Here is a 138,687-nt window from a genome sequence, read left to right as displayed (position 1 = left end):
GGAAGAGAGAGGGAGGGAGGGGGAGGAAGAGGAAGAGAGAGAGGGGAGGAAGAGAGAGGGTGGGGGGAGGAGGAAGAGAGAGGGTGGGGGGGAGGAGGAAGGGAGGGGGGAAGAGAGGGGGAGAGGGAGGGGGGAGAGAGAGGCGAGGGAGATGGGGAGGGAAGGCGGATGGGAGGGGGAGGGGGGAAGAGAGGGAGAGGCGAGAGAGGCTGACCGGGCCCAAGACTTCGGGCGGGGCCTGCCCCCAGCACCGGAGTTAAAGGTAGGTGGTTGGGACCTGGGGAGTGGGTATGGGTCGGGTCGTGGGAGGAGTTGGGTCAGGGGGGGAGTCGAGTCGGGTCGGGTCTGGGGTGGGGGGGAAGCGGGAGTCCGGGTCGGGGGGGGAGTCGGAGCGGGAGGGTGAGGGGCGGGTTTGAGGGAGCCAGCTGAAGGGAGGAAGCAGGAGCTGGGCATGGGAGCCTGATCCACGCTGCCCCAGTGAGCCCATTCGGCCAGGGCTAGGGGCGGCGTGCTTGGGCCCCTCCCACACAGTTTTGGGCACCTGGAGCTACTGCACATGCGCGCCCACTGTAGCGCGCCTGTGCTGAGGTCCCGGCACTGTTTTCAGCGCAGGCACCTGGCTCCGCCCCCCACAGCTCGTGCTGCGCCGCGCCCAGCTCCAGAGGACGCTGCAAGGAGCTGGAGAATCTAAGTTTTTTTTAGGCGCGCTTTCGGGCGCGAAATCGGGCGTCCAGGTCGGGACTGCGGCCCGAAACTTGGGCCCTATAATTCAATACTTTCACAGGTTGCTGATTAAATTGTCTCGCATTCGCTCACCCGCTTACGAAAAGGGATGGTAATACAGTCTGTGTATTACCCAGTATTGTAAATATGGGTCTTGATGATACCAATTTTTCCAAGTATCTTAGCTTTGTTTTCCTTGGTCATTGCCTACAAAACAACGGTGATTACACTTCAAAAGTAGTCAATTGGCAGTAGAGTACTTTGGGGTTTCCTGTTGACATAAAAGGTGCTATATTTTTTGTTTCAAGCTCTTTTTTGCTTTATCCAGAATTCAGAAATATCTAAGTTTAAAACTTAATTTTGGAGATTTAATTTTCTAACGTGAATAATACCATACTGTATTATAGATTTTAATTACATAAAAAATTACAGATGTAATTTGTTCTTTTGCAGGCGGAACTGGGGGATTTTGACACTTGGCAGGAAAATACTAATGCATGGGAAGAGGAGGGAGACGCCACCTGGGAGGCAGAAGAAGTGCTGAGGTACCCAATTTTAGCTGCTTTATTGGCATCAGAAGAAGTTGGGTGTAATGGCTTACAATATTGTTTTTTGTCTTGGTACCCTAACCAAAGCACATGGACATTAAACAACAACTTGCATCTATATAGTGCCTTTAACATAGTAACATGTCTCATAGGAGCATAGTCAGACAAAAGTTGATACCGAGCCAAAGGAGATATTGAACGGATGACAGCTGCCAATGCTGGGGTGACAGGAGTGGGGATTGCACAAGAGGGCAGAGTTGCAGGAACGCAGAGTTCTTGAAGGGTTATTTTTCCTTATTTGCTCTATTTCCATAGGATTGGGGAGGATGCCTCTTAAATTTTCGCACATACTCAAAAATCTCCATTTTGACAGAATTTCAATTAATTTCCCTCTGTTAATCAAATGTGGTTTTATGTGTTGTACTCTCTCAAAAATGAACAATCTCTGTTTTTCAATTCTTTCGCAAACTGTAATTCAAACTTTCAATAAATGCTGACGTTTTTGTCATCCTATTATATAGTTTATTTTTTTATTATGTTTATTTTAATAATTTTAATTCGTTTTTTTGGTGGGTGTGCTGGTACAGATACTGACTGTCTCGGTGTAAAGACCTTGATATGAACCATTTAAGGATAGCCCTTTTTACCTTCAGAGTATAGTGTGTCTCTGCCGTTACCTATCCCTTCCCATTTCCACGCTCCATAAATTGCAATTCATTTAGAATGCAGTTCCTTGCTTCCTTACCTGCTTAAAGTCCCATATTTTTATTCCCCTAGTTCCTGCCTGTGCCCCTCCATTATTTTTAAAATCCTTGTCCTTGGTTTCCTTTATATAGTGCCTATAACATAGTAAAATGTCTCAAGAGCTTAGTCAGACAAAAATTGACACCAAGCTGTAGGGGGTGGTGTTTGGGTCAGGTTTCTCTGATTACTTGGTGTTTTCGAGGCGCCCCACACATGGATTCTAGACACTGGACTGATTTGGGGGTTGAGAAACTGAGACAGAGTCAGTTGGGTAGAATGCAAAACTGGTTTTATTGTGCTCAGAGTAAAAGGGCACATTTTAATAATCACAGTAATCGGGTACAAATATGAAGAAATGGCAACTCAAATGCTCTATATTTGGGAAGAACACATAACCCATAACAGATTAAAAGGAAACAGTTCTCCCACCTCCCAAAATACTTGCGCACTAAATCTGGAAGGAGAAAACACACAAGAACATCAACAGATAGGAACAGTAAGAAAAACCTAACCTCCTAGACCCACTATCTTGCTAGGTTAGAACTTTGGGGTTTCAGGGACCATGCTCACCAATTCCCTTTTGACAGTTCCAACTCTGGAGTTTGCCTTAGTTGTCCTGGTCCTGTTCCAAACTCTGGGGTTCGCCTTAGTTGTCCGAGTTCTGTAGTCTGTACCCCGGACCTCGTTGGGGACTTCAACCTGCGTCACTTCTTCACTTGGGCTGAGTCCGCTGATGCGATAAGGTGCGTATTAGACTTGTGGGGTGAGTATTCACTTTTCCTTGGTCAGGGTAGTCTTAAAAGTTCCGTTCGGTAATGTTTTACCCCTTGGTAGCGTAGGACCAGCTTGTAGAGTGGAAAAAATTTCGGTTTTTCTTCGGTTTTGTCAGGTTGGTTCCGGTTGACTGGTTGCGTTGGTCCGAGACTTTCCGATAGTCGTTTTGAAAGCCTGTTTGCTGTCATGGTGTTGTCCTTCTGGGTTTTAGAGATTCCTTTCGCTGATGTTTCGGGGTCCCACTTTTCGAGGCTGGTGTTAAACTTATGCAACGAGACTGCTACCTTGATAGTGTCTCTAGAAGCACCCCTAACTGCCAGAACAGGCCTTCAATTATACTAAAACAGGCTTCCTTATCTTCGCGCCAAATCAGTTCTTGGTATTTGTTTAAACTGTTCTGTCCATTGATTTTCAAATGTCTCCTTTATCAGTGTTTTGGTGGGCTAGTCAGCAGTAACTCGATTAGGATAATATGCTATCGCTGGTTTTGCATTGTTTTAGGATTGCCCAGTTTCCTGGCCATCGAGTTGGGCCCATGATTCCATAGTGGTTGATTGGGTAGTTGGCTTCTTGCATATTTTGGATGAGTTCTGTAGTTTAGATAATGGCTAGTAATTTGATTATCTCTTAGGGGATGAATTGGTGCTGCATAGTTCCCCCAGACAGTCTGGGATCCTTAATACACAAATTTGCTTCAGAGGTTAGCCCCACCTCCTGTATTCGGTAACTCTTTTTTGCAGCCAAAATGTTGTAGAATCTTAAAATTGATATGTTCCTTCCCATAGATGTTTAGGGTATCTCAGGCTTCTGTAATTTAGGTTCATTTTGAATTCTTCTCAAAAAGTCCAAACACGGGGTGAGTGGGGGGGGGGGTTCCATGAGGTTGGCCCCCTTTTGCTTTTTTCCTTTTAAAACTTAGATCTCCACTTGAAAAATCCAAAGCTCATTTTTAACAGTCCAAGAGGAGCTTTTCTTTAATTTTCAGGGAGAGGGACTCGTAGGAATTTTTGGAAACCCTTCAGCTAAAGGACGTAATGGACAGGTGACGGCTGCAAATGCTGTGGGATGCTATACTCAGCTATCACCCCCACCCCCCCCCCCCCCAAACTCCACATCTCCCTCCAGAATGTCCGTTCACTGAATGTCGTCACCGTACATGTAGAAACTGACGTTGTGTTTTCGGATGATGTCGCCAAGGGGCAACATGTTGATGAGAAGTAGGAGGAGGCCAAGGATAGATTATTGGGGGACACTAGAGGTAACAGTGTGGAAGCAGGAAGAGAAGCCATTGCAGGTGATTCTCTGGCAACAATTAGATAGATAAGAATGGAACCAGGCGAGTGCACTCCCACCCAGCTGGACGATGGTGGAGAGGCACTGGAGGAGGACGAAGTGATCAACCAAGTCAAAGGCTGCAGACAGGTCAAAAAGGAGAAGGAGGGATAGTTTACCTTTGTCACAATCACATAAGATGTCATTTGTGACTCTGATAAGAACCGTTTTGGTGCTGTGCTGGGACGGAAACCTGATTGGAGGGATTCAAACATGGAGTTCTGGGAAAGATGGGCATGGATTTGGGAGGCGCCAGCACGTTCAAGGACTTTGGAGATGGGGTGGTAGTTTGCAAGGATGGAGGGGTCAAGGATTGTTTTTTTTGAGGAGAGGGTTGATGACAGTAGATTTGAAGGAGAAGGGGGAGTACCTGAGGAGTGAGAACCATTAACAATATCAGTTAACATGAGAGCCAGAAATGGAAGTTGGGTGGTCAGCAGTTTAGTGGGAATAGGGTCGAGGGAGCAGGAAGTGGGTCTCATGGATAAGATGAGCAAGTACAGATGTAGGCCACGGGGGAACCTTACAGGATGTTCGGCCTGGTGCCCAGGCAAAGGAAGGAAAGCGGCAGTGGGTGCTGATAGGATGGTTTGAATCTTTTGAGACAAAAAAAATCCATGAGCTCCTCACACTTGTTGGAGGTGGGGGTGGAGGTAACAGGGGAGACGAGTTTAAGAAGACTGTTTGCAGTAGAGAAAAAAGCCAGGGGTTATCTTTGAATTCCAGAATGATCCTGGAATAGTAATCGGTTTTGGTAGATGAGAGCAGGACCTGATAATGCTTTGTGGTCCAGCCAGATCTAGCGATGAATGGCTAAACCAGTTGTCCGCCATATTCGTTCAAGTCTGCGTCTCTCTGACTTACAGGAGCAAAGATATGGGTTGAACAGGGGGAACGGCCAGGGTTAATGGTTTTAATAGGGACTAGTGCATCAAAAATGGTGGTGAGGCTATGATTGAGCAGAGCGGTAGCCGCAGAATGTTGTGGTGAATGGAGGGCTAAAGGCTGGACAGTTGGGATTTCGTGAGTGTAGTTGTAAGTGAGTTGGGGCGGACGCAGAAAGTTAACATGGAGGTACAGCGAGCAATTAGGAAAGCAAATGGTATGTTAGATTTTGTTACAAAGGGATTAGAGTATAAGAGTAAAGAAGTCTTACTGCAATTATACAGGACATTGGTGAGGCCACACCTGGGGTACTGTGTACAGTTCTGGTCTCCTTACCTAAGGAAAAACATGCTTGCCTTAGAAGGGAGTGCAACTGAAGTTCACTAGACTGGTTTCTGGAATGAGGGGATTGCCCTATGAGGAGAAATTGAGTAGACTAGGCCTATATATCCCACTCCTGCATCATTATCTCTGGTGTCCCCCAAGGATATTTCCTTGGCCCCCTCCTATTTCTCATCTATATGCTGCCCCTTGGTGATATCATCCGAAAACACGGAGTTAGTTTCCACATGTACGCTGACTACACCCAGCTCTACTTCTCTACCACTTCTCTCGACCCCTCCATGGTCTCTAAATTGTCAGACTGCTTATCTGACGTCCAGTACTGGATGAGCAGAAATGTTCTCCAATTAAATATTGGGAAGACCGAAGCCATTGTCTTTGGTCACCATCACAAACTGCGTTCCCAGGCCACTGACTCCATCCCTCTCCCTAGCATCTATCTGTGGCTAAACCAGACTGTTCACAACCAAGGCGTCACATTTGACCCTGAAATGAGCTTCCGACCACATATCCGCGGCATAACTAAAATCGCCTATTTCCACCTCCATAACATTGCCCACCTCTGCCCCTGCCTCAGCTCTTCTGCTGCTGAAACCCTCATCCATGCCTTTGTTACCTCCAGACTTGATGACTCCAGTGCACTCCTGGCTGGCCTCCCACATTCAACACTACGTAAACTTGTCATCCAAAACTCGGTAGCCTGTGTCCTAACTCGCACCAAGTCCAGATCACCCATCACGCCTGTACTTGCTGACCTACATTGGCTCCCAGTTAAGCAACGCCTCAATTTCAAAATTCTCATCCTTATTTACAAATCCCTCCATGGCCTCGCTTATGCCTATCTCTGTAATCTCATTCAGCCTCACAACCCCACGAGATGTCTGCGCTCCTCAATTCTGTCCTTGAGCATCCCTGATTATAACTGCTCAAGCATCATAAGAACATAAGAAATAGGAGCAGGAGTAGGCCATTCGACCCCTCGAGCCTGCTACGCCATTCTATAAGATCATGGCTGATCTGATCTTGGGCTCAGCTCCACTTCCCTGCCTGCTCCCCATAAACCTTCTCTCCCTTATCTTTCAAAAATCTGTCTACACCTTAAATATATTCAATGACCCAGCCTCCACACCTTTCTGGGGCAGAGAATTCCACAGATTTACGACCCTCTGAGAGAAGAAATTCTTCCTCATCTCAGTTCTAAATGGGTGACCCCTTATTCTGAAACTATGCCCCCTAATTCTAGATTCCCCCACGAGTGGAAACATCCTCACTGAATCTACCTTGTTGAGCCCCCTCAGTATCTTATATGTTTCAATAAGATCACTTCTCATTCTTCTAAACTGAGTATAGGTCCAATCTGCTCAACCTTTCTTCATAAGTCAACCCCTTCATCTCTGGAATCAACCTAGTGAACCTTCTCTGAACTGCCTCCAATGAAAATATAGCCCTCCTTAAATAAGGAGAACAAAACTCTACGCAGTACTCTAGGTGCGGTCTGACCAATGCACTGTACAGTTGTAGCAGGACTTCCCTGTTTTTATACTCCATCCCCTTTGCAATAAAGGTCAACATTCCATTTGCTTTCCTGATTTCTTGCTGTATCTGCATACTAACTTTTTGTATGTCATGCACAAGAACCCCCCAGGTACTTCGATACTGCAGCATTTTGTAATCTCTCCATTTAAAAAATAATTTGCTTTTTTATTTTTCCTGCTGAAGTGGATAACCTCGCACTTTCCCACATTATACTCCTTCTGCCAAATATTTGCCCACTCACTTAGCCTGTCTATATCACTGCAGATTCTTTGTGTCCTCCTCTCAACTTGCTTTCCCATCCATCTTTGTATCATCAGCAAACATGGCTACATTACATTCGATCCCTTCATCCAAGTCATTAATATAGATTGTAAATAGTTGAGGACCCAGCACCGATCCCTGTTGCACCCCAATAGTTACCGTTTGCCCCAACCCCATGAGCTTTTATTTTGTGCAGTAACCTTTTATGTGGCACCATATCAAACGTCTTCTGGAGATCCAACTACACCACATCCACTGGTTCCTTTTTATCCACCCTGCTCGTTACATCCTCAAAGAACACCAGCAAAGTTGACAAACATGATTTCCCTTTCATACAATCAAGCAGAGTCAGAATGGTTTTATTATGCTTTTCCAAATGTCCTGCCACTGCCTCCTTAATAATGGACTCTAGCGTTTTCCCAACGACAGATGTTAGGCCAACTGGTCTATCGTTTCCTGCTTTCTGTCTGCCTCTTTTTTTTTTTTAAATAGGGGTGTTACATTTGCGGTTTTCCAATCTGCTCAGATCAACATTTACTTGAACTACTTTCTTCCTTTTTATATACCTATAGTAGCTCTTACGATCTGTTTTTATATTTGTTGCTAGTTTACACTCATAATCTATCTTCTCTCTCTTTATTATTTTTTTAGTCATCCTTTGCTTGTTTTTAAACATTTCCCAATTCTCTGTCCTCCCACTAATCTTGGCCACTTTGTATGCCATTGTTTTCAGTTTGTTACCATTGTTTACTTCCTTAGTTAGCCACAGATGGTATTTCATTCTCTTAACGTCTTTGCTTCTTATTAGAATATATTTTTGTTGAAAGTTGTGAAATATCTCCTTAAATGTCTGCTACTGCTTATCAACCGTCTTATACTTAAATCTATTTTCCCAGTCCACTTTAGCCAGCTCTGCCTTCATACATTTGTAATCACCTTTATTTAAGATCAGGATACTGGTTTGAGATCCAACTTTCACATTCTCCAACTGAATTTCAAATTCAACCATGCTATGATCACTCTTTCCTAGAGGATTCTTTACTATGAGATCATTTATTAATCCTGTCTCATTACACAGTACCAGATCCAGGATAGCCTGCTCCCTGGTTGGTTCTGCAATGTACTGTTCAAGGAAACCATCCCGGATACACTCAATGAACTCTTCCTCAAGGCCAATTGGATTTGTCCAATCAATATAAAAATTAAAATAGACCATGATTATTGCTGTACCTTTCTTACAAGCCTCCTGTCTTGTATATTTTGGTGATGAGAGCCACACCGCCATCGCAACAGTCTGGGTGGGGCAATTGGTGGAAGGTATAGCCAAACGGAGAGGCTTCATTTAGGGGTAAGGTGTTGTCACCCCTCAGCCAGGTTGCCATCAAGGCCATGATGTTGATGCAGTCATGCCAATCGTGCTCATGGATGACAAGGGCCTTATTCACAAGTGAACAGACATTCTGGAGGGAGATATGAAGCACAGTGATGGCTGCCTCACTGCCAGAGTCCACAGGGTGAGCACGGAGGGGCATGTTGGACAGGGAGGAGATTGGCAAGATCAGCTCCTAGTGGACGCGCTGGGTAGGAAGGTTGGTGAGCGAGTAGGATTGGACAGTTGGAGTTGCTGCTCATGAGGAGGCAGCGATGGGTGCCTCGGGCCCTTCGGAGGATGCCAGAAGAGGCATAAAGAAAAGCTTGTAGGCTTATCTAAGAGGGAGTCCAGCCTGGGACGGCGGCAGGAGAGTACGAAGGTCGATGCGTTGGGGTAGGGAATTTGGAGGGCAGAGTACCTGAGTGGGGAGAAGTGAAAGGGGGCATGACAACCAGAGAGAGGGATAGAGAGCAAAAAAAAGGGGAAATAGAAGTGATCGGCTCGGGTCCGGAGCAGTAGCCAAAATGCGCGCGTGAATGGACACAGGGAAAACTCGAGTTACATAGACCTGATTATGTAGCAATTGTTAGGATACATATTTTCTGGTAGTATCACAGAATAGAAAGTGACAATCAGAGGGAGTCCAGAGTTAAAGTCAGAGGTCCCGTGGTGGAGTAAAGTTGACTTGGGTAGGGTGGAGTCGGCATGAAACATCGACGAACTGTTGTCCAAGTTTGGTGACAGGTGCAGCAGGTGAGTGAAATCCAGAAGCTATTTGAAGGGTATTGAGAGGATGGAGGTTATTTTTATGGGATTGAGGATCCAGGAGATGTACAGAATTGTTTGTGGGGCAGAGAGATGGTGGTGAAGTTGTAGGTCACTGTAGATCAGAAGCGGCGAAAAAATGCAAACCACGAGCTAGAAACCCATAACACTGAAAAACCAGTAGGACAAGTCAGTCAGTCACAGGCTCAACCGAGAGCAGCAGTGGTGGACGAGGGGCTGTATCTGACCAAAATTACTTCAAAATTTAAGCAACAGAGCAGCATATAGAGACACAGCAAATGAGCCTTGTGCAGAAGCATAGTCTTGATGTCCAGAGAAGTCGTGGAATTTGGAAGCCAAATTTGAGAAGAGATCCAGAAGCTCAGTGAGAGAAGCAGAGAACGGGCATAGGGGTTGGGGGTTGAGTAATGGTGGTTTAAAATAGCAGTTAACTTGTAGTTAGGGCTAAAATGCACCAACGAGTAGAGTCTGGGTAACTTGGAACAGTGGAAGCGAGGAGATTTGGGAAAGAAAGAGCAAAGGATGGCAGCAGATTGCCATGGATAGAGATGAAGCATTGAGGAACTACCAGCATAGAAGCAGCCATCTTGTCATCAAACAGCAAACCAAAGTGATTTTTTTTCATTGTTAATGCAGTAGGTGGACTGAGTGTAGTGATAGTCTAATATAAACTATTATACTGTTTTAAAGTATGTATGTGTTGATTGGAGGTTATCTTTTAAAAATTAAAACTAGTCACTTTAAAGTCAGATTTGCCACAATATACCTGAATATTTTAAATATTAATGTTAATTTATGCTTGAAGTTTTAATTGTGAGATTTCAGATGCCGAGTTAAGCATCAATATTTGGGGGAGCATCTAAAGTAATCCCATTTAGTGCAATACAATTATATGTTTCATTGTACAGGTTTATTCTTTGTTTTTTTTCATCCATTTGTTTTTTTTATAAGTTTCTTTGTCCTTGGAACCATGTATTAGTTTTGCCCTTTCTGCTAAATAAATGCTAAACAATTTTCTGTGTAGATGTAACAGAGAAACACAGAAAATAGGTGCAGGAGTAGACCATTCGGCCCTTCGAGCCTGCATCGCCATTCAATAAGATCATGGCTGATCATTCACCTCAGTACCCCTTTCCTGCTTTCTCTCCATACCCTTTGATCCCTTCAGCCGTAAGGGCCATATCTAACTCCCTCTTGAATATATCTAACGAACTGGCCTCAACAACTCTCTGCGGAAGAGAATTCCACAGGTTAACAACTCTGAGTGAAGAAGTTTCTCCTCATATCGGTCCTAAATGGCTTACCCCTTATCCTTAGACTGTGACCCCTGCTTCTGGACTCCCCCAACATCGGGAACATTCTTCTTGCATAGAACCTGTCCAGTTCCGTCAGAATTTTATATGTTTATATGAGATCTCTTCTCATTCTTCTAAACTCCAGTGAATACAGGCCCAGTCGATCCAGTCTCTCCTCATTTGTCAGTCCTGCCATCCCGGGAATCAGTCTGGTGAACCTTCGCTACACTCCCTCAATAGCAAGAACGTCCTTCCTCAGATTAGGAGACCAAAACTGAACACAATATTCCAGGTGAGGCCTCCACAAGGCCCTGTACAGCTGCAACAAGACCTCCCTGCCCCACATCCCCGAGCTATGAAGACCAACATGCCATTTGTCGCCTTCACCGCCTGCTGCACCTGCATGCTAACCTTCAATGACTGATGTACCATGACACCCAGGTCTCGTTGCAACTCCCCTTTTCCTAATCTGCTGCCATTCAGATAATATTCTGCCTTTATGTTTTTGCCACCAAAGTGGATAACCTCACATTTATCCACATTATACTGCATCTGCCATGTATTTGCCCACTCACCTAACCTGTCCAAGTCACCCTACAGCCTCTTAGCATCCTCCTCGCAGCTCACACCGCCACCCAGTTTAGTGTCATCTTCAAACTTGGAGATATTACACTCAATTCGTTCATCTAAATCATTGATGTATGTTGTAAATAGCTGGGGTCCCAGCACTGAGTCCTGCGGCACCCTACTAGTCACTGGCTGCCATTCTGAAAAGGACCCATTTATCCCGACTCTCTGCTTCCTGTCTGCCAACCAGTTCTCTATCCACATCAATACATTACCCCCAATACCATGTGCTTTAATTTTGCACACCAGTCTCTTATGCGGGACCTTGTCAAAAGCCTTTTGAAAGTCCAAATACACCACATCCACTGGTTCTCCCTTGTCCACTCTACTAGTTACATCCTCAAAAAATTCTAGAAGATTTGTCAAGCATGATTTCCCTTTCATAAATCCATGCTGACTTGGTCCGATCCTGTCACTGCTTTCCAAATGCGCTGCTATTTTAGCTTTAATAATTGATTCCAATATTTTCCCCACTAGTGATGTCAGGCTAACCGGTCTAGAATTCCCCGTTTTCTCTCTCTCTCTCCTTTTTTAAAACGTGGTGTTACATTAGCTACCCTCCAGTCCATCGGAACTGATCCAGAGTCGATAGTCTTGGAAAATGATCACTAATGCATCTACTATTTCTAGGGCCACTTCCTTAAGTACTCTGGGATGTAGACTATTAGGCCTTGGAGATTTATTGGCCTTCAATCCCATCAATTTCCCTAACATTTCCTGACTAATAAGGATTTCCTTCAGTTCCTCCTTCTCGCTAGACCCTCGGTCGCCTAGTATTTCCGGAATGTTATTTGTGTCTTCCTTCGTGAAGACAGAACCAAAGTATTGGTTCAATTGGTCTGCCATTTCTTTGTTCCCCATTATAAATTCACCTGATTCTGACTGCAAGGGACCTACGTTTGTCTTCACTAATCTTTTTCTCTTCACATATATCTATCGAAGCTTTTGCAGTCAGTTTTTATATTCCCAGCAAGCTTCCTCTCATACTCTATTTTCCCCCTCCTAATTAAACCCTTTGTCCTCCTCTGCTGAGTTCTAAATTTCTCCCAGTTCCCGGGTTCGTTGCTATTTCTGGCCAATTTGTATGCCACTTACTTGGCTTTAACACTATCCTTAATTTCCCTTTTAGCCACGGTTGAGCCACCTTCCCCGTTTTATTTTTACTCCAGAAAGGGATGTACAGCTGTTGAAGTTCATCCATGTGATTTCTTGCTCTCTTTTCTCCTTTAACACTTCCTATTTTCCCCATCCCTCAGGCAGCAGAAGCTTGCAGAGAGGGAGAAGAGGTCGGCTGAACAGCAAAGGAAGAAGGTGGAGAAGGAGGCACAAAGGTTACTGAGAAAGGAACAGAACAAAATTGCTGTAAAGCTTTCATAACCTTGAGTGAGATGTGGACCTGTCACTGTCAGCAGAAGAGCAGGATATGTTACTGTCGTGGCAACTATGACCAGTATACTTTGGTGAAGAATGTTCTTATAAGTAGTTGCTACTGATGTGCATTTGACCAATGAGCATGCATTTTAGCTCAAGTCACCATCTGATGCTTGGAAATCTTCATGGATTACTGGAAGTCGTCGGGATAGCTACAAGATTTTACAATATATATACATTTTGTTCTCCGCTGTCCAGTCAGTGCATTGTTGGGCGCAGTACTTTACTGCACCAATTCCTGAACATCCTAGTAGATTATTTACTGGCGTTCTTTTCTGATTCTCCAGGTTGAATATAGGAATATTTGTAGCTGGATGGACGTAATTTATCTGATGTGTGTAAAATATCTTTTATTTGGAATTATATTTAAGCATAAAAGTGTGTTGGTCTGTCTGGATTTACAAGTTATCCATCTGTTCTGTTATTGCCGGACACTGAAATATTACTAATGAAATCAATGAATTATCAAAACATGGGAGTTTGTGCTGTATATATTCCTTTAAACAGGTTACTGAGAGAATAAGTATAAAAAAAATGACTAAATGCATTTGTTTATATCTGGTCAAATGTCTGTTTGGGGGTGATTGGCATCCGCTAAATAGAGGACTGTTGCTGAAGCTCAATTTTGTTTTTTTACTTCATGACTTTTGGCATTTAGCATTTCAGTCGCGATTACTGTAAAAAAAAATTTAAATACAAATTCTGCAGGAAGCAATGAAGAATATAACTACTACCATATTATTAGGCCTAGTGTGTGTGTCTATATTCGTAGCCAGTCACCTATAAAGTACATAATTGCTGCAAAATTTGAAATTTGATGTAATTTACAGTTCTGCAGTATCTGCCCCATTTTTGTCTTTTGGAAGCCAGCAGAATCAGCTTGCATTTGTTTATTTTTGCATGTTTCTTTTAACTACTTTAAAATGATATGAATGATGTCTTGAATGAAATTGTGTAACTTAAATGAAAATGGTCCTTATTCTGCTGTAGGTTGATACCTATTTGTAGTCTTATGAATTCTCTAATCCACAATTAAGAGCAGAATATTTTTAATATTGCCTGAAATAAGGTTAAACCGCTGCCTAATTCTACAATTGGAAAGTAAACCAGCTTTCTTTATTTTCTTTACTACATGGTGTATTGCTATTCCCGCCCACTTGTTTTGAAAGGTGCTTATTGTACAGCTAAAATTCAATTAACTGGTGATGAGCATATAATTTTTCATAAGATGCTCCTATTTTAGGTTCATTTTCCAATTTGATAGTGCATATTTAGTGTTGATCACTTCAAGATCTGTTCTACTAAAACCTTTCCCATCCAATTTGTACTTGGATTTTGGGGCAATTTTTCAAAATAAAATGATGAGTTGCATACAAAAAGTATGTTGGTACACTAAAAATAATTTAACGTGTATCATCTTGATCAAAAGCTGACAAAATGGCTTGTAAATGATGTTTTCAAGATCTCTTTTGTGACTGGGTGCTTATTTAAATCTATCTTGTTCACCTTACAGTTAAACATCTTGTAGCAGCATTTTCTCACTGATTCAGTACTTCTTGAAATCTGTTATTACTTCATACAAATTTGGTGAAAGTATTACCAAAATCAATAAATGATCCCTTGTATCCAAATTATTGTAACTGTTCAGTGATGGCATTGGACCGTAAACTGAAATCTTATGTGGCCACATCAAATATCTTTGCAGGTAGAATTGTAAGAATACAGATTACTTGTCAAACTGGTAATCACTAGTTGTTTTCTTCAACATAAGTAACAGTTTATTTCCATATACTGCTTTACTTCTTTTCAGCAACCTTTATACTTAGTAATGTAAATTGTATAAATTTTCCTAAGGCTGTAAAATACATATGTTTAAATCTATTGCGCAATACATTGTACAGTATTAAAGGGTAATTGAAAATTCATGGTCTTTTTGTTCTCCACACGAGAGTTGGGCACTTAATGAAACTTGAAGCAAGAGTGTTAATTTTAGCTAGTGTCATCTGATCTTCCTGTGACACCTACCCATCTTCATTTTCTTTTACCATTGGTGGCAAATTAAATCTCCATAAGAAAACATTTTGCAATGATTACTATGCTATTTTGTTGCATTTTAAAGTCAATTTTTTGTAAAAAAATAAATGTTTTGGTTTTAAGTTTTATGTCCAGTTTTGATTACAGAAAAAAGGGAGCAAAGAAGCTCCTTTCTTTGCACTTTTCACATTGCAGTGGTACATAACAACCTAAGTCACTACTGAGAGCATTCAAATGGATGATGTGCTTTTCAGATGTAATTCATATTGGGATGCCACATGAAAATTCTGTGATGCATTTAGGAAAAAGCTTCCCTAAGGAGTAGTCGGTTCTAGGTTACTAGCCTTAAGACAGTTAGCTGTGGCTCTTCATGGTAGTCAAGAGTTTGTACTTTAGTGTTTGATTAGTGGCTACTTCTGAATAATATTTGTAAGAAGCCACAAAACATTGAACATAAGAACATAAGAAATAGGAGCAGGAGTAAGCCATACGGCTCCTCAATGCTTCTGAATTGACTCTAATGTCACTCATAAGGCTGGAAATTACTATTGGTGATAGCAGTAGAGGAGCACTAAGTGTTTGTATTACATTACTCTGCCATTTCAACAGGTGTTAACGTGTTTATTGTAAACGGGTTTTAAAATAGTGCACAGAAAATGCCCTAAAAATGTGTTAACTATGGCTGATATTACAGGATGAAGTTGTATCACATTCATATGATATTCCTCTGTTAGCTATTTTAATGAAAGCTTTAACCTGTTTAACATAAACTGGTTTAACACCTCCATTAAAATGGCAGATACAAACATGTATTACAGATGCATCATCATCATCGGCAGTCCCTCGGAATCGAGGAAGACTTGCTTCCACTTCCAAAGTGAGTTCTTTGGTGGCTGAACAGTCCAATACGAGAGCCAGAGATACTCGTCAAGGTGGGGCTGGTTTGTCGCGCGCTCCTTCCGCTGCATGCGCTTGGCCTCTTCACGCTCTGCATTGAGACTCGGAACAGCTCAACGCCCTCCCGGATGCACTTTCTCCACCTTGGGCAGTCTTTGGCCAGGGTCTCCCAGGTGTCAGTGGTGATGTCGCACTTTACCAGGGAGGATTTGAGGGCGTCTCCTTGGATATGGCTGCCCACCTTTGGCTATTTTTCCATGAAGAAGCTCTGCATAAAACATTTGCTTAATGAGTCTCGTGTCTGACATGGGAACTATGTGGCCTGCCCTGCGAAGCTGATCGAGTGTGGTCAGTGCTTCAATACTGGGGATGTTTGCCTGGACGAGGACACTGATGTTGGTACGTCTGTCCTCCCAGGGGATTTGCAGGATCTTGCGGAGACATCGTTGGTGATATATCTCCAGCGACTTGAGGTGCCTTCTATACATCGTTCATGCCTCAGATCCATACAGGAGTGTGGGTATTACTACAGCCCTGTAGACCATGAGCTTGGTGGTAGGTTTGAGGGCTTGGTCTTCAAACACTTCTCAGACGGCCGAAGCCTGCACTGGTGCACTGGAGGCGATGTTGAATCTCCGCATCAATATCTGCCTTTGCTGATAAGAGTCTCCCGAGATATGGGAAATGGTCCACCTTGTCGAGAACCGCGCCGTGAATCTTGATGATTGGAGGGCAGTGCTGTGCGGCGGGGACAGGCTGGTGGAGGACCTTTGTCTTACGGATGTTAAGCGTAAGGCCCATGCTTTCATATGCCTCAGTGAATACATTGACTATATCCTGGAGTTCAGCCTCAGAATGTGCGCAGACGCAGGCGTCGTCTGTGTACTCAGCTCAACGACAGAGGTTGGGGTGATCTTGGACCTGGCCTGGAGGCGGCGTAGGTTAAACAGCTTCCCACTGGTTCTGTAGTTTAGTTCCACTCTAGCGGAGAGCTTGTTGATTGTGAGGTGTAGCATGGCGGCGAGAAAGATTGAGAAGAGGGTTGGAGCGACAACGCAGCCCTGTTTGACCCTGGTCCGGACATGAATTGGGTCTTGAATGGATCCCTTGGTAAGGATCATGGCCTGCATGTCGTCGTGAAGCAGGCGAAGGACGTTGACAAACTTTTGGGGGCATCCGAAACGGAGGAGGATGCTCCATAGACCCTCACGGTCGACAGTGTCAAAAGCCTTTGTAAGATTGAAAAGGGCCATGTATAAGGGCTGCTCCCTGCATTTTTCCTGCAGCTGTCGCGCATATCCGTTGTGCCCCGCAGGGGTCGAAATCCGCGCTGTGATTCCGGGAGGAGCTCCTTGGCCACAGGGAGAAGACGGTTGAGAAGAACTCTGGCGACAACTTACCCAGTGGCTGATGGCAGGGAGATTCCCCCGTAGTTGCCGCAGTCGGACATGTCCCCTTTTTAAAAAATGGTCACAATCACTGCATCTCAGATCTCCCGGCATGCTCTCCTCCCTCCAGATGAGATGAGGTCATGTATCTGCGCCAACAGCACCTCTCCGCCATACTTTAGCGCCTCAGCAGGGATTCCATCCGCACCCGTAGCCTTGGCGCATTTGCCCACTAATATCAACAATCATTTCTAGCCTATAGTTTTCCTTTTGAGCCATTACAAACATGGCCAAAATGCCTCCATGGCGAAGGAAAAGGTAGATAACAGATCTCATACCTTACACCAGACAGCGGTTTGAATTTATGTTTTAAAGTGAGCCCCAATCGCAACATTCTAAGTATAGTACTCCGTGCACAGTTGATTGGAATTTAGGCTAGAATAACAATGATCTGTTCCTTTTCACCACTCTAGTGCAAACCATAGCCCTTTGGTTTAGCTACAAAAAGATTCCTTAACATGGAGGTAGCAGCAAATTGTGAAATGTCAGTGGCTCACCTTAAGTAGAGAATTATCCATACTGCATCATTCTTTCAATAATATGAATCCACTGCACATTGTAGAAGTAAACCTTAATTTCATTGCTTCTGAGGAAATCATGATTAGCACATACGTAAAATGTCATTATTGTAGATCGGTGGTGCTGCACTTAAAAAGTAAAAGGATAGTTAAAGGAATGGTGGGGTCATTTAGGGACAAAAGAAGGAAATCTTGTGGTGGCAGAGGGCATGACTGTGGTACTGAATGAGTACTTTACATCCTTTTCTTTTGTGAAGACTGATGCAGTTAATAAACAAAAATGCTGAAAATACTCAGCAGGTGAGGTAGGATCTGTGGAGAGAGAAACAGTAACGTTTGACCTTTAATCACAGGTGGAAAACGTTCGGGACGGATTTTCGGCTTTTGGGTTTTTTCAGCGAAAACTATAGCGATATGTGAAATTACCATTTTCACTGCGCTACCATTTTTAGGCCAAACTTTCAGGTTTTACGGAGTGAGTACGGGAATATCGTGAGGATTTGCAGTGCAAAAACACGAGTTTCGCCAAATTTAGTCCGGGGCTTGGAGCGCTGCAAGAGAGGCCTTAGGAGGGGTGTGGGGGGGTTTAAAAAAAATCCAAAAAACATTTACAAGACACTTAGCTATCGAATCACTGAAAAAATTACAAATAAAAACTTTAACTTGCCTTTTTTGCAGGTTTTCATACTTACCGCTGCTGGCAGGTCTGCACCGACAGATTTGACCTGTCAGTATTCTGGGTGTGGCGTACGATTCGGGAGAGAGCTGAAAGTCCGACAGTAATGCAATCCGCGGCATTGCACATTGGCGCACCTCTCCCCGGAGGTATGTCCCATCGCCACCACAAACAACGAGCCGAGGATCCCGACCGGGTTTTCGCCACAGAAGATCAAATCGCGCGAAAACCCAGTCACAAATTTCTCAAAAATCCAGTCCCTTATGTTAAGTTAAAGATGTAACCAGTTTTAAGCAAGTACAGAGACAGGGAAAGGTGGGAGGCTGGATGAAATTAATGGAGGAAGGAGTAGTGATATTGGATAGAATAAAAATAGGAGGTGCTAAATAGGTTGGAATCACTCAAAATTAAGTCGTCACCCAGTCCAGATGGAATGCATCATGGGTGTCTGAGGGAAGCTAGGGTGGAGATAGCAGAAGTTCTGACAATCTTTCAATTCTCTTTGGATATGGGAGTAGTGCCAGAGGATTGTAGGATTGTAAATGTTACACCACTGTTCAAAAAAGGGGAGAGGGATAAACCCTGTAACTACAAGCCAATCACTAACACTGGCGCTCAAACTTTTTTGGTTGAAGGACCCCTTTTCAAATGGATTAATAATCACACCCCCACCCCCATCTACATTATAATACTATAAACTCCTTGCACATTTACATTTCTGAATGTAGCGTTCATCTGTGACCAGTTGAAGGAACTTGCCTGAAATTTTGCCAGGGCACTCCGATATAGTGAACCGATATGTGATTGGTGATGTGAAAACTTTTATCTTCCCTTCAGCTGAAAGGTAACCTTACAGGTTCAGCAACATGCCTGTGCAATACTTCATGGCACCTCACTGCTTTTCCTGGAGTGGGATTAGGCCTGGTGGCACCTGTTGGGGACATTGGCACCATTTCAGGTGCAACCCTCCACAGCCCGCCTAAGCACTGCACAACTGAGGAGTGTTTCAGGGGTTTTTTCTTCCCCCTCTGCTGTTTACTGGCCTGTCTGCATGGACCCCAGTTTGAGAACCACTGGATTATTCTTCCATTATCCAAATAAATGAAAGGGCTGCTGTCATATCCAATTAGAAAATTACAACAATGCTGCATTACTGGATATTGCCATATTCCGTTAACTAGGTGTGCAGGCTTACCTACAGGAATAATTTTGGACACTGGACTCAAGAAAACCATCTGGTGCAGCCTAAAAACTTCTGTCCCCCCCCCCCCCCCCATCTATCAGTCCCCTCCCTTCTCTTTCTCTTCTCTCCCCTCCCCCACCCGTGTCTCTCTCTCTCTCTCTCTCCTTTTCTTTCTCCCCCTTGCCTCTAGTCTTGCTCCTGAATCCCTCTGGTTTCTCTCTTCTGCCCCCTCCTTCCATTCTCTCTCCCTTACATTTCTAAGTCAACCGCGCTTTCCTGTCTCTATCTTTTTCTCACTATCTGTTTCTTTCTCTCATCCCTGTCTCCCTCTTCCTCTTCTCCCTGTTTTTCACCATCTCTTGCCCTCAATGTCTACTCCTCTCTCTACCTGCCTGGTCTCTCTTTCCCCCCCCCCCCCCCCCCCCCCGGCCCAGGCTGCATTAAACTTTTCTTTTCACCACTCCACCCCGATACTGAGTCTTTGACTTTTTTCAATGCTAATGCACAGAAAGCTGTTTCTTAGAGATTCTCGGCCCGTTTGAGTTCAGGAACAAATTCCTGGAGTGGTTTGAATGGAGGTGTCGATGGCGGCGCCGTCTTCCACAATGCAATGTGGCTGAGAAAAGGCCTTATCTGTAATTCTGGCCACACTACTATAGGGGATTGAGTCACCTGATCAATGCTTCATCGAATGGTGACTGGCTGGAAGGTGGGACCTTAAAATATGCGGGAGTAGCCAAGGGAGTGGTGAAAGCTGGTGGGTTACTTTACCAGTTTACCTGTATGGTGCATCGTGTTTTTTTTTTATTGAGTAAGGGAAGGCAAACTCTAAATTCTCCCACCGGGCAGAGGTTTGAGAATCAGAAACCTTCTGAGGCAGAGGGTGTTTCATGTAAAATTTCAATCTGTTGGGAACAGATTTAAAATTGAGAAATTAAAATTTAGGTTGCTCGAGGACGAGTAGATGGTATAGCACAATTGCCAGAACACATGCAAGATTTGTGTATCTAAGCCATGCAGCTGTGTGAAATTTTGCCCATGAGCGAAACTTTGAATGGGCTGCACATCCAAAAATAATTGCGGGGGGAACGTTGCCTGTGTGGTCCCGGATTTGATTTTGAAAATATGGTCACCCTATCCTACAGGAACCAAAGGAAAAAAATGGCAGTATTAATTTTTTTTTAAAGTGCTTCTCGCGCAGTGAATTGGAAGCATTCAAATTGCTGTTAATGGTAGGAAGAAAGATTTAAAATGGCCACCAGGGAGCCATCTTACTTTGTGTAGGAATAAAAGGCAATCTTGTGCTGCCTTAAAGCCTCTTAAAGGGGACCGTCTCTCAGATTTCCAAGTTAGATGAAGAAACTTGTTAATGATGTAAGTAAGTAGCAATGAAGTAAACCATTTTTTTAAAAACTTGGGCACAGCAATCAATATGTATAGGGACAGGAGTAGGCCATTTCAGCCCCTCGAGCCTGTTCTGCCATTCAATTAGATCATGGCTGATCTGTACCTCAACTCCTATTTACCCATCTTTGCTCCAAAAGCCTTAATACCCTTAGCGAACATGATCTATCTATCTCAGTTTTGAATTATTCAATTGATCCAGCATCAACAGATTTTTGAGGGAGATTTCTAGATTTCCACTACTCTTTGTGGAAAAAGTGCTTCCCGGCATCACCTCGGAATGGCCTAACTCTAATGTTAAGGTTATGCCCTGTTCTGAACTCCCCTACCAGAGGAAATAGTTTCTATCCACTCTATTAAATCCTTTAATCACCTTAAACACCTCAATTAGATAACACCCTTAATCTTTTACACTCAAGGGAACATAAGCATGCAACTTGTTCTCATAATTTAACCCTCTGAGCCCTGGTATCATTCTACATCCCTTCCAAGGCCAATATATCCTTCCTGAGGTGCGATGACCAGAACTGAATGCAATACTCCAGATGCAGTCTAACCAGAGCTTTAAATAACTGAAGCATAACTTCCACCCCTTTTGTATACAAGCCCCCTTGTGATAAAGGTTAATATTCCAGTAGCATTTTAATTATTTTTGTGCCTGATGCAAATGGATGCTATGTCAACAAGCAGTAGCTGATGCTGCAAAATACATGATACATGAGGGAATTCTAACAATTGTTGGAAGATAGTAGCCGTACAGGAATCAATGGTAAACACAGGCACGTACAAATAATTATAGTTAATAGAAACATAGAAAATAGATGCAGAAGCAGGCCATTCGGCCCTTCGAGCCTGCACCACCATTCAATATGATCATGGCTGATCATACAACTTCAATACCCCACCCCTGCTTTCTCTCCATACCCCCTGATCCCTTTAGCCATAAGGGCCACATCTAATTCCCTTTTGAATATGTCCAATGAATTGGACTCCACAACTTTCTGTGGCAGAGAATTCCACAGGTTCACAACTCTCTGGGTGAAACAGTTTCTCCTCATTTTGGTCTTATATGGCTTACCCCTTATCCTTAGACTGTATCCCCTGGTTCTGGACTTCCCCAACATCGGGAACATTCTTCCTGCATCTAACCTGTCCAGTCCCGTCAGAACGTTATAAGTTTCTATGAGATCCCCTCTCATTCATCTAAATTCCAGTGAGTATAAGCCTAGCTGATCCAGTCTTTCCTCATATGTCAGCCCTGCCATCCCAGGAATCAGTCTGGTGAACCTTCGCTGCACTCCCTCAATAGCAAGCACGTCCTTCCTCAGATTAGGAGACCAAAACTGCACACAATACTCAAGGTGTGGTCTCACCAATGCCCTGTACAACTGCAGCAAGACCTCCCTGCTCCTATATTTAATTCCCCTCGCTATGAAGGCCAGCATGCCATTTGCTTTCTTTACTGCCTGCTGTACCTGCATGTCAACTTTCAATGACTGATGTACCATGATACCCAGGTCTCGTTGCACCTCCCCTTTTCCTAATCTGTCACCATTCAGATAATCTGCCTTCCTGTTTTTGCCACCGAAGTGGATAACCTCACATTTATCCGCATTATACTGCATCTGCCATGCATTTGCCCATTCACCTAACCTGTCCAAGTCCCCCTGCAGCCTCTTAGCATCCTCCTCGCAGCTCACCCTGCCGCCCAGCTTAGTGTCATCTGCAAACTTATAATATTACATTCAATTCCTTCGTCTAAATTATTAATGTATATTGTTGTAATGTCCCTGTAATTTCAGGCATTTATCGAAAGGCTCAGCTTCCAAAAGACTATTGCTCAAGTTCCATTTGAACAGCTCAAACTCAAAGTTGTGGAGATTCAGGGCTAAACCTTGTGAAAGGATAAGAAACTGATTGAAGGGTAGAGAAAGGAGTGCTCGTTAGAGGAGTTTGGAGAGAGTGAGGGAGGAGTACTCAGCGGGGTGCCTCGAGACTCAGTGCTGCAACAACTACGGTTTCTAATTTACATAATAATCTGGATTCAGAAACTTATGCAAGGATAAGGGGTAAGCCATTTAGGACCGAGATGCGGAGGAACTTCTTCACCCAGAGAGTGGTGAACCTGTGGAATTCTCTACCACAGAAAGTTGTTGAGGCCAATTCACTAAATATATTCAAAAAGGAGTTAGATGAGGTCCTTACTACTAGGGGGATCAAGGGGTATGGCGAGAAAGCAGGAATGGGGTACTGAAGTTGAATGTTCAGCCATGAACTCATTGAATGGCGGTGCAGGCTAGAAGGGCCGAATGGCCTACTCCTGCACCTATTTTCTATGTTTCTATGTTTCTAACACCAAACTAAGAGGAGATGTGGATTCAAAAGTGGCAGCTCAGAAATGTAGAGTTGGAAAATGGCAAATTAAATTTAAAGCAGGCAAATGTAAACTTATACACATGGAGTACATGCATGACAACACATGTATTTCATAGCTAAGCTAAGAAATAGCTAAGCATAAACTTGAAAGAGGCCTAGGAATCTTAATAGACACTGCTAAATATTTCCAACCAATGTCGAACAGCAACTAACAAAGCCAATAGGGTGTTGAACTACATAGTCAAAACAGTAGCATATAAGTCAGAGGAGGTAATGATCAAACTTTATAGTGCAACGTTCAGACCACGTCTTGAGTATGGCATCCAATTTTGGTTGCCAAGAAACAAGAGGGACATGCAAGCTTCAGAGGTCGTGTAGAGAAGAGCCACAAGGCCTCAATATCAGGGGTTTGAGTTACAAAGAAAGACTGGAAAAACATGGACTGGGAAATTCCATGCAGCTGCTCCCACTTCACTACCTTTCACCAGCAATGTGGCGAAAACCCTGCTTACACATGTAAACACGGTATCCGCTGCACCTATGGCGAAGTAATGCTGATAATAAAGAAGAAGCTCTGAAGAATTTCCCAGCCTCGGTATATTCAGCTTGGAGAGTAGGCAACTGAAAGTTGATCTTATAGAGGGATATAAGATTGTTACGCATACACAAAAAGTTAATCCAGAATATTAAGTTCAAACATTTAAGACACAATTGGGTGTTACAATAGGGAGATTAGGATCTAGAATTATAGAAATTTACAGACAGAAGGAGGCCATTTCAGCCCATTCTGTCCCTGGCCGACAAAGCTATCCAGCATAATCCCGTATGCCATCTTAACCACCTTATCTACCTGTCCTGCTACCTTCAGGGATCTGTGGACATGCACTCCAAGGTCCCTTTGTTCCTGTACACTTTTCAGTGTCCTGCCATTTAATGTGCATTCCTTGTCCTTGTTAGCCCTCCCCAAATGCATTACCTCATACTACTCCGGATTGAATTCCATTTGCCACTGTTCTGCCTACCCGACCAGTTCATTGATATCTTCCTGCAGTCTACAGCTTTCTTCTTCATTGTCAACCACACAGCCGATTTCAGTATCATCTGCAAACTTCTTAATCATACCCCCTACATTCAAGTCTTACCACAAAAAACAAGGGACCTAATACTGAGCCCTGCGGAATCACATTGGAAACTGCCTTCCATTCACAAAAACACCCATCAATCATAACCCTTTGCTTGCTGCTTCTGAGACAATTTTGGATCCAACTTGCCACTTTGCCTTGTATCCCAAGGGCATTTTGTTTTGTGACCCGTCTGCCATGTGGGACCTTATCAACAGCCTTGCTAAAATCCATATACATTACATCAAATGCACTACCCTCATTAACCCTCCTTGTTACCTCCTCAAAAAATTTAATCGTTAGTCAGAAACGACCTTCCCTTAACAAATCCATGCTGACTGTCTTTGGTTAATCCGTGTCTTTCTAAATGAATAATTTTTTCCAATAATTTTCCCACTACTGATGTTAGGTTGACTGGCCTGTAGTTACTCGGTCTATCCCTTTCTCCTTTTTTAAACAAAGGTATAACGTTAGCAGTCCTCCAGTGCGGCACCACACCTGCAGTCAGAGAGAATTGGAAAATGTTGGTCAGAGCCTCCGCTATTTCCTCTTTTGATTCTATTACAGCCTGGGATACATTTCATCCGGGTCTGGGGATTTATCCACTTTCAAAGCTGCTAAGCTCCTTAATACTTCCCCTCTCGCTATGTTTATTTCATCTAATATTTCACATTCTTCCTCCCTGATTGCAATGTCTGCATTGCCCCTCTCTTGTGAAAACAGATGCAAAGTATTCATTAAGAACCATACCCACATCTTCCACCTCCACACGCACATTACCTTTATGGTCTCAAATAGCTGTAAACGAACTATAAACTCACATAAAACTTCACTGTGTAAAACAGTCTTCCTTCTCCAAATCCTTTTGGGCATTGAACTTCTGCTCCGTTTTCAAGATGGCGCCGTTAGCTCCGGGTGTGCCCTGGGTTCGACTGATTTTTTTCGGGCGGGTTTCCAGGCGGACAGTAAAACAGGCGATATCGCCGAATTTTCCGCCCGGGGCAATAGCGCAGCTTTGTATGCCAATTGATGTCATCCAAACGGCGAATATATCAGGCGGGCACTAAGTTTCGGCGCCGCAAAACCACCGCCGAACTTTCCGCCCGGACACACAATGTTTTGCGACTCGTTTAGCACCAAAAAAAATTAGTTTTTGCGCTTTGCTCAGGCCCCAGGCGGAAAACCGGTGGAAAACCGGTCGCAAACCTGTTGAAAATCTAGCCCCTAGTTTGTGTGTTGCTGCTAGTACACCGAAATCAGCACTGAAAAGCCAAGGCCTGTAGCACAAGATGCCATGAAGACTGAAAAGTGCAAAAAAAGACTAGGTGAATCCAGAAGTAGTGATTAGGCATACGTTGAGGAACCTGGTCTGAGATATTAGATGCAGTTCAGGTTGTGAAGACAAAATCACTTCATAATGATTATAACTTAGTTATTTTATCATCAGATTGTTATTTTTGGAAAAATTTAAATAGTGTTATCAAAATAAGTCAAACAGAACAAATTTGATTGATTAGTATAGTAAGTTAATAGTCAACTGATTAAGTAACCAAACCATTGGTAACCTTTGTATACAACATAATCAATGGCTAAAGTGATTCAAAATAAAAAATTAGAGGAATCAGTCATACATTCCTTGAATAAAGTAATTTTGGGTCAGAAAACTGATTCTGATCAATTTAAGATAAATCAAACCCATCAAACTTGCAGCCACATTGGGATACTAATTAGCTATGAGAATACCTCTCTTAACCTTGCTGGTTATTGGAAGTCCATAAACCAGAGGCAAAGGAGGAAGAAAGTTCTGTGTCGTCACTAAAGGCTCTCTCCATGACTGAATCTCTCATTTAAAATTATTTTGCTTGCAACTTTGGAACCCAAAAACTAAACAGATAATAGAATACAAACTTCAAATAAATTTGAAAAAAATCTGGGGTTAAGTGTTTCCTGATTCCCTTACAGTAAATGACACACTAAAGAATTAGAAGGTTACTCTACAGTGTCGCCTGTGCCTCAGTGGGTAGCACTTTTGCATCTGAGTCAGAAGGTAGTGGGTTCCTTGTAGACCCACACTGCGATATGTGTGCACACTAGGTCCGTGCAGCAGAGTTGGTCTCTAGTCCTCTTGGTTAATCCTTGCCACTGGACCAAGACCTAACTCTGTCAAGCCCGTGTGGTGGCTGGTGTGCAACCCAGAATGGCCAAAGTAAATGTTGGTCCCTTAGAGGACGAGACCAGGGAATTCGTAATGGGGAACATGGAGATGGCAGAAACTCTGAACAAATATTTTGTATCAGTCTTTACAGTAGAGGACACTAACAATATCCCAACAATGGATAGTCTCGGGGCTATGGGGGGGGGGAGGAACTTAACACGATCACAATCACTAAGGAGATGGTACTCAGTAAGATAATGGGACTAAAGGCAGATAAATCCCTTGGACCTGATGGCTTGCATCCTAGGGTCTTAAGAGAAGTAACAGCAGGGATTGTGGATGCATTGGTTGTAATTTACCAAAATTCCCTGGATTCTGGGGAGGTCCCACCAGATTGGAAAACTGCAAATGTAACACCCCTATTTAAAAAAGGAGGCAGACAAAAAGCAGGAAACTATAGACCAGTTAGCCTAACATCTGTGGTTAGGAAAATGTTGGAGTCCATTATTAAAGAAGCAGTAGCAGGACATTTGGAAAGGCAAGATTCGGTCAGGCAGAGCCAGCATGGATTTGTGAAGGGGAAGTCATGTTTGACACATTCTTTGAGGATGTAACGAACAGGGTGGATAAAGGGGAACCAGTGGATGTGGTGTATTTGGACTTCCAGGAGGCATTTGACAAGGTGCCACATAAAAGGTTACTGCACAAGATAAAAGTTCACGGGGTAATATATTAGCATGGATAGAGGATTGGCTAACTAACAGAAAACAGAGAGTCGGGATAAATGATTCATTCTCGGGTTGGCAATCAGTGCCGCAGGGATCAAGTGCTGGGACCCCAACTATTTATAATCTATATTAACGACTTGGAAGAAGGAACCGAGTGTAACGTAGCCAAGTTTGCTGACAATACAAAGATGGGAGGAAAAGCAATGTGTGAGGAGGACACAAAAAATCTGCAAAAGGACATAGACAGGCTGAGTGGGCAAAAATTTCGCAGATGGCGTATAATGTTGGAAAATGTGAGGTCATGCACTTTGACAGAAAAAAATCAAAGCGCAAGTTATTATTTAAATGGAGAAAGATTGCAAAGTGCTGCAGTACAGCAGGACCTGGGGGTATTTGTGCATGAAACACAAGAGGTTAGTATGCAGGTACAGCAAGTGATCAGGAAGGCCAATGGAATCTTGGCCTTTATTGCAAAGAGGGTGGAATATAAAAGCAGGGAAGTCTTGCTACAGTTGTACAGAGTATTGGTGAGGCCACACCTGGAATACTGCATGCAGTTTTGGCTTCCATATTTACAAAAGGATATACTTGCTTTGGAGGCAGTTCAGAGAAGGTTCACTAGGTTGATTCTGGAGATGAGGGGGTTGACTTATGAAGAAAGGTTGAGTAGGTTGGGCCTCTACTCATTGGAATTCAGAAGAATGAGAGGTGATCTTATAAGGGGGTATGACAAGGTGGATGCAGAGAGGATGTTTCCACTGATGGGGAGACTAGAACTAGAGGGCATAATCTTAGAATAAGGGGCCGCCCATTTAAAACTGCGAGGAGGAGAAATTTCTTCTCTGAGGGTTGTAAATCTGTGGAATTTACTGCTTCATAGAGCTGTGGAAGCTGGGACATTGAATAAATTTAAGACAGAAATAGACAGTTTCTTAAACGGTAAGGGGTTATGGGGTGAGGGCAGGGACGTGAAGCTGAGTCCATGATCAGATCAGCCATGATCATATTAAATGGCGGAGCAGGCTCGAGGGGCCGTATGGCCTACTCCTGCTCCTATTTCTTATGTTCTTATGAATTCCCTACCACTATTGCTCTTCCACTCTTCTTCCTCCCCGCTCCCCGCAGCTGAGCCACCCGTGGACTTGGCTCTGCCTGCACTCCCCAAAGGAACCATGCCCCCACCGGTACTCAGAACAGAATACTGGTTGGAGAGCGAATTGTACTCAAGGGACTCCTGCACTACCTGCCTGGTGGTCCTCTTCTGTCTGGCAGTCACCCATTCCCTCTCTGCCTGCACACTCTGAAGCTGCAGGGTGTCCACCTCTAGAAACGTGCTATCCATGAAGTTTTCAGCCTCGTGGATGCACTGCAGTGACTCCAACTGCTGCTGAAGCTCCGAAACACGGATCTCGAGCTGTCATAGCTGATGACACTTCCTGCACATGTGGTCATCCAGGCCACGAGAAGCGTCCAGGACTTCCCATATAGAAAACATAGAAACATAGAAACATAGAAAATAGGTGCAGGAGCAGGCCATTCAGCCCTTCTAGCCTGCACCGCCATTCAATGAGTTCATGGCTGAACATGAAACTTCAGTACCCCCTTCCTGCTTTCTCGCCATAACCCTTGATCCCCCGAGTAGTAAGGACTTCATCTAACTCCCTTTTGAATATATTTAGTGAATTGGCCTCAACTACTTTCTGTGGTAGAGAATTCCACAGGTTCACCACTCTCTGGGTGAAGAAGTTTCTCCTCATCTCGGTCCTAAATGGCTTACCCCTTATCCTCAGACTGTGACCCCTGGTTCTGGACTTCCCCAACATTGGGAACATTCTTCCTGCATCTAACCTGTCTAAACCCGTCAGAATTTTAAACGTTTCCATGAGGTCCCCTCTCATTCTTCTGAACTCCAGTGAATACAAGCCCAGTTGATCCAGTCTTTCTTGATATGTCAGTCCCGCCATCCCGGGAATCAGTCTGGTGAATCTTCGCTGCACTCCCTCAATAGCAAGAATGTCCTTCCTCAAGTTAGGAGACCAAAACTGTACACAATACTCCAGGTGTGCCTCACCAAGGCCCTGTACAACTGTAGCAACACCTCCCTGCCCCTGTATTCAAATCCCCTCGCTATGAAGGCCAACATTCCATTTGCTTTCTTAACCGCCTGCTGTACCTGCATGCTAACCTTCAATGACTGATGTACCATGACACCCAGGTCTCGTTGCACCTTCCCTTTTCCTAATCTGTCACCATTCAGATAATAGTCTGTCTCTCTGTTTTTACCACCAAAGTGGATAACCTCACATTTATCCACATTATACTTCATCTGCCATGCATTTGCCCACTCACCTAACCTATCCAAGACACTCTGCAGCCTAATAGCATCCTCCTCGCAGCTCACACTGCCACCCAACTTAGTGTCATCCGCAAATTTGGAGATACTGCATTTAATCCCCTCGTCTAAATCATTAATGTACAATGTAAACAGCTGGGGCCCCAGCACAGAACCTTGCGGCACCCCACTAGTCACTGCCTGCCATTCTGAAAAGTACCCGTTTACTCCTACTCTTTGCTTCCTGTCTGACAACCAGTTCTCAATCCACGTCAGCACACTACCCCCAATCCCATGTGCTTTGACTTTGCACATTAATCTCTTGTGTGGGACCTTGTCGAAAGCCTTCTGAAAGTCCAAATATACCACATTAACTGGTTCTCCTTTGTCCACTTTACTGGAAACATCCTCAAAAAATTCCAGAAGATTTGTCAAGCATGATTTCCCTTTCACAAATCCATGCTGACTTGGACCTATCATGTCACCATTTTCCAGATGCACTGCTATGACATCCTTAATAATTGATTCCATCATTTTACCCACGACTGAGGTCAGGTCTATAATTCCCTGTTTTCTCTCTCCCTCCTTTTTTAAAAAGTGGGGTTACATTGGCTATCCTCCACTCCATAGGAACTGATCCAGAGTCAATGGAATGTTGGAAAATGACTGTCAATGCATCCGCTATTTCCAAGGCCACCTCCTTAAGTACTCTGGGATGCAGTCCATCAGGCCCTGGGGATTTATCGGCCTTCAATTCCATCAATTTCCCCAACACAATTTCCCGACAATAAAGATTTCCCTCAGTTCCCCCTCCTTACTAGACCCTCTGACCCCTTTTATATCCGGAAGGTTGTTTGTATCCTCCTTAGTGAATACCGAAGCAAAGTACTTGTTCAATTGGTCTGCCATTTCTTTGTTCCCCGTTATGACTTCCCCTGATTCTGACTGCAGGGGACCTACGTTTGTCTTTACTAACCTTTTTCTCTTTACATATCTATAGAAACTTTTGCAATCCGTCTTAATGTTCCCTGCAAGCTTCTTCTCGTACTCCATTTTCCCTGCCCTAATCAAACCCTTTGTCCTCCTCTGCTGAGTTCTAAATTTCTCCCAGTCCCCAGGTTCGCTGCTATTTCTGGCCAATTTGTATGCCACTTCCTTGGCTTTAATAGTATCCCTGATTTCCCTAGATAGCCACGGTTGAGCCACCTTCCCTTTTTTATTTTTACGCCAGACAGGAATGTACAATTGTTGTAATTCATCCATGCGGTCTCTAAATGTCTGCCATTGCCCATCCACAGTCAACCCCCTAAGTATCATTCGCCAATCTATCCTAGCCAATTCACGCCTCATACCTTCAAAGTTACCCTTCTTTAAGTTCTGGACCATGGTCTCTGAATTTACTGTTTCATTCTCCATCCTAATGCAGAATTCCACTATATTATGGTCACTCTTCCCCAAGGGGCCTCGCACAATGAGATTGCTAATTAATCCTCTCTCATTACACAACACCCAGTCTAAGATGGCCTCCCCCCTAGTTGGTTCCTCAACATATTGGTCTAGAAAACCATCCCTTATGCACTCCAGAAAATTCTCCTCCACCGTATTGCTTCCAGTTTGGCTAGCCCAATCTATGTACATATTAAAGTCACCCATTATAACTGCTACACCTTTATTGCATGCACCCCTATTTTCCTGTTTGATGCCCTCCCCAACATCCCTATTACTGTTTGGAGGTCTGTACACAACTCCTACTAACGTTTTTTGCCCTTTGGTGTTCTGCAGCTCTACCCATATAGATTCCACATCATCCAAGCTAATGTCTTTCCTAACTATTGCATTAATCTCCTCTTTAACCAGCAATGCTACCCCACCTCCTTTTCCTTTTATTCTATCCTTCCTGAATGTTGAATACCCCTGAATGTTGAGTTCCCAGCCCTGATCATCCTGGAGCCATGTCTCCGTAATCCCAATCACATCATATTTGCACAATTAATTCATCCACCTTATTGCGGATACTCCTTGCATTAAGACACAAAGCCTTCAGGCTTGTTTTTTTAACATCCTTTGTCCTTTTAGAATTTTGCTGTACAGTGGCCCTTTTTCTTCTTTGCCTTGGGTTTCTCTGCCCTCCACTTTTCCTCATCTGCTTTCTGTCTTTTGCTTTTGCCTCCTTTTTGTTTCCCTCTGTCTCCCTGCATTGGTTCCCATCCCTCTGCCATATTCGTTTAAATCCTCCCCAACAGCACTAGCAAACACTCCCCCTATGGCACAGGATGTGAATTCCATGGGTCTGAGCTGCCCTGCCATGCCTCTATTTACTAGATTAATTCACCAAAGTTTTTAATACGCTCCTCTGCCCTTAGTTAAAGATTACAAGACAAGCATGCAAAAAAAAAAGTGATACTCACTGGCCCCGAACCTGAAGAGCAAAGAAAAACGATGTGACGTTTACCAAGGTATCAGTTACCAGCTATCCTGTGACATCACTCCTCATGTTTTTTTTCCCACTCTCACCGTCACTCTCGGGCACTGCTCTTTTATCCCACCGCCGTCACTCTGTTCCCACTCTCGGGCATTGCTCCTTTATCCCACCGCCGTCACTCTGTTCCCACTCTCGGGCACTGCTCTGCTATCCCGCCGCCATTGCTGCTCTCACTGAATGGATAAATCAAGGCTGAATGGCCTTCATCAGTAATTATCTTGTGACAGCACTTCAAAATGAAACACGAGTGAAATTACATAGCGCTGAAAAATGGGCGCGAGCAGCGCAATATGCGATATTCCTGTTCAAGGAGCGCGGGAAGCATGTCAACTTCGTGCTGCCTGCTAATTATAATGATTGTAGCACAGAGCCCAGTGCTGAACGTGCTGCTGACAGGCTGTGTGCTCAGCAGGGGGCCGCAGTTCGCGATGTTTGTTTGAGGCTAGCTTTACTTTCAACTAGTCTGCGCCTCTTAAAGGCACTCTGCACCTTGTAAAGATGAGCTTTCTTCTGCTTCAGCAGTAACCCAAATGGCTCAACAGGCCAGGGAAAGGGCAGCCAGGGTCTCGGACGAAGCACTCGGCTTTGTGCAGGGGATGAACACTGGAAGAGAGATTGTCTACGCACAGGTGGCCAGGAGGTGGTGGTGGTCGTCGAGGTGGTCACTGCCAGCAATGTCACCCCCAGGACCTGGCTCCACTGCCCAACAATGTTTCATAACCTCAGATGAATGGTCAAGGTCAGTGAATGCATCTTCAAAAGCCGTCTCCTACCAACTGCACCACTAGCCTCACACACATTTCAATGCATATCTCCCCCACCCCCTCATCACTTACCTACCACCAATCTGTACCAAACATGAGGCACACCTCACATTCCTAGCTTCACCTCACCCCCTTGGAGGAGACAGTGCTGGACATTCTTGGTAGGGGCATGGCTGAGCCCTTGATCAGCGGCGGGGCTGAAAGAATACAAGATGCCGGTATCCTCCTCTGCAGGACCTGTGAAGGCTGCTCTCCGGCTTCTACAGAAAAGAAACCACACATATTGAAAATCTGAATGTGCCGCACACCCAGTTAAAGGGACCACACACTAAAAAAAAATTATATTACACTCCTCACATCTCACTTTCCCCTCATTCCACAATCTCTTCTGATTTACAAGCTGCACATGGTGTATGCATGCACCTCTTGCTTTACCCCCTCCCATTACCGCAACCCTATTCTTGTGCCTTTCTCATTTCAGACACCCAAGAAATCCAGCCTGCCCAGCCAGTGGATCAACAAGAATAGGGAGAAGAGAGTGAAGGAGAAACATCGTAACTGGATTTCACACTCCCAGCCACGAGCTCTTCAAGGTCATCCTGCAAGGCCATCTGCAGTCTCCTCCATTGAAAGTCAACAGCCTTCCACCAGCCATGCTGCAGCCACTGGGGTAGCACTGTACTCGGATAGGCAAAGGCACAAGCAAAACACTCACTAAGGGAATGTACAACGGTGATTATTTGATTTAATATTGGATGCTTATATGGAAAAAGTTGAATTGGAAACTTTGCTTTGTGGTGGGTCAGCCATTTAAGACTGAAATGAGGAGGAATTTCTTCACTCAGAAGGTTGTTTATCTTTGGAATTCTCTACCCCAAAGGGCTGTGGATGTTGAGTCATTGAGTATATTGAAGGTGAGATAAATTTTTGGACTCGAGGGGAATCAAGGGATATGGATTTCGGTCAGGAAAGGAGTTGAGATTGAAGATCAGCCATGATATTAAAAGGTGGAGCAGGCTTGAGGGGCCAAATGGCCGACTCCTGCTCCTAATGCTTATGTGGCTTTTATTTCAGCATTGTGGCCAAGAGAACGCTGCCATGGTCAGTAATAGAGGGAAGTTAAGGTGTGGGGCTAATGTTGAAAGGGGAATTGAGGTTGTGTTCACTCGTACCGAAGGTGGACGATTCGATCTCGAATATCCTGGCCAGAAAGGTGCTATCTGGGTTGCCGCCTTCCTTCAACTCCCTCCTCTTCTGCTTCTTCCTCCTCCTCGTTATTCTCCCTCTGCAAGCAGCTTGTCCCCTTTGTTGCCTCTGCTCCATCTCCCTGTCATGCTGCAGCCCAAGAGGGATTGCAACTAGAGCCCCCAGGTCTGGGAGCAAGTGGTCTTCTCAGAGGCCTTCCTGTAAGAGCCAAAGCCTTGCAAACATCCTGCACTCCCTGCACAATTTAACAACTTTTAAATGTCTTACACCAAGCCACTACTCCAATAAAATGTAAAGAAAGCAGCACAAAAGCGAAAATCTAAACTTACCTGAAAGTTGCGTGTGTCTTTAGAAGCGCTGGCAACTGCACGAACATTCTGCTGTGCGTGTTTTAGAGGGCATTAAAAGGAACGGTGACGTCCAAAATAGCATTGTGTGTCAATTCAGCGTTGCATGTTGATTGACGTCATGATCTGGCTAATTTCCATATCTGGAGTGATGCTGCCGACTTTTCCAAAATAGTAGCAAATTGGCAGGAGCGAGGCAGCTGCCATTTTTTCAACCAAACCGGCCTTAACAACCAGCGCAAACAGGCTGAATTTCAAGATATAATCGTCTGGTATTAGCTGTTCTTTTCTCATTTCCATTTGTCTCTTGATTCTACATCTTGCAAGCTATGTTCAGAGTGAAATTACTGTTATCTTTGAATTAATCTTCTAAAAATCAGCCATGGTACATTTTCTATAACTTTTTCTTCTGACATTTACATTATTTGCCAAATAAAATAAACTAAGGCGTTTTTGATTTTAAGAACTTAGAACAGAATGGAAACATGCTTAGGGTTCAAAATTCCCTTTATAACGTCACCCGTTAGCTAGGCGATTAACGGGCGGCAAAGGCCTAACGTCGGTGTTAAGTGGCGTCCACGGCTCGGGAGAAATTCGGTAGGCTCTTTGGTAGTGGCGCCAAGAGGTAAAGCTGTGCCGTCTAATGCCACCCATGTGGTGACATCATCCAGAGTGCAATGCCCCCTTGGCGCCGCTCCCATGATATTTGGTTTGTACGGACGCCTAACAGCAGTAAAAGTGGTTGTCGCAGAAGTTTGAGGTTTTTTATCTTCCCTTTTTTCAGCTAGCATGGCGGCAGCCTCCCGTTGCAAAATTTAGTCGGCCTCCTGAGCTCCCACCCGAGGATGAGTGTGCGACGCCACTTTTAGCGCTGCTCTCTCATCTTTGGGCGTAAAAACTGAATTTGGCAATTGGAGCCTGCACCTAACGCCCGGTGGTAAAATCAGCACTCAGGTGGTGACACCGCCTCAAAAATGGCAGTACCGAATTTCATCCCCTTAAGAGTTTATAGAAATTCATGGTGACTCATTCATTTCTAAACCTTAGTGACTAGGAACACAGGAACATTTAGCCCCTCGAGCCTGTTCTGCCATTCAATGAGATCATGGCTGATCTGCGACCTAACTCCATGTACCCGACTTTGGCCCAAATCCCTTAATATCTTTGGCTAACAAAAATCTATCAATCTCAGATTTAAAATTAATAATTGATCTAGCATCAGTTGCCATTTCCGGAAGAGAGTTCCAAACTTCTACCACTCTTTGTGCATAGAAGTTTTTTCTAATTTCACTTCTGAAAGGTCTGGCTCTAATTTTTAGACTATGCCCCCTAGTCCAAGACTCCCAAACAGTGGAAATAGTTTCTCTCTACCCTATCTTAATAGCTTGAAAACTTCGATCACATTTTAACCTTCTAAACTCCAGGAAATGCAACCCTAGTTTGTGTAATCACTCCTTGTAATTTAACCCCTGGATTCCGGGTATCATTCCAGTAAACCTACGCTGCACTCCCTAAAAAGCCAATATATCCTTCCTAAGGTGTGTTGCTCAGAACGGCTCACAGTACTCCAGGTGTGGTCTAACCAGGGTTTTGCACAGCTGCAGCGTAACTTCTAACCCCTTGTACTCTAGTCCCCTCAATATAAAGGCTAGCATTCCATTAGCCTATTTTTAAGGACTTCTTGTACCTGTTCATGATATTTTAATGATCTATGTACTTGGACCCCCAAGTCTCTTTGGACCTCCACTGTTTTGAGCTTTTCATCATTTAGAAAATACCCAGTTCTAGTTGACAAGCTCAGCTAGAGACCATAGAATGGTTAGTGCAGGAAATAGAAAAACTGTGAGCCTGGTGCAGGATGGGGGAGTTCTCTTTTGAGTTTGAGATAGAGGTACATTATGCAGCACAGCACAAGGAGTTTTAGTTTGTATACTTGACCTGGATGTATTTGATATCCCTGATCCCTGACTTTAATGAAGATAAAATTCACACAAAAAAAAAGGTTTTCGAACACAAGACAAAAAAAGTTCAGGTAATTTTTTGGCATGCTTTAATTTAATAAATTTATAACCTTTAATTTAGAAACATCTGAAGTACAGTAAAGTAAAAGCAAACAATTCAGCAATATTGCACATGGCTCGAACGCAACACTAAATCATGAAAATGCTATTTTTTTGTAAGAAGCAAATACATGGAAGCATCTTGTTCATTACTTTAAAACATGTCCATGGACTGTACATAGCATCACTTATACAGGTCACTAACATTAGTCGCTCCAACTAGTGATGTTTGTACTGATGCAACACAACAGTGACAAGAGGTTCTAAGTTTCCAGTGCACTCTCGCGTACGACTGAAAACATACACACAGCAAACGGCCAAGAAGCTTTGGTTTCATCCAACGATATCATAAACATAAAAATACAGCATAACCATTAAACTGCAGCTCCTTAAAACAGCAACAACATACACAGCTGAACCGTAACAAAATATTGAAAATTAGGTTTAAGCAGATTCTCGAGCCGGCTACCTTGGAAGACTGAACATTATCTTCTGTTCAAAACTTTGAAGGCAGTCTTCACGATTGGGAATTAATCTGTGCTTAGAACAGTACTTTAGTAAATACAATATTGTTTAAAATCGAGTTTTTGGCCCATACACTTAAAAAAAAATTACATCACTTTTCCATGCCTTTGTTAAAATGTAACCACTACTAAGTCTATTGGTATATTGCTCAGTAGTGGGTCAACTTTGGCCACTTCAGTTTCTTTTTTTCTATCACTCAAGGGAAGCATTCACATTTATAAATTACCCATTCTTCAAAAGCAACTTGCAACACTGTAAACTGATATCACCTTAAGTCAAGTAATAAATCTATACTTATCAACAGTGCAAATTAAACTTTACTGATGTGATGAAACACATCTAGCCACATACAAAGACGACTTAATAAGCTAATTCCAGTACTCTTCAAGTATCCTCAACTAAAATTTGTGCAATTAATGGGATTCTTTTTTTTTAGCTGGATGGCAAAACAGTGTGCGAGGTGCATGGCGCAAAGAGTGCAGAGCCACCAAACAGCACCCCCGCAACAGAGCACCAATATTGTACAGTGGCTCTGTTCCCCCTCTGTGTGTGGAAAATACCCATGCTAAAGTCGGCACTACAGGTGCAGCCACTGCCAACAAATCAATAATAAAATGGCTGCTCCAATAACTTCTCTGACATACTGCAGATGGCTGCTCCTCTGAGACACTATCATCTGTTTCATCAAACATGGATGTGAAAGTAAGTTCTGTCATATTGTTTTCTGTAGGCAAGTGCTGTTCATTGTAAATATATGCCTGAGGGCTCATGAAATGGTTAACCGATTCTAATTTAGACACCAGAATTGCAGTATTAGGATTATTTGGAGTCAAATCCATCAAAGCATCAGTGACTACTGTTTCAAACTCTGGTGCATATGCTGCTTGGCCAGCATCTGACAGCCAGGTTGAAGATGTGGGGCTGACTGGGCTGCTATGCTGTGATTTCAGGATGTGTAGAATGAGCTTTTGTACATCTGGGCTATATGGTACTACATCAGTCTGGATAGCCTGCTCCCTGACCAGCCTATTATCATCAGTCACAAAGATCATACCACTCTGAGCAGAAATCTCAAATGTTGCACTGTTAACAAGTGTTGCCTGCATTTCTTTAGCTTGTGACCAAGAGCCATCTCCGGTGCTACTTTCAGCAGGTTGTGACCTCAGTATTTGGTCAAAGAGATCTGTTCTGCTTGCCATATCATCATTGGCAAGCAGACCACTATCAGCCATTTCTTCAACAGCTTGATCCTCTAGGCCCATGGCTTCAGCCATTTTTGTGTAGGTTGTGCTACGTGCCAATGACTTCACTGGTGATGGACACATGCAATCCAGAGATGAATCATCCCTTGAAGCACCATTCTGAGCCAACTCCATGCTCTGCAGCAAAGACTCAAGTTTCTTGTTTTGGATATTAATGTCGACAAAGTATTTTTGTACTCCTTTGTCCTTCTCCACCAAACTGTTCTTCATGGTGTCAATCACCTCGCGGAGTTGTTTGATCTCCTTTCGAGCTTCTTTTAGCGCCAGCTGGGCTTCAACTCGATGACATTCTTCTTCAATCCAGTCTTCTCTCATGCGAGCGAGCTGGGACTTGAGATCTGCAACTTCGGATTCCCTATTGAAGGAAAAGTTTGATATGCATAAATAAAGTTTGGAAACTGTTAAATTTACTAAGTAATATGGGTAGATCCAAAAATGTATTGGAAATCTGGATTCTGTACAGTGTGTCTTGTTTTAAGTGCTTAGAAATTGTGTAAAACCATCTGCCAATTAAACAGAGAGGATGTGTAAAAGCCTGGCAACTTGCAATAAAATACCTCAAATTAAACATATGCATGTAAGGCTCATGTGCATAGTGACAAAACAAATAACAACTCTTTTGAATGCACCCTAATGAAGTTTTATATTCCGTTTTGTGGAGAAGACAATACTGGGTATTATCAGTGTACTGTAATAGAACCAGATTGATATATGATAAGTTGGAAAATCTTTGTTGAAGCCTAAATAAAAACGTTAAAAAAATAATTGTACAAATTAGCTTAAAACTATTCCAACACTACATTTTTTGTGCATCTTCCTCTTAAGTTTCAGATTATAGCATTAAAATAAGCTTTATTCATTTATATTTAAAATGCTTCATTGATTGAAGTTTCACTGGTTCACATATGATAACATTTTGAATAAGAAATGGAAGTTCACTTTAGATTTATTTTTTGACTTCATCTACAAAAAAATGTATAAATCCCATAATTTTAAATGGACAAAAAATCCTGCGGCCTGCTGACCTCTGTCTAAATCCCCAGTACAGCCAATATTACGGACCCTGATGTGCCAGTACTGTTGAGGCAATGGGCTAGAAATTTGATTCTCGGCTATAATTGTATTTTTTCGTCAAAATTACTGTTATCGCAACGCTATCGCCTTAAGGCCGTAAATTCAAGGTTTAATTTGCGCAGTGGTGAAAATTGGCATTGCACAAGGATTCGCGGCACAAACCGCGATCCTCGCCAACTTTAGTCCGAGGCCGATACCGCTGCGAGTATTGCCTAGGGAGGGCAGAAAAACACCTGAAAATAAATTGGAAAAAAGAAAAAAAAAATTCACAAAACATTTACAAGATACTTATCTAGTGAATCGCTGCAAAAGCATTAAAAAATAAAAACTTTAACTTACCTTTTTTTGCAGGTCTTCATACTTACCGCTGATCCAAGGACTGCAACGCAGTTTTATCCTTGGCGTTTCTTTTTCGTCCTAAATATTGGTGCGCTCAGAGCCAAATTTTTAGCGAGAGCGATATAGAAACATAGAAAATAGGTGCAGGAGTAGGCCATTTGGTCCTTCGAGCCTGTGCTACCATTCAATGAGTTCATGGCTGAACATGCAACTTCAGTACCCCATTCCTGCTTTCTCGCCATAACCCTTGATCCCCCCAGTAGTAAGGACTACATCAAACTCCTTTTTGAATATATTTAGTGAATTGGCCTCAACAACTTCCTGTGGTAGAGAATTCCACAGGTTCACCACTCTCTGGGTGAAGAAGTTTCTCCTCATCTCGGTCCTAAATGGCTTACCCCTTATCCTTGGATTGTGACCCCTGGTTCTGGACTTCCCCAACATTGGGACATTTTTCCTGCATTTAACCTGTCTAAACCCATCAGAATTTTAAACGTTTCTATGAGATCCCCTCTCATTCTTCTGAACTCCAGTGAATACAAGCCCAGTTGATCCAGTCTTTCTTGATATGTCAGTCCCGCCATCCCGGGAATCAGTCTGGTGAACCTTCACTGCACTCCCTCAATAGCAAGAATGTCCTTCCTCAAGTTAGGAGACCAAAACTGTACACAATATTCCAGGTGTGGCCTCACCAAGGCCTTGTACAACTGTAGTAACACCTCCCTGCCCCTGTACTCAAATCCCCTTGCTATGAAGGCCAACATGCCATTTGCTTTCTTAACTGCCTGCTGTACCTGCATGCCAACCTTCAATGACTGATGTACCATGACACCCAGGTCTCGTTGCACCTCCCCTTTTCCTAATCTGTCACCATTCAGATAATAGTCTGTCTCTCTGTTTTTACCACCAAAGTGGATAACCTCACATTTAACCACATTATACTTCATCTGCCATGCATTTGCCCACTCACCTAACCTATCCAAGTCACTCTGCAGCCTCATAGCATCCTCCTCGCAGCTCACACTGCCACCCAACTTAATGTCATCCGCAAATTTGGAGACACTACATTTAATCCCCTCGTCTAAATCATTAATGTACAATGTAAACAGCTGGGGCCCCAGCACAGAACCTTGCGGTACTCCACTAGTCACTGCCTGCCATTCTGAAAAGTACCTATTTACTCCTACTCTTTGCTTCCTGTCTGATAACCCGTTCTCAATCCATGTCAGCACACTACTCCCAATTCCATGTGCACATTAATCTCTTGTGTGGGACCTTGTCGAAAGCCTTCTGAAAGTCCAAATACACCACATCAACTGGTTCTCCCTTGTCCACTCTACTGGAAACATCCTCAAAAAATTCCAGAAGAGTTGTCAAGCATGATTTTCCTTTCACAAATCCATGCTGACTTGGACCTATCATGTCACCTCTTTCCAAATGCGCTGCTCTGAGATCTTTAATAATTGATTCCATCATTTTACCCACTACCGATGTCAGGCTGACCGGTCTATAATTCCCTGTTTTCTCTCTCCCTCTTTTTTTTTTAAAAGTGGGGTTACATTGGCTACCCTCCACTCCATAGGAACTAATCCAGAGTCTATGGAATGTTGGAAAATGACTGTCAATGCATTTGCTATTTCCAAGGTCACCTCCTTAAGTACTCTGGGATGCAGTCCATCAGGCCCTGGGGATTTATTGGCCTTCAATCCCATCAATTTCCCCAACACAATTTCCCGACTAATAAGGATTTCCCTCAGTTCCTCCTTCTTACTAGACCCTCTGACCCCTTTTATATCCGGAAGGTTGTTTGTGTCCTCCTTAGTGAACCAAAGTACTTGTTCAATTGGTCTGCCATTTCTTTGTTTCCCGTTATGACTTGCCCTGATTCTGACTGCAGAGGACCTATGTTTGTCTTTCTAACCTTTTTCTCTTTCTTGCACGGTAACGCTCCTCTCTCCAGCGGCATTTGAAAAGCAGCATCGTAAGACGTCGCCAAATTTTCTAGCGACCGGGTTTTCGCCAAAAAAGGTGAAATAGCACCAAAAATCTGGTTGCAAAATCGTCAAATTTCTAGCCCATAGTGTGTAACTGTTCCCATAATGCAAGGTCAGCTTATTTGAATAATTTTCTGGCACCTAATTATTTGGTACAGATTTATCTGGTGCACATAGCATTCTAGTTGTGGCCCAGCGTTTCCACCATTTGAGTCTAGAGATTACAGTTGCCAATATTAGCGTACAACACATAACTCACTTGTTTGACATTCCTCAGTCTGTTACTTTAACACAAGCATCAACTCATTTATTTTAAATGGGTTAATGTCTTCACTAAAACAGCAGGTAGGAGGAGTGGCATATGATCACATTAAGTTTTCAACTACTGATGTCACTAATAATTACTCGGCTTTAATTGTGCTGCACAATGTTACTGAAGTTTGTTTCTTGTGCTTTTAATGTTTCTGTATACCAGAAATGCTGGTGCAATACCATCGACAAACCTTTTAACTGCTCTTCTCTCTTCCTAAAGGGTAAAACCCTAATGACATGAAGACAGAGTGTATTGTGGCCTAATGGGAAGATTTGAAGCCTCCCAGCAATGGAGTGCGACCTATGTTCTGCATTCAGCACAGCTGAAAAAAAAAATTCTTGCCAAAGTATTAGCAATCTAGTATAAAATTCAATGAAGCCAGGTCTGTATCACAGAAGATTCTACGTGAACTGCAGAGATATACATTGTGACAGGCAGCAGTGGAACCGCTGCAAACATATGATGAAAGAGATACTGTACTGGGTTTTCATGCAGGTGCAGAGCCAGTAGTACTGGCAACAATCAGTGGTGAGCCCAACCAAAGCAGAGCTCTCGGGCACAAAGCGTTGGACCCAGACACCAGTGAAGGTGACAAAGAATGTGAATTGCTCTGTAGCAATCAACTGCTCCCAGCTCGACACTTTTCACAGCACGAGGCTGAGTTCAAGATCCAGCACTAAACAAGCAACACACAAACCCCACTTTACCTTAACTGATAAGTTCTAGTGTAACTGGAGCCAAACAAGCACCAAACCAAGTGCACTCCAGTCATGTCCACACATCCAGTTCTTCTGGAGGAAGATCCGAGAGACTACCAGGACCAGGATGGGTCTCCATGTTCCTAGATTTCACCCCATGACTACTTGGTCTGCTTGCAACAAGAGTCTTCCACAGTTTGTGGACTTGCTCACATTTCACAATTAAACATAGGAACAAAGCAACAGCGGAATATTTGCCAATCTGTGATGCGCGCGCGGGCTATGCATGGAACTGATAAACACTGAAGCGTAGGCCCACTTTCTACAGGCCCATTACATCCACAGCCCCCTAATCTTACACAGTTGAGGGGAGCCAAGGACCACTGTTTGATCAATGAGACTCCACCCTCCCACACCAGCATCCTAAAATATTACACGGTGCCCATCACCACAACACCTGCCAGCTTCCCTGATCTAACTTCCTCACCTGACCCAAGCCGCTCTTTCACCGAAAGATCTGGCTCCACAAATCCTCAATTCTAAAAGATACACTGACCTCACTGTATATACCTGCAGATACCATGTTAAATAACCGGAAATGTATCATAAACTCCTAAAATTGTGTAATTATGAATCCAAAAACTTTAATCAAAAATTAGTGACATGTTTTCTAAATTTCTTCACTGTTCTCCACCATTTATTTTAAGTATGGGAGACAGCAGTGCACAATGAGGCAAACAGGGAAAATTTAAAAAATGAAAGACACAAACTCACTCTGTGAATGCAACAAGAATATAATAGAACATTTTGAAATAATGTTGAAAATCAGTTTTGAATGATTTTGTGAGGGAAAAGATGGAACATGACAATGATGGAAGAGGAAAATGTTCAAAGGTTCCACAAGCCACAGCAAAATGGATACGTAACATTGCCTAGCTGATGAATCCACACTGTGATTTAATTACTTGTTGCCAAAACTCAGTGGATTAGAAATTCCATACCTTTGCGCTGGCCGTTAACACTAGTTTGCTGGAAAAAAATAGTGGCCGCCTCACTTTCGGCCACCTCCAGCGCAAGACAAGGCGCCTGCCATTTTGGTAAGGTTCATAGCGCTGCTGTTGACAGCGCAGCCCCTGAAATGTAAATAAGCAGATTGTGACATCAATCAGTGTGCAATGCCTGACTGGATGCCGTGTGGGCAAAATTGAACGTTCTTACTATTTAATGCTGGATTTCCAAGTACGCTCAGAAAAGCGTGCATGAAACAGCCCTGCAGAGATGCCTTCTTAAAGGGACACATGTTTCAAGTAAGTTTGGATTCAAGCTTTTGGACTTTTTAAAATATTTTGTGGAAGTAATGGCTTGGTGCAATAGATGTTAAACGATTTTTAAGTGTGCAATGCTGCTGCTGGATGCTTGAAAGGTTTCGGGTGGTAAAGGAGGGCCTCTGAGAAGACAGAGAATGCTGGAAATACTTAGCAGGTCAGGCAGCATCTGTGAGGGAAAAATAGCGTTCACGTCTCGGGTCGAGATGAAGCCTGACCTGCTGAGTATTTTCAGCATTTTCCACTTTTATTTGTGGTAAGGAACATGTTCAAGATAGGTAGGAAGCATTCGGTAGTTCTGAGGAGAGGCCGTGTGGTTTGAAACTGTCAAAAGGGTGATTCTGGAATCTGGAAGGTATTGGAGTGCCGTGGAAACGTTGTGGTGGAATTTGAATGGTATTGCGTTCTAAGGGCATTGGGCGGGAATCTTTTGGTGTTGTAAGGTGTTCCAAAGTAGAGTGAGTGGTACAACAGTGATGGGATGGGGGGCTTTGGGTGACAGTGCTAGAAAGGTAGTGCTGGGGTGTGATGTTGGGATCTCAGTACTCGGGCATAGCATTATCGGAAAGACTGGGAAGATGGGGTGTGTGCACTGGATGGAGTGCAAAGGTCTTGGTGGGGTGGGGTGGGGTTCCTAGTGTTTCAAGTGTGCTACCAGGATCTAGTAAGACTGGGAGTGGGAGGAGTTGGATAGAAGTACTGGAGCATGGGGAAGGGGATCCTTGCAGTGGGAATAGTGGGGAGGGGGAGGGGGATATTGTGGCTGTTGCACAGAAAAGTGTGGCAATTGGATAGCAGCTACGGATGCTTTGGTGCTACAGGCGTGAATAGTAGTAGGCGAGAGCAGAGAGTGGAGAAAGTTAGTGGCTTTCAGGCTAAAGAACCAGTTAGTTCGGAAAAGGTAACTATAGCAGTTATCGAGGGAATCATGCAATACTTAAAATATAAACTGCTCAGTTGGTATTTTAAATAACAGTGAACTCCATGCTGAAGAATACATTTTGGGAATGCTGCTCCATCGCCCCACTGAGAAAACCCAAATTCACAACTGTGACTAGGAACTACTTTTGAGTTATTTAAGCACTTTTTAAAGTGGGGGAAGCTTTTAAGAGCATTGAATGTGCTTAATCAACCCAAGAGGGACAGTTTTCTATCACCATGCAGCTTGGGTGCCAAATTCTTGAAACAAAAGCCAACACCAAGTCATATGTGGTTAAATAGGACTAAAAATATGTTTTCCCCCCAAAACAGATGTGGGGATCACAATGCGTGATCAACCCATGCAAGTTCAAAGTAATGCAGGCACCACGCAAACTTGGTGCTGCCTGCTAATTAGAATGATAGTGGCATGCAGCCCAGCGGTGAACATGCTACTGAGTGGCTGCACGCTCAGCAGGGGACCCAAGTTTATGCGAGGCTAGCACCAATTAAAGGTAGCCTGCTCCTCTTAAAGGGGAGGTGCGTTCTGGCTGCAGCAGGTGATTCAACTGGCTGGGCGACAGAGTATAAGCAGGAAGAAGTACAATGCACAAAAGGGAAGCGAGCGTGCCTCAAGCTTCTTGGATGCAGCACAGGAGGCTTTGGTGCAGGAGGTGGATAGGAAGAGGGAGGTCCTGTTTCCATAGGGGGCCAGGAGGTTCTCCAGGCAAATGCAGAAAAGGCAATGGGAGCAGATAGCCATCGCAGTCAATGCCAGCAGTGTAACCCCAAGGATCTGGATGCAGTGCCGCAAGACTTTCAATTTCCTCGCACAAGTGGTCAAGGTCAGTGAATTCATCTTCATACCCATACAACTAGCCTCAGACACTGCTCAGTTCACCACGCCCCCATCACTCAACTACCTACAATCTCTATCAATCAGGACTCATACCTAACACTCATAGCTTCACCTCACCCGCACACATTTAGCACTGCTGTAAGCCTCATACCGACATCTCACACCTTGCACACACAGCCAGTTATTCAACCATGACAGGCAGATCACCCAAACACATTCACTGACACACTTCCCTCTCTCTTGCAGGACAAGGTGACTCATAATCGCAGGCAGCAGGGGCTATCCACAGGGAGACAGGCATGCCTGCATAACCTTACCCTGATGGAGGAGAAGGTGTTGGAGATCATTAGGGCGGTATGCTGGCCAGTATTTATCCCTCAATCAACATCATTAGAACAGATTATCTGGTCTTTATCACATTGCTGTTTGTGGAAACTTGCTGTATGCAAATTGGCTGCCATGTTTCCTACATTACAACAGTGACTACACTTCAAAAAGTACTGTAAAGCACTGGGACTTCTGGCGGTCATGAAAGGTGCTATATAATGCAGGTTTTTCTTTCAATGAGGGGGCCTACAGGCGAGGTGCATTGTCAAGGAGCACCAACTTTGCACGGGGCTATGCACACAGCCTGGAGCCCATCCTTTCCAGCGTGGATGTGGTGGACAAATCCAGTGGCGCACTTGTGGACCCAATCATGATGCAGCCCCTGATGGCAATATCTCAGCTTCTATTGCCACACAAGCAGAAACCACCCAACGTCTGGGTGCTGCAGTGGAGGCTCAGACTGAAGTCATGCAAACTTAGCTTGTTGTTATGCAAGCATAGACTGCTACACCATGGCTGCGGTTGTTACAGCAGTCCAGCAATCTGTCCTCCAACAGATTAGTAGGAATGCTGAGGCGCTGCACCAGTGGAGTGTCAGTGACTCTGTGGAGCACGAACCTTCCGTCATCTCTCAGGATTAGAGCAGGATCCTCCCACCCCTGCCACTCTACCAGTGCCCTTGCTTTTGCCTGTCAGCCAGCCAGCGTGGAATGCTGCTGCCCTTGCCGAGGTAGTGCAGTCTGAAGCCGGGCCTTCCAGGCCCAGATCTGCCTGAGGTCATCTTGCAAGGCCATCTTCAGTCTCCCCCACTGAAAGTCAACAGCCTTCCACCAGCCATGCTGCAGTCACTGGGATAACAATGTATAGGAGCACTAGGTCAGGCAAAGGCACACTGAAGATCAAAGGGAATGCACAAGTGTGATTTGTTGGCTTTGGAATGTAGTATTGGTATGGTTTGATTTATAAATCTGGTTTGAAATGTTTGTTTTGTGATGGCTTTTATTGTAGCATTGTGGCCAAGAGGTTGCTGTGATGGTCAGTTACAGAGGGAAGGTAAGGTGTGGAACTGTTGTTGAATGTGGAATTGGAGTTGCGTTCACTGGTACCACAGTCGAATGCGTCGATCATGGACAGCTCGGCCACAGAGGGAGGCCTCCTCACTTCCTCCTCAGCTCTTTGCTGTATATGTGGTGGCAAGGGCTGTGCCCTGATGATGATGAGGCCGTGTAGTGTGCAGCAGACCACGACCAATCCTGAGATGCACTCTGGTGAGTACTGCAGGGCTCCTCCAGAGGGGTCCAGACAGCGGGAGCATTGTTTAAGCACACCAATAGTCTATCAGATTCCATGTGGCAGCATGGATTTCATTATATGCATGCTGCCCACATGTTGTGCATAGAAAGCATGAGCCTGATGGTCAGCGGATAGCCCTTATCGCCCAGTACCCACCCTCTGGTTTGTCATGGTGGCTCAAATGCGGACGGTACAGCAGACTGCTGCAGAATGAAGACATCATGACTGCTGCCAGGATACCCAGCACTGACCTGAATGATGCGCTGAGTATGGTCGCTCACCAGCTGGACAGTGAGGGAGTGGAATCCTTTCTTGTTGCGGTATATCTCAGAATTTACATGTGACGCCCGCAAAGTGACATGTGTGCAGTCAATGGCACCCATACACATGGTATCCTGCTATCCTGACAAAGCTGGGTGTTGGATCTGCCTGCTTAAGAACATAAGAATATAAGAAATAGGAGCAGTAGGAGGCCATTTGGCCCGTCGAGGCTGCTCAGCCATTTAATAAGATCATGGCTGATCTGATCATAGACTCAGCTCCACTTCCCTGCCCGCTCCCCCTAACCCTTTATTCCATTATCGCTCAAAAATCTGTCTATCTCCGCTTTAAATATGTTCAATGACCCAGCTTCTACAGCTCTCTGGGGCAGAGAATTCCATACATTTACAACCCTCAGAGAAGAAATTCTTCCTCATCTCAGTTTTAAATAGTTTTAGTTTCCCCTATGAGTGGAAATATCCTCTCTGTATCTCTGGCAAGAGAGAATGAAAAGTATTGAGCTCTTTTTGCATAGAGAATCTCAGTGACCTCCCTGATGCAACAGTGCATGGCAAACTGGGAGATGTTGGAAATATCGCCTGTTCCAGCCTGGAATAAACCCAACACATAAAAGTTCATGGCCACGCTCACCTTCACAGCCACAATGCTGCCCTCAGCCGGCTCTGGGGCTGCAGATCTGTCTACAATAGATGGAAGATTTCAGTGAGCATCTCCTTAGTGAAGTGGAGACGTCGCATACACTGTTCCTCACTGAGGTTGAGGTAGGAGAATTGCTCCTTGCTGAGAGCCCTTCTCTCCCTCTTCTGCCTCCCTCTTCGAGCAGCTTGTCCTAGTCTGTGTTGCCTCTGCTTAATCTCCCTGTCATGATGCAGGCCAAGGGGGCTACAAACTACTGCACCCATGTCTGGGAGCAAATGGCCTGAGCAGAAGCCCTGAAGTAACCTGTCACGTCTGGACACTTCAGCAGCTTCAAAATAAGGCACCAAACCAAGAAACACCTCGACAAACCCACGAGCCAGTAGAAATCAATCAGCAAACAACCTGAAAGCAGGTGCTAATCCCTTTAAATAGCACTGGTGGGGGATCCTTCCTGCTGCTGAATGCATGTTCATCTGTGTGAGGTTAAGAGAGGGCGTTAGCTCCAGCACTGATGTTGAAAATGGCAGCGCTGGCATCAAATCAGCATTGTACACTGAAGTCACAATCTGCGTACTCTGCAATCTTCTGACGCACGCTCCCAGTGCCCGTGCTAACGCCTGACCTAAAATGGCATCTGGCGCATGCTCCTGGGATACCATTGTAAACCCGAAATAGCACTTGTAGTGCCAAAAAAAATGGTGCTACGGAGCCAAATTTATCAGCCATAGAGTGTACAAACATGCACACTTTTACTAGTGGGTTGTTGTGTACTCGACTGTTATGCATAGAACTACAGGCATGCGGTCAACACCTCCTACCTTCGCAGCTCTTCAAGCAAAAAATTTAACTTAGCACTCGCCATTCACATATCTCAGAAAATGGCATGGGCAGAGTCCGCATGGTTTTATAAAACGGAAATTATATTTCACAAATGTATTAGTTTTTTGAGGTTGTAACTAGCAGGGTAGATAAGGGGAACTAATGGATGTGGTGTGTTTGGATTTTCAAAAGGCATTCAATAAGGTGCCACACAAGAAGTTATTACACAAAATTAAGGTTCATGGGACTGGGGTAATATATTAGCATGGATTGAGGATTGGTTAACGGACAGAAAACAGAAAGTAGGAATAAATGGGTCAATTTCGGGTTGGCAAGCCTAACTAGTGGGATACTGCAAGGATCAGTGCTTGGGCCTCAGCTATTTACAATCTATATGAATGACTTAGATGAGGGGATCGAGTGTATTGTATTCAAGTTTGCTGATGGTACAAAGCTAGGTGGGAAAGTAAGCGCGAGGAGGATGCAAATAGGCTGCAAAGGGATATATACAGGTTAAATGAGTGAGCAAGAACATGGTAGATGAAATCTAATGTGGAGAAATGTGAAGTTATCCACTTTGGTACCAAAAATAGAAATGCAGAATATTTTATAAAAGGTGATATTCACGGAAATGTTGGTATACAGAGGGATTTGGGTGTCCTTGTAAGCAAATCATAGAAAGTTAACATGCAGGCACTGCAAGCAATTAGGAAAGCAAATAGTAAGTTAGCTTTTATTACAAAGGGATTGGTGTATAAGAGTAAATCTTACTACAATTAATTAGGGTCTTGGTGAGACCATGTATGAAGTACTGTGTACAGTTTTGGTCTTACATAAGGATATATTTGCCTTCGAGAGAGTGCAACGAAGGTTCACTAGACTGATTCCAAGTGTGAGGGGTTTGTCCTATGAGGAGAGATTGAGTAGACTAGGCATATATTCCCTAGCGTTTAAAAGAATGAGTGGTGATCTCCGTGAACCATTTAAAATTCTTAAGGGGCTTGACAGGGTAGATACTGGGAGGATGTTTCTCCTGACTGGGGAGTCTAGAACTAGGGGTCACAGACACTTCATTATTTAACAGTTTTGCAAAATAATATATAATTTATAATTAGTCATACTAAATTGTGATTGCTTCCCTGTGGAATGTAAACTAAAGGCACATTGAATTTTTAAAAGTACTTGTGAGAAATGTTCACAAAGTAATACGTCTTCACATTTTCTTGTCAAACAAAATCACAGTCTTTACGATGAGTGGGGAACAAATAGAAAATTGTGACTTTAAGATAAAACAAGATACAGTTAAAGAGTCAGAGAGAGACGATGGTGAGAGAAAAGAGAAAGAAAAACATTGTGACAAAGTTAAATCCACAGTGATAACAAGCAAAATATTACTTTTAAAATTATTTTGAATAAACAAAAATGTTAACATTTTATAATTAAAATGTTGGAAATACTTGTAAATTTACAGTGTCTATAATCTACCATTGCACTCAAAAAGAAATAATTTAATTAGTGATAACGCCTGGCAATGTTGTGCTAAGTTAAGAATCGGGCTTATTGGGGCAGAAAGAAACCAACAGAAACCGAGACTCAGTCAGAGCGCAGAGAGAGGAAACAGTGGGAGCAAGGATTCAGGAAGAGGGGAAACAATGGGAGCAAGGATTCAGGGAGAGGGGAAACAGTGGGAGCAAGGATTCAGGGAAAGGGGAAAAAGTGGGAGCAAGGATTCAGGGAGAGGGGAAAAAGTGGGAGCAAGGATTCAGGGAGAGGGGAAAAAGTGGGAGCAAGGATTCAGGGAGAGAGGAAACAATGGGAGCAAGGATACAGGGAGAGGGGAAAAAGTGGGAGCAAGGATTCAGGGAGAGGGGAAAAAGTGGGAGCAAGGATTCAGGAAGAGAGGAAACAATGGGAGCAAGGATTCAGGAAGAGGGGAAACAGCGGAAGCAAGGATTCAGGAAGAGGGGAAACAGCGGGAGCAAGGATTCAGGGAGAGGAAACAGCGGGAGCAAGGATTCAGGGAGAGGAAACAGCGGGAGCAAGGATTCAGGGAGAGGGGAAACAGTGGGAGCAAGGATTCAGGGAGAGAGGAAACAGTGGGAGCAAGGATTCAGGGAGAGAGGAAACAGCGGGAGCAAGGATTCAGGGAGAGAGGAAACAGCGGGAGCAAGGATTCAGAGAGAGGGGAAACAGCGGGAGCGAGGATTCAGGGAGAGGGGAAACAGCGGGAGCAAGGATTCAGGGAGAGGAAACAGTGGGAGCAAGGATTCAGGGAGAGGGGAAACAATGGGAGCAAGGATTCAGGAAGAGGTGAAACAGCGGGAACAAGGATTCAGGGAGAGGGGAAACAGTGGGAGCAAGGATTCAGGGAGAGGGAAAATAGTGGGAGCAAGGAGTCAGGGAGAGGGGAAACAGCGGGAGCAAGGATTCAGGGAGAGGAAACAGTGGGAGCAAGGATTCAGGGAGAGGGGAAACAATGGGAGCAAGGATTAGGAAGAGGGGAAACAATGGGAGCAAGGATTCAGGGAGAGGAAACAGCGGGAGCAAGGATTCAGGGAGAGGGGAAATAGTGGGAGCAAGGATTCAGGGAGAGGGGAAACAATGGGAGCAAGGATTCAGGAAGAGGGGAAACAGCGGGAGCAAGGATTCAGGAAGAGGTGAAACAGCGGGAGCAAGGATTCAGGGAGAGGGGAAACAGTGGGAGCAAGGATTCAGGGAGAGGGGAAACAGCGGGAGCAAGGATTCAGGGAGTGGGGGAGCAGCGGGAGCAAGGATTCAGGGAGAGAGGAAACAGTGGGAGCAAGGATTCAGGGAGAGGAAACAGCTGGAGCAAGGATTCAGGGAGAGGAAACAGTGGGAGCAAGGATTCAGGGAGAGGGGAAACAATGGGAGCAAGGATTCAGGAAGAGGGGAAACAGCGGGAGCAAGGATTCAGGGAGAGGGAAAACAATGGGAGCAAGGATTCAGGGAGAGGGGAAACAATGGGAGCAAGGGTTCAGGAAGAGGGAAAACAATGGGAGCAAGGATTCAGGGAGAGGGGAAATAGTGGGAGCAAGGATTCAGGGAGAGAGGAAACAGTGGGAGCAAGAATTCAGGGAGAAGACACAGTCGGAGCAAGGATTCAGACTGCAGACATAGAGTAAACCTGGAACTAAGAAGGCAGAGTAAGAGGATGCAATGGAAGTAAGGACTCGTACTTATTTAGGACAAAGGCAACAGAAGAGAAGAGGGAGGGAGAGAGGGAGATGTTAATTAACAAGAGTTAGAATAAAGAAAAAAACTTTCATTGTGTTTAGCAGAGCCAATAAAAATGGCATTGAAGATGTGAGACTACCTCCTAACTTGCCTTATTTTTGTGGGACTGTAAGAAAATGGGTAATAAAGCTTCTTACACTTCTGCAGCCAATTGTTTTCCATCCTCAAGTTCCTGTAGTTGCAATTTACATTTCCCTCTCTGTTAATGATGGAGCATCATTCTGACTCTTCTCTTGCTTGATGCATTTCTGACTCCAAGTTCACTTTTGCACTTAATGAACAAAGTCCCCATCCCAATCATTCAATCAGCTATATGTTATGTATCACTCATTTTGTCCTACTCTTGCAAGGGCTGCTACTGGTATGTTAAATTTTTCTCGCCTCTTTGCTATGATAGAATGATCCATATCCCACTTTCCAGTCACATTCTGTAGTACAGAACAGGGAGGAAGGAACATTGGGTTTCTGACATACTTGCTCGAAGCAATTCTGTTAGGCAGCAGGGAGGGGGACAGTAAAATGTGGTGGAAGAGGTATGAATAGTCTGAAGACATCAAATATGTGTGCACCTGTGAGAGAAAGCATACAAGAGACAGAGAGGGAGATACATACCTGATATGTGCTATATGAATTTAAATATTACTGACACTAGAGAGCAAGGTCATGGTAAATCATTCTTCCAGTGTGGAGGGAATGGAGGAGAGCTGGGAAAAAAGGAACACAAATGCCTGTTGCTCTCATACCTCTTCGAACCTCCAGACTTGTCACAATAATTGCAATGGCACATACACAGAAATAATTTGTTCCACATTTTTAAGTCTGTGCTCACATTACCTGGTCTGAAGGTTGAGTGAGATATATTTAGAGAAGGGAATTCTAATGAGTAAACTCATCTAGAAATAGATAAAGCACAAGATGGCAATTATACAACAAAAGTTACCCCAAATTCCCCAAGTGTTTTAAGTTTTATTAAGTCTTCAATCTGAAACAAGATTTTTTAGTTCTACTCTTTTTTATAATTTTAAACAGTTGCACATAATCTCCTGTGTGATGTGGGTAGGTTTGGCAACTCTGGATGTCCATCTTGCATATTTAAAAAAAATCAAAATTGAGTCTGGAATTTTAACATTAATTTAAATGTTTTCACTTTGACAATACGCTGAACTGGAGAACAAAACAAAAATGACCATATGAATTCCATGGGATCTACTGCTATGTTTTCTAACATCTCTCACACTTGATGCCTTATCTGCTCACCGCAGGACTTTATTCAGGAAAGGATATGCAAGTCTGACATCAAAATCTAAGTTGAATGTAAACAACTTATTAGTTGTTAGAATTAAAATAATTACCACCTCTCTTGAAGGTTGCTTTCAGAATCCTTTAGTTTTGTCCTCAGGTGTCTAATGGTAACCTCCTTTTGCTGCAGTGGGGTCAAGTACTGCTCCGGGTTTGGGGGCTTAATGCCATGATTATCACTGCAAGAAGTGTATTTACCAGATCGCCTGGAAAATGCAGATAATGACAGTAAAAGGAAAGAAGAGAATGAGTTACTGAAGCTCAGGTGAACAAAACAATTGGCGGATTCAAAAGAGGAAATCTCACTGTCAGTGAACCAAATAAAAGTAATAACTGGTTACAAAGGAGTTCTGATCAAAATATCCCTTTTTTCATGTCCATTTCTATAAATTGAGTTGAATATTTTGTGATTGCCAATGATATCAGTGCAGACTGTATAGGTAGAGTTTGAACCTCAATTATTGGCGACTGAATTAACAGTGGCCAATAATTCAGGGTAGTTCACCAATCCTGTTATTTGTACTACATATGTTAATTCAGCTTGCTCATATGGTTGAGCTCAGTATCCAGTCTGAGCTGAACATCCTCAGTAGTCTTAAAAAAGTCTTACTGAAGGCAAGACTTCCCATTCAGTGTTTTATTCACCCAGAAGTTGAATCTATTTACATTACTTTACTATTTATTTTCAATAATTCTCTCTGAAATTGGCAGTGAAAAGAGAGAAAAAGAGGAAAAAGAGAATAAAATGGTCATGTTGAAGTCTATATTCACAGCCGTTTTTTAAAAAAGATACTTCTACTCACAAACTACAGGTTTCTGTTATAACTATAACAACAATAAAACATGGCAAATACATAAACTATTCCATTTAAGTAATGTTTAAAGATTGATCTAAAGTGGCATTTCATGAATATCTATATATGAGAACCCGCATCTGGCTCCCATTCTTGCAGTTCTTTAGTCTTTGGCTTTCTTAAGGTTAATTCTATCTTTTGTGCCAATCCATACCTGTATAACATGTAATCTATAATTTCTGCTCTATAATCACTGCAAGAAGAGCATTTTATTTTTACTTATGCCCTTAAAGACCGTCATGATGAACAATAATCATTTTATATTGATGAAGTTCAAACTAACTAATCATTCAAGCTTATTTTTGTGAGGACAGTGGTCCTTCCTCATTGAAGATCTTTTCTGCTTTACATTTAATCATTCAATACTATGCTCTGTTTGGAATAGAGAGAATGGGCAGGTAATATGCTCTTAGGTCTTCATCAATACCACTCTGGAACCAACTGTGTTGTGAGAGCAACAAAGAAATAATTTGTCCATTTTTTTTGCTCTACTCTCCAGAAACATGAGCTCATCCAAAATTCTGCTGCCTTTATTCTAACCCATACCAACTCTCACTCACCCATCACCGCTGTGCTCACTGCCTACATTGGCACCTAGTCCACCAACGGCTCAAGTTAAAAATTCTCGTGTTCAAATCCCTCCATGGCCTTGCCCTATCCTATTTCATTTTTCTCCTACAGCCCTACAATCCTGCAAGCTGAGAAAATACTGCTGCTTTCCTATACCTTTTTTATTTATAGTGTTACAGTAAGAAATAGTTTGTTATTTGACCCTCATCTTTCAATTCTGGCTATTTGGGGAGATGTGTGAATAAAATCACTTTTACCAGCCGATCCCATTTAGAGCCCACCTTTGATTACATGTGACAAGTTACAGAGTTAGGAACTGCAATGTGCAAAACTACAGGCTTAAACTTAAGAGTTACGTAAAATTTCCTAAGTTAATAAAGATGATCCCAGCCTTAAAACCAATGTACTAGGTTCCTGCTTAACCATCTGTCATTGCTGTTCACACTTGGCAATTTGGCCAGCTTTGGTTACTTGTAAAATGGAGAAGACAACTGGTTAGGGAAAGTAACTTCCTTTACTATTAAAGCATATCTTCTGTCGGATTGCTTTAAGGCTTTCTGTGGTGGATGGCTTTTGTGGAGATACTGAATGTCTGAAAATAGGGTGGTTTTAAATGGAAATAAAATTCTATTCATTGAGCTCACCTGGATTTAAGATATATTTTTAATCAAAATCAGAAATTTGTCATTTGTTTTCAGTCCAGTGAAGAGTTCCGAGTTCCTGAGGGGCATTTTACAAAAAGGGCCTTTGTATGTTTCTGTATAGCTCACAGCTGTCAACATCAAGGGAAACATTCATGATCATCAAACCTGACACAGATTGCTAATCCGGTAAACAATTTAAAACCAAAACAAGCCATCATATTTAATGCGTTTGACTTGGCAAGTCTAGTAGCTTTAATCAATTTTCTCCCATTTACTTTTCCTGTGTACTGTCAAAATTTAAAGATAGCCAAAAAAGTATGCAAATATTGTAAGGTGTTATTTTGCTAATACTGTCTTAAAAAAACATGGCTCTGGGTTCCCTTTCCAGCTGTGCCAAGGCTACGAAAGTTAATTTCTATCAAATTAATTCTAGGAAACAATTCCCTAGTTTTCACTAGGATGTTATTAGGACATTGTTTTTTTTATTTTAAAAACACCATGGGCCCAAGTTTCCACATGATTTGCGCCTGATTTTTAGGAGCAACTGGTGGAGAACGGACTATCTTAGAAATTGCAATTCTCCACATTTTTTTTTCTGCAGTTCTAGTCAGGTAGAACAGTTCTACTTTGGAACAGAATTTTTTCTTCAAAAGGGGGCGTGTCCGGCCACTGACGCCTGATTTGAAAGTTTCCACAGTGAAAACGTACTCCAAACTAAAGTAGAATGGAGCAAGTGAAGATTTTTGTAGAATTGAAAAAACCTGTTCTACACATTAAAAGATCAGGCACAGGTTACAAATTAGGCGTCCAGAACGAGGTGGGGGGGAGGGGGGGAGGGAAGGGAAGTCATTAAATTCTATAATAAATCCTTAATTATACTTATACAAATATTATACAAATAAATCCAACCTGAATAAACATTTATAAGCAAAGAAAAGATTAAATAAACCATCTTCCTACCTGTGTGAAAGTGCTTCAGGCAGGCCTTTCAGGACCGAAGGCTGAACGGGCCGGCCCGAGACTTCGGGCAGGGCCCGTCCCCAGCACCAGATTTACAGGTAGGTGGCGTTGGGTTGGGTCGGGTCGGGGAGGTTCGGTTCGGGTCGGGGGGGGGGGGGGAGGGAGAGAGAGAGGGGGGGAGGGAGGGAGGGAGAGGGAGGGGGGGAGGTCAGGTCGGATCCAGTCCGGGAGCGGGAGTCGGGTCGGGTCGGGTCGTGGGGCGGGAGCGCGGGTCGGGTCGGGTCCAGTCGGGGGGGGCGGGGAGCGGGAACAGGAGCGCGGGTCGGGTCGGGTCCAGTCAGGGGGGGGGGGGGGGGGCCGAGCGGGTGTCGGGTCTGGTCCGGAGGCGGGGGGGGGGGGGAGGGGGAGTGGGTGTCGGGTCTGGTCCGGAGGGGGGGAAAGCAGGAGCTGGCCATGGGAGGAGCCTTATTCACGCAGCCCCAGTGAGGCCATTCGGCCAGGGCTAGGGGCTGCTTGCTTCGGGCCCCTCCCACACAGTTCGGCGCCTGGAGCTACTGCACTTGCGTGCCCACTGTAGCGCGCATGTGCAGAGGTCCCGGCACTGTTTTCAGCGCAGGGACCTAGCTCCGCCCCCCTACAGCTCCTGCTGCGCTGCGCCGAGGGCCAGAGGACCTGCAGGGAGGTGGAGAATACCGAGGATTTTTTTAGGCGCACTTTGTGGCGCGAAAAACGGGAGTCCAGGTCAGGTCTGCGCCGTTCTAGGCGCGTGTGGAAACTTGGGCCCCATAATACTGATCAATTTGAAACCATTTAAAACTAAAGAACAATGGAAGTTTACAAGTTCGGCCCATAGTGTCTGTGCCAGCTCTGAATGAACCCATAGCCCTGCTGTCTCCTTATATCCCTTCCTCTGCTTCAACTCTTTATCCACTTTCCCTTCAAAGATGCATCAACCAACTCCCCAAGGCAAAACATTCCATGCTACACAAAACTCTGTGTAAGAAATTTATTCGAACCTTTCTCTTTACTCTCTTAGTAATAATTTTAAACAGATGACACCTTGTCAATGTGGCTGATTTTCGCCCGGCAGAGTGAAAAATGAAGGATTGCAGATCGGATGCCAGTTATACACCTTGCCCAATTTTCCTTTCTATTGAATTGGAACGGACTCCATTCATTCTTATCAATAGTGGAAATAGATCGAAAATACAATGCAGAGTTGCAGAATTAAGGAAGCTTATTTCCAATGGAAACAGATAGCAGAGACCCAGAGTTATTAATCTGTCAGACTTGTTTGCCTCAGGTAGCAATTTTGTACCGTTTGATTTCATTGATTCAGTAACTGCCATGTGCCCAACAGCTTTTGTTTTCATGCCTCCTGCCGATCTGAGTGCAGACTACCAGTGGTCATGTAGAAGTCTGCAGTTCTTCTGGCTAAAGAATAGCCTGCTTTGTTAAACACAATATTTTTTTTTATTCGTTGCTGGGATCTGGGCGTCGCTGACGAGGCCAACATTTATTGCAAATCCCTAATTGTCCCTGAGAAGGTGGTGGTGAGTCACCATTTCAGAGGGCAGTTAAGAATAAACCACATTGCTGTGGGTCTGGATTCACATATCGGCCAGACCGAGTAAGGATGGCACATTTCCTTCCCTAAAGGACATTAATGAACCAGATGTGTTCTTACGACAATCCGGTTGTTTCATGATCACCATTGCTGATACTAAATTTTTTTAATTCCACATTTTATTTAATTACTGAATTTAAATTCCGCAGCTGCAGTAGTGGGATTTGAACTCACGTCTCCAGATCATTAGTCCAGGCCTCTGGATTATTAGTCCAGTAACTTAACCACTATGCCACCATAAAAATAGGAAATAGGAAAAAAGCACCGGAGATTGAGTCACTTGTTTGCCCGAGTGCAGCTGCAGCGGTTACATCAAATGCAGCCTTTGGGGGATTTTTTTCAAAAGAAAAGTTAGATATAACAGATCAATTATCCACCAACATATTATTCTACTCCAAATAAGAGTTATAAAAATAACATTCTAAATATCCTGCAACAGAAGCCCTTAAATGCCAGGAAAAGTTTTCATTCTTGGTTATCACAAAAAGAAGTTACTGAGGTGACTTTCAAAATTTCAACTTCTTAAATTGTTAGAACCACAAACCTTCTACTGGAATATTAATACAAAACTAATATAAACTATACATTCCTATCTTAAAAGTAATTAAAATCATGCCCAAGGACAATGCCACATTCTGAAGTACTTCTAAGCATTCTTTTGTACACATTTCATTCTTTCATACCTTTGTGCTGCACCCCATACTGCAGTTATCACCCTAAAAGTGAAACCACTCATTATTAAACACAAGCATGCATTGCATTTTTCATCATATATTTTAATCGTTGAAAGATGTGATTAAACAGCAAGAATTCTGCTGCACAAAATGAGTAACAGAAGTAGGGTATCAGCTATCCAATCAATTGCACACTCCAGTACAAAACCTACACAAGCTCTTCAGAGGGTTAAGAAATGTTAAAAATAGTGGTATTTTTGCTTGTGTGCCATGGAGTAATGTGTTCTGCCTTCTTGGCTGAAAGAAGAGACCAATGGGAGGATAGAGACCAAGTAAATTAGAAATAAAATACATGTAAAGCATCTGTTCTATAGCTGTTGAGATGAAAATCAAATCTAGGGCAATCCTAAAATCAACACCTAGTTGTCATGGAATTGTTCACAGCAAACCATTTGACGTAAGCACTTTGTTCTATACTTGGAATGCAACTGGGGGGTGGCGAATATTCAGACATCAGAGAAGAGGCTAGCAGTTGCTAGTTCAACACAAAATCATGAGTTGAGTCACAAGGGACCAGCTGACATTTCAGCAAGTATGTATGGAAGAAGAACAGCTCCTTTTGCTTACAGATTTAATTAAAATCATCTTGAACCAAAGTAGTAATTGGTGTTTGGCAAGTACCAAGGCCTGCCCAAAAAGAGTCATGATGAATCACTGAAGCTTTTCATTCCAAAGATTAATCTGGTTGCATCCTCCATTATTTTTCCACACACACAGAAGCCCCTGAAACCATGGTTTTGAACCATTTGCGGTTTGTGATATACTGTTGAGCTGAGGCTGTTTAATCGGAATTATACAAAAGCAAAATTCCACACCTGAGATCCGCACTGATGATTCACAAATCTTTTAGTAATAACTGCGTTTTACTACAACAGTTATAATGCTTGGTAATTTTGAACTGTAAATGCATTCATAATGTTTCTACTTGCTTCAGTTCTTTACACTTTCCCTCTCTGCTTACACCTTTCCATCATGCACAATTCCCTGATTTGAGCAGTTATAATATTGCAATTTACTATTAGATCCATAACAGTTATGGAAGCTGAGAGTTTACACATGTTTGAAAATCTTTTTTTGTGGGTATTAATGCTGGGAATGGAGCAATTAACATTTTGAGCACCTAGTCAAATGCTCCCAGATCATCTATAGCACAGCACAGTTAGAAGCTCAACAATGTATCTCAGCACCATCCTCAGAAAAGCATCCTCACCAATATGATTCTTCTCAACAAAAATATATTCCTGTGAAAAAGAAGGGCGGTAAGAGAAGGGATAAACAGCCGTGGATAACCAAGGAAATAAAGGAGAGTATCAAATTAAAAACCAATGCGTATAAGGTGGCCAAGGTTAGTGGGAAACTGGAAGATTGGGAAAATTTTAAACGACAGCAAAGAATGACTAAGAAAGCAATAAAGAAAGGAAAGATAGATTACGAAAGTAAACTTGCGCAAAACATAAAAACAGATAGTAAATGCTTTTACCGATATATAAAACGGAAAAGAGTGACTAAAGTAAATGTTGGTCCCTTAGAAGATGAGAAGGGGGATTTAATAATGGGAAATGTGGAAACGGCTGAGACCTTAAACAATTATTTTGCTTCGGTCTTCACAGTGGAAGACACAAAAACCATGCCAAAAATTGCTGGTCACGGGAATGTGGGAAGGGAGGACCTTGAGACAATCACTATCACTAGGGGGTAGTGCTGGACAGGCTAATGGGAGTCAAGATAGACAAGTCCCCTGGTCCTGATGAAATGCATCCCAGGGTATTAAAAGAGATGGCGGAAGTTATAGCAGATGCATTCATTATAATCTACCAACATTCGCTGGACTCTGGGGGGGTACCATCGGATTGGAAAGCAGCTAATGTAACACCTCTGTTTAAAAAAGGGGGCAGATAAAAGGCAGGTAACTATAGGCCGGTTAGTTTAACATCTGTAGTGGGGAAAATGCTTGAAGCTATCATTAAGGAAGAAATAGTGGGACATCTAGATAGGAATAGTGCAATCAAGCAGACACAACATGGATTCATGAAGGGGAAATCATTTTTTAACTAATTTACTGGAATTCTTTGAGGATATAACGAGCACGGTGGATAGAGGTGTACCGATGGATGTGGTGTATTATATTTCCAAAAGGCATTCGATAAGGTGCCACACAAAAGGTTACTGCAGAAGATAAAGGTATGCGGAGTCAGAGGAAATGTATTAGCATGGATAGAGAATTGGCTGGCTAACAGAAAGCAGAGAGTCGGGATAAATGGGTCCTTTTCGGGTTGGAAATCGGTGGTTAGTGGTGTGCCACAGGGATCGGTGCTGGGACCACAACTGTCTACAATATAAATAAATGACCTGGAAGAGGGGACAGAGTGTAGTGTAACAAAATTTGCAGATGACACAAAGATTAGTGGGAAAGCGGGTTGTGTCGAGGACAGAGAGAGGCTGCAAAGAGATTTAGATAGGTTAAGCGAATGGGCTAAGGTTTGGCAGATGGAATACAATGTCGGAAAATGTGAGGTCATCCACCTTGGAAAAAAAAACAGTAAAAGGGAATATTATTTGAATGGGGAGAAATTACAGAATACTGCAGTGCAGAGGGACCTGGGGGTCCTTGTGCATGAATCCCAAAAAGTTAGTTTGCAGGTAATCAGGAAGGCGAATGGAATGTTGGCCTTCATTGCGAGAGTGATCGAGTACAAAAGCAGGGAGGTCCTGCTGCAACTGTACAGGGTATTGGTGAGGCCGCACCTGGAGTACTGAGTGCAGTTTTGGTCACCTTACTTAAGGAAGGATATACTAGCTTTGGAGGGGGTACAGAGACGATTCACTAGGCTGATTCCGGAGATGAGGGGGTTAACTTATGATGATAGATTGAGTAGACTGGGTCTTCACTCGTTGGAGTTCTGAAGGATGAGGGGTGATCTTATCGAAACATTTAAAATAATGAAAGGGATAGACAAGATAGAGGCAGAGAGGTTTTTCCACTGGTCGGTGAGACTAGAACTAGGGGGCACAGCCTCAAAATACCAGGGAACCAATTTAAAACCGAGTTGAGAAGGAATTTCTTCTCCCAGAGGATTGTGAATCTGTGGAATTCTCTGCCCAGGGAAGCAGTTGAGGCTAGCTCATTGAATGTATTCAAATCATAGATAGATAGATTTTTAACCAATAAGGGAATTAAGGGTTATGGGGAGCGGGTGGGTAAGTGGAGCTGAGTCCACAACCAGATCAGCCATGATCTTGTTGAGTGGCGGAGCAGGCTCGAGGGGCTAGATGGCCTACTCTTGTTCCTAATTCTTATGTTCTTATGTTCTCACTTCCACACTAGCTATCTCAATGAGATTATCAAATACTTCCAATTATGGGCAATTTTGTGCTCTGGGCCCTTGTCCATAAGGAATTGGATTGAGACTGAGTAAACTCATTTCACATGAGGCTCTTTCAGCAAACAAAGAGAAGCAAATGTTGCATCCTAGTCCCTGGAGATGGAGCACGCAGTGTCCACCGGTACGCTCGTGGCCTTCCGCGAGAGGTGGGCGCCGAAGGGACTGGAGTGCATCATCACCCCCGGCAACCAAATTTTAATTTGATCATTTAAGTTTAAAGTTTAATTTGCCGGTTTTAGTGCCCCCCCCTTTTAGGCAGGGGGCACTTGTATAATTTCTGTTTTTAGTGCCCTAAACAGCGCCCCCCCAAAAAAAAAAGCACTGGAAAAAAAATTTATTTTGGAGTGTGACCCCTCCCTTTCAGGGGGCATTTGTTTAAAGTGCACAACTAAAATAGTTGAGCTGGTAATGTGTAGTGTGATTGTTAAACCGTTTGCTAATAAACCAACTAGTTCTTAATTTAAAAAAAAGAGAAGCAAATGTCATGCCATTAGTCTGGGCTCACCTAGATTCACAGGTGAAAGATCAGTATCTAGCACACTATACAACCCAGACCTTCCTTACACACATTAATTAACACTGTTTGAGATTTTTTGTCTCTAGATATGATATGAAGTCAAACAGAAGTCTATTTGAGGTGTTATATAAAATTATTTCTTCCTCATTCACACGTTTCCATTTGTGTCCCTAAAACCAGTATTTCAGCTTGATCATTTAGTGATAAGCATGTTGACATCAAATGTCAGTTATAACAGGTTAAAAACATGTGCTTATGTTAGAATATAAAAAAAACTGATTCCCATTTCAAGGCTATGGGGAAACAACTGGTGAGTGGGACTAATTGGATAGCTCTTTCAAAGAGCCGGCACAGGCACGATGGGCCAAATGGCCTCCTTCTGTATGATTCTATGATTTCCTATTGATTTTTATACAATAGCCACTATTTAGGAAGTGATCTAATGGTAATATTTTGGCTATCACAGCGCCATCATTTTAATTCACAACTTGCATTGCTATTACGACTGTTCTCTATTGGCATCTCTTGATCATTCTGCTGACGTGACTGTCATGTTAATTTTAAATCACACCTATAAAAACAGCAAAATAAAATTTCTGAATATTAGCTATCTAAAGACAGACAGCTTAGGTTGTAGGGTCTTCCCCAATCTTCAAATGATCTTTATCCTCCACAAATCAAAGCAGCAAAGCCTAGTTTGATTACTTCTGGGGAAACCATATGCCTAACATGCATACATAAATGTTATCATGACAGGGCAGATAGGCAGTGCAGTATATGGTCTCCTACCTGACCTGAAAAACACAAGCAAAAGGAATTATTTTCCAGGCTCCAAAACAATACAGTGGGACATTGCCACCTCGGGCTTGCCCCCCTCCATGATCGGTCCTCCTTTGGACCTATCTGCCTGCTGACCAGCTGATGTCGTTCAGAATTATACTCCCAAAAACACTAGGGATGCACTTTCAGGTAGTTTCTCCACTCATTCACCGTAGCATCAGTGGAAAAGCCATGGAAACTCTGTGTCTTGGCGTAAACAGTATTTACACCATTTTTCTGGGGTTTCCATGACTCTTCCGCAGAAGTTGCAGTGGATAATTAGGAGAACACCCATGGAAATTTACCCCCTTTGTTTGGTGTGGATTGTAACTAGGGCTTCTCTGAGCTGCCTATGATGTTCAGCTTCTGAGCTCTACGGAGTATCTGCTGGACAGCTGTGCGTGCCTATTTACGAGAAAGGGTTTATTGGCAAACCAATTGTTGAGATATGAGACATGGGGGTCCAATATCATGAAATATTCTGGAACTATGGGACAAACATGTGGTAGAAACCCTAAGCACTGCGGAAAGGCCAAAGGGCAGCATCTCGTTCTGATAGTTTTGCCTGTAGAAAGTTGAATCTGAGAAACTTTTAATGACACTCTTATCTATTGATTTAGAAATATCTTTTGTGTTTATAGCTACTAGACATTCTTCTGGGTACATTACCTAAACAATGTGCTTTAGTTTCTGATTTTATTCAGATGTGTGTACAAATAGGGATATTTCCGTTTTGTTGACATTGATGGGTGTTCACGGTTGGATTCCCAGGTGAAAAAAACCCCCAGATCGGATGAAGGAAATAGAAGAAACCTGTATGGCTGCAAATGTCATCTGACCTAGCCTACACCGGAGGAGAAATGGGAAGCTTTTGCCAATCCTTCAATGAGAAGTCCAAAGCAAGTACAGGTAGAGCATCTGGAAACCTCAGGACCGAGGCCGTTCTGGATTTCGGGTATTTCTGGATTTTGGAACATTTTTCCGATGTCCCGAAACCAGAAATGCCTGGGCCAAGGTAAGGGGCGGGGGGTGACGGCGGCAGAGCGGGAGGTCAGCGCAACAGGGGATCAAGAGCGGGGGGGTCGGCAGAGCAGCGGGTCGGCGGAGTGGAGGGTCGGCAGCGGGGGGTCGGTGGGGCGGAGAGTCGGCGGAATGAGGGGGTCAGCGGAGTGGAGAATCGGTGGCAGAGGGTCGGAGGAGTGAGGGGTCGGTGGGGCGGCAGAGTCGCGGAGAGGGAGTCAGCGGAGTGGAGGGTCAGCAGCGGGGGGTCGGTGGGGCGGAGAGTCGGCGGAATGAGGGGGTCAGCGGAGTGGAGAATCGGTGGCAGAGGGTCGGTGGCCGGGAAAAACCTGCATTGAAGACCTGCGAAAAAAGGTAATTTCAAGTTTTTATTTTTGAATTCCTTTTCAGCGATTTAGTAGGTAAGGGTTTTGTGAATGTTTTGTGAATTTTTGGGGGTGTTTTTCCTCCTTGCAGCGGTAATCGGTTTAAAAGAATGTCCGGATTTCGGAACATTTTCCAGATTCCGAACGACCCCACCACGGGTCAGCCCGGTGTCCAGATTCCACAACATTCCAAATTTTGTAACTCTGGATTTCAGATGCTCAACCTGTAGTCCAGAACACAACTGTAGCTGTAAATAAATGAACAGCCATAAACTTAGGGTTTTATACAACACGAGAACAGGAGAAAACATGCAATATCATCAATCTGTAACATCACAACACTTAATGTATGTGCTAAGCATCTGGTTTTCCTAAGCCAATCAAGTTAGATTGCACTCTTACAGTTTATGGAGGATGCTTAAAATGAAGGAAAAAAGCAGTAATGATCTTTAATGATTCATACATCAAGTGCTCTACCATGCCATTGCTTAAGTAGTAATCTTCTCACTCATATACTAACTCCTTGTAATTCATTTACAACCTAGAATTTAGACAATTAGCTCAGTTAATTTTAGATTTTACAATATAAGGAATTTGAAGTCCATTTCATAGAGTATTTCCCTCTCAAATGTTTGGTGCCTCAGCATTTTAAGTCATTGTTGGTCAACTACAATGACAGAAAGAGTTGTGACTACATATGTCACATCAAATCATAAAATGAAACAGCGCAGGAGACCATTCGGCCCATCGTGCCAGTGCCAGCTCTTTGGAAGAATTATCCAATTAGTCCAATTCCTGAGCTATCCAATTAGTCCTATTCCCCTGCTCTTACTTAACCAATTTCCTTTTGAAAGTTATGACTGAATCTGCTTCCACCACCTTTTCAGGCAGTGTAGTCCCGATCCTAACAACTCACTCCTCATCTTGCCTCTGCTTCTTGTGCCAATTACCTTCGATGTGTCCTCTGGTTACCGATCCCTGCTACTGGAAACAGTTTCTCCTTATTTGCTCTATCAAAGCCGTTTTTGATTTTGAACACCTCTATTAAATCTCTCTTTAACCTCTGCTCTAAGCATAACAAACCCAGATTCTCCAGTCTCTCTCATCATCATCATAGGCGGTTCCTCGAACGAGGATGACTTGCTTCCACGGGTTCACAGGTGTTTTGATGAAAGACCCGATGTTCCAGTCCTGAACTCCAATTGAGGGGGTGGAAGATGCCTGTGCGTGAATTTTTTTTAAACATGTCGTGACCGTTGCACACCAGCCACCACACGGGCTTGACAGAGCTAGACCTTTATCCAGTGTCAAGGATTAACCAGGACTGGAGACCTGCTCTACTGCACGGACCTAGCGCGCACACATATTGCAGTGTAGGCTGGCCCATGCTGCCCCTGGGCCCTCGGCTCTTCTGGGCCCCGTACCCTCATCAGTCGCACCTCCGCCACGATCTCGCACCGCTCTTCCGCCATAAACATTCACCGCATCTCGCCACAAACACTCGCCGCTCATCCACCCCGACCTTTTCACTCCTCTGTAACTGGGCCCTGCCGATGTTCCTGCCCACGCTCCAAAATGGCGACCAGGGTTTTGATGATGTCATCCAGTCGCCCATCTCAAAATCATTGCATACTTGGAGCAGCTCACACTGGAGTTATTTGTACTTATTTCTACTTATCTGTAGAATAACGCCACGAGGCCTGGTGCTGTGCTTGAACTGCTGTGACCTTAGTCTCTTTATTGTAACTGCAGAGTGCCTTCACCGCGTGGTGACCAGCCTTTTATACAGCTCCTGCCTGGGCCTCCCACAGTTGCACCCTCTAGTGGTACCAGCATAGTATATACACAGGTTATACATATATGATAACATTCCCCCCCAAAGTCTTTGATGCGAGTTAGTTGCAGGTTGAGGCAATCCGGAACTCTGCGCTCCCTGGTTGATCGTCTGAGTGTCACTTCCTACATGGGTGAGTTGGTCAGGCCACTGCTGTCTTGCAGCGCTGTTGGTCTGACTGGACTGTTAGAGATGGTGGGATCATCCTCGTGGTTGGCAGCTGGGTCTGTTGCTGATTGGATGTGTGTAGGTGGATCGCTGAAGGTAAGGTCCTCTCCCGGTAGTTCCTGGTTACCTGTAAATTGCAATTTGATCTGGTCCAGATGCTTTCTGCACGTTTATCTGTTAAATAGTTTGACAACAAACACTCTATTCCCCTCCTTGGCTAAAACAGTGCCAGCGACCCATTTGGGGTCATGACCGTGATTCAGCACAAACATCGTTTACAGAGATGTCGCGTGATACAGCCGCGCGATCATGGTACATGTTTTGCCGATAACGCCTGGTTTCCACCTGATCGTTTGAGGTCAGGGTGGACTAAGGAGAGCCTGGTTTTGAGTACACGTTTCATTAGTAACTCTGCAGGGGGGACCCCGGTAAGTGAGGGGGTCATGTCCTGTAATTGATCAGCACCCGGGATAGGCGGGTTTGTAAGGAGCCTTCCGTGACGCGTTTCAAGCTCTGCTTTACGGTTTGGACTGCCCGCTCCGCTTGGCCGTTGGATGCAGGCTTGAATGGGGCAGACCTGACATGCTTGATGCCATTGCGGGTCGTGAATTCATTGAATTCCGAGCTGGTGAAACATGGACCATTGTCGCTGACCAGAATGTTGGGCAAGTCATGGGTGGCAAACATGGCTCTGAGGCTTTCAATGGTGGTGGTGGACGTGCTGGATGCCATTATTACACATTCGATCCACTTAGGGTAGACATCCATTACAATGAAGAACATTTTTCCTATAAAGGGGCCCGCATAATCTACATGGATCCTGGACCATGGTTTTGAGGGCCAGGACCACAGACGAAGTGGAGCCTCCCCGAGGGCATTGCTCAATTGTGAGCAAGTGTTAGTCCGAGTCAATGCCGAGCCACCAAAGGTGGGACCTGGCGATAGCCTTTATCATGACTATGCCCGGGTGGGCACTGTGTAGGTTGTGTATGAAGGTTGTCCTGCCTTTTTTTGGCAGGACGACGCGGTTGCCCCATAAGAGGCAATCTGATTGGATGGACATTTCGTCTTTACGGTGGTGAAATAGCTTTATCTCGTCTTGCATTTCTCTTGGGACCGCTGACCAGCCCCCATTGAGGATGCAACTTTTTACAAGACGTAACACAGGGTCCTGGTTGGCCCAGGTTCTGATCTGGCAGGCCGTTACGGGTGACCCTTCACTTTCGAAGATGTCCATGACCAGGCACAGGTCTGCGGGCTGCACCATTTCCACCCCGGTGGTGGGCAACGGTAGCTGGTTGAGAGCATCGGCGCAGTTCTCAGTGCCTGGCCTGTGGCGGATCATATAATCATAGGCCAACAGTGTTAGTGCCCATCTTTGGATTCACGACGAAGCATTGGTGTTTATGCCTTTGCTTTCCGAAAACAGTGAGATTAGGGGCTTGTGGTCGGATTCTAACTCGAACCTGAGTCCAAACAAATACTGGTGCATTTTTTTTTTACCCCATAGATACAGGCCAAAGCCTCTTCTCGACCATACTGTAGGCTCTTTTGGCCTTGGATAGACTTCTAGATGCATATGCAACCTGTTGGAGTTTGCCCGCTACATTTGCTTGCTGTAAAACACATCCGATAACGTACTACGACATGTCACATGCTAAAACTAGACCTTTACCTGGGTCATACAATACAAGCAACTTGTTCGAATACAGCAAGTTTCTGGCCTTTTTGATGGCGGACTCTTGATTTTGACCCCAAACACAGTCGTCTCCCTTGCATAACAACTTGTGCAACGGTTCGAGCAAGGTGCTCAACCCTGGAAGAAAGAAATAGTTGAGGAGTCCCAGGAACGAGCGCAGCTCTGTTACATTTCGTTGTCTGGGTGCATTCTTAATGGCCTCTGTCTTCGAGTCCGTGGGCCTAATGCCGTCTGCCGTAATCTTCCTCCCCAGGAATTCTACCTCTGGTGCCAGGAAGACACACTTGGATCGTTTCAGCTGGAGTCCGACTCTGTTTAGTCGACTTAAAACCTCTTGCAGGTTGTGCAGGTGTTCGATGGTGTCGCGGCCAGTGATTAGGATGTCATCCTGAAATACAACCGTACGTAGAACCGATTTCAACAGACTCTCCATGTTCCTTTGGAAGATGGCTGCAGTCGAGCGGATCCCAAACGGACACCTGTGATACAAAAACAGTCCCTGGTGTGTGTTAATGCACGTTAATTTTTTCGACGACTCAGCCAGCTCCTGGGTCATGTAAGCGGAGGTTAGATCCAGCTTGGTGAACGCCTTTCCCCCTGCTAATGTTGCAAAGAGATCATCGGCTTTGGGTTGCGGGTACTGGTCCTGTAATGACCTTGTAGTCGCCGCAGATTCTGACCGTGCCATCACTCTTTAGTACCGGAACAATTGGGCTGGCCCACTTGTTGAATTTGACTGGTGATATGATTCCCTCGCGTTGAAGTCTGTCCAATTCGATCTCCACTTTCTCCCTCATCATGTAAGGGACCGCTTGAGCCGTGTGTTGAACAGGCCGTGCCTCGGGGACCAAGTGGATCTGCACTTTGGCGCCTGTGAAGTTGCCAATGCCTGGTTCAAATAAGGATGGGAACTTGCTCAGCACTTGAGCACAGGAAGCATCGTACACTGAAGATATTGCTTTGACGTCTTCCCAGTTCCACCGAATCTGCCCCATCCAGCTTCTGCCAAGCAGCATTGGCCCGTCGCCTGGTACAACCCACAGTAGCAATCATAGGATACTTTTACGTTCACACTGCTGATAACTGGGATCAGTTCCTTGGTGTAAGTGCGCAGCTTTGTCTGAATCGGGCTCAGCTTGGGTCTTTGTTCTTTGTTGCCCCACAACCTCTCAAATGCCTTCTGGCTCATAAGTGACTGACTCGCCCCCGTGTCCAACTCCATGGAAACAGGAATGCCATTTATCTTGACTTTCATCATCATGGGGGGACTTTTGGTAGTGAAGGTGTGCACCCCGTGCACTGCTTCCTCGGGCTGAGTCGCCTCTCCAGCTTTTGCTTTATAATCCTTGCTGGATCGGAAACCTCCTGCCAACTCCTCTGCCACGTTTTGAGTCGCAGTTCTTTTGCACATTCGCTGTGGGTGGCCCTTTTGGCCGCAGCCTTTGCACACATCGTGTCTGAATCGACACAGACAGGCCCGATGGTTATCTCCGCAACGCCAGTATGTTAAATGATTCACATTTACACCCCTTGGCTGACTCTGAGTCGGACTAATTCTTTGATCAAGAGTTATTTTCTGCAAAGTACTTGCCAGTGAGTTTTGATTCTGGGAGAATCTCAATGTTGAAGTCGTGAATGCCTGGCTTAAGGTGATGGTCCGCTTCACATCCCGTCCCGTTGCGGAAACGTCCCGCAACACATTGTTGAGGAGTTTGCCAAATTCGCACGGTTCCGCGAGCCTTCGTAGGTCTGCAACATATTTTGCTAAAACCTGGCCCTCGGTGCGGCGGTGTGTGTAGAAGCGATACCTGGCCAGTGAAACCCGAGTAAAGGCTTCACCCTCTGTAAAATTTTCTAAACTACCAATGGCAGCCATCTCTGCGTGTAACTCCATGCTCTGTACTCATCACCAGTTAATAAGTCTCTACTTATCTGTAGAATAACTCCACGAGGCCTGGTGCTGTGCTTGAACTGCTGTGACCTTAGTCTCTTTATTGTAACTGCAGAGTGCCTTCACCGCATGGTGACCAGCCTTTTATACAGCTCCTGCATGGATCTCCCACAGTTGCACCCTCTAGTGGTACCAGCATAGTATATACACAGAGTATACGTATATGACAATACGCTCCAGCTCTTTTATCTTCCAACCTGCGGAGCTGTTCTCTTGCAGGTCGGGGGGGCCACAATGTCCCGGGGCCACAATGTCCCAGGCCCTCTATGCAACCGATGTCCCACATCCCTGATACCATTTTAGTAAATTTCCTTTGCAACCTCTCCAGGACCTTCACATCCTTCCTAATGTGTGGTGCCCAAATTTGGACACAATACTCCAGCTGGGGCCGAACCAGTGATTTATAAAGGTTTAGCATAACTTCCTTGCTTTTGTACTCTATGCCTCTTTTTATAAAGCCAAGGATCCTGCATGCTTTTATACCACCCTTCTGAACTTGCCCTGCCACCTTCAGAAATTTGTGTACATACGCCCCCAGGTCTCTCTGTTCCTACACCCAATTTAAAATGGTACAATTTAGTTTATATTTCCTCTCCTCATTCTTCCTATCAAAATGAATCACTTCACACTTCTCTGCATTAAATTGTAGCTGTCATGTGTCTGCCCATTTCACCAGTCTGTCTATGTCCTCCTAAAGTCTGTTACTATCCTCCTCACTGTTTACTATATTTGAGTTTTGTGTCATCTGCAAAATTTTAACTTATGCCCTGTATACCCAAGTCCAGGTCATTAATATATATCAAAAGGAGTGGTCCTAATACTGACCCCTGGGGAGCACCACTGTATACTTGCCTCCAGTCTGAAAAACAACCGTTCACCACTACTCTCTGTTTTCTGTTTCTTCGTCATCCCTTTTCCATTTTGAGTACTGCCAACCTTTTAAGTGCCTCCTCATTATCTATTTTTATCCTATCTAATTTCTCTACAACCTCCTCCTTTACTGTGACATTGGCAACATCCTCTTCTTTAGCGAAGACAGATGCAGAGAACTCATTTAACACCTCAGCCATGCACTCTGCATCTACAAGAAGATTTCCTTGTTGTCCCTAATCGGCCCCACCCTTCCTTTGACTATCCTTTTGCTATTTCTATGTTTATATAAGACTTTTGGGTTCCCTTTTGTGTTACCTGCTAATCTATTCTCATATACGTTCTTTGCCCCTCTTATTTCCTTTTTCAGTTCTCCTCTGTACTTTTTGTATTCAGCTTGGTTCTCCACTGTATTATGAGTCTGACTTTTATCATCAGCCTACTTTTTTGTCTCATTTTAATCTCTATATCTTTAGTCATTCCGGGAGCTCTAGCTTTGGAAGCCCTTCCTTTCCCCACGTCTGAATGTGTCTAGTCTGGACCTGAACTATCTCCACTTTGAAGGCTTCCCTTCATTGCTCATTTATTATTTTACCTGCCAATCTTTGATTCCATGCCACCTGGGTCAGATCCCCTTTCGTCTCACTGAAACTAACCCTCGTCCAGTTGAGTATTTTCACATTTGATTATTCCTTGTTGTTTTCCATAACTACTCTAAACTGAATGATTCCCAAATGCTCCCCCACTGAAACATGATTCACTCGTCCCACTTCATTCCTCCATAACCAGATCCAGAACGACTTCCTTCCTCGTTGGGCTGGAAAGATACTAACCAAGAAATCTCTCTTGTACACATTTCAGAAATTCCTCCCCGTCTTTGACCTTAACACTATTATTTTCCCAGTCTATGTTAGGATAATTGAAGTCCCCCATTATCACTATAGTTCTTGCATTTTTCTGTAATTTCTCTGACAATTTGCTCCTCTATCCCCTTCCCACTATTTGGTGGCCTATAGTATACACCCAGCAGCAGAATAGCTCCTCTATTGTTCCTTATTTCTAACCAAATAGATTCTGTCTTAGAAACCTCAAATGCATCATCACTTTCCAGTGCTGTAACAATATCCTTGGCCAATACTGCCACCACACATTCTTTTTGTCCTTCCATATATTTTCTGAATACATTGTAGCCAGGAATGATGGGCCAGATTTTGCAGTAGAAATAACAGTGAGGCTAACAGTGCTCACCATTATTTACATGGAAATCGGACAGCAACTTCCGATGATCGCACACGCGCAGTTAAACGCAGAAATCGGGAAGTTGCTGTCCGAGATGCCCTGCCCAACCAAAATCTGCACTATCGTCGTATCTCACCATCTGATCCTCCATTCGAATACATGGAAACACGTCAGAACATGTTAGGACTTATCCATTCCAGTGTAAGTACCACTATTAACGGGTTGGTAAGTCTTAATTACTCCCAAACCATCTCTCTGGCACTGAAAATTAACGTTATCAAGTGTGGAATCTCATTCTTTCAGATTTTAATTATTTATGGAGATTTAAAAAAAAGAAAAAATTGTAAATAAAGCATTTTTATACTTTTTCTTTCTGTCTTTTTTCCTTCTCTTAATCCAATCTTTCTTTATTTTGCTTTTGTACCTGATTTGACATAGAATTCAATATTCTAACTGACACCTCCTGGTTCAGACTCTGCGTAGCTCATTAACGATTCTTCAACCTGATTATTTAAGGAGACAGTTGTTTTCCCTATTCACACAGGTCCCAGGTGCTCTGCAGAGGGCGCTGCACTATTTGGCTCTCTAATGTAATATGCAAAACCCCATAGAAAGTATGTGGGCAAGTGCAAGTGTTCCCCGCTGAGAGCAAAGTTCCCATAAACAAAAGTAAAATACTGTAGATGCTGGAAATCTGAAATAAAAACAGAAAATGCTGGAAATACTCAGCAGGTCAGACAGCATTTGTAGAGAGAGAAAAAGAGAGTTAATGTTGCAGGTCGATAACCAGAACGTGTTTCTCTCTCCACAGATGCTGCCTGACTTGCTGAGTATTTCTAGCATTTTCTGTTTTTATTTCAAGTTCCTATAGACCATGTGGGTGAAAAAAACTGAGTTCAATTGCTAAGGGATCAAAATATACAATTGGAAAACCTTAGACTGTCATGGTCTGAAGATGGCTTGCCTGATATTGGGAGCAATGGGATATTTCCTTTCACTTTATTTGTAAAAATAAGCAACATAATTAGCAGTGAGAGTTAATAGAATCATGCTTCATGCTTTAGAATGATTATAGTACTCTTCACTCAAGAAATATGTGCATTTAAAATATAAATTGGTTAGTCAAGGTTTTCATCTAAGCCAAAATATTCAAATTTGAATACTTAGATCAAAATTTGTGCATAAAACATGCAAATGCCAAGTACAGAATATTCAGTATGAACTTTAACCAGCAAAATGAAAGGCAATACTTCTGTCAATTCCTACCAGCTTTCTTTGCTGTACCTGATAGTTGGACTGCTGTCACTGCCTTTGTACGAACCAGAGTTACTGCTGCTGCTGCGAGATGAAGCTCCATAGATATCACGAATGTTGGCTGTATTTCTATACACTGCTGACACTGGATCTTTCTCCCGAGCAACAGTTGGGCTCACCGCTTGCTTGTGGCCACTAGAAGTACTACTTCTTCCATGAATACCGCGGCTGACAATTTGAGAAGAAACATTTTTAAAGAACTTATTATAGTGTAGATCAAATGCAAGCCACATAGCCACAAAATATACCCTCTCAATCAGTAACCTTTCCAATGCTGGAAATACGTATATTACTGTAAGAGAAAATTGATATTGCTTTACTGAAAAAGAACACACACAAATACACATATATTTATTCGAAGAAACTATTGAGAGCAAATTTTACAACAAAACGAAAAAAAATCACAACACAATACAATAAGAACATCAGAATTAGGAGCAGGAGTAGGCCATATACCCCCTCAAGCATGCTCTGCCATTCAGTAAGATCATGGCTGATCTTCGGCCTCAGCTCCACAGTTCCGCCTGATCCTCCGATCCCTTGATTCCCCGAGAGTTCAAAAATCTATCGATCTCAGCCTTGATAGTATCCATAGTCCTTTGAGGTAGAGAATTCCAAAGCTTCACAACTCCCTGAGTGAAGAAACTCCTCCTCATCTCAGTCTTAAAAAGCCAACCCCCTTGTCCTGAGACTGTGCCCCCTAGTTCTAGACACTCCTGCCAGGGGAAAAAAACCTCTCAGCATCTACTCTATCAATCCCCCTCAGAATATTATATTTTTCAATGAAATCACCTCTCATTCTTCTAAACTCCAGAGAGTATAGGCCCAATCTACTCAATCACTCCTTATAGGACAACCCTCTCATCCCAGGAATCAATCTAGTGAACTTTCACTGCACTCTCTCTAAGGCAAGTATATCCTTCCTTTGATAAGGAGACCAAAACTGCGCACAGTACTCCAGATGTGGTCTCAGCAAAGCCCTACACAATTGTAGCAAGACGTCCTTACACTTGTACCCTAACACCCTTGCAATACAATGCAACACAATAGACTTTCCCTAGGAATCATAATTAGTTCAATGACATCTTTGTATAGTCGAAAGAGCAAATATTTTATGAAAGTTAAAACAAGGTGGCCATATTCTGTTGACAAAAGACAGAGTGCAATATGTCTCCATTCTACTACTGCATTGCTGAATTGATGTATTTTGCAGGATAACAAGAAGATAGATTTGTAAAACAGCAGTACCCAGTGATGCATGTTAGGATTGCTTTAAATGAGAAGTTCTACATTTAAATATAAATGAGAATAATCAGTATTTAAAAGTCTTGCTGTTAAAAAAAAACTTTCCTGGATATTTTCAAAACAGATCCACTTTCAGAAAATATTGGTTATCCTGAGGAGCCATTTAACTAATAAACAGAGATAAACACAGAAAGCTGAAAATTCATAGCAGATCCATCAACATCTATAAAGAGAAAAGTGTAATATGCCAGGTGCAGACCCTATGGGCTGAATTTTAAGTTGAAAGTGTATGGGTTTGGGTGCAGGTGGGAGGTTAAAACCGGGAAAAATGTCAGCGTGTCGGGAAGCCGGCTCCAACCCGCCGACTTCTGCATATACCTTGAGCGTATTGGGCTGTGCGCGCACAACCCCCTGGGAGAGGCGGGTTGTTAATTACCATATGTTAATTGCTCTATTAGAACAATATTAACACACACTTTTGACTTTAACGTCGGGTCCACGGGTTTCCCAGAGTTCCTGAAATTCGCCACTGAAAGCAAGGCGAGTACACAGTGATAATTGAGGGGCTGAATCAATCTCAGGGAAACATCCCAATAAATACTCAGCACTCACAGCTGCTTTCTTACCTCCAATGAGAAAATGTTTGCTCACAGGACTTATGCTGAGAGTTTACTTTCTACATTTTGGAGGTTTGTTCTATCACATAAGGATGGCTGCTGCTTATGCTGCCTCTTATGGACCTCAGATGAGGACCAAGATGACCAGCAACAGCACTCACAGCAGCCTGCTGTGCTCAGACCTGTAGCTCCACAGGAAAGAGGGGAGCGGCAGAGAGGGGGGGGGGGGGGGGGGGGAGAGGCAGCGGGGGGGAGAGGCAGAGGGGGGGGAGGGGAAGAGGCAGAAGGGGGGGAGAGAAGGCAGAGAGGGGTGGGAGAGGCAGAGAGGGGGAGCGGCAGAGAGGGGGGGGGGAAGAGGCAGAGAGGGGACAGCAGAGTGGGGAACACCAGAGAGGTGCAGCTTGCAGGAGGCAATACCCACGAAACAGGGTCTACAGGCAGAGGCAGAGTTTCCTTGACATGTCTGATCACCAGTATCTCAGTAGTCTCAGGATGTCATGCCAGGTGGTGGCAGATGTCTGCCGCCTCCTAGAAGATGACTTGCTCACTGCTGGGCCCACGTCAAAGTCACCACCGCCTTCAACTTTGGATTCTGCTGGAGACATTTGCAGGATTTCCCAGCTGGCTGCGTACAATGCATAAGACAGGCGACTAATGGCTTGTTTGCTAGGACCGGCACTTATGTCAACTTTGCCACCAATGATGCCAGACAGAATGAGCGGGCGCTCGGCTTTGCGGCTCTGGTTGGCTTCCCACAGATGCAGGGTATCATGAACTGCACAAACGTAGCAAACCAAGCACTCCCAGATCTACCAGGAATATTCATCAACCGCAAGGGCTTCCACTCCAGCATTGTGCAACTGGTGTGCAACCACAAAGAGATGTTTATGCAGGTGTACGCAAGATTCCCGGGCAGCTGCCATGATGCTTTTGTCCTGCAGCAGTCCAAGCTCCCTGATCTCTTCAGACCCAGAAGCTGATTTAAGGGGTGACTGCTAGGCGACAAGGGATACCCACTGCAAACTTGCCACATGACACCTGTTAAAAACCTAACCACTGAAGCCCAACAGCATGACAATGAATGCCATATCACCACCAGATGTGTGATTGAACAGACCATTGGCATGATGAAGATGAGCTTCAGGTACCTGGACAGATCTGGAGGCGCCCTTCAGTACACACGAGTCGGGGTGTTCAGAATGGTCGTGGTGTGCTGCGCTCTGCACAACATCGAGCCTTAGAACTGCGGGAGGAACAAGGCGAAGAGCTCAGACCATCTTTGGACGATTCGGAAGGGGAGGAGGACGAAGAGGAGAAGTAGGAGGGTGATGAGGGAAATGCGCCTCCAGCTGCTCACATTTCTACCCAGGATGCCCTTATTAATGCAAGGTTCACTTAGGCTGCACCAGTGGACCCATATCACAAGGAAATGTGAATGTCATTCTTCTTGCTCCCCCCCAACAATGCCACTGACACAAAGCAGTCCTGCAACCAACCAACCACCCCTTGCACATCCCATTGGTCCCCATCAATTCATGTCCTCACATTCATCATCAGACAATTTAGAAAACCACTCGCCATCAGGCAACCAAGAATGGACAAGATGGGAAAGTGGTGGAAAAAAAACCCAATAAAGAGCAGAAGCTTATCAAAACATCATTTTCTCACAAACTCACGTGCATCTACAAAGCCGAACTCTTTTTCTGCTACTGCTACGGGGTGCAACCTGTGTGGCTTCTGCACGCTGCTCAGATCCCTGCTCTGACTGCTGAGATGCTTTTAGCCGATGTCCCCTGGGTGTTTGGGTGTTGGAGCCAATGAGGGTCCTGCCAAAGACCGACCCACCTGCACCTGTGCAGGGGCAGACTCGGCCATCGGGAGAGGAGGTAGCATGTCGGGCTATTGACTGAGGGGTGGAGGGGAGGGGGTGGCAATGGGTAGAAGCGCTTTAAGTAAAGTGCCCACCTCAATGATCCCTCTCGCCATCATCCCTCTCATGGTCCAGCCAGACTTTACTGCTACCACTGTGGTGGAGAACACGGTGCAGATCAGGGCAGCCCAGTAAGGCCAAGGCTAAGGTATCTGTCAACCTATTTAAGGTAGCAGACAAGGTGGCATCCAGAGTCTGCACAGTGATGTTGAAGGCGTGCATGGACTCATGTGATTGGAGCATTTGATCGACCATGGCACTGGCCATTCCATCCATGGAAGAAGGCATCATCATCTGTTCAAATTCATGAGGGGTCTAGTCAGAGTAAATAGAGAGAAACTGATCCCATTGACAGAAGGGTCGAGAACCAGAGGACACAGACTTAAGATGATTGGCAAATGAACCAAAGGCGACACGAGAAAAAACTTTATTACGCCACGAGTGGTTATGATCTGGAATGCACTGCCTGAAAGGGTGGTGGAGGCAGATTCAATCATGGCTTTCAAAAGGGGGTCGGATAAGTCCCCGAAGTAAAATAAACTGCTGGGGTACGGGGAAAGGATGGGGGAGTGGGACTAGCTGAAATGCTCTTGCAGAGAGCCGGCACAGGCTCGATGGGCGAATGGCCTCGTTCTGTGCTGTAACCATTCTATGGTTCTACGATCAGTAGCCTGCGATATCAAACCCCTTATGCTTGAGGTGGACTCCTCCAATCTCTCTGTAATTGTGTTGAGTGTGCTTTGAAGACCTGTCAGTGCATCACACATTGTCTGCTGCTGCTCAATGATTCGCCTCTTCATTGAAGGTGCCCGAGGTACAGCATCCCTGTCGAGCTGAGCAGAGCTTGGAGAGGGCTGTGCCCTTCGACACGGACTCTCCACTGCTGTCCCTGTCACCACCATCTGCTCTTGCTCACTAGTGAAGTGTAAGTCACCAGGTGAAAACCCAACTATCTGTCTAACTAGTCCCATCGAAGTGCGAGTATCTGAGCTGATGCATGGTCTGCATGAGTTCCATGACAGTGCACCCTCAGAAGGACCCAGCTCCTCCGAAGACCTATCGCCTGCCACGTCCACCAACTCCCGCTGCATGATTGAAGGCCCTGTGGAAGATAAAATACATGAATAAGTCATGGCAAGGTAAGAATGTTGCAAATTATCATGATGAAAGTGATCATATTTCACTCACTGTTGAAACCAAGTCAACATAACAGAGCGCTCTCTAGCAGGTGAGTGGCTATTATTTAATTGTGTCACCAGGTAGCTGAGAACTTCCCATTTCCGACAGCTAGGGTGCCATAACTCCACTGATCTCCAGTGCCTCCTTCTCTGCAGTTGTCAGCTGTATGATCTGTGGAGGGCCCCCTCCAGTTATAAGAACATAAGAATTCGGAACAGTAGTGGGCCATACGGCCCCTCAATCCTACTCCACTATTCAGTAAGATCATGGCTGATCTTCCCCCTCAACTCTACTTTCCCACCCGATCCCCATATCCTTTGAGTATATTCAACATCCAGAGCCCTTTGTGGTAGATAATTCCAAAGATTCATGATAAAAAATTCCTTCTCATCTGTCTTAAATGGCCGACCCTTATCCTGAGACTATGCCCCCTAGTTCTAGACTCTCCAGCCAGTGGAAACAACCTCTCAGCATCTACCCTGTCAATCCCCCTTAGAATCTTGTATGTTTCAATGAGATCACCTCTTGTTCTTCTAAACTCCAGAGAGTATAGGCCCAATCTACTTAAGCTCTCCTCATAGGACAACCCTCTCATCCAATCTAGTGAATCTATTGAATATTCATTGCACTGCCTCCCAGGTAAGTATATCCTTCCTCAGAGAAGGAGACCAGAACTGTACATAGTACTCCAGGTGTGGTCTCCACAAGGCCCTGTACAACTGTAGCAAGACTTCCTTACTCTTGTACTCCAACCCCCTTGCAATAAAAGCCAACATGCCATTTGCCTTCCTAATTGCTTGCTGTACCTGCATGTTAACTGTGTTTCCTGTACGAGGACACCTAACTCTCTCTGAACACTAACATTTAATAATTTCTCACCATTTAAAAAGTATTCTGTGTTTCTATACTTCCTACCAAAATGAATACCCTCACATTTCCCCACACTATACGCCACCTGCTACCTTATTGCCCACTCACTTAACCTGTCTATATACCTTTGCAGGTTCTTTGTGTCCTCCTCACAGCTTACTTTCCCATCTAGCTTTATATTGTCAGCAAACTTGGATACATAGCACTCGGTTCCTTCTATATTAATTAAGTCATTAATATAGATTGTAAATAGCTGAGGCCCCAGCACTGATCCTTGAGGCACCCCACTAGTTACAGCCTGGCAACCTGAAAATGATCCATTTATTCCATTTTCTGTCCATTAACCAATCCTCTATCCATGCTAATATATTACCCCCAACCCCATGAGTCCTTATCGTGAGTAGCAACTTTTTATGTGGCACCTTCTCTGCTTCTCCCTTTGTTCTGTGTTCTCTTCTTCTGCAAGGATGGAAAGAAGAGACATATGAGTGAGTGTAATGATATGTGATCATCCGATGGATGGAGTGCATTTGGTGATGGTGACTATGAGGGAGAGGCATGACATTACATAAGGATGAGGGTGAGTGGTCGTGGTGGCTGGATAGATGGGGATGTGAGGAAGTGAATATAAAACGAAGGATCGGTCGGCACCTGAAAGCCCAGTGGCTGTGAAGGGTGACATGACGGAGTAGGCTTGAGAAGGCAGAATGACAGGACGGGGTAATGCACATAGCAGGGTGTAGGTTCATGTGGCACTGTGCTTACCTTTCCTGCCTTGCTTTGGTCATTAAACCACTTTCTGCATTGAATCCAGGAGATTGCACCACGCTCCTGTTGCTGACCTCCTTCGAAACCTCCAACCACGCCTTCTTTGTCTCAGCAGCAGGCTTCTTCCTCCCATTTCTGGGGAAGAGTATCTCTCTCCAGCTCCTCACAGCCTCCAGCAGCACATCCAAAGAGGTGTACGTGAAGCTGTGCACAGCCGTTGCCCATCTCGACTCCATTGCAACACTTCCAGTTCTCTGATAGCCCACTGCAACGCCTTCAACTTGCATGTTTGGATTATCCCTTTATATACTGGAGTTCTGATTGCATCATGCGGCCACATAATGCACAGGCCGCTGATTGAATGGGAATCCCGGAAGGAAAATTATAATAAAGTGGCTTAGTTAAAAAGCCTCTGACAGTCACGCTTAAAATATTTCCGGATTTCCCATATGCTATAGGACCCCACCCCCACCGCTCCAAGCAACTCTGGACATTAAAATCCAGCCTGTTGTTGTGTTCTGACTAAAGTTAACATTCAAATCATTCATCTTTTTTCATTACAGACACTGATGGATCTGTTGTATATTCCCAGCAATTGCCATTTAATTGATGATGGTGATTAAGTAGAGCTTCGGTGACATAATGAATGGGATAATGAATAGCCTACATTCCCATTTGTGTCGTTACTGGAATGAATGTTCATAATGCCGCATTTGGGTACATTTTTGATATAATATCTGCTCCCAGGCAGCCACTGATGGCAGTTCTAAAACATATAAAACAGGGTAACAATTGTTGACCAGGGTACATCATAAACGTCCAGATAATTCCCCATCTAAAAGTGTGGAATTAAGAGGCAATTCAAAAGTATGCGCTTACTTTTAAAAGGCTTGAAATCTTCAATCAGTTGCATAATACTGTATTAATGGGCTCAATTTTCCCCAAAGCATTTTTTTGGCGTAGTTGAAGAGTTAAGCCCGATTTTTTGTGGCCCAAGTACGCAAAAAAAAGTGTTGTAAGTTTCCCCTTGGGATCTCTTCATTTTGGCGTGACCTAACTCGAGGGGATTGGAGCCTTGATCTGTGCCAAAAAGATCAGGTTGCCATGGTAACCACGCATAGGTGCATTCTCCTGCTGGTGCGTTCTCCCAGCCCTAGCCCTGACCGAAGGGCTTGCCGGTGTGTTCTCCTGTCGGTGTGTTCTCCCGTCCCCAGCCCTGGCCAAAGGGCTTGTCGGTGTGTTCTCCTGTCGGTGTGTTCTCCCGCCCCTAGCCCTGGCCGAAGGGCTTGCCGGTGCGTTCTCCTGTCGGTGTGTTCTCCCGCCCCTAGCCCTGACCGAAGGCTTGCCGGTGCGTTCTCCTGTCGGTGTGTTCTCCCGCCCCTAGCCCTGGCCGAAGGGCTTGCCGGTGTGTTCTCCTGTCGGTACGTTCTCCCGCCCCTAGCCCTGGCCGAAGGGCTTGCCGGTGTGTTCTCCTGTCGGTGTGTTCTCCCGTCCCCAGCCCTGACCGAAGGGCTTGCCGGTGTGTTCTCCCGTCGGTGTGTTCTCCCGGCCCCAGCCCTGACCGAAGGGCTTGCCGGTGCGTTCTCCTGTCGGTGCGTTCTCCCGCCCCTAGCCCTGACCGAAGGCTTGCCGGTGCGTTCTCCTGTCGGTACGTTCTCCCGGCCCCAGCCCTGACCGAAGGGCTTGCCGGTGTGTTCTCCTGTCGGTGTGTTCTCCCGGCCCCAGCCCTGACCGAAGGGCTTGCCGGTGAGTTCTCCTGCCTGCCGGTGCATTCTCTGGGTTCTTCTGCCTGCCGATGCGTACTCCTACCAGTGAGTTCTCCCGGCCGAGTGGCCTCCTGCACCGGCCGGCCCGGCCTGCTGACTTCCCCGGCCGAGTATGAAGGCAGGACTTAAGTTTTATTTTTTATTATTTATTTATTTTAAAAAAAATTATTATTGATGGTTTTTATGCTTCATGAATGTTGTTGAGAAGATGTTTAGTGCTTTTCAAGGTCCTCTCCGCTTCCCTTCCACCCCCATCTCTGGCTACCTGCGCTGATTTCTTAACTGTCCACAAGGGTTTTCTGTGCGTCCACAAGTGGCCACATACGCTGGCCTAAGTTAGTTTGGAGCAACTATTAGCTGTCCAAACTGGCTTAAATGGCCAAAACAGGCGTAGGTGGCTGGTAACGCCTCCTTTTGAACAAAAAACTAAACTTAAAAAAAATCCTAACTAACACTGGCGCAAATTAAATGTGCAGAATGGGGATTTTTGAGATACCCCAGAAAAATCAAGTTGCTCAAAAAAAAACAAAGCAACTCCTGGGCAAATTTGAGTCCTTAGTAACTACATAACCTTGTCAAAGCCTTACACATTTTGGTTTCCACCTATTAGAATACTCATGTCTTTAGTTAGTTATGATACACTGACAGTTAAGTGGCAAAATTCCCTGTCCTTTATACTTAACTTATTACATTTGCTACATAACAGATAATCAATTTACTTCTGAATATATCACTTTAATCTTAGCTCCACCGAAATGTCACACAGCAAAAAGTATCAGTGCTGGATATATATTTAAAAACTAGTAAAAGAAATTTAAAATCCATAGCAAAATCTCTGGTTATAGATGTGTGTGAATATCTTACCGTATTTGGTAAATTAGTAAATTTGTATCAATCTCATTGTACAAAGAGAGAGGGTAATTTTTACCTCGTCACCCGGTTGACAAATGAGCACTGTCAATCAGCCATCCATTATAGAAAACACCCAATTTTCATTTGATTTCCTGACCCGCAACGCTAGTTTTAAGTTCCAGCAGCAAGTTGAAAATTACCCCCAAAATGCTAAAATACAACAATAAACTAAAGACTAACTCAAGAAAAAAATCTTTGGGGAATGTTTCATTGCAGAAACTTCAAAGTTTTTCCTAAGTTACTTTGTAAAAAGAGCATCTAGGGAAGCAGTCTGATAGCTGAGCCTGACAGATGTTTTCATCTACAGTTCCCTATGAACTAAGCCTCCTAAATGCCCTACTAAGATTGGAAATGGCAGAAGCTGGGCACTGTTCCACACAAAGAGAGCAAACAAAACTCTGGTACAACTCTGACTAGCTCGATTTGGATAACATTACTTGTCAACTCTCCCAAAGTTAAAGTATACAGTATGTATAGGATGTCCTAAAAGGGGAGCATACAAATAACCTGACCTTTTATATTAATTTCACTTTTCAATCAAAATGAAGGCAATTATCGATGTAGAACCTTTATCAAATCATCGATTAAGCAGCCAAATTTTCACATCAACTAGTTTGTAAGCAAAGTGGGAAAATGGATGCTTGCTGTACAACTGAGTTTCTAACTGAATTTTGCAAGGATTAATTTTCTTCTTCTATGCGAATAGACCTGTGATGCACTGATCATCGCGTTAGTTTTTAAAAAGAAAGCAAGGCCTACCTGCGAGAAGCCGAGCTCCGCTTGCTCCCTGCACTGGACATAAGACCTTCAGGTGCTGAGATGCTGCCTGTGCTGCTGGAAGAACTAAAGTCAGCTTCACTGCCTGTATACAAGAACAAAAAGGCATTTAAAAAAAATTCACAGTTCAGGTGAAAGCGCAAACACTATCACAAATTATGTAGTCGAGTTTCCCGCATTTGGAGAAATCGCAGATGTCAGCAGTGGATTAGCATCAACCTGGGAGAACTTCCATGCACACACATAAGTAAAGTTAAACATAGCACTTCAGGGCAATTCCAATCTATATTAAAACAAAGCTAAATTGACATTTACAAATTTAGTTTGAAATGAAAATAAATCATCTTATCTTTTAGATTTAAACTGAAACTAATTAAATTATACACATCCTATATAATGCGCAGCTATACGATCAGAATACAGATCTGTGGCTGAACAAAACTGGCTGTGACTTTTCAAATCATCCATCAAAAGCTGCTTTGACTTAATCTGCCAATAGCAGGTTGTCATCAAGATGATAGTGAGACACAATCAAATCTACTTAGTGGAGATCAGCTCTAATTACATAAATAGATCACATTCAAGTACATCATTTACTGTGAGTGATTGTATGCACTCGTGCAGTACAACCTCTGTTACAGCACTAACATTGCTGTCAGCCATTCTACATTCACTCTCGCTGATGAGGTTATTGTCCTCCAGCATTCTTAACCAGCTTCTTATTGTCACCTGCAGCAGAGATCAAGAAAACTGCACCAAATACAGCACAAGAAAACCCTCTTCTGTTATTATAGATTTTGATTGGACCAGACCCCAAAAAACAGAAAGCTGCAATTAAAGATTAAATTAATAATAATTCAAGTTGCAACATGGATGCTACTGCAAACCCAGCATCTACAAGAATCAACCTCCTGAATTTGGTTTACAGAACATGTATGGACATGAAAAGTAGCCTCTAGGGATTAGGCTTTATGTTCTAATTAATTATGAAGTGCCAGAATATATTTTTCTAAGGGGAGGGGCATTGGAAAGGGAGGTGGACGGGAAGAGGTGAGGAGAGAAAGTCAGAATCACTTTCTCAGCATTGTCCATCATGTCCAGGCAGTATTATAAATTAAAGCCAGTTTTATACTGGCGCTGTTTTAATTTGGACTTTAGCAAACTGGTATTGTGAACAAATTGCTGGCATTTGTTCTTATCCTGGAGGCAGACTCATAAACCCACAAAAAAGTTGTGTCTATAAATTTGTTCCTGGGATAAAGGAGCCAGATTTAATAATGTAAATCTCAGATGTCGGTTTATGGACACTGTTACCTGGAATCCAAACGAAGAAAGCACCAACATAAAAGCAGCTTATATACAGCTGAAAGAACACTGGCAACAATGGTGGAAGCCAATAAAAAGCACACACTAAAACAATTTTACAAACGAAAAGTAATTGCAGATGGCAAGACTAAAGGCAGCTTATTTTGAACTCCCATTCGAACAACCAAATAAGAAACAGCTGCGCTGTGAAATCTTATGCAAAAAAAGAATAAAGAATCCAAATCAGGGCAAAATGAACACGTATATAATAATGCAATACCATCTCCTAACTTCAAGCAAAGCAATTCACACGATCCTAGTGAAAACTTGACTTAGCTTCAAATTTATACTCAACTGTCATTTAGATTTATATCTGATGAACATCGAAAACTGTAGTGAAATCTACAACTAATCCAAACAGACTAAAAACAATCTACAATCTGTCCTCGTTCATTCCGTCCAGGTTCACTGAGCTCAGTTTGGGTGGTTGAACATTACATCCTGGTACCAACAGCACCAATGATAATGATTTTCCTTGTTAGTACATCACAAAACAGATGTTACAATGTGTACCCTTGTTTTGTCTGTATCAGTATAATTCTACCCAGTAAATGGGGCATGGAATTAATATATTAAACTTCATGCTACATGAGTTGCATTGGTTGGTCAAAATACTTTCCAGGAAAAGTTAGTGGTTAAGTATTGAAATGATCAGATTCAACAAAGTATTTTTTGTTTGAATTATGACTCATATCTGAAGATTGACAATGACTATGCAAAAATTACTGAGCTACAACGTCCTGACCTCTCCTGACTGGAGGAGATGGTAATAGATAGCATATGGTGAATTTTAAAATGGAGTAATTATGTGAAAACAAATTTGCAAAGGAGACTCCAGAAACAGAATATTTGCTGAATGATTTTATTGATTGTACATTCGGTATCACAATAGCATACAGGTGGAGGCAAGAACATAAGAACAAAAGAAATAGGAGCAGGAGTCGGCCATTTGGCCCCTTGAGCCTGCTCCGCCATTCAATAAGATTATGGCTGATCTGATCTTGGCTTCAACTTCACTTCCCCGCCTACTCTCTGTTATGTATCTGTAAAGCATGCACTCCCATGTTCCACCACCAGGGAGTGCATCCCCTGAAGTCCCAAGGGATCACAGCCCCTAAGGCCTGTTCCTCACTCTGGAGTGTCTTAATAAAGACTGAGGTCACTGTTACTTTAACCTCCCTGTGTGCAGTCTCATCTATGTTAGGAATACAATAACTGGCGACGAGTATACGAATCCAACGCAAAGATGCAGCAAACTGTGGGCATCCTGGAGAAGTTCTTGGAGGGTGAGGATTGGGAAGCCTATGTCGAACGGCTAGACCAGTACTTTGTAGCCAATGAGCTGGATGGAGAAGGAAGCGCTGCAAAAAGGAGAGCAGTCCTCCTCACAGTCTGCAGGACACTGACCTACAGCCTCATGAAGAATCTTCTGGCTCTGATGAAACCCACAAATAAGTCGTATGAGGAGCTGTGTACACTGGTTCGGGAGAATCTGAATCCGAGGGAGAGCGTGCTGATGGCGTGGTATCGGTTCTACACGTGCCAGCGATCTGAAGGTCAGGAAGTGGCGAGCTACGTCGCCGAGCTAAAGCGACTTGCAGGACAATGTGAGTTTGATGGCTACCTGGAGCAAATGCTCAGAGACATTTTTGTACTGGGCATTGGCACAATACCATCCTACGAAAACGTTTGACTGTAGAGACACCGACTCTCAGTAAGGCCTTTACGATAGCACAGGCGTTAACACCAAGTAAATCTCTCAGCACACAAGTGCTAGCAATGTTCATAAATTAACTGGAACTGTGTTTGCGAGCAGAAATGTACAGGGCAGAAACCACGAGTCTGCAACTGCCAGCAAGTCTCAGGTGACCCAGATGACTCAGAGTCGGCAACAAAGGATGAATGCAAGACAATTCACGCCTTGTTGGCGTTGTGGAGGCTTCCATTCAGCCTATTCATGCCGCTTCAAAGGGTATGTTTGCAAGAGCACCTCCAACGAGCTTGCAGACGAGCTGCAAGCTCTGCAAAACCTGCTAACCACCACATGGCAGAGGAAGATCGGTCCATGGTGGATCAAAGCAATTTCGAGCCTGAGAGAGAGGAGGCAGATGCTGAAGTACACAGGGTGCACACATTTTTGACGAAATGTCAAACTGAATGGTTTACCCGTAGCCATGGAACTGGACACTGGCGCTAGCCAATCCATCATGAGTAAAAAGATGTTTCAGAGACTGTGGTGCAACAAGGCACTCAGACCAACCCTGAGCCCCATCCACACGAAACTGAGGAAGTATACCAAAGAGCTCATCACTGTCTTGGGCAGCGCCATGGTCAAGGTCACCTACGAGGGCACGGTGCATGAACTGCCATTCTGGATTGTCTGGGCGATGGCCCCACACTGCTTGGAAGGAGCTGGCTGGGCAAAATCCGCTGGAACTGGGATGACATCCGAGCGCTATCACATGTCAATGAGGCTTCATGTACCCAGGTTCTCAACAAATTTCCTTCCCTTTTTGAGCCAGGCATTGGAAACTTTTCCGGGACGAAGGTGCGGATCCACTTGGTCCCAGAAGCATGATCCTGTTCACCACAAGGCGCGAGCGGTACCTCACATAAGGGTGAGAGAGGAAATCGAGCTGAACAGGCTGCAACATGAGGGCATCATCTCCCCAGTGGAATTCAGCAAGTGGGCTAGCCCGATTGTTCCAGTACTCAAAAGTGATGGCACGGTCAGGATTTGCGGCAATTATAAAGTAACTATTAATCGTTTCTCGCTACAGGCCCAATACCCGCTACATAAGGCAGACGACCTATTTGCGACGCTGGCAGGAGGCAAGATGTTCACCAAGCTCGACCTGACTTCGGCCTACATGACGCAGGAGCCGGAGGAGTCTATGAAGGGCCTCACCTGCATCAACACGCACAAGGGACTGTTCATCTACAACAGATGCCCCTTTGGAATTCGGTCGGCTGCAGCGATCTTCCAGAGAAACATGGAGAGCCTACTCAAGTCGGTACCACGCACGGTGGTTTTTTGGGACGACATATTGGTCACGGGTCGGGACACCGTCGAGCACCTACAAAACCTGGAGGAGGTTCTCCAGCGACTGGATCACGTAGGGCTGCGGCTGAAGAGGTCAAAATGCGTCTTCATGGCAACAGAAGTGGAGCTTTTGGGGAGAAAGATCGCAACGGACGGCATTCGGCCCACAGACGCCAAGACAGAGGCTATCAGGAACACGCCCAGGCCATAGAATGTCACGGAGCTACGGTCGTTCTTGGGACTCCTCACTGTTTTGGTAACTTCCTTTCGGGGTTAAGCACCCTTTTAGAGCCCCTACATGTGTTATTGCGTAAAGGTGAGCACTGGGTATGGGGAAAAATACCAAGTAATTGCTTTTGAGAAAACCAGAAACATTTTATGCTCCAAAAAGCTGCTTGTATTGTGTAACCCGTGTAAAACACTTGTGCCACCATGTGACGCGTCGTAGTACGGAGTCGGGTGTGTATTACAAAAAGTTAACGTTGCGGGGAAGTTGCAACCTGTCGCCTATGCCTCCAGGAGCTTGTCTGAGGCCGAGAGGGCCTACAGCATGATTGCGAAAGAGGCATTAGTGTGTGTGTTCAGGGTAAAGAAACTGCATCAGTACCTGTTTGGCCTCAAATTTGAGCTGGAAACCGATCACAAGCCCCTCATATCCCTGTTCGCTGAAAACAAGGGAATAAATACTAATGCCTCAGCCCGGATACAAAGGTGGGCACTCGCGCTATCAGCGTATAACTATACCATCTGCCACAGACCAAGCACCGAGAACTGTGCGGATGCTCTCAGTCGGCTACCATTGCCCACCACGGGGGTGGAAATGGCACAGCCTGCAAACTTGTTGACGGTGCGCAGCCCGCAGACTTGTTGATGGTCATGGAAGCGTTTGAAAATGATAACTCACGTGTCACGGCCCGCCAGATTAGGACTTAGACCAGCCAAGATCCTCTGCTGTCCCTAGTAAAAAACTGTGTACTGCATGGGAGTTGGCCAGCATCCCCGTTGAAATGTAAGAGCTAATTAAGCCGTTCCAGCGGCGAAAGGACGAGCTGTCCATTCAGGCAGACTGCCTGTTGTCGGGTAACCGCGTAGTGCTACCCAAAAAGGGCAGGGAGATGTTCATCTCGGATCTCCACAGCACACACCTGGGTATAGTAATGATAAAAGCGATAGCCAGATTCCATGTGTGGTGGCCCGGTATCGACTCTGACTTAAGAGTCCTGTGTACGGCAATGCAGCGTGTGTGCTCAGTTGAGCAACGCGCCTAGAGAGGCACCACTAAGTTTGTGGTCCTGGCCCTCCAGACCATGGTCGAGGATCCATGTCGACTATGCGGGCCCGTTTCTCGGTAAAATGTTCCTGGTGGTGGTGGATGCTTTTTCAAAATGGATTGAATGTGAAATAATGTCGGGAAGCACCGCCACCGCCACCATTGAAAGCTTGAGGGCCATGTTTGCCACCCACGGCCTGCCTGACATACTGGTCAGTGACAACGGGCCATGTTTCACCAGTGCCGAATTTAAAGAATTCATGACCCGCAATGGGATCAAACATGTCACCTCGGCCCCGTTTAAACCAGCCTTCAATGGGCAGGCAGAGCGGGCAGTACAAACAATCAAACAGAGCCTTAAACGAGTCACAGAAGGCTCACTCCAAACCCGCCTGTCCCGAGTACTGCTCAGCTACCGCATGAGACCCCACTCGCTCACAGGGGTGCCCCCGGCTGAGATACTCATGAAAAGGACACTTAAAACCAGACTCTCGCTGGTTCACCCCAACCTGCATGATCAGGTTGAGAGCAGGCAGCAACAACAACGATGGTCATGCCACTGTGTCACAGGAAGTTGATCTGAATGACCCTGTGTATGTGCTAAACTATGGACATGGTCCCAAGTGGATCGCGGGCACACTGATAGCTAAAGAAGGGAGTAGGGTGTTTGTAGTCAAACTAGACAATGCACAAATTTGAAGAAAGCACCTGAACCAAACGAGGCTGCGGTTCACATACTGCCCTGAACAACCCACAGCAGACACCACCTTTTTCGAGCCCACAACACACACCCAAAGGATCAACGACACCACGCCGGACCAGGAAATCGAACCCATCACGCCCAACAGCCCAATAAGGCCAGGCTCACCCAGCAGCCCTGCAGGGCCAACAACACGCCAGCCCAGCGAGGGCACAGCCAACACACCAGAACAGACATTTGTACCGAGGCGGTCCACCAGGGAAACAAAGGCTCCCGACCGCCTCACCTTGTAAATAATTTTCACTTTGACTTTGGCGGGGAGTGATGTTGTGCATCTGTAAAGCATGCACTCCCATGTTCCGCCACCAGGGAGCGCATCCCCTGAAGTCCCAAGGGATCCCAGCATCCCTTGGGAGCACTGTATATAAGCCGGCCCCTAAGGCCTGTTCCTCACTCTGGAGTGTCTTAATAAAGACTGAGGTCACTGTTACTTTAACCTCCCTGTGTGCAGTCTCATCTGTGTTAGGAACACAATACTCCCCATAACCCTTGACTCCCTTATCTTTCAATAACATCCCAAAACCTCTCCATCGCTTACAAGGCACACGTTAGGAGGGTGACAGAATATTTTCTACTTGCCTGGATGGGAGCAGCTGCAACATCACTCAAGAAGGTAAACACCATCCAGCCTAAGGCAGGCTGCTGCATTAGCACCAGCTTACATAGCCACTCCCTCCACTACCGGTGCACTACGGTTGCAATGTGTACAATTTACGAGGTACATGCAACAACCCACCAAGGCTTCTTTGACTACACCTCAAACCCATAACCACCTGGAGGGAACACCAACCAGACACAGAACCCCTCCATCGCTGGATCAAAATCCTAGAACTCACTACTTTGAGTACCTTCACCACATGGCCTGCAGCAGTTCAAGGCAGTTCACCACTATTTTCATGGGCAATAAATTCTGGTCTTCCTAGCAGCACCCGTATCAAGAATTTTAAAAATGTTATAAAAGGTCACTTTTTGTATCATCATTGGATTTTTCCAGCTAAGACAACTCCAATTAAAACAAACATCTCATGATTTGACTCCAGCGGTTGCCCAACACCAGAAAAATATCTGCCCAACTCAGCATTTAATTTCCTGCATTTAATGGGTTGAGTTCAGAATGTCCACACTACCTTACTGAGAATTCCACAGGCAAAGTGGTATGAGAAGCATTGTTATTTGCTTTCCAAGACTATTTTAAGATACAGAATAGAGACTTACAGCATAAAATTGGCCCTTAAATTCCGTTCGAGCTCTTCCCGTGGGCAAACGACAGAAAAAGAGAAAAAAGATGCGTACTTACCTATTGCTGCTGCGCCCGTTGGAACTCCCGAGCCTGAGGCCTCTCGTGACTGCGTGTCGCAGTGCGTGCACGTGGGGATGTGCGCAGGCCGGTAGCTGGTGACAGCAGCTAATCAGGTGTAGTGTAGGTTCTCATTCATAGTAATAGGTGTTCCGTAAGTCCGGAACTCCTATTACTATGAAAGAGAAACCTCCCACAAACACCCAAAACACAATAAAAAATAGAAAATAAACTACATATTTAACATTCATTTAAATTAAAGTTGTTATAAAAAAATATATTTTCCTGACTTTTTAAAAGGTTTTTTTAATTAAGCCTTAAAATAAACTTACCGTAGTGGGGAGGGTTTTTAACAATAAAATGTGTTTTTATAACTTTATTTTAAAATGTTTTTGTGTATTTTTAAACACTGGCGCCTGTAAAAGTAGGCAATACGCCTGCTTTTTCAGGCACAAGATTTTAAAGGACATTTGCAGGTTAAGATATTCGTAAATATCGGAAATCTTGCCCTGCAAGTGTCCTCGCTCCCGAGATGCGTATGCGCATTGCACACTGAAAACTTGCTTTTCCGATGCCTTCTCGGGTCCGTAGAAACTTCGGACGGACCCGGGACATCGGAATTTCAGGGTCATTGTATTTCTGCTATAAACATGGAGTTCTGGTTTAAGCATTAGCAACTCAAGGATCTTCCAATGGTTCAGTGGGCATTTATACAGAATATAGCTGAACTGTAAAGACAGAATTATATAGTACATTGCATTACAGCCCGTGTTGGTGTATATCCTCCATATGATGTGTAGTCTTAATTCCATGGGCCTAACCTGTTCTCACATCCCTTTTTCCGACAACCAACTTCCTAGCCTATTCTTAAATAATGAGATGGGGTTTGATTTTATCCCCGAGTGAATTTTTGGTGGGTTGGGGGACTGGACAAGTGCAAAATACACTCGATGGCTGAAGTTTCAGGTTCAGGATCTTTTCATTCTCAGGCCTCATTTAAATGCTGCCAGTCTACTTTCTGCCCAGAAAGAGGGCGCAGAGCGGCTGTAGGCAGGGAATGATCGGTCGTTGGCTGTTCGATGGCGTGCAGGTTAGTAGCAGGGTGGAGGTTTCGGAAGGGTTTCACATAGAGTAGGTCATCTTCAGCAATTCAACTAGTTTGCATGACTATAGACTTTACTGAGTCAAGGAGAAAAAAGAAACATTCTGAGCTTGTCAAAGGCAAACAGAATTCCTCATGAGGCAAAGGTTAAATTTGGGAGCAGCCGCTTTTGGGCACACGACCACCTGCCCCCTCCCGGCGCAGCGATAGTCCCATGCGCACAAATGATGAGGTCTGAGGAACTCCTGATATTGAGTCTCTGTAATGTATTATGACGTATTCATATATTATCATAATGTATGCAGTTACTATGCACATAGATTTATAAGAACGTGCGCAGTGCATCCATCGTAATAAACACACATGAACTTGCAACTCATTGTGTCGTGGTCCCTCATTTGTTCTACCCAAATATCCTATAGTCTCGGACTTCATTATCATGAATCCAGCGCTGCGGGAGGAAGTAAACCTTCCACGTTTGGGCCGCCTAAGTACTCAGCTCAGCATCAAAAGATCAGGCTCGGAATCGGGGTCTTTGGATGAGCGATCATATGGTTGGGAGGGAGGAGTCAAAGTTCGGGGGGCCTGGTTGTTGGGGCCAGGAGTGGTGAGGAAGATCGGAGGGCTCGCTAGTGGAGGTCAGGGATCTCAGGACCGGGAATGGCACGATTGTAGTAAGTACTTACTTTTTTTTATTTAGGTGATGCTTATAGTTGGTTTTGTCTAGTGTAGCCAGCACTGGCTGCCTCAGGGCAAACCAATGTTGCAGCAGGGACCAGAAGCAGGCATTAGGCCCTAATGCCTGCTTCAGGAGTGGGTAAGGAACACCTTGTTAATCGTTATGTAATATGGCGGGTGCATACTTCCAATTGGCAGTGTGCGCATTTTTCCTGCCTGCAGTTTTGGTGCCTTAGGAGGTGGCATAACTCCTGAAAATGGGCACTACTGTGCCTAATATAAGTCCCACAGACATTGTTGAGGACAGTCATAAGTTTCCTTGAGGATTCCTACTCATTACTAGCTTTCCTCACCATTTTGCCATTTATTTGTTCCAAATTAAATTAGATATAACCATCAAACCAAACAGTTATACAAAAGCAAAATACTGCGGATGCTGGAATCTGAAATAAAAACAGAAAATGCTGGAAATCTCAGCCCATCATCCCTTTTGTCTCTCTAATCTCTCCTGCCTCCCACCCTATCACAGACCTTCCCTTTTGTTCTTTGTTCTCCTTTCAGTGCTTCTTAAGAATGTTTTCTTTTCGAACATTCACCAGTTCTGACGAAGGGTTAGCGAGCTGAAACGTTAACTGTTTTTCTCTCCACAGATGCTACCTAACCTGCTGAGATTTCCAGCATTTCCTGTTTTTAAACCAAACAGTTAAATGTTTATAACTGGGGAGTTATCAGGACACACACATTATAGAGTTGAGTGTGCAAGGTTAAACTCAAAATTTGTTGTCACTTATTGGCTTGCTCCTCTGTTGCCACTTACCTTTCTGACAAGAGTTAAATTAATTTACAAAGTATAATGTCATCAGTAACTTTTGATGGAAACTTTTTATGCAACCATTTTACAACTGATTCTTTCCTCCCACTCCCACAGAAACATTCTTTCTCAACCATCGGGGATGAGTTGGGCCAATTCTTATGACCATTCTTCCTACAATTCACAAAGGTGACAAATGCATCCCTTAGAGTATAGTTTCAGGACAAGTAGCAAGTAAAGTAGCCCATCTGATATATAAATCGATTGGAATGAAGATCAGTAAAGTTATCTTGAAATGCTTCCAGAATATAGTATTGGGAAAGCCAGTATGTATGGGGCTGCTACGTCAATTAGGGGAAGATTCACTTCCTCTTCCACTCCCATTCCCTTTCTTAAGATACTAATGCCTTGATTACAAGATTACTCGTTCAGCGAAGGTAGACAACTATAAGAACAATAAATGCCTGGCAACTCAGAGTTCATCCTTACAAGTGGAAGATCTACCTACAGGTAGTTTGGGACATTTCAGGACTGCAGTTAAAAGCATTTTTCAATTCTTACTAAAAGATAATTCCCAAAGTTTGTTTTTAAATCACAAAATGTACTTAAATAACTCAATGCACAATTAGTCCATGATAAACCTTGCGAGTGCAAACAGTGCATTTGACAAAAATGTTAATTTTGCTTTGCTAGCTGTGTTACCAGATTCATTCTTTTGCATCTATCACCTGGCAGCACTGCCCAGCATGAGACAAAGTCCTGATACACAATCATAAGAATCCACTGTTTAATTAGTCCAGATCACATTAGGTTCAGAAAAGTTCCTATGCTCTAGCCAACTCTACTTCTCTGCTTCTCAAATTACCATTAATTCTGCTATTTAACTATACATAATAATATAAAATCATAATGTATAAAAATAAGGAGAATATGGGACTTTAAATGAGGACTGAATTACATCTGTATAATGCCACAGGAAGTTGACTAATATAAAATTAATATGAAGCAAACAAAGTAATGTCTAATTGCAGCCACAAAGTCAGTATGAGAGTTACATCTCAGAGTAGTTAAATCAAGAGTTCAGGTACTAACTCATGAGTTTTTGATTTTTAAGAGAATGTTGCAGATCAGAGATTGTTTCACAAATTAATTTTCTTTCTATAAAATGATATTATATTGGAAAGAATGTAAGCATTATGGAAATAAGTCTTTAGACCTAAAATGTTAAAAGGAGCAAATATATCAAAAGCTCTTTATATTGCTATTACAATTACAATTATAGCAGAACTGAAGCTACTGCTGTTTTACGCATATTAAATGTATAATTCTCCAAACACTGGTCAGACCAATGTGAGTGCAGCAGTGTGGAGTTTTTTCCAGGGGCAGATGCAGGAGGAAGTTGGATTAGAAGTAGGTAGGGAGATATGGGTGGTGAGGAAAATAAGGAAGTGGTTGGAGGTGGCCTTGGCTGTGGTCAAGATCATGATAGTAGAGAGGCTACTTGAGATAGCAAAGTCAAGCATGTGGTCGTGAATATGGGTAGGAGAATTTATATGGAGGGAGAGGTTAAGGGGGACAGAAGGGCAGTAAACTCAGAGCAGAGAGGGCAAGGTGAGTTGAGATGTGTAAAAATAAGTGTTTAGTACTGATAAAATTGATTCTGTATATGTATGTTAAAAGTGTAGATTATACGGAAAGGCCGCAGTGTTGAAAGAAACAAAATGGATGACTTCCCCAAGTTCATGTCTCCTCTGGCTGGGCAGAGCTCAAGGAACAAAGGAAGCATGCTTTGAAACTCACCAAACTAGAAAAGGTGCTAATTGGAAAGTCATTAACCTAATCAAGGAATGGCACCGGCCCTTCAGATAGACACATGTATGAGGAGAAGCCAATCAGGAACGGCCCTGGAAGCAAGACCCAATCCTGAGGCTTTCTGAGAAACTATGGCCTTAAGGGGTATAAAAAGTCAAGTCAAAGATTGCTGGGTCTCTCTCTTTTCTTAAGCACATGGCAAAAGCAGGACCTTCCTCTATAGACAAAGAAGCAGGCCATGTGCTTTGCCAGAGGGATGTAAAGTATACCTTTTTATAAATCATTATTGTAACATCATTGTATCTGTTGTAACTAAGTCGATCCGTAGGGTAACTGATGACTGCTGATAAATGTGCATGTGTGTGTGTTTAATAAACTATTCCAAATTGTTTTAAAAGAATCAGTCTTGCTGTCAATTTAATGCCAGAGATTTAGATGGAAATTGAAATCATCAAGGATGAGTTGTCGCTGAATATAGAGGCTGAGGGAGAAAATCTCAGGGAGAAACTTGGAGTGTGGATTGGGATATTATAACTAAGGTCGTCAAGCTGTGTTTCCAGGGTGGGAGGGGTTTAAAGGGCTCTCAGCTATCTCCTTAAAGGGAATTCCCCTTGGGGAGTCACTGAGGATGATGTTGCCTCAGGGAATTCCTCTCTGTCTGGCCTTCTTTGCTGAGGAGGAAAAGGAAGAGGAGCAGAGGGACCAGAGAAAGGCCTGACTGCACTGGAGAAGACTGAGGAGGCTCCGGAGATATCCAGCCATCAAACTATACAGAACAACTAACCTTTACCTTCGACAGTCTGGGGACCAATGCCTGAGGAGACTCAGATTTCCAACGGTAGTATTCCATGAGTTGGCAAGAATATTGGAACCAGACATCCTCACGGAATTACACTGTTCTGTCCTTGGAAGTGAAGGCATCCACAACACCAACATTCTATGCATCAGGATCCTTCCAGTTATGTGCATAGGATCTCTGCAACATTACACTCTTCATTACAGCCGGTCAGTTCATGTCATTTCCTGTGGGCGCATGTTCTCAGAGGGCATTGGGATGTTTCCAGGCTATCCAAGGTACAAGGGCTGTGGACTGCACTCATGTGGCTATTAGGTGCATCAGGAGAAGACATGGAAAAGGATACCATTACCTAAATGTTCAGCTAGTAAGTGACTACAGATACATGTCAACATAAGATACTCGGTTTATAATGGGGAAATCATCTGTACCAGCTCTTTTTGTTAATCAAAGGCAGATCACTTGATGACTTCTGGGAGATAAGGGATATCCTCTCAAATCGTAGATAATGACCCTGGTCAGGATTCCTCACAGTGAGGAGAGATAGAACAAGGCCCATTCAGCCACCAGTCATAAAACACAATTTTGGAATACTGAAAGCATAATTTGGCTATGTGAACTGGTTTGGTGGTACCCTAAAATTTACTCCACCACGAGTATCTAGAATTGTCATCACCGATTGCATCCTAAATAATTATGCACTGGAGAAAGGAGTCCAGCTGCAGGGAGTGAAGGGTTATGGGGAACAGGCAGGGAAGTGGAGCTGAGTCCAAGATCAGATAAGCCATGATCTTATTAAATGGCGGAAGAGGCTCGAGTGGCGAAATAGCCTATTTCTGCTCCTATTTCTTATGTTCTTAAGGGGACGAGCCATCTTGATAAAGGAAGGGGGATCTGGAAGGAGACAATTATAAACAGGAGAATGAGGAAAATCCAAAGGTCATCCTGTGCCTGGGCAAGGACTGTTAGAAGTGCTCCGATACAGGAGACACTCTCCTGAAAATAAGTTACTCATCTGCATCAGGGTCTTAAGAGAAATGGCAGAGATAGTGGATGCATTGGTTGTAATCTACCAAAATTCCCTGGATTCTGGTGAGGTCCCAGCAGATTGGAAAACCGCAAATGTAACGCCCCTATTTAAAAAAGGAGGCAGACAAAAAGCAGGAAACTATAGACCAGTTAGCCGAACAACTGTCGTTGAGAAAATGATGGGAGTCCATTATTAAGGAAGCAGTAGTGGGACATTTGGAAAAGCATGATTCAATCAAGCAGAGTCAGCATGGTTTTATGAAAGGGAAATCATGTTTGACAAATTTGCTGGAGTTCTTTGAGGATGTAACAAGCAGATGGATAAGGGGGAACCAGTGGATGTGATCTATTTGGATTTCCAGAAGGCATTCGATAAGGTGCCACATAAGAAGTTACTGCACAAGATAAAAGCTCATGGGGTTGGGGGTAATATATTAGCATGGATAGAGGATTGGCTAACTAACAGAAAACAGAGAGTCGGGATTAATGGGTTGGCAAACAGTGACTAGTGGGGTGCCGCAGGGATCGGTGCTGGGTCAACTGTTTACAATCTGTATTAATGACATGGATGAAGGGACCCAGTGTAATGTAGCCAAGTTTACTGATGATACAAAGATGGGTGTGAAAGCAAGTTGTGAGGAGGACACAAAAATTCTGCAAAGGGATATATCCAGGCTAAGTGAGTGGGCAAAAATTTAGCAGAGTATAATGTTGGAAAATGTGAAGTTATCCACTTTGGCAGAAATAATAGAAAAGCAAATTATAATTGCTTAAATTGCTTAGAAAAAATGCAAAGTGCTGCAGTACAGAGAGTCCTGGAGGTCCTTGTGCATGAAACACAAAAAGTTAGTACGCAAGTACAGCAAGTAATCAGGAAGGCAAATGGAACGTTGGCCTTTATTGCAAGGGGGATAGAGTATAAAAGCAGAGGAGTCCTGCTACAACTGTATAGGGTATTGGTGAGGCCACACCTGGAGTACTATGTAGAGTTTTGGTCTCCGTATTTAAGGAAGGATATACTGGCATTGGAGCCTGTTCAGAAAAGGTTCACTAAGTTGATTCCGGAGACTTATGAGGATAGGTTGAGTAGATTGGGCCTATACACATTGGAGTTCAGAAGAATGAGTGGTGATCTTATTGAAACTTATAAGATAATGAGGGGGCTCGACAAGGTGGATGCAGAGAGGATATTTCCACTCATAGGGGAAAGTAAAACTAGGGGACATGGTCTTAGAATAAGTGGCCACCCATTTAAAACTCAGATGAGGAGAAATTTCTTCTTTCAGAGGGTTGTAAATCTGTGGAATTTTCTTCCCAGAGGGCTGTGGAGGCTGGCTCATTGAATATATTTAAGGTGGAGATTGACAGATTTTTGAGTGATAAGGGAGTAAAGGGTTATGGGGAGTGGGCAGGGAAGTGGAGCTCAGTCCATGATCAGATCAGCCATGATCTTATTGAATGGCAGAGCAGGCTTGAGGGCCCAAAAGGCTTACTCCTGCTCCTATTTCTTATGGTCTTATCATTACCATGGACAGCCAGATCCAATATCTGATCACCAGCGAGTCCACACGACATCGCAATCTTACATCTAAAATTTCTTGCAACTTCCCAATAACACACCAGTCTATTGTCCTCCAATCCTAATGTAACTGAATGTAGAGGTTGTTTCTATTCGTCTAAGACGGTTGTGGTCCTGAGAAGGGCTAATTGCAGGTTGGATCTCCAGATCAGACACTGGGGCAACCTGGCCCCACTGCCACAAACCAGCATGTTCAAGGTAATCTAATAGAGAGGCTCACTGGACCTGGATTCCCGAAAGAGTTTTAGATCATGTGAAGCATTGCCAGCTAGGCCCCTGATGCTGGATATATTCTCCTCCGGGTCAGTGATTGATGGTAAGGCAGACCAAATGGTCCTAATTGGAGTTATAAAACTATGGCAGCAGTCTGAGTTGCCTCTCAGGAACTTCACATTGCTCCAGTGATCTCATTCAGAGGTGCATGCTCTGAAGATCTTCCTTGAGTTGCCACCGTCTCCTGGGAATGCTGCAGTGAGAAGCAACATTCCCAATGGTGCTGCGCATGCTGGTGATGGATTCCTCCAGTAGACAGATGCAGAATCTTCTAGCAGGTAGTCTGCAGTGCCTGCACATGGGCTAGATGCTCTATTTAAAAGCAGAGTTCATGCGATCTGTATCCTGAAGCTCCCCAGATAACGTACGAGGCTCTGATCAGAGTGCCTTCATCATTTTCTTCTATCCCACCTATATCCTGACTTGCCACCTACCAGTCACTGCCACCTACCCATTGATGTTTCTATCTCAAATTCCTTCTGCCATTGGATGATCTATGATTGAGAGTGCCTCCTTCCCACTGGGGGTCAACTTGTGTATATCTGCCAATCCCACCCCCACCTGCCACCCCGCTGGTGCAATTTTGCTCCTTGACATTATGCACTGCTTTTACCTGGAACAAAGATCAGTCATATTCTGCTAGTGTGGTGATTTGGAACGAGACCGAGGGACTGCATGCAAACTGGAAAGCTCAAGACTGCAACACAAAGGGGCTGGCACTGAAAGTTTCAGTAGGGAGCATGAGATCATGGAGACCATGCAAACTCTTGCAGTGGTATCAGTGATCTGGCAACTGCGGGTGTATGCATTCTATGACCCAGAAGGTCAAGAACATAAAAAATAGGAGCAGGAGTAGGCCATGTGGCCCCTCAAGCATGCTCCGCCATAAGATCATGGCAGATCTGATCTTGGGCTCAGCTCCACTTCCCTGCCCGTTCCCCATAACCCTTCACTCCCATATTGTTCAAAAATCTGTCTATCTCCACCTTAAAAATATTCAATAACCCAGCCTCCACAGCTCTCTGGGGCACAGAATTCCACAGATTTACAAGCCTCTGAGAGAAGAAAATCCTCCTCATCTCAGTTTTAAATTGGCGACCCCTTATTCTGAAACTATGCCCCCTCCTAGTCTAGATTTCCCCACAAGGGGAAACATTCTCTCTGCATCTACCTTGTCGAGACCCCTCAATATCTTATATGTTTCAATAAGATCACCTCTCATTCTTCTAAACTCCAATGTGTATAGGCCCAACCTACTCAACCTTTCTTCATAAGTCAACCCCTCCAACTCAGGAATCAACCTCGTGAACCTTCTCTGAACTGGCTCCAATGCAAGTATATCCCTCCTTAAATAAGGAGACCAAAACTGTATGCGGCACTGTATGTGTTGAGAATGTGTAAAAGGGTTGCGAAAGTGGTAGATGGATAGAGAAGATGGCAAAAGGATGGAGATAGGGAATCATGGGAAAATAGCTAAAGAAATGTCAAGATGCAGACAACTGCAGAATCAACAGAAAAAAAAGGGGTTACCAAGAGTTGAAGTTGAGGTTAGACACGGGTCATGAGAAAGCCCAAGGCAGCACAAAGAAAGAAAGCAATCCTAGATAGGAAGGGAAAAGTAATAGCTTCTACTGATAAGGAGGAAGGGAAACTAATTGGGTTCTTTATTGATAAGGGAAGACAGTGTAGCAAAGCTATAACTAACCTGACCTGACACCAGCCCTAATTGGGAGACTTTCTTGCCTGCCATTGGACGTACTCGGGAGGGGAGGCAGAAAGGGATTGGATAGACCAAGTGCTAATCAAATGTGTTCTGTTTTGAAAATGTATATCTACTGTGCTTTTCGCGCTGAAAAGGGCTTATCCAGGGAAAGGTAAACAGGCTCTGATTGAGAGTGTCCCTTTGTCTTGACAAGTCCCGGCCGGAGAATCTTCAATAAAGGTCTTTTACAGAAAAGGCAAAGAGGTGTTCGCATGTCAGTGTATTCGCTGAAACAGATTGAGGGAAAAAGAATCCGTATTAACAGTGTGGCCTCACCAATACCCTGTACTATTGTAGCTGGACCTCTCTTCTTTTATATTCCATCCCCTTTACAATAAAGGCCAACATTCCACTTGCCTTCCTGATTACTTGCTGTACCTGCATACTAACTTTTTGTGTTTCATGCACAAGGAGCCCCAGGTTCCTCTGTACTGCAGTAATTTGTAATTTTTCTCCATTTAAATAATAATTTGCTTTTTTATTTTTTCTGCCGAGGTGGATAACCTAACACTTGCCCACATTATAATGCCAAATTGTTGCCCACTCACCTAGCCTGTCTATATCCCTCTGCAGATTTTTTTTGTGTCCTCCTCACAACTTGCTGTCCCACCCATCTTTGCATCATCAGCAAACTTGGCTACATTACATTCGGTCCCTTCATCCAAATCATTAATAGAGATTGTAAATAGCTGAGGCCCCAGCAGCGATCCCTGTGGCACCCCACTAGTTACCGTTTGCCAATCAGAAAATGACCCATTTATCCTGACTCTCTGTTTTCTGTTAGTTGGCAAATCCTCTATTAATGCTAATATATTACTCCCAACCCCGTGAACTTTTATCTTGTGCACTAACCTTTCATGTGGCAGCATATCGAATGCCTTCTGGAAATCCAAATACACCATATCCACTGGTTCTCCCTTATTCACCCTGCTTGTTACATCCTCAAAGAAATCCAGCAAATTTGTCAAACATGATTTCCCTTTCATAAAACCATGCTGACTCTGCTTGACTCTATTATGCTTTTCCAAATATCCTGCTACTGCTTCCTTAATAACGGACTGCAGCATTTTCCCAGTGACAGGTGTTAGGCTAACTGGTCTATAGTTTCCTGCTTTCTGTCTGCCTCCTTTTTTAAATAAGGGTGTTAAATTTGCGGTTTTTCAATCCGCTGGGACTTCACCAGAATCCAGGGAATTTTGGTAGATTACAATCAATGCATCCACTATCACTGCAGCCACCTCTTTTAAGACCCTAGGATGCAAGCCATCAGATCCAGGGGACTTGTCCACCTTTAGTCCCATTATTTTACTTTTTCTTTAGTGATAGTGTTTGTTTTAAGTTTCTCCCTCCCTATAGCCCCTTGATTCTCCATTATTGGGATGTTTTTAGTGTCTTCTACCGTGAAGACTGATACAAAATATTTGTTCAAAATCTCTGCCATTTCCCTATTTTTCACTATTAATTCCCCAGTCTCATCTTCTAAGGGACCAACGTTTACTTTAGCGACTCTCTTCCTTTTTATATACCTGTAGAAACTCTTGCTATCTGTTTTGATGTTTCTTGCTAGTTTACTTTCATAATCTAACTTCCCTCTCGTTATTATGTTTTTAGTCGTCCTTTGCTGTTTTTTTTAAGTTTCCCAATCCTCGGCCTCCCACTAATCTTGGCCACTTTGTATGCCATTGTTTTCAGTTTGATACCATCCTTTACTTCCTTAGTTAGCCACGGATGGTTCTCCTTTCTCGTAAAGTCTTTCCTTCTCACTGGAATATATTTTTATTGAGAGTTATGAAATATTTCCTTAAATGTCTGTCACTGCTTATCAACCTTCTTACACTTTAATGTATTTTTCCAGTCCACTTCAGCCAACTCTGCCTTCATACCTTCCTAATCTCCTTTATTTAAGATCAGGACACTGGTTAGAGATCCAACTTTCTCACACTCCAACTGAATTTGAAATTCACCATCCACCTTCTGTAGCAGATCTACTATCTTCTTAATGGTGCTCCACAAATTGAGCTATGTATGGTACAGGGGGAAAAAACTTTTTCTGAGAAAGAAGTGGTTTGAAGTAACATTTCAACTCTCAGATGATGCTAATTTGATTCCTGTTGTTTTCTGCGATTTGAAGAGACGTTTAAAAATGAACCTACAGGTGCAGCGTATAAAGTCCAGAACCCTTGGGACCGAGGCTGTTACGGATTCCGGGCTTTTCCGGACTTTCGATGTGTTTTCTGACGTCACGAATCCGGAAACACCCGAGCCCAGGTACGGATATTTACGGATTTTGGAACATCAGAAAGGGAGGGGGATTCCTGCCGAAGATCTGTTCCGGCCGTTCAGCCACGCCAAGGGAGATGTTGTTGGGCGGGCCCAGCCAAGCTGGTTGTCGGGCTGGGCCCCGCCGAGGTGAATATTGTCGGGCGATCCCGCCGAGGTGAATATTGTCGGGCGGGCCCCGCCGAGGTGAATATTGTTGGGCGGGCCCCGCCGAGGAGGATATTGTCGGGTGGGCCCCGCCGGTGAGGATATTGTTGGGCTGGGCCCTGCCGAGGAGGATATTGTCGGGCGGGTCCCGCCGAGGTGAATATTGTCGGGCGGGCCCCGCTGAGGAGGATATTGTTGGGCTGGGCCCTGCCGAGGTGAATATTGTCGGGCGGGCCCTGCCGAGGAGGATATTGTCGGGCGGGCCCCGCCGGTGAGGATATTGTTGGGCGGGCCCTGCCGAGGAGGATATTGTCGGGCGGGTCCCGCCGAGGTGAATATTGTCGGGCGGGCCCCGCTGAGGTGAATATTGTCGGGCTGGGCCCTGCCGAGGAGGATATTGTCGGGCTGGGCCCCGCCGAGGAGGATATTGTCGGGCTGGGCCCTGCCGAGGAGGATATTGTCGGGCGGGCCCTGCCGAGGAGGATATTGTCGGGCGGGTCCCGCCGAGGTGAATATTGTCGGGCGGGCCCCGCTGAGGTGAATATTGTCGGGCGGGCCCCGCTGAGGTGAATATTGTCGGGCGGGCCCCCGCCGAGGAGGATATTGTCGGGCGGGCCCCGCCGAGGTGAATATTGTTGGGCGGGCCCCGCCGAGGTGAATATTGTCGGGCTGGGCCCTGCCGAGGAGGATATTGTCGGACTGAGCCCCGCCGAGGTGAATATTGTCGGGCTGAGCCCTGCCGAGGAGGATATTGTCGGGCGGGCCCCCGCTGAGGTGAACATTGTTGGGCGGGCCCCCGGTGAGGATGTTGTCGGGCGGGCCCCGCTGAGGTGAACATTGTTGGGCGGGCCCCTGGTGAGGTGAACATTGTTGGGCGGGCCCCCGGTGAGGATGTTGTCGGGCGGGCCCCGCTGAGGTGAACATTGTTGGGCGGGCCCCCGCTGAGGTGAACATTGTTGGGCGGGCCCCCGCTGAGGTGAACATTGTTGGGCGGGCCCCCGGTGAGGATGTTGTCGGGCGGGCCCCGCTGAGGTGAACATTGTTGGGCGGGCCCCCGGTGAGGTGAACATTGTTGGGCGGGCCCCCGGTGAGGATGTTGTCGGGCGGGCCCCGCTGAGGTGAACATTGTTGGGCGGGCCCCCGGTGAGGATGTTGTCGGGCGGGCCCCGCTGAGGTGAACATTGTTGGGCGGGCCCCCGGTGAGGTGAACATTGTTGGGCGGGCCCCCGGTGAGGTGAATATTGTTGGGCGGGCCCCCGGTGAGGTGAACATTGTTGGGCGGGCCCCCGCTGAGGTGAACATTGTTGGGCGGGCCCCCGCTGAGGTGAACATTGTTGGGCGGGCCCCCGGTGAGGATGTTGTCGGGCGGGCCCTACCGTGGAGGGTACTGTCGGGCGGTCCCCCGCCAAGGATGTCGTCGAGCGGGCCCCCGCTGAGGAGGTTTTCGGGCAGGCCAGCAAGGAGGCCCCGAGGTAAGGGCAACGGCGGTGGTGTGAGGTCGGGCAGCTGCGGGGCCCCGAGGTCAGCAGGGTGTCGGGTCCAGATTCTGGAACATTTTACGGATTCCGGACGACCCTGCCACCAATCGGTCTGGAATCCGGATTCTGAAACTCCGGATTCTCGACACTGCACCTATTACAGTGAAATGACTTAGAAGCCTGCTGCTTACCATTTGCATTCCTTATTGCCTGCTGTACCTGCATGTTAACTTTCTGCGATTTGAATACAAGAACACCCAAATTCTTCTGTATACCAACATTTGCCAGTCTCTCACCTTTTAAAAAATATTCTGCTTTTCTATTCTTCCTAACAAAGTAGATAATTTCACATTTCCCCACATTAAATCTGCCACCTTCTTACCCAATCACTTAGCTGTACTATATCCCTTTGCAGCCTCTTTGCTCCTCGCAGCTTACTTTCCTACCTACATTTGTATCATCAGCAAACTTGGATAAATTATACTCAGTCCCTTCATCTAAGTTATTGATATAGATTGAAGCTAAAGAGCAGAGCTACATGGTAAGCAAACTCTTGCAGGTACTTGGCATTCAGACAACGAATACTGATTAAGAACCCACCATCTATGATAAAAAAGACAGATCAAGAACATTCAGTTGTGTTTTAGCTGGTTTACGCAAAACTAAGTCCCACTTACCCCAAAAATTCTTGCAAATAATCAAGAGTCAAATGATCAAGGTTACACAAACAAACTCCGCAGCAGACTCCACCCTCTGGTACAATGTCACCAGCTGGTCATTCATTGTTGCCTAAAGAGTGAGTTTTGTGAAAAAGTATTTGCTTGCAACAAAACAATACGTTTGAGAAACAAGATTGAATGACCTAAGGTCCAGCAAAACCAATCATTACACTGTGTGTGTGATGTTACCATGACTAAAATAAAAGGGCTACTTCCGATACAAATTTTAAAAAAGATTTGTCAAACACTTGTTAATGTAGACATTGTCCCTTCAAGTAATTAATATTCACTTTGTTATTCCTCCTGCCTTGTTACACTTAATAACTTTTGTTAGCCGTTTTAATGAGAAACAACAAATTGAACCATGATAAAATCCTAACAGGCCAGCCTTTGCAGGTTCAAATTCAGATCAAATCATAGCTAAATGCTACCAATACATGTTTACCTCTTTATTTTTCCTTCTATTGCTTTCTGTCTCCCTTCAAAGTTACAAGTTAAATCTGTACAAATGTTCAATCTTCTCTTTTTCTCCCTGTCTTGCTGTTAATGCACTATACTTTGCTGCTGCACAGAGAAAAGCTCTTTAATGTTTTAACAGTTCAACCAAAACAACCATACAATTTGCCATGACAACTGAAAACGAAGCAAAAAATGGCCCTATTGGAAGAAGCCTGTTCTTGAGGGAATGCAGTGCTCTGCCTGATAAACAGCTCTGTTCATGCACAGTAACAGATCACTCCAACCCTGCCATGAACCAGTTTTGATTAGGCAGCTGCCTTTTGCATGAATGTTCAGTTATAATTTTGATGATCATTGCTTGTCTTGTATTACTGATAATGTTGAGGCTTTTGCATGTATTCTTTTTGAATTCTAAATGTTTTATTTATTAATTTATCAAACCCCAGATATGAGCAATCAGCCCAAAATATAACAAACTGAAATATGGCTTAAAATATACTGACAAATTTCCCGTAATTAAAGGTTATTTGATGAATTTGCATGGATTGCTCCAAAACTGCCACTCCTCCAATAGGGATGCATTGTGTTCTGCTGTTCAACATTGTCAAAAAACACAGAAATCCACACTTAGAAAAATCAGTTTTTCCTGCATCTCAATGATATAAACTATTATAAACAGATGAGTAGGAGAAAATGCAGGGCTTTAATCTCATCCTATCTTCGGCTTTGCTCTCAGTTTCTTGACATTAGCTGAACCCCTTGTACCTAATCCCAGCAAATTATCTGCAAGATATTTTATTTAAACCTTAGTGGGGGACTATTTCCTCTGTGCAGTATCACAAACCCTTTACGAAGGGTGCACACAATCTCTAATATTTACCACACTAACCATACAGTCATATAGTGTACGATTGTTTACATTAACGTGTCCATACAAACTGGCACTTAATAATGTATCTAATATCAATAATGTACCAAAATGGATTTGTGCTTCTGTATTTATAATGTTTCATTGCTTCATAGAGCAAAGGGAATCCACTGGATCATAAGGCTCACTCAAAAAACACCACACACCTGAGACTAAAATCAGGCGGCAGAAGCCACTGCCAGGGTTCCAAGGGAATGGTCCCCAGCACAAGGTAAGTGCTCCAGCAGGAGAATCCTGGTCAGGGAGGGAGGGGAAGCCTGGGGCAGGGGAGGCCCAAGGTTTACTTGTGGAGATCAGAAGCACACTCCTTCTCCCCCTGGCTCACAAGAAAACCTTTAAAGGATTTTTAAAACTCACCTTACTGGCCTCTTCTGGCCTTAGCTGCTGTTCCCAGCAGATTTTGCCTGGTGGAGATGCCACCACGATTCCCTCGCTGAGGTCTCAGGTTAACATAGCAGATTGGACCCCGATGACATCATCAGAGCTCAATCTGCATATTTAAAGAGAACTCTTGGGGCAGGTGCTCTTGCTGTCTGCAATGTAAAATTGAAGTTGGTCAGGTTGGGGTGGGAAAGGAGTGGGTATGTTCCCGCTCCATTTTAACTGGCCTGCCCCCAACCACCTGGTTTCCACCAGCGGAGGGAGATAAAACTGATCCCTATGAGTTGTCTGCAACAGAAGATAACAAGAGCTAGTATAAGAGGTTATAGTGGGAGACAGACCTTTGCAGAAATGCTTTCAAATAGAGGCTGTTGCAGCAACAACACTGTACTGTGGAGTCACCTGATTTAATGCCTACTATACGGAAGGTGGGTAGGGTACTGTGGGGATTTGCAACACTCATAAGTACAACCGTGTGCCACAAGATTGATGTCATGGAGCACCAGTTGCATGCACTGCAGTCTGCCATCGAGCATGTGTAGACAACAAAGGGGAACTGCAGTTTTGCAGGAAAATAAGAGCATCTCTCCTGAATGCTCCCACGATTGCCATGGATGCTTTGAGATCCAAACTCCAGGATTCAATCATTGTCTCACTTATGTCACAGGACTCAAATTTCCTTATTAAAAGGGGCTGATTACCTGAAACAGACTAGACGGTAGGCCTGTTTTAAAATGGAGCCGACCGCACTGCCGGTATTAATGGGGTGGTAAGGCTACCAACCCCATTTTGAGGCCATTACTTTGGTAATCGCTAGGCTAGGACAGTGAAAATCAACACCTAAGAGTGGGAGGTACGATGCTCCTTGCACTACAATCCACATAATCATCAATACTGCTACTTGCAGTTTCCGCAATTGACCTCGATACACTTACAATGTGCAAGCACTTCACAACAATACTTATCTATACCTGAGCTTTAGAAAAAGTGAGAAATTAAATTAAATTACATTGTTAAACTAATTTTTAAACAGTAATCAAGAGCACCATGTTACAGTTTCCGTGTAAAATATACACATAATCATGGAATGGGGGTTACGCTTGAACTGTATAAAACTGGCCACAGCTGGAGTACTGCATGCAGTTCTGGTCACTGCAGTTCTAGTCACTGCATTACAGGAAGGATGTGATTGCACTAGGAAGAGTACAGAGGAGATTTACGAGGATTTTGCCAGGACTGGAGAATCTTAGCTATGGGAACAAATTAGATAGGCTGGAGTTATTTTCATTGGAACAGAGGAGGCTGAGGGGAGACCTCATTGAGGTGTATAAAATTATGAGCGGTCTAGATATAGTGGATAGAAAGGGCCTATTTCCCTTAGCAGAGGGGACTAAAACCAAGGCACATAAATTTAAAGTAATTGGTAGAAGGTTTAGAGGGGATTTGAGGGGAAATTTCTTCACGCAGAAGGTGGTGGGGGTCTGGAACTCACTGCCTGAAAGAGTGGTAGAAGCAGAAACTCTCACCATATTTAAAAAGTACTTGGATGTGCACCTGAAGTGCCGTAACTTACAGGGTTACAGACCTAGAGCTGGAAAGTGGGATTAGGCTGGATAGCCTCTTATTGGCCGGCATGGACACGATGGGCCAAAATGGCCTCCTTCCTGTTATGTATGTATGTAAACCTTACCAAAATGTAAGACTTGCCACTAGGGGGCACACCTGTGGGAGACCTAAGGGTCACCTGTTGACCCCGGGACAAGCAGGTATAAAAGGTGACTCACCATGCTGCTTCCTCACTCTGGAGTCTGAATAAAGAGACCAAAGGCACAACAGTTTGAGCTTGCAATTTAGTCCTGTGGATTTATTCGGAACGTAACACTTCCGTGCTGTAAACTTCTATGATTCTATGAGTCTGAAATTTTCACTAATATTTTACAACACTGATAAAACCACAATTTAACTATCCTGAGCAAGGTCACAGAAGCTGCACTAATGAATACATAGGAGGAGGTAGGTCAGCATATACAGAAGTCATACTTTGTTACAAAAGCAAGTTAATCCTAAAATGCTGAGTGTTTTTCAATCTGAAACTGACAAGCATTTTCCAACCTGTAAAGTTACATGTTCAAACAACAATTAAGATTTGGTGACCTCAGACTGTACTTGCTTTAGCAATTAAGAGTTTTTTGCCTTAAATCAGAAAGGGCACCTTCAACACAGCTCCACCTCAGCAGCAAGAAATATATGTATTGCGCATTTTCTATTATAAGATTCTTGTCATCATAAACCAACACACCATTGTGAGCAATGATGTGGGAGATCATACTTATATACTATAAAAACAGTTTGTCAGTTCACATTTCCTGTCCGGCACACTTTGGGCATCACATTTGGCACATGCAAATATTTTGCCACTTTGACTGGCTCAAAGTTGGCATTCAAAGAACAGCAACAAGTCAGAACAATGAGCAGTGATGGAACCCCTTCCATAAACTGAACCGATCAAAATTCCCAGAAGAAAATCACTAAAAATAGCACTAACATCACTTTAATGATGTTCTGTTCACAGTGGAAACTGTCTTTGAATATCACAGAGGCTAGATGCCCATATGGGCTCCTCACAGGGCTTTTACTATGGAAAAAAGGGGCTTTTATAGTAGGACCTGGAGCTGGAAAGTGAGATTAGGCTGGATAGTCTCTTTTTGGCCGGAACGGACATGATGGGCCGAAATGCCCTCTTTCCATGCTGTAAAGTTGGGTGGCAGTGTGAGCTGCGAGGAGGATGCTATGAGGCTGCAGAGCGACTTGGATAGGTTAGGTGTGTGGGCAAATGCATGGCAGATGAAGTATAATGTGGATAAATGTGAGGTTATCCACTTTGGTGGTAAAAACAGAGAGACAGACTATTATCTGAATGGTGACAGATTAGGAAAAGGGGAGGTGCAACGAGACCTGGGTGTCATGGTACATCAGTCATTGGAGGTTGGCATGCAGGTACAGCAGGCGGTTAAGAAAGCAAATGGCATGTTGGCCTTCATAGCGAGGGGATTTGAGTACAGGGGCAGGGAGGTGTTGCTACAGTTGTACAGGGCCTTGGTGAGGCCACACCTGGAGTATTGTGTACAGTTTTGGTCTCCTAACCTGAGGAAGGACATTCTTGCTATTGAGGGAGTGCAGCGAAGGTTCACCAGACTGATTCCCGGGATGGCGGGGCTGATCTATCAAGAAAGACTGGATCAACTGGGCTTGTATTCACTGGAGTTCAGAAGAATGAGAGGGGACCTCATAGAAACGTTTAAAATTCTGACGGGGTTAGACAGGTTAGATGCAGGAAGAATGTTCCCAATGTTGGGGAAGTCCAGAACCAGGGGACACAGTCTAAGGATAAGGGGTAAGCCATTTAGGACCGAGATGAGGAGAAATTTCTTCACCCAGAGAGTGGTGAACCTGTGGAATTCTCTACCACAGAAAGTTGTTGAGGCCAATTCACTAAATATATTCAAAAAGGAGTTAGATGAAGTCCTTACTAGGGGAATCAAGGGGTATGGTGAGAAAGCAGGAATGGGGTACTGAAGTTGCATGTTCAGCCATGAACTCATTGAATGGCGGTGAGGCTAGAAGGGCCGAATGGCCTACTCCTGCACCTATTTTCTATGTTTCTATGTCTCTATGTTTCTATGTAAATTTCTATGATTCTATTATTCTATAAATTCCTGGTATTCCATTCCCAAATGCCGCTAGATTCCAAAATCCTCCTATTTTCCACAGATCACCACTGCACACAGCCCAATGCTAGTACACTCCAATACCCAAGCTCTCAATGCTCCCCACTTCAACCTTCCCAGCACAACTACACCCAAAATAGGGAAGTATTCCAAAATCCAAATATCACACCCAGCACAATCTTTGCTGTATTACCACAAGCAGGAACCACCATTTTATCACTGTCACAAACTACTCAGACATGAACTCTTCCACTATTCCCATACCCCACTATAGTCATCCTAGTGCTCCCACACCCCATTATACCTCACACTGATAACTAACTCCAACATGACCCCGCCCCACCACATCTTTGAAAACAAATCTTCCAAGGGACAGGTTTTAAGATGTCACATGACGGGAGTGATAATCAGAATATCAGGTGTAAAGCTTAGCCTACACGATTTGCCATTTATGCAATTTTCTGCCCATTGAAATTATAGGATGGAAAGTGAGCAGGCCACAAAGCAGGTACACTAATCCTCTTATCCTATTCTGAGTAGCATTCTCATCCCACAATGATCGTGCCAGGATTGCCACATTATAAAATAAGCACCTTTGCCCTAACTTCCAGCCTTGTGACACACTCACTCTTGACCAACACAATCTTCTGCCCATTACACAAACTGGCAGTCACACAAGTATAACATTCCAGGAGTAACTTTAATTTGGGCACTGCACTTTAGGAAGGATGTGAAGGCCTTAAGAGAGGGTTCAGAAAAGATTTATACGAATGGTTCCAGGGATGAGGGACATCAGTTACGTCGATAGACTGCAGAAGCTGGGATTGTTCTCCTTAGAGCAGAGAAGGTTGAGAAGAGATTTGATAGAGGTGTTTGAAATCATAATGGGTCTGGACAGAGTAGATAGAGAGAAACTGTTCCCATTGATGGAAGGGTCGAGAATCAGAGGACACAGAATTAAGGTGATTGGCAGAAGAACTAAAGACGACATGAGGAAAAACGTTTTTTATGCAGTGAGTGGTTAGGATCTGGAATGCACTGCCTGAGAGGGTGGAGGAGGCAGATTCAATCATGGCTTTCAAAAGGGAACTGGATAAGTGCCTGAAGGAAAAACAGTTACAGGTCTATGGAGAAAGGGCGGGGGAGTGGGACTAGCGGAAGTGCTCTTGCAGAGAGCTGGCATGGGCTCGATGGGCCGGATAGCCTCATTCTGTGCTGTAACCATTCTATGATTCTATGATGCTATCCATATAACATATGCTCCATACAAATTATACTGAATACACCTATCATACACTAACAGTTACTCCAGACAAATTACTACCGTATCAAATCTCCCATGATGCTGCTCAGGGCAAGTCAGAGAACCAACCCCACTCCTCACTCTACAGTCTCTGTCTCCCCTCCTGGTCTCTTTTTATTTCCAGATATCGGTGTCGTCCCCCTGGTCACAATCTCACTTTCCCCCTCCATTCCTGCACCCCCCACATCCCCACCGCCATCTCTCCCTCCTCTGATCTCTCCGCCATTCCACTTAATGTCCTCTTTGGGAATGGCCAGAGAGCTGTGGGAAAGCCAGGATAGCCTGAAGGATATTGAATTGACTGACTTCCCCATGAGTTCGAGTGAAACAATGAAAGAAGGAAATAAAATATTGAAAGAATTTACATTTTTTAATTTATACTGAAGATTCAAAAATGACCGATATATCTGGTCATCTATTTATTTATCCAGGTGTAGTGGGCAAAGGAAGCACTTGCTTTACTGTATCTGCGCATAACACTAATAAACTTTTTTCTCATTTCTATCACTGCAGGAGTTTTCCCTCGCTTCTTTCACACATCTGCAGAGACTTCTGACTCATCACGAATGATGCCATAGAAAATGTTATATTACATTTTTCAGTGATGATAAGTGTGAAATGAAAAAAGAATATATCCTTCACCAGATTGTGATCTTCCAGAAAATGTTGCCACTTTGGATGCCAATAATATCAATAAGATACGAAACCATATGAAGTGCAGAAAGAAATAAAAACATAAAGCATTTTTAGATTTGTATTTTTTTCAAGACTTGGACTCGGGCAACACACACAGAAGCGCTATCTAATTTCTGTGTGCTATCCATGCTAAACCCCTTATAACACTATGATGGATATACTGCTAATGGATTATTAAAAGTAGAAACTGACTATTAATATTGGAAGGCATATACCCGCGTGATGTGACATCATTACACATCACATTTTCTCTTGCCTTTGAAAACAGCAGGCATTCATTGTCTTACTTTCATCCCAACAATCATTAAGCTCAGGATTCTCAAACTTGCGATCTGTCAAGTTACGCCTTGATAGATGATCTATACCACCTTGGAAATCCCAATTGCTAGTGCAGAGTTCGGCTAATTGCCCACCAACTACCCAGTAATTATGTACGAAAATGTTATGGTTGATGCAAACAGGTAGAAGGCCTGTTTGTATCAGCGTAAATGGTGCAAGCTTGAAGGGCCGAATGGCCTACTCCTGCACCTATTTTCTATTTTCTATGAGATAGAGACAGTTACTCATTCTATTAGCTCTGGAATGAATTGTAACTGTTCAAAACACCTCCAATGATTAAAATACAGATTTTTCAGATCTTTGTTTGTGCTCTGTTGTATTTATGTTTGTATCACAATTTCATGTTATTTTATATGAAATTTCATAGAGCTTGAATGATTTATCAGAACTCTAATTCCTAAATTAGATATAAAAATTAATTCCCAACTAAATTTTTTAGGTTGGTCTGTGGTGTGTGTGTGTGTGAGAGAGAGAGGATCATTTTGGAACTATTTATTCTCCTATTCCTTATAATTTATTCTGAAAATACATCGAGTGAAATGCAATATAATGAAAGTTACCAGTATTGGAGAGAGACACTTTCCCTTTGGTGTACTGATTGGAGCACCAGGCCCACGTGATCACAGGTACACTTCCGCACACACTGCGTCCCTGGGATTTGTGGGCCATTACGCTGCCCTCTACTACGCAGCATCAGAAAGCAAGTTCACGAAGGAGGGCCCCATCAGATAAGTTTGTATTGTCTTCGGATTCCACAAAATCTGCCCCATTAAATTCTTTCAACTACATCATTATCGTAGCTGGCAGTCTGCAACCCGAAAGCTATCATGTCTCGCTCCCAGATACTGTTCTCAAACAGACTCCACTCTAAAAACATTCCATCCCATCTTCAATACTGCCTCTGGCCTGAAAACTCTATTCCATACTATGCTCTTAAGTAATGTGATCAAGATTACGCCATTGTATAAGTTCCCCTAAAAGGAAATAATTATTTAATCAGCCATATCAAATCTTTTCAATTTCAGTAAATGTTATTACAATGATCATTCCGGTTTGTAATGATCATAATCAGGAAAAGTTATATTTGACATTGTTTACCATACTATTTACTGTGCCCTTTTTACAAATAATCAACATACAATGAAGGTCTAGATATGTTATGCCAAGCATCCAAGTTTACAAAGCCACCATGACAGTACTAAAGCTAGAGAATAGCACATAATACATAAAGTAGTTTTATATTCCATGCAACGCTCAAGTTGGGGACATCTCAGCTGTTAAGATATATGCGGGCCGTAATTGCCCCTTTTGATAAGGCCTCTGACCGTCAGAAAGTGGCGGCTATGGGGCGGCGTGGAATAGCCGCCGACTCTCCATGGAGGGGCTGCCATTTTAGAAATTGCCATTCCTCAGGAGCGGAGCCATGTCTGGGACTGCTCCTCCTGTTTTCCCGCCGCGGCGTGCACGCACAGACCCCTTACCGTCTGGCGGGGACCACCTCACAAAATTGCCCCTTACCTGAAATTGACCCGTGGGAGTGGCCCCGCCTCCGGCCGGTGCCCCCGACTGCTTTTTCTGTCGGTGCACTCTCTGTGAAATGGCGGCGCGACTGCTCTTAAAGGGGAGGGCACACTGCCACAGTCACCATGTTATTTTTTTTTGTCGGCCGACTGCTAGGTCGGGCCGACAATTATGCCCCGGGTTCAGCCAGGCCACCACCCTCCTCCTGGGTGCAAGGCCGCTGGCCCGGCTAAAATGTTCCCTGGTGGCCCAGTGGACCGAACTAAAATGAATGCAGACTTCGCAGCGGCTCTCCCCTTTAACTGATGGGGAGAGACGCTGTGACGCGCCAGCACGATGACGTCATCAGCGCGGCCACTCTGTCCCGCCCCCACTTCCGCCCCGCTAGTGACGGCCTCTCCGCTTCGCTCCCACTTCTGCCCCCATGATGATCCATTTCCGCCCCAGAGCTGAATTTCGCCGGATAGGCCGCCACATCCATTGTGGCAGCCAGAACACTTCAAAAATGGTAGATACGCCACGTTTCCGGCAAAGGGCAATTTTAACTCCATCCTATTATTGTTTAAATGTTGTCAACAAATTTAAATAATAGTTCCTTACCTGGCTGCACCAGACATGACTTTTGCTCCCTCTTGTGTCTAATGTGCTGAAAGTTCCACTCAGTTACTGTTCCAGATTTCAGTTTCCTTCCACTTTCTTCTTCCTCATTCACCGTAGGAAATGTTAACAGACTATTGGCTGACTTAGAAGGGGTTTTAACTGGAGACACCGACTGGCTGCTGGGACATCCTGTGTCATCTGCTCAACGAAGGCAAAAAAGAAAATGATGATGACACGCATGCTGGATGCAAGTTAAGTAAATTTTTTTGACTTTCCAAAGCTCTACATTCAAATTATAAACTATACCAAACAGTGGTTAAATGAAGGATAAAGGAGAACATGGTAATAAACTTTAGAGCGTTATAGCCCCAATTTTAACTGCCTCCACCTGGCAGAAACGGGCAGCACGCGAGGGTGGGGACAGTTAAAATAAGTTGAGTCATTTACCCCCTCCAATCCCCTGCCTTCCCACTGTGGCCCGATATTAACCTGCTCTTTTGAGCAGGTGAGCAGGACAACCGCAGGAAGCGGGGACATACTTTAAATATGCAGACAGGGTCTGATGATGTCATTGGGATCCAATCTGTAATTTTAACTTGAGGCCTCAGCGGAATGGGGGGGCACTGTCGGCTCCCCCATCAGGCAAATCTGCCTGGAGCTGTATCCTGAGCCAGAAGAGGCCTAGAAGGTAAATGTAAGTTTTATTTTAGGCTTCTTTATGGGCCAGGAGCAGCAGGAATGCTTTCGATCTTTGCTAGAGTCTCCAGCATCCCCATGCATTAACTGTCATGGATCATTCCCACGGGTCCCCGACTGCGGTCTCCTGCCGCAAATTCCCGTTCCTGCCCGCCGGCCATGTAGTCAATCTGTCTGGGTGACAGGCAGGACTGTGAAGAGTTTTATTTAAATGAGGCCCAGCCATATACAGCCTTGCCGCTCCCTCACACCCTTCCCATCCTCCTGTGACAATCGAGGCCATTACCTTCCCACCTTTTCTGTGTGATGATTTCTAGAAATATTAGCAACCCCTTGCCAGGAATCCCTGTTCTACTTTCCAAAAGACAGTTAACTACTGAAGAAAAGGCAGCACAGTCACTGCAGAAAACTGGTTTTATTGCATATAACAACCAAAATAATATGCAAGGTTAACAACTACAAAATAAAACAGATTCTGATCACCCGAGAGACCCCCTGAAGTCCATGGACTGCAGTTTGAAAATCTATATCCTGGAGAACTATTTTAGAAAGGCTATGCATATGAGTAAAGAGACAATAAATTATTCATCTACTGGTGTATTATTGCTGTATTTTCGGAACATTAGATTTGCAGATGTTAGAGTTGCAGCTTTAAAGTCAAGACCCATTTTGAATTACGAAACACTAATTTTGTTCGTTATTCAATTGCATCATGAATAAAAATAATGTTTGGGATAGTCTCTTTGGAGTTTGTAGCGTGCAAATGCAACATTTTAATTGAACTACTGTTAATAATGCAGAAGCTTTGGTACTTTCATAATTTTGAATATATCTTGCTTTTTCTTCCCTAGGGTAAACAGCTGAAGATAGGGTTGAGACACTGTGAAAATAAATTTCCACTTTAAAATCCCCAAGTAAATACTGTGTTGGCTTTTACTGCTGGCATGAGTGGTTTTTTAAACGTTACATCTTTTAACATGGGGTACTAAAAATGAAAATCCTGGATTGTTATTTTACACTCAATCTGATGCTCATGGTATACTGATTAATTTCCACAGCACTGCTTGTGATAGGACATCTGCGCTGCATTGATGATACCTCACTGCACTTCGAACAACTGTATATATTAAGTTATCTTGCATTAATTTATAAAGATAATGATGACTGGATCTTAAAGCATTGAGCTGTAAAGAGAGGCTCATTATTTAAAAGATTAAAGGCGAGATGGAGAACAACAGCATTTTTTAAATCACACTGTTTATGAAGATGATGGCTGCGATAAAAGTTTAGCTGCGATAGTATAGAACCAAGAACACGATTAAGAGATAAATAAATAAAGATCAAAATACTAATTTAAGGAGTAAGTTTTACAATTAACTGTTAACTTAAAGAATTGACCACCGTCTACAGCAGCAAATGCTGACTTGAGTTCAGAAAGGAAATGGATAAATTTCTCTTTCAGTAGTGAGTAGGATACAGGGTTGGTGTCACAGGTAGGCAAGAAATGAAGAACATATCATATTAAATGCAAATGAAATGCATTAGTTGAATTGAATAACTTATTTTATTAGGACCACTGCTTTTTTTGATATATAATGACCTGGACTTGAATATATAGGGCATAATTTTGAAGTTTGCGGATGACACGAAACTGAGAAATGTAGTAAACAATATAGAGGATAGTAAGAGACTTCAAGAGGGCATAGGCAGACTGTTAAAATAGGTAAAAAGCTGGTTGGAGAAATTTAACGCAGAAAAGTGTGAAGTGATACATTTTGGTAGGAAGAATGAGGAGAGGCAATATGAACTAAATGGTATCAGTTTACGAACAATTGAAAGGTAAAGACCCTCTAGCCCATCGAGCCTGTCCCACACAATTGCGATACCTTGTGTATCACAACATAACACTTCACCCCATCAGAAACCATGTGATCTCCTGGGAGAGGCAAAAAAAAGATTAAAAATCCCAGGCCAATTTGGGGGAAAAAAATCTGGGAAATTCCTCTCTGACCCATCTATGCAATCAAAACTAGTCCAGAAGATCACTCTGGCCTTGAATTCCCTGCAGTACTTACCTTCTGTAAGAGGTGATCTCTGCCGCAGCCAGAAACAAATCTAGCTTTCACTTGAAGGAATTCAGCGAGTCTGCTTCCACCACATGAAACAGCAGCTTGTTCCAGAGATGTACTATTCTCTGGGAAAAGAACCAACTCCTGACGTCTAACCTAGATCTAGCCCTATACAACTTAAATTTGTGACCCTTGATCCTGCCGAACCTATTTAATTGAAATAAACTTTGGAACACCATCTATGCCCTTCATTATCTGAAAACCTCAATCAGATCCCCCCTAAGTCTACGCTGCTCTAAGGTATAGAGTCCCAACTCTTTTAGCCTATTTTGATAACGAAGATGCTTTAGGAATTAGTCTAGTGGCCCTCTTTTGTACCCTTTCCAGAGCCTCAATATCACTCACCATGTGAGGAGACTAAAACTGGACACAGTATTCCAAGTGCGGCCTGACTAAGGTCTTGAGCAAGGACAAAACAGTACACCTTGTCTTATACTCAATTGTCCTATGGATGCACCCCAGCACCCTATTTGCTCTGGCTATCACTGCATGGCATTGCTCATGTACCTTTAAGGATGTATGCACTAGAATGCCCAAATCTCTTTTTATATCCACCATCTTGAGCCCAATCTCCCAACACATTAAGATCTGCATGAAGCAGACAAGCATCTTCTATAGTTCTAACACTCACACAGATCTTGGTATCATCTGCAAATTTGCAAGTTGTGCCCCCAACCCCAAAAGTCAGATCATTAATAAAAATAGTAAAAAGCAACGGTCCCAACAGTGATCCCAAGTGACCAGTGAACGTTCTCCAAACAGATCCAAATCCATCTATAACTACTCTTTGCTTGCATCCTAACAGCCAGTTCTGAATCCAACTCAATATATTTCCACAAATACCCGAGGCTCCAATCTTATAGAGAAGCCTCTTAGGTAGTACCGTATCATTTTAAAGGGGGTGCAGGAACAGAGACCTGGGGGTGTATGTACACAAATCTTTGAAGGTGGCAGAACAAGTGAGAAGGCTGTTAAAAAGGATATGGGATTATTGGCTATATTAGTAGAGGAATACAGTGTAAAAGCAAGGAAGTTATTCTAAACCTTTATAAAAGACTGGTTAAGCCTCAGCTGGAGTATTGTCTTCAATTCTGGGCACCACACTTTAGGAAGGATGTCAAGGTCTTGAAGAGTGTTCGAAGAGATGAACTAAAATGGCACCAGGACTTCAGTTATGTGGAAACACTGAAGAAGCTGGGATTGTTCTCCTCAGAGCAGAGAGCGTTAAGAAGAGATTTATTAGAGGTGTTCAAAATCATAAATGGTTTTGATAGAGTAAATAAGGAAAACTGTTTCCAGTGGCAGAAGAGTCGGTAACCAGAGGACATAGATTTAAGGTGGTTGGCAAAGAACCAGAAGCGACATGAGGAAAGATTTTTTTACATGGCAAGTTGATGTGATTTAGAAACATACAAACAAAGAAAATAGGTGCAGGAGTAGGCCATTCGGCCCTTCGAGCCTGCACCATCATTCAATAAGATCATGGCTGATCATTCCCTCAGTACCCCATTCCTGCTTTCTCTCCATATCCCTTGATCCCTTTAGCCGTAAGAGCCATATCCCTCTTGAATATATCCAATGAACTGGCATCAACAACTCTCTGTGATAGGGAATTTCACAGGTTAACAACTCTCTGAGTGAAGAAGTTTCTCATCTCAGTCCTAAATAGCCTACCCCTTATCCTAAGACTGTGACCCCTGGTTCTGGACTTCCCCAACATCGGGAACATTCTTCCTGCATCTAACCTGTCCAGTCCCGTCAGAATTTTATGTTTCTATGAGATCTCCTCTCATCCTTCTAAACTCCAGTGAATAAAGGCCCAGTCGATCCAGTCTCTCCTCTATGTCAGTGCAGCCATCCCGCGAATCAGTCTGGTGAACCTTCACTCCCTCAATAGCAAGAATGTCCTTCCTCAGATTAGGTGACCAAAACTGAACACAATATTCCAGGTGAGGTCTCACCAAGGCGCTGTACAACTGCAGTAAGACCTCCCTGCTCCTGTACTCAAATCCCCTAGCTATGAAGGCCAACATACCATTTGCCTTCTTCACCGCCTTCTGTACCTGCATGCCAACTTTCAATGACTGATGAATCATGACACCCAGGTCTTGTTGCACCTCCCCCTTTCCTAATCTGCCGCCATTCGGATAATATTCTGTCTTCGCATTTTTGCCGCCAAAGTGGATAACATCACATTTATTCACATTATACTGCATCTGCCATGCATTTGCCCACTCACCTAACCTGTCCAAGTCACCCTGCAGCCTCTTAGCATCCTCCTCACAGTTCACACCGTGACCCAGTTTAGTGTCATCTGCAAACTTGGAGATATTACACTCAATTCCTTCATCTAAATCATTAATGTGTATTGTAAAGAGCTGGGGTCCCAGCACTGAGCCCTGCGGCACCCCACTAGTCACTGCCTGCCATTCAGAAAAGGACCCGTTTATCCCGACTCTCTGCTTCCTGTCTGCCAACCAGTTCCCTACCCACGTCAGTACATTACCCCCAATACCACGTGCTTTGATTTTGCACACCAATCTCTCGTGTGGGACCTTGTCAAAAGACTTTTGAAAGTCCAACTACACAACATCCACTGGTTCTCCCTTGTCCACTCTACTAGTTACATCCTCAAAAAATTCCAGAAGATTTGTCAAGCATGATTTCCCTTTATAAATCCACGCTAACTTGGACCGATCCTGTCACTGCTTTCCAAATGCGCCGCTATTTCATCTTTAGTAACTGATTTCAACATTTTCCCCACTACTGATGTCAGGCTAACCGGTCTATAGGTACCCGTTTTCTCTCTCCCTCCTTTTTCAAAAAGTGGTGTTACATTAGCTACCCTCCAGTCCATAGGAACTGATCCAGAGTCGATAAGACTGTTGGAAAATGATCACCAATGCATCAATTATTTCTATGGCCACTTCCTTAAGTACTCTGGGATGCAGACTATCAGGTCCCGGGGATTTATCGGCCTTTAATCCCATCAATTTCCCTAACACAATTTCCCGCCTAATAAGGATATCCTTCAGTTCCTCCTTTTCACTAGACCCTCGGTCCCCGAGTACTTCTGGAAGGTTATTTGTGTCTTCCTTCGTGAAGACAGAACCAAAGTATTTGTTCAGCTGGTCTGCCATTTCTTTGTTCCCCATTATAAATTCACCTGAATCTGACTGCAAGGGACCTACGTTTATCTTCACTAATCTTTTTCTCTTCACATATCTATAGAAGCTTTTGCAGTCAGTTTTTATGTTCCCGGCAAGCTTCCTCTCATATTTTATTTCCCGCCTCCTAATTAAACCCTTTGTCTTCCTCTGCTGAATTCTAAATTTCTCCCAGTCCTCAGGTTTGCTGCTTTTTCTGGCCAATTTATATGCCTCTTCCTTGGATTTAACACTATCCCTAATTTCCCTTGTTAGCCCACAGTTGAGCCACTTTCCCCATTTTATTTTAGACAGGGATGTACAATTGTTGAAGTTCATCCATGTGGTCTGTAAATGTTTGCCGTTGCCTATCCACCGTCAACTCTTTAAGTATCATTTGCCAGTCTATTCTAGCCAATTCACGCCTCATACCATCGAAGTTATCTTTCCTTAAGTTCAGTACCCTAGTCTCTGAATTAACTGTATCACTCTCCATCTTAATAAATAATTCTACCAAATTATGGTCACTCTTCCCCAAGGGGCCTCGCACAACAAGATTGCTAATTAGTCCTTTCTCATTACACATCACCCAGTCGAGGATGGCCAGCCCTCTAGTTGGTTCCTCGATATATTGGTCTGGAAAACCATCCCTAATACACTCCAGGAAATCATCCTCCACTGTATTGGTTAGCCCAATCTGTATGTAGATTAAAGTCGCCCATGTTAACCTTTATTGCACGCGTTCCTAATTTCTTGTTTGATGCTTTCCCCAACCTCACTACTACTGTTTGGTGGTCTGTACACAACTCCCATTAGCGTTTTCTGCCCTTTAGTATTCCACAGCTCCACCCATACAGATTCCACATCATCCAAGCTAATGTCCTTCCTTACTATTGTGTTAATGTCCTCTTTAACCAGCAATGCTACCCCACCTCCTTTTCCTTTCTGTCTATCCTTCCTGAATGTTGAATACCCCTGGATGTTGAGTTTCCAGCCTTGGTCACCCTGGAGCCATGTCTCCGTGATGCCAATTATATCATATTCATTAATTGTTGCCTGTGCAGTTAATTCGTCCATCTTATTACGAATATTTCTCGCATTGAGGAACAGAGCCTTCAGGCTTGTCTTTTTAACACACTTTGCCCTTTTGGAATTTTGCTGTAATGTGGCCCTTTTTGATTTTTGCCTTGGGTTTCTCTGCCCTCCACTTTTACTTTTCTTCTTTCTATCTTTTGCTTCTGCCCCCACTCTACTTCCCTCTATCTCCCTACATGGGTTCCCATCCCCCTGCCATATTAGTTTAACTCCTCCCCAACAGCACCAGAAAACACTCCCCCTAGGACATTGGTTCTGATCCTGCCCAGGTGCAGACCGTCCGGTTTGTACTGGTCCCACCTCTCCCAGAACCGGTTCCAATGTCCCAGGAATTTGAATCCCTCCCTTCTGCACCACTCCTCAAGCCACGTATTCATCTGAGCTATCCTGCGATTCCTACTCTGACTAGCACGTGGCAATCCTGAGATTACTACCTTTGAGGTCCTACTTTTTAATTTAATTCCTAGATCCCTAAATGGACCTCATCCCATTTTTTACCTGTATCGTTGGTACCTATATATACCACGACAACTGGCTGTTCAACCTCCCACTCCAAAATGTCCTGTAACTGCTCCGAGACATCCTTGACTCTCGCACCAGGGAGGCAACATACCATCCTGGAGTCTCGATTGCGGCCGCAGAAACGTCTATCTATTCCTCTTACAATAAAATCCCCTATTACTATAGCTCTTTTTCCTGCCCTCCTGTGCACTCACAGTGCCATAGACTTGGCTGCTGCTGCCTTCCCCTGATGAGTCATCCCCCCCAACAATACCCAAAACGGTGTATCTGTTTTGGAATACACTGCCTGAAAGGGTGGTGGAAGCAGATTCAATAATAACATTCAAAAAAGAATTGGAAAACTACTTGAAGGGAGAAAATGTTCAGGTTTATGGGGAAAGAGCAAGAGAGTGGGATTAACTGGATAGCTCTGCCAAAGAGCCGGCGCAGGCTTGATTTATTACCTTATTTCTTATAAACATAATAGTGATGACATCACGTCACCAAAATGGGCCAAATGAAAAGAGGACAAAATTCAAATTAATTAATAGTTCATCACATAACTCACCGATGTTCGAGGCATGACATTTAAATTTCCATCCGGGGGATGGAGGAGGGAATGTGGGGGGTGGGGTAGATAAGAGATTTTCTCTGTGCGTTATGGTGAATAAAATCATAACGAAGTTTATAAATACATCATGATTTTGTCATGGAGAGAGCAGAGATAATTCCCTCTTCTTACAATTTAACAATATTGTAGCTTTATTCAAAACACTGTGCAAAATTACAATGAAAAATAGAACAAAGAATTTACTGAAGAAATAAGTGTCTTTGATTTAATTTTGCCCATCAATGTCCTATATTTATAAAATCACTTAACATTGGAACCATTTATATGAAAACAGTGATGCCAAGTTAGCTACTTCAAAATAACGGTGGAATAAATAGACGATATACAATAGGCATTGTTTTGATAGATGGCACTATTTCTGTTGTTATCTTGCTTATGCTGCTCATCATGCAATACTAAGGCCTATTTAAAATGTTTTAAGTACATTTTTATTTTGAGGGGGGAGTGGGGAGTGGGGCTGGTTCCCAAATACATGATTAAAAACATGAGCCGTGGTGCGTGTCTGAAATAGCTGCAGATAGTCAGTGACAGAGATCAAGGGAGATACATGGTCAGACAAAGCAGCAGGAAACAGGCACCTCATGGGGAATGATACTGCACAAAAGAGCATGGCACAGTGCCATGGAGAGAACTAAGGAAGCAATCGAAGGGAATGTATTGCTAGTTTCAGAAATAATAAACCATAAATGAGCCAGTGCATTGATTCCTCATGTGTGGCACAATCTTAATTATTAAACTAACCTGTTTATTTACAATCTTTATATTGTCAAATAATCTTGAACAATATTCTCATTTCAAAACAGTCTGAATCAAGAGGCTGATAACATGCTTCTAGCACGAGAGTCATATGTACTTATGCACAAATAAGCTGACATCACCAGATCAAACAAGGTCAGCCAATTTGCATAATTTATTGGTTCTCCAAGCGCAGTTCAATGAAGAGCTAGGAGTGTCAAGATTCCATTATCTTGCACCAGCAATGAAGGTTGGCTGTCTTTGTGTGGTGCACTTTCCCTGCTTGGCAGAAAGGGCACTAGGCATTGCGGAGTTGGGATATGGGTTTGGGGGAGAGCAGGCAAGGGGATCATGAGTAGGGTAAGGATAAGGAACCCAAATTAATTTATTTAACAAATGGAATGGTGCCCCGTTCCCCTCAGCACCTGTTTCAAAAGCTCAGGTGTTCCGGCTGCATTATGGGGCATCCACTCGACTTACACTCTGTCATGTATGTACTTTTAGGATCACTAGCCAATAGATGGCGTCATTGTTGGCGGCCATTGGGCTGTATGCACGTGTGTGCAGCCCAAGTATAAAAGGCCAGCCATTTTGTATATTAGTCACTTTGGGCCTTAATAAAGCAGAACCAAGGTTATACCTCTTGGAGTTAAACAGTACTCAGTCGAACAGTTATTGCATACACAACATTTGGCGACGAGGCAACAAGAACCGTTGCATGCAAAAATAAGCACAATTGGATTGTTGGAAGGAGAAAACTGGGCAGACTTTGTGAGCAGTTTGAGACAGTTCTTCATGACCAACAAAATGGAGGAGGTCGGCGACGCAGATTGGCGCCGGGCGGTGTTCCTCACGGTTTGCGTCCAAAAATTTATGGTCTGATAAAGAACCTACTCCTGCCTGTGAGTCCAACAGAGAAGACGTATGAAGAATTGTGTACACTGGTACAGGACCACCTTAAGCCAGATGACGGCATCATCATCTTGAGATACAGATTTTACATGCACGTTCGCTCAGAGGACCAGAATGCGGCATAATTCGTTGCCGACCTGAGACATCTAGCGGGATTGTGTAAATTTGGGGCTGTGTTGGCAGACAGGCTGTGGGATTTCTTTGTAATTGGCATCAACCACGAGGTGATCCTGCGTAAACTACTGGCGATGGAGACGTTGGACTTGAACAGGACCATCACGATCGCTCAGCCATGCATGATGATGGATAGAAGTCTAAAGCAGGTATCAGTGAAAAATCGAAACTCGGCAAGTACTGTAAATATGATTGATTCGGCGTTCGACAGAGCAGCAGATGGCAGAGCCTACCTGATTGCGTACGTGAAACCTGTGGCTGCCCAAAGTTCACCAGCGGGAATGCATCCGATTTCTCCGTGTTGGCGTTGTGGGGGAAATCACCGGCACCAGCAGACCCGATTTAAGCAATATAGTTACAAAGGCTGTCTGAGAGTGGGGCATCTCCAGCGCAAGTGTTCACAGATGAGCAAGCGTGCTGCAACACACCATGTGGAGGATGATGGTCAGATTAGCGCGGATCCGGATAAGCAATCTGAGATACCAGAGGAGGAAGTGTATGGACTGTACTCGTTCCTAACTAAGAGCAAACTGATAATGATCAATGTGAAATTTAATGGGGTGCCGGTATCGATGGAACTGGACACGGGGGCGAGTCAATTGATAATGAGCCAGAGAGCATTCGACAAGCTGTGGGATACTAAGGCTGTGAGGCCCAGGCTGAGTCCAGTCAATGCCTAGTTGCGCACGTACACCAAAGAACTCATAACGGTGATTGGCAGTGCCACAATTAAAGTGTCGTATGATGCTGCAGTTCATGAGTTACCGCTATGGATTGTTCCAGGCAATGCCCCAACGCTGTTCGGCAGGAACTGGCTTGAAAAAATCAGATGCAATTGGAACGACATCAAGGCATTGTCATCGGAGAAGAATACATGTGCCCAAGTACTGAGCAAGTTCCCCTCGCTGTTTGAACCAGGTATCGGCAACTTCACGGGAGCCAAGGTGCAGATCCCTGTGGACTCGGGTGCAAGACCTGTCCATCATTAAGCTTGGGCAGTTCCATATATGATGAGGGAGAAGGTCGAAATCGAACTGGACAGACTCCAGCGTGAAGGCATCATATCACCGGTTGAATTTAATGAATGGACCAGCCCCATTGTTCCTGTGCTGAAAAAAGATGGCACAGTCAGAATCCGTGGAGACTACAAGGCTACGATCAACAGGGTTTCAAAACAGGATCAGTACCCGTTACCGAAGGCTGATGACTTGTTTGCAAAGCTAGCGGGGGGAGGAAATCATTCACCAAACTGGACTTGACGTCGGCCTACATGACACAGGAGCTGGTCGAAACGTTGAAGAGACTTATGTTCATTAACACGCATAAAGGACTGTTTATTTATCATAGGTGCCCTTTTGGAATTCGTTCGGCTGCAGCAATATTTCAGAGGAACATGGAGAGTCTACTGAAGTCTGTTCGCAGAACCGTCATGATCCAAGGTGACATCCTGATCACAGGTCGTGACCCCGAGAAACATGTGAACAATCTGGAAGAGGTTCTACATCATCTGGACAAAGTGGGACTCAGACTGAAATGCTCAAAATGCGTCCTCATGGCACCAGAGGTCGAATACCTGGGAAGAAAAATTGCTGCTGATGGCATCAGGCCCACGGACACGAAAACCAAGGCCATCAAGAATGCACCCAAGCCACAGAATGTGACGGAGCTGTGTTCGTTCCTGGGTCTACTCAACTACTTTGGTAACTTCCTACCTAAATTGAGCACCTTATTAGAACCGCTGCACATGCTGCTAAGAAAATGCGACAACTGGGTGTGGGGTGCATCTCAAGACAGAGCTTTTGAGAAAGCTACTAATCTGTTTTGCTCTAACAAGCTGCTGGTACATTATGACCCATGTAAACGTTTAGTATTGGCCTGTGATGCTTCGTCATATGGAATTGGTTGCGTACTCCAACAAGCTAATGAGTCGGGTAAACTTCAACCAGTCGTGTATGCTTCAAAAAGTTTGGCTCAAGTGGAAAGAGCCTACAGCATGGTAGAGAAAGAAGCATTAGCCTGTGTGTATGGGGTTAGAAAATTGCATCAGTACCTGTTTGGTCTTCGGTTTGAACTGGAGACAGATCACAAGCCGCTCATTTCACTGTTCACTGAAAACAAAGATATCAATACCAATGCTTCATCCTGCATCCAGAAGTGGGAGCTGACATTATCCGCTTATGATTATGTCATTCGCCATAGACCTGGCACCAAGAATTGTGCCGATGCTTTGAGCTGTCTGCCGTTGCCCACACCGGAGGTGGAAACGCCACAACTGGCGGACCTATTGTTAGTTATGGATGCTTTTGAGAGTGAAGGAATCCCTGCCACGGCTCAATAAGTTAAGACCTGGACCAGCCAGGTCCCGATATTATCGGTGGTGAAGAGTTGCATCCTCAAAGATGATTGGTCTGCCATACCCAAGCAAATGTGCGAGGAGACCAAACCTTACATTCGTCGCAAAGGTGAACTGTCTATTCAGTTGGATTGTATACAGTGGGGCAATCGTGTTGTTATGCCCAAGAGTGGGAGAGAGAAATTTGTACGTAAGCTACATAGCACACATACTGGCAGTGTAATGATGAAAGCCATCGCCAGGTCTCATGTATGGTGGCCGGGAATTGACTCTGAGCTGGAAGCATGTGTGCATCAGTGCAACACTTGCATGCAGCTCAGCAAAGCACCAGCGGAATCGCCGCTGAGTCTGTGGTCGTGGACGTCCAAACCTTGGTCCAGGATCCACATAGACTTTGCAGGTCCCTTTCTGGGGAAGATGTTTTTAGTTGTGGTGGATGCATATTCGAAGTGGATGGAGTGTATAATCATGTCAACCAGCACATCCACAGCTACCATTGAGAATCTCAGTGTCATGTTCGCGACACATGGTCTGCCTGACATCGTTGTTAGCGACAATGGATCGTGCTTCACCAGTCAGGAGTTTCAAGAGTTCATGAAACTCAATGGTATCAAACATGTAAGGTCAGCACCGTTCAAACCTGCATCCAATGGGCAAGCAGAACGTGCTGTCCAAATCATAAAGCAGAGTATGAAGGGAGTAACCCAAGGGTCACTGCAGACCTGCCTGTCATGCATACTGCTTAGTTACAGGACAAGACCACACACGCTTACCGGGGTCTTGCTTGCTAAACTAATGATGAAGAGAGGTCTTAAGACCAAGCTATCTCTTGTACACCCTGACTTGAATAATCATGTTGAATATAGAAGATAAAGTCAGCAAGGGTATCACGATCGTGCAGCTGTGTCACGCGATATTTCTGTAAATGATCCTGTATATGTTCTGAATTATGGTCAGGGTCCCAAGTGGATTGCTGATGGCCAAGGAGGGCAACAGAGTATTTATTGTCAAGCTCAAAAATGGGCAAACAGGCAGGAACCATATGGATCAGACAAAGCTGCGGCACACAGACGAACCGGAACAGTCGGAGGAAGAGACAATCGACAACCAACCAACCTACGCCAATCATCAGAGGACTCAGTGGTCATCAGTGAATCGGGACTTTCAATCACTGACATGTTCAATGAAAATGGACTTTCAATCCCTGACATGGCCACCCAGTCACAACAGACTCTGAACACTCACCCAAGGCTGGAGTTGAACTGAGATAGTCAACCCGGGAGCGTAAAACACCGGGCAGTCTCAATTTGTAAAAGACTTTGTTAATATCTCAGGGGGGTATTGTCATGAATGTACTTTTGGGATCACTAGCCACTAGATGGCGTCACTGTTGGAGGCCATTGGGCTGCACGCACGTGTGTGCAGCCCAAGTATAAAAGGCCAGCATTTTGTATATTAGTCACTTTGGGCCTTAATAAAGCAGAGCCAAGGTCATACCTATTGGAATTAAGCAGTACTCAGTCTAACAGTTATTGCATACACAACACACTCAAGTTCAGATTTTAATGAATGTGTGTGCATACTCCCAGAACCCTTTGCACTTTATATCTGCATTTGGAAGCACTAAGCAGCACAGGTGAAATGTAGGCCTCATAATTTTCTGAGGATGTATTATTGGCGCCCAAAAGTATGGATAGATTAAAGACCACCTTCACCACTTGGTGGGTAACCAACCCTTGTAGAATGTGCCTGACTTTCATTCCATTATAAATGTCTTAAAGTTAAAAGGAACCTAAACACATATTCCAGAAACAGTTTCCAGGCATCTGAATCTGCTGTCTAATAAACTGGATGATTTTCAAGTAGTGTTGATTTAGCTCACATAGTTTTCTATTTTCCATGGCAGATTAGTGAATAATCTGACCTGTGCTATGTTCGAAGATCTTGTAAACCAGACATTAGAAGTGGAAAATTAGTAAATAAATATGAGCAGGATGGATGCAGGTGTTTCCTGTTAATATCCTGCTCATTTTGTTGGTAAATGTGAGCTCAGCTGAGATTTCACACATGACAAGTTTCATATCATAGCTGTCAACAGGATGAGTTGCTTCTCACACAGAACTTTTGGAGGTACATGTGGGGGTGAGGAGGCAGAGTGGGGAGAACCACCTGCAGCTAACCAACCTCCAATCAATAGTTCAAGATTGCCACTGCCTTGGGCTTGGAAGTGGGGCCCTCACATAGCTTCTTAAACGGGGAATGATGTATTGTGTGGGGAAAGGGGCCCAAGAGGAGATTGCAAAGGTATATTGAAATCGAGCAAAAATTTTATTTTTCAATTGCCCAACATATGTGCGCTAGTTTAAAATGTTAAAATATAAATATAAATAACAGGATTGCTTTGTCTGCAAATCCTTTAATTAATAATTGAATAATTGTAATTGCACACATTGAAATATACACCCTCAAAAAAACAATTGACTGCAATGTTTTGAAAATAATTTTAGCCTGGAGAGAATTATAGATAAGGACACTAAGGTGTGATGCCCCCATAACTTTACTGTGCTGCCGGTAGGTTTATGTGGCCAGGTTCACACAGGAATGTCTTCAGTAAGTATATTTGTTTTTCATCAGCCCTTCCTGCTTCAACATATTCATACATGTCAGAGACTGGTTTGGTCATGTCTATAGATTGGGTTTTCAACCAAAGGACACGCCATTTTCTGAAAGTTGCTCCCACCTTTAAATGGGAAATGAGCACCAGGCGAAAGTAGTATTTTTAGGAAAATGGCACAGAAAATTAGGGAGGTTAGATTAGGTTAAAAAGGAAAATTAAAGTTTAATAAAAGTTAAAATTTAAATAGTGATAGAATAGGAATGATGAGATAAATGGTCTTTATTGTATTTGAACATTGTTTAGTTGTTTAAGATTAAAGATATTCCTGGCATTTGGGCAGTTTTATGTTAGTATTAGCTTCAGCTTCACATTGTCTGAGCTGTAACCTTACAAAACTGGCCAACCTAAGGAGACATTCAGTCTCTGTATCTGCTGAGTAGCTAATTACAAGCCAATGGTCTATATTTTATAATAAATATATTTATTGATAGAATAGTTCAGAACAGGATCTGTGAAACGGATGACATTTTAATAAAACATCTAAATAAAATAATCTGCTGATTTCAACGTTATGAGTCTCAAAATGATGTGTTTTTTTAAAGCAGCACACCCAAACATAATAATTAATTTAAATATATTTCCCATTGCTTTTGACCTCTGATGTCATGCAAATGACAGATGCTACTGAGATGCACATGCCTCAGATGTTGAGCCAATCACATTTTGGAATTGTACCTCGTCCATCTATGTTTCACAAAAGGTCCTGCTACTTGACATCTATCAACTGACAGTCATATCAGCAAAATAAGGTTATTCTCACATTCCTTAATATTTTAAATTCAAATTCCACTGATGTGTTTTTTAAGACTACACACTATTAAAATATCCCAATTCTAATGTCTTCAGCTGTTACTCACTAGTTGTTACTACTCACTATATTGCACAATGCATTGTGTACAATTATGGCACCACCACCTTAATGAATTGCTCAACATAGCTGTGACCAGTTAAACATTACCTATCTAGCATTAGGAGTTATGTCATTGAAAAAACTGAACCTGTTCACAAAATCAATTTCAAAAGTGCATCTAGATATAATGCATATTTCCCTAGTAGAAACATGATTCAGTTACATTTAAAATATTGGCACAGTGCAAATATTTCAATTTTTGGTATTGCAATAATAACTTCCCTAACCTGATTTCAATAGGCATTTATTTTCTTATGATACAGAATGGCATCACTTCAACCATATTTTGCATATCTATGTTTAGAGACAACTGGTACAAAGACGTTTCTATCATTTTATCAGAGTACCTTAGTGAGTAAGAGAGTTAGTCCCCACGCCTAAATAAAATCAGAAAATTTAAAGCCACTGAGGAAAATGGTGTTCAGAATCTATCCTCACACACAGATCAGATAAATTAATCTTCCAACAGCAGACATTATTTGTACTTTATGATAAAAGTGGTTGTATTTATATTGAAAAAGTGGGTTGCCATTTTGTGTCATTCAGAAACCGGATCAGCTGCTAGTGGGAGTGATAATGTGAAGAAACGAACAAATAAAGTTTGCCAAATAATTTCATGAAGACAGTGCCTATTTAAATGTGTTGTGGGAACCAGCGAAATGATACTGTGCGGCTGGGGAAAAACACTCCAGCGTCTCCAGATGTTAAACCCGGAGTCGTAACCATTAACATTTTACATCTGTATTCCTCCCTCTTTCGGAGCCATTCCAACGTTTTATCTGCTAGCACTTTATCTTGACCTTGGCAGTGGTCCTATGGACTGCAGAGACCGCAGTTGTCACAAAACGATACCTGGGAAAGCCGGTCAGCAAACTATAAACAAATGATGGGGAAAACAGGTCCCAAATAAACAAATGATTGTCATTTGCAATGGACTCGTACATTAGGAATATAAATTTTGCATATAAAATAACCCTTGGTGATCAGAGGTACCTGAACAGAAACTGATGCTGCTGAACGTGGTGGTGGATCTCCGTGACTGCCCAGAGCTCAGGTCGTAATCGCGGCTGTCTTCCTCGGACAGAGGGGATTCCGAAGAAGGCGATCCTTTCTGGGTGTGGGGGTAAGGGCGGAGAACCAGTATCGGGATGCGGCTGCGTGGAGTTCGCTTCTCTCGCACCTTCTGATCCTAGCCGACAGAAAGCGTGTGGGTTATTGATTTAGCCCAACATCTCAGCCAATAACCCCGCACCCCCACCCCGAACAAAAGCCGCCTTGAAAGAGCCACATACCTGTTCCATTGTGGCGGCGCCTGGAGCGCAGTACCAGCTAGCTGTGTTTGCAGCAGTGCCTGCCGCTCTCAGTTTCACCGTCAGACATTGCTGCGCCCAGCCCAAAGAGCCACAGCGCGACTTGCGCTCGCTGCCGTGCTGAATACAAATGTTTACCCCCCCCCCGCCGCCGCCGCCGATTGAACCGCAATAGCTTGGACAAGCCGCTGTTCCGTGACCTCATGGTTGCGCAACCCAACACGCAACCCGATCGCTGCCAAAAAAAACAGGTCATCTGTCCCACAAACTGGCATTTAAAATAACCTTCTCACCAAGATCATGAGTTGGCCAAAAATTGCAATCATCAGATATCAAATGCCCAGCATTTGTCCAATCGCTTTCTCTTGTTTTTTTTAAACATAGAATTGAACCCCAGTTTGCATTTAGTTCATCATCACCCCCTTGCCACCCTCTCCCCTCCTCACATTAGGGGGCATGATAAAGCGACATTACCTTGTAATGCTCATTAAACGGTCCCATCCCGCCTCTTCCTCCTGGAACCTGTCATTTGGGATGAAAAGAGATACATTAGGCGCATGCGTGCTGCTGCAGCGGTTGACAGCACACGTGGCACGGCGGCTGGAGTGAGCAGGGAGGGTGAGCAGGGTGAACTTGCACTGGCTGTGCTCACCCCGGGCAGGCAGCACTCCTCACCTTCACAACAAATCCGCCCACATTCTTCTCAAAAGTACCCACATTCCAGTGAGTGAGGTCAAGCTCACTCATATTTATCTCAAACTCGCCCACCTTCAGGTCAAACCCGCCTACATTCAGGTCGAATTCTCTCAGACTCAGCCACTTTCCTGTTTAACCCAAGTGGATATCTTTTGTTTTTAAAACGAAACTGGTTTTATTTTCCAAAAGTCTACATTTACATATTTTCAGTTTCTCACAGTAATATATAAAATATATATACAGTAATATATATACAGATATATAAAACGGAAAAGAGTGACTAAAGTAAATGTTGGTCCCTTAGAAGATGAGAAGGGGGATTTAATAATGGGAAATGTGGAAATGGCTGAGACCTTAAACAATTATTTTGCTTCCGCCTTCACAGTGGAAGACACAAAAACCATGCCGAAAATTGCTGGTCACGGGAATGTGGGAAGGGAGGACCTTAAGACAATCACTATCACTAGGGGGTAGTGCTGACAGGCTAATGGGACTCAAGGTAGACAAGTCTCCTGGTCCTGATGAAATGCATCCCAGGGTATTAAAAGAGATGGCGGAAGTTATAGCAGATGCATTCGTTATAATCTACCAAAATTATTTGGACTCTGGGGAGGTACCAGCAGATTGGAAAGCAGCTAATGTAACGCCTTTGTTTAAAAAAGGGGGCAGACAAAAGGCAGGTAACTATAGGCCGGTTAGTTTAATATCTGTAGTGGGGAAAATGCATGAAACTATCATTAAGGATGAAATAGCGGGACATCTAGATAGGAATACTGCAATCAAGCAGACGCAACATGGATTCATGAAGGGGAAATCATGTTTAACTAATTTACTGGAATTCTTTGAGGATATAACGAGCATGGTGGATAGAGGTGTACCGATGATGTGGTGTATTTAGATTTCCAAAAGGCATTCGATAAGGTGCCACACAAAAGGTTACTGCAGAAGATAAAGGTACGCGGAGTCAGAGGAAATGTATTAGCATGGATAGAGAATTGGCTGGCTAACAGAAAGCAGAGAGTCGGGATAAATGGGTCCTTTTCGGGTTGGAAATTGGTGGTTAGTGGTGTGCCACAGGGATCGGCGCTGGGACCACAACTGTTTACAATATACATAGATGACCTGGAAGAGGGGACAGAGTGTAGTGTAACAAAATTTGCAGATGACACAAAGATTAGTGGGAAAGCGGGTTGTGTAGAGAACACAGAGAGGCTGCAAAGAGATTTAGATAGGTTAAGCGAATGGGCTAAGGTTTGGCAGATGGAATACAATGTTGGAAAGTGTGAGGTCATCCACCTTGTAAAAAAAAACAGTAAAAGGGAATATTATTTGAATGGGGAGAAATTACAACATGCTGCGGTGCAGAGGGACCTGGGGGTCCTTGTGCATGAATCCCAAAAAGTTAGTTTGCAGGTGCAGCAGGTAATCAGAAAGGCGAATGGAATGTTGACCTTCATTGCGAGAGGGATGGAGTACAAAAGCAGGGAGGTCCTACTGCAACTGTATAGGGTATTGGTGAGGCCGCACCTGGAGTACTGCATGCATTTTTGGTCACCTTACCTAAGGAAGGATATACTAGCTTTGGAGGGGGTACAGAGATGATTCACTAGGCTGATTCCGGAGATGAGAGGGTTACCTTATGAAGATAGATTGAGTAGACTGGGTCTTTACTCGCTGGAGTTCAGAAGGATGAGGGGTGATCTTATAGAAACATTTAAAATAATGAAAGGGATAGACAAGATAGAGGCAGAGAGGTTGTTTCCACTGGTCGGGGAGACTAGAATTAGGGGGCACAGCCTCAAAATACGGGGGAGCCAATTTAAAACCGAGTTGAGAAGGAATTTCTTCTCCCAGAGGGTTGTGAATCTGTGGAATTCTCTGCCCAAGGAAGCAGTTGAGGCTAGCTCATTGAATGTATTCAAGTCACAGATGGATAGATTTTTAACCAATAAGGGAATTAAGGGTTACGGGGAGTGGGCGGGTAAGTGGGGCTGAGTCCACGGCCAGATCAGCCATGATCTTGTTGAATGGCGAAGCAGGCTCGAGGGGCTAGATGGCCTACTCCTGTTCCTAATTCTTATGTTCTTATGTTCTATGTAATGAAAGGAAGGGCATAGAATTAAGCTGTACTTCCATCTATTGGCCTGTTACTAATGTTATTCATTTGCTACTGTATCTCATGCAAGTATTTTGAGCATTAATGTTGGTAACATTTGAATATTCCACTGGAATGACATTTGAGAAACAGCCTCTCAGGTAGCATCCAAACCTGTGAAATAAATAGCTTTACAGGGAAGTTTTACTGCTTCCCTTCTTCCCTTCCCCCATTCCGTGTCAGCTTGGCTTAGGTGTATCACTCTTGCATTAGAAGGCATGGGTTCAAGCTGCACTCCAGGATTTGCGCACATCATCTAGGCTGGCACTTCAGCACAACACTTGAGCGAGGACTGCACCGTCAAAGGTAATGTGTTTCAGATGAGACACTAATCTGAGATCCCATCTGCCTTAGGTAGATGTAAAAGATCCCATGACACCATGAAGAAGAGCAGTGTTGTTTCCTGGCCAACAGTTAATTTTAAAGCAGTACAGTAAAAACAGATTATCTGGTCATTTACTTTATTGCTGTTTGTGGGATATTGTGTGCAAATTGGCTGCTACATATTCCCACATTACAACAGTAACTGCTGTAAAGCACTTTGAGGCAACCTGAGGTCGAGGGGCTCTATATTAATGCAAGTTTGCTCTTTGATAATAAGTTACTGCACAATATACGTGTAAAAGACAGTATAATAATTTGGTACAACCTGGGCTTCCTATCTGTGTACCTCCACATTTGCTCAATAAGATACACAAGTTTTGCTACATTTTTTATTAATTATCTAATCTGTACTATTTTTGTGTGTATGTACAATACATTTCAGGGACTAACAGTTATTGGAAAATAAAGTAATGGCATTAACTGCATGACTCACAACTGGACTTGGTTATAGCGGGTATAATTTTAAAGTTTGCACATTGAAACAAAGCTTAGAAATATAGTGAACAGTAAGGAGGATAGTAGCAGACTTCAAGAGGCCATAGACAGACTGATGAAATGGGCATACACATGGCAGATGAAATTTAATGCAGAGAAGTGTGAAGTGATGTTTTTAAGAAGGAAAAATTAGGAGAGGCAATATAAATTAAATGGTACAATTTTAAAGTGAATCCAGGAACAGAGAGACCTGGAGATTCACATACACAAATCTTTGAAGGTGACAGGACACGTTGCTAAGGCTGTTAAAAAGGCATACAGGATCCATGGCTTTATAATTAGAGGCATAGAGTACAAAAACAAGGAAGTTATTCTAAACCTTTATATATCACTGGTTAGTCCACAATTGGAGTATGGTATCCAATTCTGGAGGGACACTTTAGGAAGGATGCTAAGGACTTAGAGAAATTACTGAGGATATTTACCAGAATAGTACCAGGGATAAGGGACTTCAGTTATGTGGAGAGACTACAAAAGCTGTGATTAATCTCCTCAGTGCAGAGAAGGTTAAATGGAGATTTAATAGAGATGTTCAAAATTATATGGGGTTTTGACAGAGTAGATAGGGAGAAACTGTTTCCACTGGCAGGCGGGTCAGTAACAGGTGACACAGATTTAAGATAATTGGTAAAAAATCCAAAGGATGACAAAGAGAATGTTTTTTACCCAATCAGTTCTTATGATCAGGCATCCATTGCCTGAAAGGGCGTGGAAGCACATTCAATAGTAACTATCAAAGGGGAATTGGATATATATCTAAAAAGGAAAAGATTGCAGGACGGTGGGGAAAGAGCAAGGGAGTGGGACTAATTGGAGAGCTCTTTCAAAGAGTCGGCACAGGCACGATGGGCCAAATAACATCCTTCTGTGCGATATGATTCTATGTTGTGTGAAAAGGCCAAGAATTAGTATCAAAAGCAAACTTTAAGATGGTTTTACAGTAAAAATATTTTTAAAGGGAGGTTTAAAAAAATCCTAAATATTGACAGTGAACAGGAAAATCAGACTTAATGACTTAAATGTACTTCTGGTCATTCTGTAGAGTAATTATATACATTTGAATTGAACCGGGGCAGAGAATGATCATTTATTTGAAACGTAGAAAAAAACATACAAAATGCAGGTGTTTTTGCCTGTAGTCATACTGCAACTCCCAGTCTGAGTTGGCATAGACAAACTTGAATCTCACTGATATGCAGTAACAGTGGTACTCTGTACTTCGATGCATGTGCAGAGTTGTATTCCTACAGTTGCTAATTTGAAATATTGGAAGAGTCTGTGCAAAATATACA

General features: G+C 44.0%; 2 protein-coding genes and 1 long non-coding RNA gene across 8 annotated transcripts in view; 2 read left to right on the top strand and 1 right to left on the bottom strand.

Moving 5' to 3' along the window:
- ebag9 (estrogen receptor binding site associated antigen 9) overlaps positions 1 to 14,812 on the top strand; it is a 59,841-nt gene extending 45,029 nt beyond the window's left edge. The window contains exons 3-4 of the mRNA XM_070882860.1: positions 1,177 to 1,268; positions 12,482 to 14,812. Of these exons, the coding sequence (XP_070738961.1) occupies positions 1,177 to 1,268; positions 12,482 to 12,602 (213 nt within the window). The 3' untranslated portion in view covers positions 12,603 to 14,812. The remainder of the gene's footprint in view (positions 1 to 1,176; positions 1,269 to 12,481) is intronic.
- Positions 14,813 to 36,377: 21,565 nt separating this feature from the next.
- LOC139273762 (syntabulin-like) lies at positions 36,378 to 134,184 on the bottom strand. 6 transcript variants are annotated; one of them, XM_070890842.1, is made up of 7 exons: positions 134,140 to 134,184; positions 133,349 to 133,544; positions 116,397 to 116,594; positions 84,223 to 84,325; positions 74,147 to 74,344; positions 53,662 to 53,814; positions 36,378 to 38,529 (listed from the first exon to the last, which is right to left on the bottom strand). In XM_070890842.1, exons 1-7 carry the CDS (start codon positions 134,164 to 134,166, stop codon positions 37,326 to 37,328), a joined length of 2,079 nt encoding a protein of 692 aa, XP_070746943.1. In that variant the 5' UTR covers positions 134,167 to 134,184; the 3' UTR covers positions 36,378 to 37,325. The 6 variants fall into 6 exon arrangements, with proteins under 6 accessions (XP_070746943.1, XP_070746972.1, XP_070746926.1 ...); XM_070890871.1 differs by having other exon boundaries at positions 53,665 to 53,814; XM_070890825.1 differs by lacking the exon at positions 134,140 to 134,184 and adding an exon at positions 133,959 to 134,035.
- Positions 93,509 to 113,985, top strand: LOC139273782 (uncharacterized). Its single transcript, XR_011595351.1, has 3 exons — positions 93,509 to 93,751; positions 107,924 to 108,039; positions 113,754 to 113,985. It is a non-coding gene; the product is annotated as an uncharacterized lncRNA (long non-coding RNA).
- Positions 134,185 to 138,687: the final 4,503 nt, after the last annotated feature.

This window comes from Pristiophorus japonicus, chromosome 1, assembly GCF_044704955.1.
Source record: "Pristiophorus japonicus isolate sPriJap1 chromosome 1, sPriJap1.hap1, whole genome shotgun sequence".
Taxonomy (NCBI): Eukaryota; Metazoa; Chordata; class Chondrichthyes; family Pristiophoridae; genus Pristiophorus; species Pristiophorus japonicus.
The sequence above is the reverse complement of the archived record's forward strand: the minus strand, read 5'-3'. Positions and strand labels throughout refer to the sequence as shown.

Coding starts and splice junctions, on each gene's coding strand:
- LOC139273762 (XM_070890825.1), bottom strand. CDS start 133,991: ATGATTGCAATTTTTGGCCAACTCATGATCTTG. Junction 84,326..116,396: donor GTCATGTCTGGTGCAGCCAG/GTAAGGAACTAT, acceptor TCTTGTATACAG/GCAGTGAAGCTGACTTTAGT. Junction 74,345..84,222: donor CGGAGCTCGGCTTCTCGCAG/GTAGGCCTTGCT, acceptor TCAAATTGTCAG/CCGCGGTATTCATGGAAGAA.